The following is a 105397-nucleotide window of genomic DNA, read 5'->3' as shown; positions in this document are numbered from 1 at the left end:
CAGGGACTGGGAAACTGGTCAGAATTGAAGGAATTGTGGATGGCGCTAAATACAGGGAAATTCTTGAGGGATTCCAGAGAATTTAAGACTGGGACGGAGGTTCACCTTCCACCAGGACAATGACCCTAAGCATACTGCTAAAGCAACACTTGAGTGGTTTAAGGGGAAACATTTAAATGTCTTGGAATGGCCTAGTCAAAGCCTAGACCTCAATCCAATTGAGAATCTGTTGTATGACTTAAATATTGCTGTACACCAGTGGAACCCATCCAACTTGAAGGAGGTGGAGCAGTTTTGCTTTGAAGAATGGGCAAAAATCCCAGTGACTAGATGTGCCAAGCTTATAGAGACATACCCCAAGAGACTTGCAGCTGTAATTGCTGCATAAGGTGGCTCTACAAAGTATTGACTTTGGGGGGGTGAATAGTTATGCACGCTGAAGTTCAGTTTTTTTGTCTTATTTCTTGTTTGTTTCACCCCAAAAAATATTTTGCATCTTCAAAGTGGTAGGCATGTTGTGTAAATCAAATGATACCAACCCCAAAGAAATCCATTTTAATTCCAGTTTGTAAGGCAACAAAATAGGAAAAATGCCAAGGGTGGGTGAATACATTCGCAAGCCACTGTAACCTTGTATAAAATACATTATGAAATAAATGGTGTAATGTACACGAAAAAGTGGAGCCTTTTATTAAATGCATTATAAAGACAATTGTAATGTAGGCTTGAAATATGAAATGCGTTATGAAAAAAATTGTGTACTTTTGCCTACACAAGTGCAGCAGTATCCCAAAGTATTAAGTGAAACAAGCATATAAAACAGTATTGGCATAAATAAACATTAGGTTACTATTATATTCTAATTATTATTATAATTATTTCGGTGACAACCTGATTGATTAACAATGTTGGGTTATTAACACGTTTGTTTTTTATATAAATAAATGTGGGAAACAAAAAAAAGGCAGTGTAGAACAGCATTGCCCATCATGCATTGCTCCAATTACTTTCAAAAGATTGTTCCAAAATTTGCCCCAAAAAAAGTTACGTCGCACAAAAATGTGTCTTTTCACACTAATTAAGACACACAAAAACGCACAAAATCTGCTGCAATACTTTTTGTACATATTTGCATGATTTACGTGTGAAATTGATTTGCAGCAAATATTTTTAAGAGAAATGCCATGGTGGCCGCGGTGCAGTTTAGAAGTAGCCCAAAAACCCGCCACCAATACATTTTCACCCCGGACATCGTTTTCAAAGTAGCCCAATTTCAGGAAAACCACAAACATGTCAACCCCACTCTACAATTCATTGAATGGCAAGGCACTCTGGGAAATATGCAAATAAGGCTTGACACTAAGCAGTGTGTTAATGTAACACTGAAAAGTGTGGACCCGTGTAGGCACTGGAACAGTGTTACATTTAGTACTCTCAGTGTTGATTTAACACTGGAGCATTTGCTGTGTAGCCATTTGCATACTGTATGATCTGTTTATCGGATCCTGCCACGTCCACTGTTTCCAGATGTATGTTCTTCACCTTTGTCTTCTTTTAAGGCTGTTATTTTACATCATTATCATACATATTGTTATTAAAGGCCTAAAGGGAAAATGTCACAACTCTTTCAACTTCATAGTCCTCATCTTCAGCACTACCCCAACATCAACATATGTGAAAATGGCACGTTTTCTATGTTTTGTGGGAAAAAAAGATGGAGGGAGATAAGAGGGCGATAAGTGTTTCCAATGACATCATCGGTGTGCATCATGTGATTTTAACCAATTATGAGTAGGCGTTGACTACTAATTGTCTACTAATTGGTTGATGATGTCATTGGAAACACTTATTTTCCTCAATCTTTTTTTTACTACAAAACAGAAACGCAACATTTTCACACATGTTGATGTTGCAGTGGTGCTGGACATGATGAATATAAAGTTGATTTTTTTTTTTTTCCCCCTTTAAATTAGAATGATGATACATTTGTGATCCAATGATCAGTCTAAGACAGATACAGTGTGTAGTCAGCTATTTGCTCTCAATAAATACGGTTAGTTTGTTTATTTGTTTGGTCTCAAACTAATTTGACAAACTAATCATCATCTTCGCATTAATCCAACGACTATTTCAAAAAGGAATCCAGCCCTTTAAGGACTTGCTCCTCTTTTGGGTTGCAGACAAAAGGTAGCTGAAATTACACCCTTTGCAAGAAAAGCTCTGGCCCTTTGGGTATCGTACATAAACTCTATACTCACAACGACACATCATATTGTGACTGTAGTCTCTCAATTGCTACAATTACAGTTCTGCTCGCCAACATGAGCAGAGAGCAGGCCAATTGGGCCTTTAACAAAAGACTCCGGACCATTTTTGTTGTTGGTCAACTACTTTCCCTTCTACTCTTCAGGACCTATTCTGTGACAGCAGTAGGTAAGGAATTCAGACAATTCTGTGGATGTGTATTCAGGCTACAATTGAGGCTAGACTAATATTGTATGAGTGATCACAGTGACTAATAACAGTTGTAAACATACAAAAAACAGCCATTAGTTGCCATTAATACATTTATGATAACATTACCTAACTATGCATGACAGACCACTGTTAAGTATTTCAAAATTGGATTCGCACTGGTTTGCAATGTCATTGAGCTGTGGATAATGCCGTTCTACCAGTCCTTTCATAAGAGCAAATCGTTGTTGTTTTTAAGAGAGTGTGTTGTACTGGACATATACAGTGGGGGAAAAAAGTATTTAGTCAGCCACCAATTGTGCAAGTTCTCCCACTTAAAAAGATGAGAGAGGCCTGTAATTTTCATCATAGGTACACGTCAACTATGACAGACAAAATGAGAAAAAAAAAGCCTGAAAATCACATTGTAGGATTTTTTATGAATTTATTTGCAAATTATAGCTGGGCAACACGGACTTTCAACTCCCTCCAAAGATTTTCTATGGGGTTGAGATCTGGAGACTGGCTAGGCTACTCCAGGACCTTGAAATGGTTCTTACGAAGCCACTCCTTCGTTGCCCGGGCGGTGTGTTTGGGATCATTGTCATGCTGAAAGACCCAGCCACGTTTCATCTTCAATGCCCTTGCTGATGGAAGGAGGTTTTCACTCAAAATCTCACGATACATGGCCGCATTCATTCTTTCCTTTACACGGATCAGTCGTCCTGGTCCCTTTGCAGAAAAACAGCCCCAAAGCATGATGTTTCCACCCCCATGCTTCACAGTAGGTATGGTGTTCTTTGGATGCAACTCAGCATTCTTTGTCCTCCAAACACGACGAGTTGAGTTTTTACCAAAAAGTTCTATTTTGGTTTCATCTGACCATATGACATTCTCTCAATCCTCTTCTGGATCATCCAAATGCCCTCTAGCAAACTTCAGACGGGCCTGCACATGTACTGGCTTAAGCAGGGGGACACGTCTGGCACTGCAGGATTTGAGTCCCTGGCGGCGTAGTGTGTTACTGATGGTAGGCTTTGTTACTTTGGTCCCAGCTCTCTGCAGGTCATTCACTAGGTCCCCCCATGTGGTTCTGGGATTTTTGCTCACCATTCTTGTCATCATTTTGACCCCACGGGGTGAGATCTTGCGTGGAGCCCCAGATCGAGAGAGATTATCAGTGGTCTTGTATGTCTTCAATTTCCTAATAATTGCTCCCACAGTTGATTTCTTCAAACCAAGCTGCTTACCTATTGCAGATTCAGTCTTCCCAGCCTGGTGCAGGTCTACAATTTTGTTTCTGGTGTCCTTTGACAGCTCTTTGGTCTTGGCCATAGTGGAGTTTGGAGTGTGACTGTTTGAGGTTGTGGACAGGTGTCTTTTATACTGATAACAAGTTCAAACAGGTTCCATTAATACAGGTAACGAGTGGAGGACAGAGGAGCCTCTTAAAGAAGAAGTTACAGGTCTGTGAGAGCCAGAAATCTTGCTTGTTTGTAGGTGACCAAATACTTATTTTCCACCATAATTTGCAAATAAATTCATTACAAATCCTACAATGTGATTTTCTGGATTTTTTTTTCTCAATTTGTCTGTCATAGTTGACGTGTACCTATGATGAAAATTACAGGCCTCTCTCATCTTTTTAAGTGGGAGAACTTGCACAATTGGTGGCTGACTAAATACTTTTTTTCCCCACTGTAGCTTATACAGTATAATGATGATTTGATAAGATTTGGTATAGAACAAATTAACTTCTCCATCTCAGAAACCTCTAAAGTTCATCCATCTCTGAACAAAGGATCAACATTACCGGTCATAATACTTTCTTTTCAGGCAATATTCATAAAAGAAAAGAACATGAATAGCCACCATCTCAATGTCACATTGAACAATGGCAACAGGGTAAGAGACATTGTCTGCATTAGAAATTAAATCTGGTCAAACTACTCCAAACAAATGTTCCAGATACTACTGATAGACCTGCTAGCTCACAGGACTGGCCTGGGGGAAGGAGCACACTCGGAGGGTCAACTGAGGGACAAAAACTCACACTGGAACGATCAATGTCAACAGGTTACCATGTCACCCCCTCACTGGGACAGATTTACTTAGTATTTACTCTAAGTGCGCTTGTTATTTGTCAGAGGAAGTGAATCATGAAATGTAAAACAAAAGCTCAAATGAAGAGGTAAAATATGACAGATCGTTTCACGTTTGTTTTTTTGTGTTTTATTCTTTTTGCAAACTCCCTGGTAATTAGTATAGTTTCTGGCAACAATGCAACCATATAAAGATATTTTGACTGGAAATCTGAAACTGATATACACCCTTTTGATATCCCACAGGCTTGCCTACAGAATGGACAACTGAAGAGAGATATGTCGCACATGAGGGAAACAACTCTGTCTCTACACCTTCTGAAGTTTCTGTCTTCCCAAACCTAGACACTGGTCCACGAACTAACTTTGCCAATCAAAAGGATCCAGGGTCAAACAGAAAAATCACAGGTAGTGCTAACTTTTCATATCTGCTGTTTACTTTGAATAATGAATGAGTTTGTGACATTAGAGTTTGTGTTATTCTGTCTCCACACTTTGGCAAAAAAAAGCTGAATTCATACTGTGTCCATTTTCTAATACACTTTTGAAATGCATTTTTCCCCCCAGTCCGTTTAGGTGTGCATGTGGCTCTCTTTGGTCCAAGAGAATTCCTTGTCCCTGAGTTACTTCTTGCCCTATACAAAGAGGTCAGTACTGTTTACACAAATGACTAAACTTTATGCGATCATACTGATACTGTAAAGATACAAATTACGTTAATAACAATAATGGTAAATGTAAAAATACCAAAAAACTTCCCAATGATGATAATCTGAATGTCAACAGTATAAATCTCAACCGAAGTTAAACTGCCCCCTGTCAACCATTAATCAGCAAGTCTAAAGTTCAATGACTGAGCAGTTTCTGTTAGCTTTGATCAGTCACTCAGGTTTATCATTCATTTACTGTGAAAGGGTCAGATATTGTTGTGGTGTTTCTATATTGTATGGCTTGGCAATTAAAAGAGCCATATACGCTCTTGTAAAGAAAGCCATATCAAGAAATTACTACACTAATGTTATCAGAGATTGTGGCTAATTAATGGTTTAGGTTTCAGTTAGGGTTCTTCACACTGAAAAGGCACACATTTGATTAAGAAACACAATGTAGCAAGCAAGCAAAAACACTAATACGCGAGTGCAGTAACAACAAAGCAACAGCAGGACACACTATGGATTAACTAGGGATTCATGATACTGTAATAACATAGGCATAGTCAACTGTGTCTGTCTACTCAAGTTATGTTCATAAAGTAACTTCATGATCTCTCTTTTCTTTTTGAGAAGCCCATTCTCTACAGTCTTGGAGAGGAGAAAGGGGTGCTTTCCCTGCGAATAACTGGAATAAGAAAGAGTGACCTCTGACCCCTGAGATTGCATCACATTGGACTCTTCTGAACCTCTCCACCTGAAGATGCAGACCTCCTTCAATTCTTTATTCTCTGTTTTCTTCTTGTTTATTTATATTCTATATCTGTAGTGCTGTCAAGATTACTCTCAAATCGGTTTATTTGCCTGTTGTATCAGATGTATTAAAAATGAACTTCATTATGATGAAAAATCTTACCGTATAAGTGTTGGCTCACAGCACGAGATAGACAACCCTGCCCATAAGACTAGCTAACCAATAGCAATAGGCTTAGAGTCTTTAATCCCACCCTTTCTTCCTGTGCTTCTTTCCTTCAGTGCTTTGGAAGTTTATTATGTACACATTTCATGTGTGTCTGTAAATAGAGCTCTCACGGACGATAGTCCATGTACATAAAACGTATCTTTTGACGTTTTTCTGAACTCTTTGGAGCGTGCCCTGAGCGGTGTGCGCTGTCTTTTAGCTAAATACTAAAGAGCAAAGAGGGCGATTTACTATGGCTTGTCCGATCTATCCAAAGGACACACCGCAGCCACCCGAGGACATCGAATTTCAGCAAGTACTGCGTCAAATTGGAGGTAAAGAGAGTATATACTTGATAAGTGATGCGGTCAAATCGGACGAGGAGGACGAAGACAGTGGGATATTAAAGGAGTTCATTCAGGACATGTTTCATAGCGGGCGCACTGAAAACCTTGGTACGAGCCATGCCAACAACAACACTAATGGTCAGGTTTATTCCTCTCCAAATAGTCAAGGCGATACTACAAAAGAAAATAATGGTACATGCGAAACAGTAATCGACTGCAAGACTTTGCCTCAAGCCCAGGGGAACAAAATACCTCTGTCAACGAGGCCAAAGGATTTAGTATTGAGTGCCAAGTCTGTGGGGGAGGATAAAGGACCACTAAGGCTCAATGGGAACGTTCAAAAGACCAAAACCTTAAGCATGAACAGTTGTAGACGAAAGCGAATAATAGACTATCCTATTATAATATTCATATTCAGACACGAGTTTTTCAGTGGCAGTGCAAACGCAATTTGCCTGAAAGAAATTCTGAAGGACGTTAGGGCACGTACGAAACGTGCCAATGTCCTCCCAGCACTAGTCGGGTTAATACGCTCACTAGGTGAGAGCAAGGAGTCGCGTGAATCTGTGGGAATTCTGGAGGGCCTGCTTCGTTCAGTGTTTCGGAAACATCCCCCAGAAGCCATCTGGGCAGGGCATTTCATTCCCAAAACGGAGGATAGGATGCTCGCCATCAAGAAATATGCCAGCAAAGCCATCTATTCGTCTCAATCGTCAGGTGAAATACACATTTTCAAATGTTTGTGGTTTGTAAACCATGGTCAGTTATAGGCCTTATGAATTGTTTGTACTTTTATCATTTTTATGAATGTATGCACACATGACTGTAAGTCGCTTTGGATAAAAGCGTCTGCTAAATGGCATATTATCATAACTAATGTTTAGCCATAGGCCTATAGCCTATGTAGGTCAGTTCATGACACCCATAAGACTGGGGGGACATTTTTCATGCATTCAATATTCTCACAGGCTAGTGGACTTCAGAACAAAGTAAGCATTCAGTAAGCAAACTGCCCCATAGATTTGCTGCCAAATGTTCATGCTCATTATTGCCTTTGCAGATAATTCTGGGGAAAGAGGGAACATGTTTTTCAGGCCCTTCCAATGTTTGCCTTGGCCTAGAAGAAGACAACGCGGCCAGGCCAACAACACTTCAGCAAACAGGCAAAGAGGTAAATGTTGCCCTCTTCCAATTCCACTCTCCATGTACGTCCTTGACAGTAAATGGGGGTACATAACAGTTCAATGTTGTTGTTTTTCAGGTGACACAGGAAGTGCAGAGGAAGGGATTCCTCTGAAGACTGGTGTTCTGTCCGCTGGACCCCAGGCAGATTCAGACTGTGGTGTAACCAGAAAGGACAGTCACGATGACACTCATGGGTCATGAGATCCCATGTTCAACTGTGGACAATGCTCTCAGTCAATCCCACAAAAAGTTGGTCTCAAGGAACATTGGCGTCTGTACGTTTGCTGTTAAGTCACATGACTGACACATTGGCCTTGCAATGGGTTGATGATCAGTCACAGAATAGTTGATACATTAGCCTGTGATTTAGAACAATTTGAATTTAGAGAGATAACTCAAGTTACGCAACTTAATACATTTAGTGGACATGCGTATCTTGTGAGGTTACTCTGTTACATAGCCATCCATGTATGTTGTCACTTTATATAATTGTAAATGTAATATCTGCTTTTGTTGAGATAACATAGTTACAAAGAGCTCATCTTGAAATGTAAAACAACAATGAAAAAATGTGACCAACAAACACTATGACCATTTACATCATGCTGTTCGGTAAGTATATTGATGTTGTTTTCTTTTGCTTCAGTTTATACTTGACTTCAGTTAACATTAAGCAACTAGTTAGATTGAAAATATTGTTCTTTAACCCATATAGATTTAATAGGCACAATGAAAAAGTGTTAGAAACAATGAGAAACTCAGAAATGTGAAACATTTAGGTGCCTTAGAATTTCAGACTACACTAAATAAAAATGCTTGGTTAAAAACAACCCAGCGCTGGGTAAATAATGGATATGTTTTTGACCTAGCCAGTTGGGACACTTAGTTGGGTTATTGAGCTATGATCCACCGAGTCAGATCAGAAGACTGGTGTGGCTTAGTTGGGGCGTGGCTTTCAGATGGTTCTTTTTGGCCACCTGTGAGAGTAAATGTAATTCCGGTTAATCTGTTCTGTTGTATTGTCAACACATGATAAGGTTGAGTACTGACACTTTTGTAGCTTAATGAGGTTTACACAAGTTGAGTTCCTCAAGTGCCAATGTTGGGATAGTTACCAGTTTGTTATGATATTTAAATAATAATGTTATTAATTGTATATACAAATATGTAATATGCAAAAATATCTAAGGCAAATTTACATTTGCATTGTACAAACATCATGATGAACAGGAATGACGTTTAACGCTCATGGGTGTCCCAAAATACCTATCTGAAAGTCACGCCCCCAATATGCCACGCTTCCCGAAAATAACCTATGGATTACATAAAAAAAGACCCATCTGATAGGTCAACCAAGCATAAAGGTTAATTAAAAACCCAACATATGGTTAAATTAATCGAAAGGCGTGGCCTATTGGAGGCATGGCTTTCGGATAGTTATTTTTGGCCATTTGTGAGAGTAAATGTCATTCATGTTCATCATGTTAAGTTTGTACACTGCAAATTTCAATTTTCCTTAATATTTTTACACATTACATATTTTTATATAAAATGTATAACATTATTATTTAAATAATATAACAAAGTGGTAAATATCCCAACATTGGGATATGCATAGGCACTTAAGGAACTCATACTCTTGGTGTAAGCCATATTAAAGCTACAAAAGTGTCAGTGCTCAACCTTAACATGTGTTGACAATCCAACAGAACAGATTAACCGGAATGACATTTACTCTCACAGGTGACCAAAAATAACTATCTGAAAGCTATGCCTCCAGTCTTCTGATCTGACCCGGTGGATCATAGCTCAATAACCCAGCATCAACAACCCAATTTAAAGAAAACAATGGGTTGTTTTTAACCCATCATTTTTTTAGAGTGTAATGACAATAGCAATTGCACTAATCCAACGGGTTATGGGTTTACTTTAACTTTATGATTTTAAACTAAAAGATTGTATAATTGCACTGTATATAGTTTGTATATGTATTGCTACATTATCTTTCTTGTATGCTTCATTCACTGTTTTCATGCAGTTCATTAATAGTTTTGAAGCCGCTGCTTTGTGATGGAACCAATGGAGTAAAACTACCGTAGTTAATTAATTACAATAAACATTTATCAAATAACACATTTTATTTTCAAAGAGCAACCATGTACTGCATCTTTCTTTAAGTTATGTGGAATGACTGATAAAAAGGGGTTGATATCAAAAAGTTGTATTTTACTTTAGTGTAACAAATGCTTGCTATCTCGACCTACAAGTGATATTTTGCTTTTTTTTCTCGAAAACAAGACCTTATTGCTTCAGGGGCCTTTTATTGCAGGTTCACTAGGGTCATCCACTATAGTAGTTGGCTCCCGACATGTTCCTCTGCCCAGGTGTTGCTGATGCCTACCAGATCTTACAACGCCTCGATAAGTATTTTACATACAGTGCATTCGGGAAAGTATTCAAACCCCTTCCCTTTTTCCACATTTTGTTACGTTGCAGCCTTATTCTAAAATGGATTAAATAATGTAAAGGTAACTCGGGTAACTTGTGTTTCCATTGATCATCCTTGAGATGTTTCTACAACTTGATCGGAGTCCCACCTGTGGTAAATTCAATTGATTGGACATGATTTGGAAAGACACACACCTGTCTATATAAGGTCCCACAGTTGACAGTGCATGTCAGAGCAAAAACCAAGCCATGAGGTCGAAGGAATTGTCCGTAGAGCTCCGAGACAGGATTGTGTCGAGGAACAGATCTAGGGAAGGATACCAAAAAATGTCTGCAGCATTGAAGGTCCCCAAGAACACAGTGGCCTCCATCATTCTTAAATTGAATAAGTTTGGAACCACCAATAATGCAATCATTTTACTAATATTTGCCATATTCTAATAATTATTGTGCCAAGGTCTGTGCAATGTGAAACTTGCACAACTGTAGATCTGAAATAATTGGATGGTGAAACTTGCATCCTGCCAACCAGAAAAGCAAGGCGAAGCAATTCATGCATTCTTGAAAGTCAGGACAATCCTTGTACTGCCAAGTGACATAATTTTTTATTTAAATTTTTAGTCATTTAGCAGACGCTCTTATCCAGAGCGACTTACAGTTAGTGAGTGCATAATTTTTTTTCCATACTGGCCCCCCGTGGGAATCGGACCCACAACCCTGGCGTTGCAAGCGCCATGCTCTACCAACTGAGCTACAGGAGTGAAAAAAGCAGTAGGCATTTAGAATTAAATGTGGAGTGGAGTTTATAGTTACGTGATGATATCACGTCCCCCGAATACCTTCAAAAGTATTCGGCAATCATCATTAATCGTAAAAACACAGTTTCCATCATCATTTGTCGCAATAAAGTTAGACAAAAGAAAAATCCACCCCTCTCGAACTGATAAAAATGTTGTCTCCTATATCTGACTTTTCCATTACCCATGTCGCAAAGATTTTTTTTGCGACATTGATTTTGTCGAAACCTGTCTAACATGAACATCATACTTGAAAACTTTAAAGAGGCTATAAAGAAGGGAGAACTACCTGCAGAAGGGAGAACTACCTGCCTCTCTGAAACAAGGCGTTATTACTCTTATACCTGAACCACAAAAGGATCTCTTAATTATTGATAATTGGCGTCCAATCACACTCCTAAATAACAACGATGCATTTGAAGTTATGGTAATTTTTTTGCTGATGCTGTTAGAACTCTGCATAATGGCAGAAATGTATCAACCTCTGTCATGGAACATCCTCAAGGTTTAACATTTACAAAGGAATACGACAAGGTTGTCCAATCTCACCTTTTTAACATTTTTGTTAGTTTCTCAAACCTTATGCTCATTAGTTTATCAATGTCAATTTGAAGGCATTACATTCCAGGCCAGAGAGATCAAGATATCCCAACTGGCGGACGACACCTCACTTTTTTTTTTTTATAAATGTGTTACAAGCTAGATTAGTATTGGATATTGTGAAGCAGTTCTCCAAAATCTCAGGTATTAAATCTTTCCAAATGTGAGACGTTTGTTCTGAAAGGAGCTGTCAATCCAGCAGATTGTAACATCTCTGAAAAAGATACTGTAACGTACCTCAGTGTAAAGATCACCAAAAATCCTAAGGCTGTGAATGATCTTAATTTGAATCCTGCAACTGAATCTATCAAAAATACATTTTCCTCATGGTTAGGGAGGGATTTAAGTCTTCAAGGGAGGGTGCTTTTATCCAAAGCTGAGGGGCTATCTCGTGCATCCTATCTTTTTTAATCTATTGACATTCCCAAATCCACTTGCTGTACCTTAGATAGGCTATTGTACAACTTCATATGGAAAAACAAGCCACATAAGATAAAAATAGATGTTATCACCAACAGGGTTTGTGATGGCGGTCTAAATGTCTTAGACTTCACTCTCTTTAATCAGATATCAAAAGTCAATTGGGTTAGAAGGTACTTTAAAAATCCTCATAGTTTATGGAATATTATACTTCATTTTGTTTTTCAGAAGCTCGGAGGGCTTGATATTTTACTACAATGTCCCTATATTGTGGGTAAATGTCCTGTGAAATTGGCGGCTTTTCACAAGCAGGCTTTAATGGGCTGGGCTTTGCTGTATAAACACAACTTTTCACTTCATAAATGTTTTATATGGAATAATGGGTCGATATTACAGAGAAACAAGATGTTATTTTACTGTAACTGGTTCTCGAAAAACATTGTCCTTGTCAGCCAATTACAGTGGCTTGCGAAAGTATTCACGCCCCTTGGCATTTTTCCTATTTTGTTGCCTTACAACCTAGAATTAAAATTGATTTTTTGGGGGGGTTTGAACAGTGAGAGACAGAATAACAACAACAAAATCCAGAAAAACGCATGTCAAAAATGTTATAAATAGATTTGCATTTTAATGAGGGAAATAAGTATTTGACCCCTCTGCAAAACATGACTTAGTACTTGGTGGCAAAACCCTTGTTGGCAATCACAGAGGTCAGACGTTTCTTGTAGTTGGCCACCAGGTTTGTACACATCTCAGGAGGGATTTTGTCCCACTCCTCTTTGCAGATCTTCTCCAAGTCATTAAGGTTTCGAGGCTGACGTTTGGCAACTCGAACCTTCAGCTCCCTCCACAGATTTTCTATGGGATTAATGTGCCTCTTCTTGAGCCACACCTTTGTTGCCTTGGCCGTGTGTTTTGGGTCATTGTCATGCTGGAATACCCATCCATGACCCATTTTCAATGCCCTGGCTGAGGGAAGGAGGTTCTCACCCAAGATTTGACGGTACATGGCCCTGTCCATCGTCCCTTTGATGCGGTGAAGTTGTCCTGTCCCCTTAGCAGAAAAACACCCCCAAAGCATAATAATAACCTCCATGTTTGACGGTGGGGATGGTGTTCTTGGGGTCATAGGCAGCATTCCTCCTCCTCCAAACACGGCGAGTTGAGTTGATGCCAAAGAGCTCGATTTTGGTCTCATCTGACCACAACACTTTCACCCAGTTCTCCTCTGAATCATTCAGATGTTCATTGGCAAACTTCAGACGGGCCTGTATATGTGCTTTCTTGAGCAGGGGGACCTTGCGGGCGCTGCAGGATTTCAGTCCTTCACGGCGTAGTGTGTTACCAATTGTTTTCTTGGTGACTATGGTCCCAGCTGCCTTGAGATCATTGACAAGACCCTCCCGTGTAGTTCTGGGCTGATTCCTCACCGTTCTCATGATCATTGCAACTCCACGAGGTGAGATCTTGCATGGAGCCCCAGGCCGAGGGAGATTGACAGTTCTTTTGTGTTTCTTCCATTTGCGAATAATCACACCAACTGTTGTCACCTTCTCACCAAGCTGCTTGGTGATGGTCTTGTAGCCCATTCCAGCCTTGTGTAGGTCTACAATCTTGTCCCTGACATCCTTGGAGAGCTCTTTGGTCTTGGCCATGGTGGAGAGTTTGGAATCTGATTGATTGATTGCTTCTGTGGACAGGTGTCTTTTATACAGGTAACAAACTGAGATTAGGAGCACTCCCTTTAAGAGTGTGCTCCTAATCTCAGCTCGTTACCTGTACAAAAGACACCTGGGAGCCAGAAATCTTTCTGATTGAGAGGGGGTCAAATACTTATTTCCCTCATTAAAATGCAAATCAATTTATAACATTTTTGACATGCGTTTTTCTAGAATTTTTTGTTGTTATTCTGTCTCTCACTGTTCAAATAAACCTACCATTAAAATTATAGACTGATCATGTCTTTGTCAGTGGGCAAACGTACAAAATCAACAGGGGATCAAATACTTTTTCCCTCACTGTAAGACAAAAAAACAGAAAACTTGAGCGTGCATAACTATTCACTTTGTAGAGCCACATCTTGCAGCAATTACAGCTGCAAGTCTCTTGGGGTATGTCTCTATAAACTTGGCACATCTAGCCACTGGAATTATTTCCCCTTAAACCACTCAAGTGTTGCTTTAGCAGTATGCTTAGCAGTATGCATTGTCTTGCTGGAAGGTGAACCTCCGTCCCGGTCTCAAATCTCTGGAAGACTGAAACAGGTTTCCCTCAAGAATTTCCCTGTATTAAGCGCCATCCATCATTCCTTCAATTCTGACCAGTTTCCCAGTCCCTGCCGATGAAAAACATCCTCACAGCATGATGCTGCCACCACCATGCTTCACTGTGGGGATGGTGTTCTCGGGATGATGAAAGGTGTTGGATTTGCGCCAGACATAGCGTTTTCCTTGTTGGCTAAAAAGCTCAATTTTAGTCTAATCTGACCAGAGTACCTTCTTCCATATGTTTGGGGAGTCTCCCACATGCCTTTTGGCGAACACCAAATGTGTTTGCTTATTTTTTTCTTTAAGCAATGGCTTTTTTCTGGCCGCTCTTCCGGAAAGCCCAGCTCTGTGGAGTGTACGGCTTAAAGTGGTCCTATGGACATATACTCTAATCTTTGCAGCTCCTTCAGTGTTATCTTTGGTGTCTTTGTTGCCTCTCTGATTAATGCCCTCCTTGCCTGGTCTGTGAGTTTTGGTGGACGGCCCTCTCTTGGCAGGTTTGTTATGGTGCCATATTCTTTCCATTTTTTAATAATGGATTTAATGGTGCTCTGTGGGATGTTCAAAGTTTCTGATATTTCTTTATAACCCAACCCTGATCTGTACTTCTCTACAACCTTGTCCCTGACCTGTTTGGAGAGCTCCTTGGTCTTCATGGTGCCGCTTGCTTGGTGGTGCCCCTTGCTTAGTGGTGTTGCAGACTCTGGGGCCTTTCAGAACAGATGTATATATATTGAGATCATGTGACAGACACTTAGATTGCACACAGGTGGACTTTATTTAACTAATTATGTGACTTCTGAAGGTAATTGGTTGCACCAGATCTTATTTAGGGGCTTCATAGCAAAGGGGGTGAATACATATGCACGCACCACTTTTCCGTTATTTATTTTTTCGAATTTTTTGAAATAAGTTATCTTTTCATTCCACTTCACCAATTTGGACTATTTTGTGTATGTCCATTACATGAAATCCAAATAAAAATCAATTTAAATTACAGGTTGTAATTGGCAAACTTCAGACGGGCCTGGACATGCGCTGGCTTGAGCAGGGAGACCTTGCGTGCGCTGCAGGATTTTAATCCATTACGGCGTAGTGTGTTACTAATGGTTTTCTTTGAGACTGTGGTCCCAACTCTCTTCAGGTCATTGACCAGGTCCTGCCGTGTAGTTCTGGGCTGATCCCTCACCTTCCTCATGATCATTGATGCCCCACGAGGTGAGATCTTGCATGTGTTATGATTTAACTGGATAAGAACCCAAATGCAGACAAGTACACCAAGCCAGAGAAGTTTTAACAGGTTTATTTACAATGTTCAAAGTCCAGGTTTCCAAATATATGGGAAGAGCAAGTCCAGGTACAGGGAGGGTAACAGATCCAGATCAGGGCAGGTGTGGTACCGTAATGTCCTAGTGTCCGTGGTGAGTCCAAAAGAGAGGTCCGGTAATGGAGAGCAGGATGGTGGTGGCAGGAGGAAGCGGAGGCAGGAGGCAGGTTCCAAATATATGGTCGTCTTGACTATGATCTGACGATGAGTGGTAAGTTTGACCGGGTCTTAAAGGCTGAGGTGATATGGTGAATGAGCTGCAGCTGGAACCCTGACTCCGCACACCAGACTTCACTCCTGCAATCAAGGACAGACAGAGGGGAGGGAGAGAGCAGAGAGAGCTACCTATCAGCAGTAGGCCTAACAGTACCCCCCCCTCTACGGACGCCACCTGGCGGCCGACGGGGTTTATCGGGATGTAACCTATGAAACTCTCGGACCAGATCAGGATCCACAATGAAGCTCCTGGGCACCCAGGAACGTTCCTCGGGACCATAACCCTCCCAATCCACCAGGTACTGGAAACCACGACCTCGGCGGCGAACATCCAGAAGTCGCCGGACAGTGTAGACGGACCCCCACCCACGATCTTGGGTGGAGGAGGGGGACGCAGAGGGCGGGCACAAAGGGCTAACCGACACAGGCTTAATCTGGGAAACATGAAAGGTGGAATGAACCCGTAGGGGAGGCAGGAAGCTGTAGCTTAACCGCGCAGGGGTTAACAATAGACAGTATCTTGAACGGTCCTATAAAACGAGGCGCCATCTTCTTAGACTCCACCTTCAATGGAAGGTCCCGTGACTTCAGCCATACCTCTTGACCAGGAGAGTAACCGGGAGCCTGGGACCGGTGACGGTTGGCTTGCCTCTGCATGTACGCCTGAGCTCGGGACAGAGCTACCCTGGCCTTCCTCCAGACCTTGAAGCAGCGGCGCATGTGGGACTGCACCGAGGGTACCGCGAAGTTCCCTCTCTTGGGAAGGGAACAGGGGAGGTTGATAGCCCAGAGCACACAGAAAAGGAGACAAACCAGAGGAAGCGTTAGTCAAGGTGTTATGAGCATATTCCACCCAGGGGAGCATGGAGCTCCATGACCCAGGGTTAGACCCAGTGACACAGCGAAGTGCGGTCTCCATCTCCTGGTTCGCTCTCTCGGCTTGCCCGTTGGTCTGGGGGGTGATATCCAGAGGACAGGCTGGATGTAATGCCCAAAGCTTTACAGAAAGCTTTCCACACCTGGGAGACAAACTGGGGACCCCTGTCAGAGACAATATCCGTGGGTAGACCATGAGAGCGGAACACATGTTCAACCAAAATATCAGCCGTCTCTCTGGCAGTGGGCAGTTTAGGTAGGGCCAAAAAATGAGCGAACTTAGAAAAACGATCAATCACCGTAAGAATGACAGTCTTACCAGATGAGGGGGAAGTCCAGTGACAAAATCCATAGCGATATGCGACCAGGGCCGGCTGGGTATAGGTAGAGGTCGTAGATGACCAGCGCTGGCCTGGGTGGAGTTTTTACTTCGTGCACATACCGTACAAGCAGCAATGAAGGCTCGAGTGTCCGCCTCCATCGTGGCCCACCAGAACTTCCGTCGCACAAAGTCAAGGGTCCGCGAAACTCCAGGGTGACAGGTAAGGGGAGACGAGTGAGCCCACTGAAGTACCTGGGAGCGAGCAGACTCAGGGACAAACATCCGGTTAGTAGGACCCCTCCCAGGGTCAGCTTGATGATGTTGAGCCTGTCTAACAATCCCTCGATGTCACATGTGATGACTGCAATACTGCAGGTAGGAGGCAAAATGGGTTCAGGGTTACTACCAGTATCAACAGCCGAATGAACACGAGACAGGGCGTCAGGCTTGACGTTGCGTGACCCAGGACGGTAAGACAGAGAAAAATTGAATCTCCCAAAAATAGTGCCCACCTGGCTTGACGGGGGTTGAGCTGCTTCGCTGACTGGAGGTAAGCCAGATTCTTATGATCCGTCCAAACGATGAAGGGTTGTTCCGCCTCCAACCAATGTCGCCACTCCTCGAGAGCCAGCTTAACGGCGAGCAGTTCACGATTTCCAACATCATAATTCCTCTCTGCCTGAGAAAGTTTCCTTGAGAGAAAAGCACAGGGATGCAGTTTGTTATCTTCAGGAGAACGTTGTGACAACACTGCACCTACCCCAGTGTCGGATGCATCCACCTCCCACGACAAACTGGCGGTCGGGGTCCGGCTGCATCAGAATGGGAGCCGAGGCGAAGCGATGTTCCAGTTCTTCGAACGCTGATTCGGCCCCTTCATTCCAAGCGAACGGTCGTGAGATGGAGGTGAGAGCGGTGAGTGGCGCCCGCAATGCGGCTGTAGTCCTTGATGAACCTCCTATAGAAGTTCGCAAACCCCAGGAATCGTTGAAGTAGTTTGCGGGTAGAGGGAGCTGGCCAGTCCGTGACAGCAGAGATCTTAGCTGGGTCCATCCGCAGCTCCCCTGAGCTATGATGTAACCCAAAGAGGTCTCAGACACATGAAATTCACATTTCTCCATCTTCACAAACAGTTTGTTCTCCAACAACCTTTGCAACACCTGGCGCACATGCAGTTCATGTTCCTGGGAGGACTCTGAGAAAATCAAGATATCATCCAGATAGACAAAAACAAACCGATTCAACATGTCCCGAAGGACATCATTGACTAGTGCCTGAAAAACAGCAGGGGCATTAGACAACCCAAAAGGCATAACCCGATACTCAAAATGTCCCAAGGGTGTGTTGAAGGCAGTCTTCCATTCATCACCCTTACGAATGCGCACCAGGTGATACGCATTTCGTAGATCCAGTTTCGTAAAGATGGTAGCACCATGAAGGAGGGGAAAAGCAGAATTAATCAAAGGCAGAGAATACTTGTTCTTAATGGTGATGTTGTTAGAGTCCACGGTAATCAATACAGGGTCTGAGGGTCTTATCCTTCTTAGCAACAAAAAAGAATCCCGCTCCTACAGGTGACGAGAAGGACGCATAATCACCTGCCGCCAAGGAGTCCCGAATGTAGTTCTCCATAGCCTCCGTCTCCGGCCAGGAGAGATTGTACAGGCGACTGCTGGGGAGCGGGGCTCCTGGCTGGAGGTCAATGGCGCAGTCGTAAGGCGGTGAGGAGGAAGAGAAGTAGCTCTGTGTTTGCAGAAAACGGATGCCAGGTCATGATACACGCCAGAACAGCAGAAAGATCCATGGACTCCAGTGGAGGTTGAGGCACAGTACTGGCAGGAGTCTGAGCAGAACACAAACAATTCACATGACAAAATGTGCTCCATGAAACAATGCTACCTGTCACCCAATCAATGTGTGGATTGTGTTTTATGAGCCAGGGGATACCAAGGACCAGGGGAGTCTGTGGGCAGTCGATAATATGGAATTGAATGTTTTCCTGATGATTTCCCGACACTCTAAGACAAACAGGAACAGTCTGATGGGTAATGCGGGTCAACAATTGTCCATTTAGACCCTTAGCCTGCAGCGGACAGTCCATAGGAACAGTCTCCAAATCCATTTGTTGAGCCCACTCTCTATCCAAAAAGCTTTCGTCGGCACCAGAGTCAATCAGCGCACTAACAGAGAATTCTGGGACTGCCACTGGAGGGATGCCTGGAGCAGAATGCGGGGAGAAGAGGAAGAATCCGCTGCTCGGCTCACCAAAACTTCTCCCATTAATGATGAGCCGGCCCTTTTCCCGGACGAACTGGGCAGGAAGGAACGAAATGACCAGCTTCTCCACAATACAGGCAGACCCGAGCCTGAATACGACGTGCACGCTCCTCTGAGGACAACCGTGCACGACCCACCTCCATGGCTTCGGGTTCAGTGCTCCTCGTATCGACTCGGGAAGACACGGCTCTCTCCGTAGGGACGATGCAGGGAGGAGTTTGTTGATGACAGACAGGTTGCTTGGAACTAACACTCCTCTCCGGCGGCGCTCCCGAATCCGATTATCCAACCTGATAGTGAGTGAAATAAGATTATCCAGCGTAGGCGATTCATCATATGACACCAATTCATCTTTTAAGGTCTCAGACAAAGCATTGATGAACACTCCTTGTAATGCCTCGTCATTCCAACCACTCACTGCTGCTAAAGTCCGAAACTCCACTGCCATCTCCGCCACACTACGAGCCCCCTGCCGAAGAGAAAACAGCCGTTTCGCAGCCTCCCTTGCCTCGTACGGGGGTGGTCAAAAACCTTCCTCATCTCCGTGGTGAAGGCAACGTAAGCGTTGCAAATGTCCGACTGACTCTCCCAGACCGCGGATCCCCAGGCACGAGCGGAACCGCTAGTAGAGTTGATAAGGTAGGCAATACGGGCTCTTTCTGAGGCGTAGGTGAGGGCTGTTGTTCAAACACTAACGAGCATTGAGTCAAAAAATCGCCACAGGTTCCCATGTTCCCCGTCATAGCGCTCTGGAGCAGGAACAAAAGGCTCTCTGATCTGGGCTGAAGGGGGTAGTAAGGGCAGATACTTGATTGGAGAGTAATTGAACCTGATTAAGCAGCACCTGACTGTCCTCAGCTATCGTTTTAAACAGGGTATCATGTTGGCCAAGTAAAATGCCCTGATTGGCTATGGCAGTCCAAATTTGAGTGCACTCTGGGGTGGTATCCGAGCTACTGTCTGCTGGGTTCATGTTGGTCAGATCATACTGTTATGATTTAACTGGATAAGAACCCAAATGCAGACAAGTACACCAAGCCAGAGAAGTTTTAACAGGTTTATTTACAATGTTCAAAGTCCAGGTTTCCAAATATATGGGAAGAGCAAGTCCAGGTACAGGGAGGGTAACAGATCCAGATCAGGGCAGGTGTGGTACCGTAATGTCCTAGTGTCCGTGGTGAGTCCAAAAGAGAGGTCCGGTAATGGAGAGCAGGATGGTGGTGGCAGGAGTGAAGCGGAGGCAGGAGTCAGGTTCCAAATATCAGGTCGTCTTGACTATGATCTGACGATGAGTGGTAAGTTTGACCGGTCTTAAAGGCTGAGGTGATATGGTGAATGAGCTGCAGCTGGAACCCTGACTCCCGCACACCAGACTTCACTCCTGCAATCAAGGACAGACAGAGGGGAGGGAGAGAGCAGAGAGAGCTACCTATCAGCAGTAGGCCTAACAGCATGGAGCCCCAGACCGAGGCTGATTGACCGTCATCTTGAACTTCTTCCATTTTCTAATAATTGCGCCAACAGTTGTTGCCTTCTCACCAAGCTGCTTGCCTATTGTCCTGTAGCCCATCCCAGCCTTATGCAGGTGTACAATTTTATCCCTGATGTCCTTACACAGCTCTCTGGTCTTGGCCATTGTGGAGAGGTTGGAGTCTGTTTGATTGAGTGTGTGGACAGGTGTCTTTTATACAGGTAACGAGTTCAAACAGGTGCAGTTAATACAGGTAATGAGTGGAGAACAGGAGGGCTTCTTAAAGAAAAACTAACAGGTCTGTGAGAGCCGGAATTCTTGCTGGTTGGTAGGTGATCAAATACTTATGTCATGTAATAAAATGCAAATTAATTACTTAAAAATCATACAATGTGTTTTTCTGGTTTTTCTGTCGCTGACAGTTGAAGTGTACTGTACCTATGATAAAAATTACAGACCTCTACATGCTTTGTAAGTAGGAAAACCTGCAAAATCGGCTGTGTATCAAATACTTGTTCTCCCCACTGTAAACAGTGAGTAGCAGCAGCATAAAAAGGGGGGGGTCAATGCTAGTCCGGGTTTTCATTTGATTAAATGTTCAGCAGTCTAATGGCTTGGGGGTAGATGTTGTTAAGGAGCCTTTTGGACCTAGACTTGATGTGGTTAGCTGATACTTAAAATACCTAAGTATTAAGAACTCCTTGGCAAAAACGTCAAAGTTAATTACAGATTTCTTGATTATCTTAGACAAAGATTATGGATATACTGACAAGATGTCTCTCCACCCAATGGGAGTCATTGTCCTCAAAGCGTCACAGAGGGCTATCTAGCTCCCGCCTATCCTTTCTTTGGATTGGGGGATACATGTCAGTATTGTAATCCTTTTTTAAATATTCGATTACTGTTGTTGACGTCAACCGCCTGTATTCAATGGAGAGAAATGCTATGCTACTAGCCTCATACCATGAATATGCATAGCCATCTTGAGACAACGGCGATATAAAGTGCTTTTTCTCAAAGTTGCCGGGATGTTACGTCTAAACAACGAAAAAACACCACCTGCTGGAGGGATACAGATTTTCCGCCGAGTTGGGCCTCTCGCTTCCTCTTCCTCTGTTTTACTGCTTCTTCTTCTTCAGTGGATTTTTTTAAATGGCGATTGGCAACCAACTTTAAGATGCATTAACGCCACCAACAGGATTGGAGTGTGGAACAGAGACAGGGAAGGTCTAAATCCTACCCAATATTCTCGTCTCTCTAAGGAAACTAAATACATCATTAAATACTATACATCCCCTGAAGATTTCCCCAGCAGTTCACTTAATCCTGGCTCTTCAACCCCATTGCTCCTCAAATCCAATAACAATCGCTCCCTTTCCCTCCCATATTTTGAGGAAGTATTACTGGCTATGTTGTTGCTCTGGTGGCTCAAGAGGGACAAAACAACAGTAATATTGCCCCTTTTTTCCTCATTCTTCAAGCTAAGGTCTTTAGGGAGTATGCGAGCACAGACAGTCGCGTCGCATAGCCAAGTTCTGCTAGGAGCAAACTGAACCTATGTATGTGGACGCCTTTACTCAATACAATGGAATCTCTTGTGAGAGGTGGGGATAAGAGATATCCAACTATTATCTGATATTTCTTACCACATCCTCCACATTTTTATTCTCATGTTTAACTGCTATATGTTTACCTTGTAATTACTCATGGATCTATAATTAACAACTGATGTGAGTGAATTCACTGTCATTATTTCTGACAGAAATGTTATGTCATTATTTCTGACTATACTTGTATTTTTTCTTTCTTTTTCTCTCTCTTCTTCGGTGGGGTTTATCGGCAGTTGGCTCCCAACGTTATGGTGCATTACTGTCACCTATTGTACTGGAGTGTGGGACAGAGACACAGAGACACAAAATCCCACCTGCCAGCCCCGTTTCTCTTAAAAAAAGATAACAAAATATTTGAGACTGTATCTAATGACGTTCTACTCAATATACTCTTTAAACTAATTTCCTGTATCCCCTTCTCCCTCATACTAGATCTCAGCCTCTCTCTTTCCCTCTCACACTGCCCACACTGTATCAATACATGCTCCACTGTCTCTGTTTCCTGGCAATAATCACACTTTCCTGTTGGATGCTATCCTATCACGTTTAATGTCTTATTCAACCGGCTGTGTCCCACCCTTAATCTTGTAAAAATAGCCTCCTCTCTTCTGTCTCTTCCTGCCGTCCTCCCCTCCCCGACTTTCCTCTGTACTTGAAATAAATGCCTGCCCTTAGTATCTCTATTCCACTGCTCCTGCCATCTCTGCACCATCACTGTCCATATCAGGCTTTTTGCCTCTGCCTTGCTCATTGAAACTACAACATCAACATCCCCACTACTAAGTGCTTGTTTAGCCAGTACATCAACTGCCTTGTTCCCCTACACTCCCACAAGGGCTGGGACCCAAGTAAATCGTATCTGTATACCCATCTGTCTAATCCTGCCATGGATTTGTAGTAAATCATAAATCAGGTCTTGTCTGCCATGTGAACTAAAGGACTGCAGACTCATCAACACTGCACATGAATCAGAGCAAATAACTACTCTGTCTGGCTTTACTTCCTACACCCACTGCAAGGCCAACAGTATGGCCATCAGCTCCGCCGTATATACAGCCAGATAATCTGTAATATGTTTCCTGACTGCCACCTCACATTCCTGCACTACAAATGCTGACCCAGTACATCCTGTCCTTGGATCTTTTGAACCATTTGTGTAAATGGCCATAAAATCCTGATACACAGTATCCAGACGTCTATTAAACAAATCAGATGGATCAACACTCTCCCGATCTTTCTGTAGTCTCTCCAACACTTCTAGATCAACTACTGGAGGTGGGAGTAGCCATGGTGGGTTTACAGGAATAGCTACCGTTGGACTAAACTCCCTTCCAAACAGTCCCATCTCCCTCGCCTGGGTATTACCCAACCACCCAAAGCTTGTGTTCTGTCCCAGCATGCCTGTAAAATCCCTTTCGCAGGATGAGACACCCAATGTTCCAGTAGGTTGACCCAATAATGAATTGCCAGCTGCTGTCTCCTAATCTGCAATGGCATATCCCCCACCTCCACCTGTAGTGCAGGCACTAGAGATTCCTATGTTGTTGATGTGAAGAATATTTGTTGGTCTGTGGTGTGTAATGACGAGCAACCAGACGCTGCACTTGACACAATTATGAAATAGCTTATCCCAGTTACTAATAAGCATGCACCCATTAAGAAAATGACTGCAAAAAGTGTTAAATTATTATTATTATAATTTTTTAATCCCCATGGATTGTTGAGGAATTTAGAAATTATATGGTTGAGAGGCAAAAGAGATGGCTAATAGGTCTGGCTGTACAAACGATTGGCAAACATACTGAAAATTGAGAAATCATGTGACTGAATAAAAAGAAGAAGAAACGACACTATGAAACAAAGATAAATGACATAAAGAATAATAGTAAAAAGCTTTGGAGCACGTTAAATCAATTTTTGGGTAAAAAGGCAAACATTCATTGAATCAGATGGCTCATTCATCACAAAACCCACTGATATTCGCAACTACTTTAATGATTTTTCATTAGCAAATTTAGGCATGACATGCCAGCAACAAACGCTGACACTACACATCCAAGTATATCTGACCAAATTATGAAAGACAAGCATTGTAATTTTGAATTCCGTAAAGTAAGTGTGGAAGAGCTGAAAAAAGTATTATTGTCGATCAACAATGATAAGCCACCGGGGTTATACCACAGTCGACTGCAGTTTCAAAACTACAATATTTTTCTGTAAGTGGCGCTAGGGGGCAGAAGAACAACGTGTGTAGGACAGGTAAAATAACTGATTCATTCGAGACTGGCTGAATAGAAGCCGGTTTGTGGATAAAAATATACCGAAATGATGTTTTAAATGTTCTAGCTAAGAATAAAAATGTACAGCCTTTTACAATGATTTTAGTCATCATTTTTCTTACCCCTGTCCAAGAATCAGGATGGGATGAGCTGTAATTTCATCAGGCACTATCTAGGTATACCTACTATGGGTTTTTGGAAACGGGGCTTTCGTTGTCGAACAAAAATCATTTTCAACAAACAAGTGTCGCACTGTTGTGGACAACGGACAATTTTACTGTCCTTTCAAGGTTTTGATGTTCCATAATTTAATTGTCGCTAACTGAAACGGTAACCTGGGTTCGTGGAGTTGAGAGGGGGATAATAAAGAAAACCATGATAACGTCTGCCGGTAAGCAGTAACGTAGCAAATGTCAGCGTTTTGGAAAACGGGAAAGATGGCTAGCTGGCTAACGGTAGCAAGCTAGCATCCATTGATTTAGCTGAGTCACATAGCTAACTGGCTAGCTAACTAGCTATCTACCCAGTTTACAAACGTTTAGCTAGCTAGATACTGTAAGTTAACTAACGTTAGCTAGTTACCTAACTGGCTAGATAATTTTGTTCCTATCATATTGTTTCATGTCTACAGTCGCCATTAACGTTAGTCGTTGGACAATGACGTTAGTTAGCTAGTTGGTTAGCTAACATAGCTAGGCAGTAAGCTGCAGCACATTTGTGCCCAGGCAAACTAGCTACTTTATAAGGTAATGTAGCTGGATCGAATCCCCGAGCCGACAAGGTAAACATCTGCCCTTGGTCAAACTCGGAAGGGAAAGGGGGATCTATAGTCACCTGTACAACGGAATGCATTCAACTGAAATGTGTTGATTAAGGCAGTCCCCCCCGCACCTCTCTGATTCAGAGGGGTTGGGTTAAATGTGGAAGACACATTTCAGTTGAATGCATTCAGTTGTACAACTGACTAGATATCCCCTTTCGAGTTTGACCTGTTTAGGCTTCACATGAAACTTGGCTGTGACAGTCACAAATGAGAGGGCGAACGTTAACGTTTTCTGTCTAACCTAGCTAGCTACGTTACATACACTGAAGTGCATCAGGGTACACACACGTATCATGTTTTATCCATGATGTTGAAACTGACTACACATTCATTGATTTCAGCTGGAATCATCTCACTGCTGGATGAGGAGGAGCCCCGGCTCAAGGTATCATAAACTTAAGCTTGTTATCCAGTGAGAATACACCAGTGGTCACCAACCCTGGACCTAGAGAAGACGAAAAGCTTTGTACAATAACATTAAAGCCCATAAGTAGCTAGTTAGTGGAAGCAGTTGTGTTAAGTGCTGGACACTGTATCTCCTGGACCAGGTTTGGTGACCACTAACATTCATGTTGACTTGGCAATGATTATCCTCAACTATTGTTTGCGTAAAGTGTGTCTAACATTTTTTTTTTTTTTTTTCTGCTTGTAGGAGTTTGCTCTGCACAAGCTGAACTCCATTGTCAATGACTTCTGGGCTGAGATATCGGGATCTGTTGACAAAATGTACGTTTTAAAATAAGGAAATAAAGCTAAACATATTTGCATGGTCAGTTTAAAGTGGCAATTTTACTTTCTTTTTTTTTACACCAGCTTCAAACAGCTGAAATAACAATATTTTTGTTTATGGAAAATATTTTTCACAGCGTTTTCGGTGGTATGTTGATTCACTACACTATCTTATTTTGCCACATAAACTGAAATTAGGCAAACTAGAGTTTTACCAACCAGGAAATGGCGGAGCGATTTCTGCATAGTGCAACTATAATTAGAATAAAACAATTACTTAAGGGAAAGTTTTGTTAAATGGCTTTATTTATAAACGTTGTTCTCTCCTCACAGTGAGGTCCTGTATGAAGATGAGACATTTCGGAGCAGGGCATTTGCTGCATTGGTGGCTTCCAAAGTGTTTTACCACCTCGGGGCGTTTGATGAGTCGTTGAACTACGCTCTGGGTGCAGGAGACCTTTTCAGTGTCACAGACGACTCTGAATATGTGGAGACCATTATCGGTGAGTGATGTCACAACTGCATGTTTTTGTATCCCCAAGTACACAATCAAATCAAATGTCATTTGTCACATACACATGTTTAGCATATGTTATAGCAGGTGTAGCGAAATGCTTGTGCTTCTAGCTCCGACAGTGCAGTAATATCTAACAAGTAATATCTAACAATTTCACAACATATACCCAATACACACAAAACTAGTAAGGAATGGAATTTAAGAAAATATACATATATGGACAAGCAATGACAGAGTGGCATGGACTAGGATACAGTAGAATATTATAGAATAGAATACAGTACTATATACATATGAGATGAGTAGTGCAAGATATGTAAACATTATTAAAGTGACTAGTGTTCCATTTCTTAAAGTGGCCAGTGATTTCAAAAGGCAGCAGCAGCCTCTAATGTGCTAGTGATGGCTATTTAACAGTCTGATGGCCTTGAGATAGAAGCTGTTTTTCATTCTCTCGGTCCCAGCTTTGATGCACCTGTACTGACCTCGACCTTCTGGATGATAGCGGGGTGAACAGGCAGTGGCTCGGGTGGTTGATGTCCTTAATGATCTTTTTGGCCTTCCTGTGACATCGGGTGCTGTATGTGTCTTGGAGGGCGGGTAGTTTGCCCCCGGTAATGCGTTCGGCAGACCGCACCACCCTCTGTAGAGCCCTGCTGTTGCGGGCGGTGCAGTTGCCGTACCAGGCGGTGATACAGCCCGACAAGATGCTCTCAATTGTGCATATGTAAAAGTTTGTGAGGGTTTTAGGTGCCAAGCCGAATTTCTTCAGCCTCCTGAGGTTGAAGAGGCTCTGTTGTGCCTTCTTCACCACACTGTCTGCGTTGGTGGACCATTTCAGTTTGTCAGTGATGTGTATGCCAAGGAACTTGAAGCTTTCCACCTTCTCCACTGCGGTCCTGTCGATGTGGATAGGGGGGTGCACCCTCTGCTGTCTCCTTTGTTTTGTTGACGTTGAGTGAGAGGTTATTTTCCTGGCACCACACTCCCAGAGCCCTCACCACCTCCTTGTAGGCGGTCTCGTCATTGTTGGTAATCAAGCCTACTATTGTTGTGTCGTCTGGAAACTTGATGATTGAGTTGGAGGCGTGCTTGGCCACGTAGTCATGGGTGAACAGGGAGTACAGGAGGGGGCTGAGCACGCACCCTTGTGGGGCCCCAGTGTTGAGGATCAGCGAAGTGGAGATGTTGCTTCCTACCTTCACCACCTGGGGGCGGCCCGTCAAGAAGTCCAGGACCCAGTTGCACAGGGCGGGGTTCAGACCCAGGGCCTCGAGCTTAATGATGAGCTTGGAGGGTACTATGGTGTTGAATGCTGAGCTATAGTCAATGAACAGCAATCTTACATAGGTATTCCTCTTGTCCAGATGGGATAGGGCAGTGTGCAGTGCAATGGCGATTGCATCATCTGTGGATCTATTGGGGCGGTAAGCAAATTGAAGTGGGTCTAGGGTGACAGGTAAGGTAGAGGTGATATGATCCTTGACTAGCCTCTCAAAGCATTTCATGATGACAGAGGTGAGTGCTACAGGGCAATAGTCATTTAGTTCAGTTACCTTTGCTTTCTTGGGTACAGGAACAATGGTGGCCATCTTGAAGCGTGTGGGAACAGCAGACTGGGAAAGGGAGAGATTGAATATGTCCATAAACACACCAGCCAGCTGGTCTGCGCATTCTCTGAGGACGCGGCTAGGGATGCCATCTGGGGGGGGTTAACATGCTTAAATGTCTTAATCACGTTGGCCATGGAAAAGGAGAGGCCACACTCCTTGGTAGTGGGCCTTGTCAGTGGCACTGTGTGATCCTCAAAGCGGGCAAAGAAGGTGTTTAGCTTGTCTGGAAGCGAGATGTCGGTGTTGGTGACGTGGCTGGTTTTCCTTTTGTAGTCCGTGATTGTCTGTACTCCCTGCCACATACGTCTCGTGTCTGAGCCGTTGAATTGCGACTCCACTTTGTCTATATACTGATGTTTTGCCAGTTTAATTGCCTTGCGGAGTGAGTAGCTACACTCTTTGTATTCTGCCATATCCCCAGTCACCTTGCCATGGTTGAATACGGTGGTTCGCGCTTTTAGATTTGCGCGAATGCTGCCATCTATCCACGGTTTCTGGTTAGGGTAGGTTTTAATAGTCACAGTGGGCCCAACATCACCTATACACGACCTGATAAACTGTCACCGTTTCAGTATATTCGTCTAAATTATTTTCGGAAGCTACCCTTATCATATCCCAGTCCGCGTGATCAAAACAATCTTGAAGCGTGGATTCCGATTGGTCAGACCAGAATCGTAATTATGACCTCAAGGGCTTCTAATGCTGATCCTTAGGCTTCCCTTTTGTTACATTACACATAGTCACCTCAACAATGTTCAATTTATGTATTCCCACTGTTGCTAATTTAGATATCAACACACTGATACCACAAATCATGGCAATTGATTATTCCACAGTGATATACAGTGCCTTTGGAAGTCTTTTTCCACATTTTGTTAAGTTACAGCCTTTTTCTAAAATCGATTTAAATAAATAAAAATCCTCAGCAATCTACACACAATACCCCATAACGACAAAGCGAAAACAGGTTTTTAGAAAATGTTGCACATTTGAGCTCAGGTGCATCCTGTTTCCATTGATCATCCTTGAGATGTTTCTACAATTTGATTGGAGTCCCCCTGTGGTAAGTTCAATTGATTGGACATGATTTGTAAAGGCACACACCTGTCTATATAAGGTCCCACAGTTGACAGTGCATGTCAGAGCAAAAACCAAGCCATGAGGTCGAAGGAGTTGTCCGTAGAGCTCCGAGACAGGATTGTGTCGAGGCACAGATCTGGGGAAGGGTACCAAAACATTTTGGCAGTATTTGAAGGTCCCCAAGAACACAGTGTCCTCCATCATTCTTAAATGGAAGAAGTTTGGAACCACTAAGACTCTTCCTAGAGCTGGCCAAACTGGGGGAGAAGGGCCTTGGTCAGGGAGGTGATCAAGAACCTGATGGTCACTCTGACAGAGCTCCAGAGTTACTCTGTGGAGATGGGGAAACCTTCCAGAAGGACAACCATCTCTGCAGCACTCCACCAATCAGGCCTTTATGGTAGAGTGACCAGACGGAAGCCACTCCTCAGTAAAAAGCACATGACAGCCCGCTTGGAGTATGCCAAAAGGCACCTAAAGCAAAGCTGTCATCAAAGCAAAGGGTGGCTATGTGAAGAATCTCAAATATAAAATATTTTGATTTGTTTAACACTTTTTTTGGTTACTATATGATTCCATATGTGCTATTTCATAGTTTTGATGTCTTCATTATTATTCTACAATGTAGAAAATGCTAAAAATAAAAACCCTTGAATGAGTAGGTGTCCAAACCTTTGATTGGTACTGTATGTAAATGTGATATTTCAGTTGTATATTCTTTATTAATTCGCAAAAAATTCAAAAAATCTGTTTTTGCTTTGTCATTATGGGGTATTGAGTGTAGATTGATGAGGGGGGAAAAAACAATTTAATCAATTTTAGAATAAGGCTGTTACCTAACAACATTTGGAAAAAGTCAAGGGGTCTGAAAACTTTCCGAAGGCACTTTACAGTAGTTCTTTGATGACTTCTGGTCTCTTCCCCCGTAGCCAAATGCATTGACCACTACACCAAGCAGCGGGTGGAGAACGCCGAGCTTCCTGAGGACGAGGAGAAGAAGAGCATCGACCCCCGGCTAGAGGGCATTGTCAACAAGATGTTCCTGCGTTGCCTGGGCGACCACAAGTACAAGCAGGCCATCGGCATCGCCCTGGAGACACGCCGCCTGGACATCTTTGAGAAGACTATCCTTGAATCGGTCAGTGGTTCCCGGGTCGTCTTTTGAACACTTTCTGTTTTGGTTCCACAGATTTTTAAATTTGGCGCCACTTCTACTTAATGTAATACATTTAAAAAATTATTAGCTTAATGAAAATCCAGAGATCCATGACTTTTGGTTTAGTATACATTTTATTGGAATGTTTTTGTTGTGGTTTCAAACGTTTATTTTTTTCAGTAACAACTTACAACATTTCATGTTGAAATCCTAACCCTCTTCTTTCTTCTTGTCTTGTACAGAACGATGTTAGTGGCCTACTGGCCTACAGCCTGAAGGTCTGCATGTCGCTGATGCAGAACAAGAAGTTCCGCAACGAGGTCCTCCGAGTGCTGGTCAAGCTCTACATGAATCTGGAGAAACCTGACTTCATCAACGTTTGCCAGGTAACAGGGAGAAAGGACACTTCAACTTGGGCTCTGATTTAAAAAATATCCATTCAGCTGCCTGCAGTTTGGTGGTGCGTTGGTTCTCTGATTTCACCATCTGAAACAGGACCATCCTGACCCAGCGGAATTACATAGTCATTCAATAGCAAATTACTTTGAAAATAAAATAGTCACGTGCACACATTATTGTTAGGTGGTAGGTGAGAAACTCTGCATGATGAAATGAAAAGACCCACAAAATATTGTTCACCTTAATTGTAACAATGTTTCCGTCTGCGGTGGTAGATGTGCCCAAACCCACACGTGTTGCCAGCAGAGGCAGTCCCTTTGAGGCTGACTAGAGTCTGTTGCTCTTCATTCACCCCCACCTGAATCTCTTTGGTTACTGCAATTCAGCGTTTAGCTGCAAATGTGTACAATATAAAATAAATCCACCTTACTAATACAAGGAAGTAACCATTTGACCAGCATACATCACACTCCAACTTGGTCTCTTTTCCTTCTCTTTGTCCTCCACAGTGCTTGATCTTCCTGGACGACCCACAGGCGGTGAGCGACATCCTGGAGAAGCTGGTGAAGGAAGACAACCTGCTGATGGCCTACCAGATCTGCTTCGACCTGTACGAGAGCGCCAGCCAGCAGTTCCTCTCCTCCGTCATTCAGAACCTGCGCACCGTGGGCACACCCATCCCCGCCGTGCCCGGATCCACCAACACGGGCACCGTGCCCATCCCAGACAAAGACAGGTGGGTGAGGGTGCAGTGACAGGGTGGGAGAGGTAGGTTGAGGAGAGGAAAAAGGGTTGGGGAAAGATATATTAAGGGAAAATGGGAAGGAAATGTAGTAAGATCGCTGTAGGTAGAATATCTTGACACATCACAGGTAATTTATTGTGATACAAAGTTGATTTAGCCAATATGTTTTCTCCTTTGTCTCAGTGATGCTATGGAGACGGACGACAAGGCCGCAGACATTGTGAGTACCTCTACTTGGTGCTTCTCTGTGGCTGTGCAGAGCTGTTGGCAATTTTAAATAGTTGTTCTTGTCACCCAAAATAATGGATCTTCCTTTCCTCTGCTTGCCTAGAAGGACGAGCCTAAGGATCAGAACGCAAAGATGATCAAAATTCTCAGCGGAGAAATGGCCATCGAATTTCATCTGCAGTTCCTCATCCGGAACAACAACACAGACCTAATGATTCTCAAGAACACAAAGGTAAAGGATGCCAGTATGAGTATTAAACAGGCTACATATTGGATGTTAAATAGGCCTGACATGTACTGCAATATAAAAAGGCTTTCACTCAATTTTTTGTTGCTTTGTCTACCAGGATGCGGTCCGAAATTCAGTGTGCCACACAGCCACGGTCATAGCCAACTCCTTCATGCATACGGGGACTACAAGTGACCAGTTCCTCAGGTAGAGCCACTATGCTATACCGTCACCAGCTATAGCATAAACACATTGAGAATATCACCTTCACACTTGATAACATACTCTCCAGGAATTCACATTTTATATAGAAAAAAGTAATGTATCTTTACTTGTGATGGTGGTAATGGGGTACATTCTATTGGTGTGTGGCAGACCTGGCTTCTGAATATTTTTGAAATAACGTGGCCGAAATCAACCACTTCTATTGGAAGTATTTCAAATAACTCCTATAAATAGGATGCTATTTGAAAAATACTTATTTCCAAATGCATTATTTCAAATACTCCTAGGACCTGGGTTCAAATGCATGGGAGTACTTATTTGAATTTGAAAGTACTCTGTATTAAAGGAAAAGTATATTTCCAAATGCATTCCAATATTCAACTACTTGTATTTCCCCCAAAAAAAATATTATTTGAATACTTACTTTGAAATGTTTGTGAAAATAATTGAAATAGTATTTGACCGAAGCCTGGTGTGAGGATATAAAGGGTCAATGCTGTGTTTGGCTGTGTGATGTGATTTTATTCATTATTTCAACAGAGAGAACTTGGAGTGGCTTGCAAGAGCCACCAACTGGGCCAAGTTCACAGCCACAGCCAGTCTTGGCGTCATTCACAAGGTAAACTTTTGCTGAAACAATTAAAAACATAAATGGATATCTGAGACATCTTTTGGTTTTCGGATTTTATATATAAAAATAATAATAATAACAACAACATATTTTCAGGGCCACGAGAAAGAGGCGCTGCAGTTGATGGCCACCTATTTGCCCAAAGACACCTCCCCTGGATCGGCCTACCAAGAGGGAGGCGGCCTGTACGCCCTCGGGCTGATCCACGCCAACCACGGGGGGGACATCATCGACTACCTGCTCAGCCAGCTCAAGAACGCCAGCAACGACGTGAGTGGCAACATGCAGACACGTCACATTTCCCCTTGCTCAATTCCAAATCAACCCATAGCCCCCCTACCCCTTTGGTCACTTTAGATTTGATTGGATGTGTGTGTAAAGGCATCCGCATATTTCCCAGCCGAAGCAATTCGGAAGAGTTTGTGCATATATTATAAAAACTTTGAGGACTCGTTTTCATGCACATTTTTAAATTGAGAAATAATGAATTAAATATATTAATGTATAATTGCGCGACTAAGATCTCTTCGGCAAAAACATCCAAATTAATGACAGGTTTCTTGAATTATCTTAGATTAATTCTGACTATTTTGAGGAAGTGTATACTGGCTACGGCGTCTCAAAATGGACAAACAGCACTATTGCCACTTTTTTCTTGTTTTTCAACTGAAGGTCTGTTAAGGGACTATGGGAACACACTCGTTCAGCGCCAGTCGAACTGAAGCATTAAGCAATACGTAGATAATTCCACGAAGCCCATCAAAGGGACATCATGTCACATTTGAGTTGAATACAAAGTTTTATTCGTGTCTGTGATGGCCATTTTGTTTGGTTTGCTTTGTTTCCTCCCACAGATTGTCCGTCACGGGGGAGGTCTGGGCCTGGGATTGGCTGCCTTGGGTACGGCCAGGCAGGATGTGTACGACCTGCTCAAGTCTAACCTGTACCAGGACGACGCAGTCACAGGTACACGACCTGTTGCAGTTCATATAAGGAAATCAGTAAATTGAAATTAATTAATTCGGCCCTAATCTATGGATTTCACATTATTGGGAATACAGATATGCATCTGTTGGTCACAGATACCTAATTAAAAAATGTAGGGGCGTGGATCAGAAAACCAGTCAGTATCTGGTGTGACCACCATTTGCCTCATGCAGTGCGACATCTCCTTCGCGTAGCGTTGATCATCAGGCTGTTGATTGTGAAATGGTGTCCCACTCAGTTGCTGGATATTGGTGGGAACTGGAACATGCTTTTGTACATGTCGATCCAGAGCATCCCAAACATGCTCAATGGGTGACATCTCTGGTGAGTATGCAGGCCATGGAAGAACTGGGACATTTTCAGCTTCCAGGAATTGTGAACAGATCCTTGTGACATGGGGCTGTGTATTATCATGCTGAAACATGAGGTGATGGGGGCTGATGAATGTGGTCACACGTGGTCTGCAGTTGTGAGGCCAGTTGGATGTACTACCAACTTCTCTAAAACGACGTTGGAGGCGGCTTATGGTAGAGATTTGAGCATTAAGTTATCTGGCAACAGCTCTGATGGACATTCTTGCAGTCAGCATGCCAATTGCGCACTCCCTCAACTTGAGACATTGTGTTGTGTGACACAACTGCACATTTTAGAGTGGCTTTTTATTGTCCCCCAGCACAAGGTGCACCTGTGTAATGATCATGCTGTTTAATCAGCTTCTTGATATGCCACACCTGTCAGGTGGATGGATAATCTTAGCAAAGGATAAATGCTCACTAACAGGGATGTAAACAAATGTGTGAATACAATTTGAGAAAAATAAGCTTTCTTTGCATATGGAACATTTCTGGGATCTTTTATTTCAGCTCTTGAAACATGGGACAAACACTTTACATGTTGCATTAATTTTTTTGTTCAGTATGTCTCTGTAGCCCTTAGAGTGTAACATGGGATGTCAATTCCCCATTGGTAGGGGATTCAGAAAAGCATCTTGAAATATTTACATCTGTTGATATACATTATGCTTACAACAAAAACTGCATTGCATGTGCAATTTATAAGAGATCGGAGATACTAGCAACTTGTTAGAAAATCAACACTGTGCTCCTATTGCCAGTTGTTCAGATTAGAAAGGACTTTTCTTTGGTGCCATCATGCGGCGCTCATGTTTTCCCCTCTGTTCCCAGGCGAGGCGGCGGGGCTGGCCCTGGGGCTGGTCATGCTGGGCTCCAAGTCGGCCCAGGCCATCGAGGACATGGTGGGCTACGCCCAGGAGACGCAGCACGAGAAGATCCTGCGCGGCCTGGCCGTGGGCATCGCCATGGTCATGTACGGACGCATGGAGGAGGCAGACACGCTCATCGAGAGCCTCTGTAGGGACAAGGTAACAGTCAGACTTGGATTCACACGCACAAGGGCTGACCCCATTTAGACTTGGAATGCATTCACGCGCACAAGGGCTGACCCCATTTAGACTTGGAATGCATTCACACGCACAAGGGCTGACCCCATTTAGACTTGGAATGCATTCACACGCACAAGGGCTGACCCCATTTAGACTTGGAATGCATTCACACGCACAAGGGCTGACCCCATTTAGACTTGGAATGCATTCACGCGCACAAGGGCTGACCCCATTTAGACTTGGAATGCATTCACGCGCACAAGGGCTGACCCCATTTTAGACTTGGAATGCATTCACACGCACAAGGGCTGACCCCATTTAGACTTGGAATGCATTCACGCGCACAAGGGCTGACCCCATTTAGTCGATTGTTTGGTTGATAGGCTGTTGGTCGACCGGGATTTCTTTAGTCCAGCAGTCGCAATTATTTGTAGTTTTTTTTTCATGGTGCACAAGACGCCCGTCTGATTCACGCCTGTGTAAGTGGACTAATCCATTGTGGAGGCAGTCATCACTCTAAGACGTGATTCTGAAATTGTATATGGTTATATTATGTAAAAAATAATGGTGCAACACTAATACATCTAATATACTGTATAAGAAATGCTATTTGTCCCGCGTTGAATATGGTCGCTGTCTGTGGTTCTGAAACACAATCTTCAGTGTGCCATAGAATTGGCACCTTTCCCTATGTTGCTATGTGCATATTAGCAAAATTAACCAGCATATTGGGATTGAGAACAATGCCTGAAGCCCTATTCGGACGGGATTAGTTTTACTGGGGGAGGTCAGGTAATGTAATTATGTGTACAAGCACAACACCACATCTGTCATTTTAGTCCCTTCCGAATCTGCCATGTCAGTAATTTCTACATGGCAGGAGAGTAACAATTCCAGCCAGAATAACCTACTGTTTTTTGGCGAACTCCAAGGACCTCTGATAATACTAGTCCCGTTCGAATCAACATCCCTGTGTTTTGAGAGTTTGACAGGTGTTGCTCATGGTTTGAGCAAGAAAACAATAACTGATTGGATAAATTGAAAGAAGTGCTGCCCGTAGCCTATATGTGAAGGGCCTTAATGTATTCACTTTCATATGTTTTGTGTGTATGGATTGAATATTGGCAAATACATCAGTAAAAAATATTGCGCTTAGTTAATGTAACCCTTGCTGTTAATAGATCGCAACGCAGCATACGACTGACCTAAACGTTTGAAAATGATAAGCTCACTTTTGCATCCATAGCCTTAAAACGTATCTCAAGTGCAAGGACGCTGTTTAGCTCACATCTGAAGGCTGGGGGGCATTTAGGATTTCTACGGCGGGTTCGCTTTAATTACATAACCAACGTTCTCTGGTAATACTAGTCCCGTGCGAATGGGTCTCTGCCTAATTGTCTAAGAAAATTGAGGAGAGAGCGAACCCCAACTTTTAATTAGGTCTATAATCAATAGCCTAACTGTTAAATGTACCTGGCTTTATAAACCATCCATAAACTGTATGTCTACAGAAATAAGACAGATCCTGCTTCTGTTGCCTGTTTGAGTGTTTGTTTAATAGCCTACTGATTCCGTGAGCACCAAGCCTCATGCAACGGCGAAATGTCGGATCAAGCAATTTCACAGATATGGCTGTTTTTAATCTTTGCTTTGCTGTAATACAGGCTGGTGTTACTTATACTTTATTTAGTGTTTACACTGTTCCAAACAGGCAGAAAAATATTGTAACCTAGCAGCACCTGTTTGTCACACACACACACAATACTCACGCAAAGCTTGCTCCTATACCCTCCTTTTTCTTGATCTCCAGTAGTTTCCACAACTAAGTCAAATGTCTTCCACAGATCTGACCTCCCCTTTCCCTCCTGAGCAACCAGTAAACATTCGCCCCGTTTTCAAGTTTCTTTTTCACGTCCGTCCCCCCCCGCATCCATTTTGCAGTCGACATTACCGTGTTCGGATTTGTTATAACCAATTTATTGACGTGATTATGATAGGCTATAGGTCAGGCCCTATTGTGTCGCGTGCGATTGCTTGTATGTTTCACGTAAAGAGAGCAAAGGGTTGAGGGAATGTTTTTTCCTAAACAAATTAGGGATTTCGGTAACAACTTTTCAGTCAGAAACAAGAAAACTAAATGGCTGAAAGGTTGTTGCAGCTTCAGCACAATAATCACTTGCTGTGCTGTGGTGCCTTTTGGCTGCAGTAGGGAGGAGAGGGAGACGACGTGCGCCAGCCAGTCACCCAGGCACTCGCTGTCATTTTTATTAACACAGCGTGACGATCGGGCTCTTTCGTGAGTAATTTGTGTGTCTTTTTAATTATTTAATCAAACAGTGTGCTTATGAACACAAGCTCAGTTCATATGTAGTTGGGTTTTATTCAAACACATAGGGTGTGTCTGTCCTATATAATATGGAAAAAATAAGTTTAAACATTTCGACCAATTGATTGGTCGAAAGAACAGGACTACTCTCGGTCGACCAAGATATATTTTTAGTTGGGGACAGCCCTAACACACACTACTTCCACTATGCCTGGCGGTGATGGGTTCCACTATGCCTGGCGGTGATGGGTTCCACTATGCCTGGCGGTGATGGGTTCCACTATGCCTGGCGGTGATGGGTTCCACTATGCCTGGCGGTGATGGGTTCCACTATGCCTGGCGGTGATGGGTTCCACTATGCCTGGCGGTGATGGGTTCCACTATGCCTGGCGGTGATGGGTTCCACTATGCCTGGCGGTGATGGGTTCCACTATGCCTGGCGGTGATGGGTTCCACTATGCCTGATGCGGTGATGGGTTCCACTATGCCTGGCGGTGATGGGTTCCACTATGCCTGATGCGGTGATGGGTTCCACTATGCCTGGCGGTGATGGGTTCCACTATGCCTGGCGGTGATGGGTTCCACTATGCCTGGCGGTGATGGGTTCCACTATGCCTGGCGGTGATGGGTTCCACTATGCCTGGCGGTGATGGGTTCCACTATGCCTGATGCGGTGATGGGTTCCACTATGCCTGGCGGTGATGGGTTCCACTATGCCTGGCGGTGATTGGTTCCACTATGCCTGGCGGTGATGGGTTCCACTATGCCTGGCGGTGATGGGTTCCACTATGCCTGGCGGTGATGGGTTCCACTATGCCTGATGCGGTGATGGGTTCCACTATGCCTGGAAGGGATGGGTTCCACTATGCCTGGAAGGGATGGGTTCCACTATGCCTGGCGGTGATGGGTTCCACTATGCCTGGCGGTGATGGGTTCCACTATGCCTGGCGGTGATGGGTTCCACTATGCCTGGCGGTGATGGGTATATTACTTTTTACCACTTTTCATTGTAGGGCGCGGAAACTCGCCTAATACCGATATATTGACCTTCATTCCTTTTTTCCTTGGCTATGCACCCATGACTGTTAACCTTGTTGCCTATTGTGTGTGATTTTGCTTTTTTCCAGCCTGTAGTCATCTCCGTTTCAATTTTACTGCGACAGTGAACAGTGTCCTGAACAGTAGTATGAATTGTACATGCAGTACCCATACTTAAATGTTCTAGATGTCAAATAAGTGGTATACCTTGTTGACCACACATTGTTGCCATGACTACCTACTGCTGCAGACTCTTGTCTCTTGGCTAAGGCTCTGTGTTCTGTCACTGTGTCTGTTCTAGGACCCCATCCTGCGCCGCTCTGGAATGTACACAGTGGGCATGGCCTACTGCGGCTCCGGGAACAACAAGGCCATCAGACGGCTGTTGCACGTGGCTGTAAGTATTCTCCTTCTCCTTCCTCACGCAAAACACCGACAACCAAGAATCAGAGTAGGGATAGCCAAGGTATTATGTATTGGAATTGCGAGGACGGTTATGACAGACAATAGTATACCTCACAGTAAATTAAAATGTGTTGGTATGTTAATCGCCATAATGAAAGTCTTTGGTTGTACAGGAAGCCATAATATATATATATAATTTTTTTGTGTCATTTAGCAGACACTCTTATCCAGAGCGACTTACAGTTAGTGAGTGCATACATAATTTTTTTATTTTTCATAAAAATTCAAACCAGGATCTCTAGTGGCCTTAGACCACTGCGCCACTCGGGAGAATTCATTAATGTTATTGTTGCTGGGGAAGATGGTTGAGTTGGTATTCCTACAGATGGCATCCTGCACAAGCTAAAGATGCTGTGATATAAGAGCTGTTTATGAACCGAAGTATAGTAGACTCCTGAGTGGCGCAGTGGTCTAAGGCACTGCATCGCAGTGCTAACTGTGCCACTAGAGATCCTGGTTCGAATCCAGGCTCTGTCGCAGCCGGCCGCGACCGTGAGACTCATGGGCGGCGCACAATTGGCCCAGCGTCGTCCAGGGTAGGGGAGGGAATGGCCGGCAGGGATGTAGCTCAGTTGATAGAGCATGGCGTTTGCAACACCAGGGTTGTGGGTTCAATTCCCACGGGGGGCCAGTATAAAAAAATATATGTATTCACTAACTGTAAGTCGCTCTGGATAAGAGTGTCTGCTAAATGACTAAAATGAAAATGTATAGGCTTTCCCCAAATCTTTGATATCTTGGCTGATTGGGAGTTTTGCATTTTGGTGTTTGGGCAGGAAAAGTATTATTATTGGATGTTATCTCCTCACCCTACTATGTTCTTTCTGCTATTAATACATTGTTGTCTACCTGTCAGGTAAGCGACGTGAACGATGATGTCAGAAGGGCAGCGGTAGAGTCCATTGGATTCATCATGTTCAGGTAAGGCCCTATGCTATCCCCTTTCCGGCCAGCAGAGGTCCCCCTACTTTCAGCGTCTTGGTCCACTGCTAGTCTCCTAGCCAAGCTAACTGATCAATCAGCCCCTACATGTATACACAGACGGCATTCCTCTCATAGCCTGGGCATAATTTCCAAATGCGTTTGGAGAATGTCAGTTTATGTAGCCTTATGTAGTTTATTCATCCCGATCGTTAAAACAACTAAAACAAACAGTGAGATAGATTTCTTCCGCCTAGACCTCAGATAAATAGATGTGGCTTTTCCACTCCTGATTGCCACTGTGGCCGTTACCCATCTTTGGCCCTGAGGTTAACCCACGTTTCCACATTCCAAGAATTGGGTTTTCACAAGTCCCACAACATAGCCTGTGGAATTTTCACCCTGCATGGCTAAAGAATCGATGTTGTCTGAACACTGTTTTCGGTTTTAAGTAACCTAGGGCATGCAGTAGGGTTAACTTTTAGCCCAGATAGAGCTCTGGGCTGATCTGCGTTTTCTTATAATAATAATAATAATAATATGCCATTTACGCGGAATTGTTTATGTAAGTGCCAGGTTTGGGCTCAATTCAGAATTGAGTTGAGAATGCCTCATAAATTCAAATTCTTGAATTTGAATTGAAGTGGTAAACAGGATGCAGAATTGCAATTTGAATGAAAGGAAATAGAATAGAATTCAGTGAAATTCAAATTCCTCTTCTATATTAGGTGTAGTCTATACAAATATACATCTTGTTCATAAAACATCATCCATGTCATTATTTATATCTATCATATATGTATGTACAGTACCAGTCAAAAGTTTGTACACAACTACTCATTCAAGGGTTTTTCTTTATTTTTACTATTTTCTACATTGTAGAATAATAGTGAAGACATCAAAACTATGAAATAACACATGGAATCATGTAGTAACCAAAAAACTGTTAAACAAATCAAAATATATTTGAGATTGATGATTGATGATAGCTTTGCACATTCTTGGCATTCTCTCAACCAGCTTCACCTGGAATGCTTTTCCAACAGTCTTGAAGGAGTTCCTACATATGCTCAGCACTTGTTGGCTGCTTTTCCTTCACTCTGCGGTCCGACTCATCCCAAACCATCTCAAATGCGACCCAACCAAATTCACATAGAAATGTGTGTTTTAGATCTGTCATTCTCGCTGAAAGCAAGTCTAAGTAGCTTGTTCTATGTGCACTATTTCTATGCTTCCCGTTCAGTTTCATTTTTTATTTTCAGTTTTGTACACCAGCTTCAAACAGCTGAAAATACATTATTTTGGGTTAGGTATTTCACAGCTGTTTAGATGGTACAATGATTCTCTATATTACACTTTGCTTGTTTTGTCACATAAACTGAAATTAAGCGAACTATTAGAATTTTAGCAACCAGGAAAAGGCGGAGCAATTTCTTCATATTGCACCTTTTTGAGTACCTTACTGTGATTTGTTTTAAATAAAAATGTTCAAAATTAGCTTCTTAGCAAAGAGCAATTTCTCAAGCAAGAATTTTGCTAGGACTGTCTGGGAGTGGTCTGAGTGGGGAGGGGAAAACAGAAAACGATCTGTTATTGGCAGAGCGGTTTGGAACTCTCTTTCTTATTTGTCTATTAACTAATTAACGCCTGGTGATGTCACCAGGCAGGCCAAAACTCCATGGCTCGGTAGTGTGATAGACGTGCTGCTGTGCGTGTGTCTGTGCATTAGCCAGATGGCAGCCACAGATCGAATAGCAGGATTTTTGACACTTCCTCTGTCCTCAGAACGTAGTTACTTTCCACAACGAGGGAATGTTTGGCCTTGAAATTCCAGGCAGTCTTTTCAAACAGCACTTACACTAAAGGGCATATCATCATTTTCACAATTTCAGTGTTATTCCAACCTCCTAGTATGGAAATATATATGAAACACAGGAAAATCTTGTTTTTGAGTGCACTGGGCCTTTTTAAATTCTGTTCAATATAGGGAAGATACGAAATTTCCCAGAATGCATTAGTTTAACCCGCAAGTTGACCCTGAGGCCTTCAAAAAGAAGCCAAACAAATGAAATGGTCTGATAGTGAGAGCAATTGTCCCATAAGTTTTAAATGGGTTGTTAAGGTATGTAAACAGAAATAAAAGGTTTATAATGATGATGATCAGTAGTTCTAAGCTCATCAGGCTACACAGTCTGAGTAGTAATCTCCAAGAATCAATGGGTTTACATTATATCCAAAAAGTACATGTCCACAAAATCTTTGCACCTATATATATATGTATATATAAGGTAGGGTCTTATATAACTGCGTTGTTTGTGAAGAAAATATAATTGGCTATTCTAAGCACTAAGGTTAATATGGAACGTTGTTTCCGCAGAAAAGTGATATTATTTGGTATCTAGAAGTGTGACCTGTCATTCAATGAAACGCATGTTCTATGACTGATTTGAATTAGATTCTACTTCCGGTCACTCAAATTCTACATCCTGTGGGTTGTGGCCAATTCAAATTCCAAGTCATGAGTTGAATGGGATTCAATTCCAAAATCTGAATTGAGCCCAACCCTGTTAAGTGCTGGGTATCTATTGTCATTTGAAAAACCAACACAGTTAAATGTTTTGAAAGTGTGCTTAAGTTTCAGCAATGTGAGAATTTGTTTCATGTCCAAGGTAAATCTATGGGACATGAATAATCTTTGAACCACCCTTGTTTTGGTCTGTGCAATGGTTTTCGGTAGTCTTGTGTAATTAAGTGCAATTCATGATCAAAGATATTACACATTTTGAAGTGATTTTACTCTTCAGAAAGCCTAACCTACATCAAGCAGCTGCAAACTATCCCTCACTTTAATAGTGTTGGCACTCTTAAGTGATCCTGTGATTGGTTTGCGGAATATCAAAATGACATAATGATCAGCGTCTCCTCAAATGGACGACAGAATTTAGATGCACTTTTAGCTGAGAGGATATAATTACTTCTTGGCTCCTTACAGGTAGTTCAGTGTCTTGAGGACGTTGGCTACATGTCGTCCTCCCGAGTCACACATCATTATTTTCGGTCTGTTTACGGAGGCTCATCATTCATTCTCTGACGTGAATTTACCCATCAGGCAACACTGCAGCATTAAACAGCATCAGGCAGCACTGCAGCATTAAACGGCACTGGGCCAAGCGAAGGAATATGGGGGGGACTATTTTAAGCCCAAAAAAGGCTATGCGATATTGCCATGATCAATTGGCTGTTAGATAAACCTTGTGTAAGTCCTTCCTGTGTTTAGAGATCCTCCTGAGCGGCAACAATTCAGCCGAGCCCTCACTCCCCCATCGCTTCCAGGCCCCCTTACAGTCTTGGGAAACCAGGACGTGGTGCTCAGAGCTGCTGTCTCTGAGTGGGTCAAAGGTCAAAGGTCTCTCGCTCCCCAACTGCTCCGAAAGGCCATGGGTATATTCCTCCCCACCGACTTGTCTCATGATGGCAGAAATATGCATTGGAAGTTGTATATGAACCGAACATGGGCTCTTGCAGTACGTTTCTGTCCACATGGTACACCCTGGGGACTTCCTATTATTATAGATTTTATGCTGTGGACTCCCTTTTTAATTTGTTACACTCAACATAGAAATCCCTTTTTGGTGTATTATGTAAATTGTTTTTGAGTTGTAACGTCACTTAATTCACTGGTACGGAGAATGAATCAAAATGCTCTCCTTTTTTATGGCCACTCATAAAGCAATCGTGACCCTACGCACTTACTTTCAGGATTCAGCCTCCGCGTAGTCACTGTTTGTGACTATGAACTGCTAGCGCAGTGGTTTATGGTGTGTTTACTTTGGCTCCCGTGTCCAGTTAGCTTTGCTTCCTTCGTTACCACCCCATCAAGGAGACACTATGTAAACTCTGATGAAAGTGAAACACTAGATCGGTCGTTGCGGCCACAAAACATTTTCAGGGACAAAGACAACGTGTTAAAATAAAGGTGACTTGGTCTGTAGTTACATCTGCATTTCAAGACCTATTAAGAACTGTAAAAAAAAAAAAAAGACCGTTTGGGCTTTTCTTTAAGCCAAGCACAGTTTTGTACATTTATAAACCATCACATATCCATCCGTAGGCTGTACATTTTATAAACCATCACATATCCATCCGTAGCCTGTACATTTATAAACCATCACATATCCATCCGTAGGCTGTACATTTATAAACCATCACATATCCATCCGTAGCCTGTACATTTATAAACCATCACATATCCATCCGTAGGCTGTACATTTATAAACCATCACATATCCATCCGTAGCCTGTACATTTATAAACCATCACATATCCATCCGTAGGCTGTACATTTTGTATTTGACAAGCTTCCCATTTGCAAAGGTTTTGTCTATGTTGCATTTACATATAATAATCCACTTGGATGTTATAACACTTTGGGAAAATAGAATTTGTGACTTTATAACAAATCTGTTCACGGTTATAAAAGCACTTACCAATACATTGCAGTTAAAATGGGTGGCATTTATAAAGTGTATTCTTCAGAACTCTATGTGATGTGGAGGGCTGAACGTGTAGTTTATATGGGAGTGAGTGTTTGTCCTCTCAATAGGTAAGCATGTCATCTCCTCCATGGGAATTGTCCATAGCAGAATACCAAATAGCCCAAGGTGACAGGAGTAGCATGGGAATACACATTGTATCCACTGAGAGAGTTTCCAGACAGTCGTATGTCGTCATTCCTTACATATCTGTCTGGCGGCCTCGTTAAGGACAATCCGACCTGAGCTTTGTCGGGTCTTTTTATTGAGGGTAACTTATCTCGACGCACCTATTTGCTCTCTCATTTTACTCATAATGTTCAGCAATCTCTGTACAGACTCTGATGAGGGCCTCTTCTTTCTGGCCAAAGTGTTTGACAGAGATGGGCATCTCCTTTCGTTTCGCCCTTGTGAGCACACAGTGTCTTCTTTTAATAGCACCGAATCCACAAAAGTGATGCTCATGGGAAGGTGTCTTGTCACCTGAACCCCTGGACAACTCAAGCCTGGTCCGTCTTTTACACATGACTTTCTGGTTCCAATTATTTCCCTTTTTTTGCAGACTTAATTTTTCTGAAAGCACTACACATAACTGACATGCTCTTCGGGTTTGCAATCCTCATTCTCTGTAAGGAGCAGGGTGTCCAGTACAACGCTAGCGGAGGACTGCATGTGTGCTTGCCGTCGCCTCAGCGGGCTCTGATAGCTCACCGTCCCGATGCCGTTCATCCCCCGCTTCATGAACAGCTTAGAGTTCTCCGCCACAGATGAATGGAAGGAGATCCGTGTCAGATTCCTGCAGCCATGCTGTTCCCTAGTTTGCCTGGCTGGCCTGTTAGTAGTGGTGCTGCTGTAGTTGCAGGTGATGTAGCGTGTGAAGGCCTGGCGGAAGGTCTTGTTGAAGAGGGTGTAGACCAGCGGGTTGATACCCGATGACACGTAGCCCACCCACACGAAGATCTCCATCAGACGGCCGATCACGTTGACGTCGCAGCTGGCGCAAAGCACAGAGGTGACGTTGGTGATGAAAAACGGGCACCACATGACCACGAACAGAAGGAAGACGATCCCCAGCACCTTGGAGGCTCGCTGCTCATTGGTCAGGTTCTGCATGGACTTCTTGCCCATGGTGGACATGCGGCGGATGGGGATCTCGTCACCCGTGATGGGGTTGGCGGGAGCAATGGATTTTCCCGGCGGTTTCTCAGTTGTGGGAGAGGCCACGGACTGCTCCCTCTGGAAGACTGAGGAGACGGTTGGGCGAGTGAAGCGTTGGGTCACCTTTGACCTGAGCAGAAAGGCTTTCTTGCGCAGCACCTGGATGGTGAGCAGGTAGATGATCATCATGATAGTTAAAGGGATGAAAAAAGCTGTCATGGAGCCAAACATGATAAATTCTCTGAAGCTGTCTGGTTTCAAGAGGCAGGTGTGGTTGCTGTTAAAGGTGACATTGTTTGGAAGATGGTAGTTTCTCAGCCCCTTGATGGGAATGGGAATTGCGATACCTGTGTGAGAGAGAGAGAGAGGTTTGGTCAGTCAAATCATCAATCCAAACTTGGCTGTCTACAGTGTTAGATGGAAAGACTAATACTTGGTTGTTTTGGGAGTAGATACAGGATCTTCTCACAGCCTAGTTTCCCACAGTGGTCACTTTATGCTGCTTTGTTTTTGCATTTTATTGTTGGACATGAAATCTTCACATCTGCTTTTCCTTTTGATGTTGCCAGAGTATAAAACTGTTTTAAAGCTTCAAGCTTTCACGACTGAGGACAGCGGAGGTAGCGCAAAGGGTAAGGAAGAACAACTTCGTTCTGTGACTTCTGGAAGTTCTCATTCTTTGCTTAAAAATCTAATAAACGAACCATATATTGCCAGCTATAATACAGTGACAGTGAACACTACACCCTGGACGAAGAGACTCTTCTACTGTCGTGGCGTCTAAGTGCTGCTCGCGTAACTCTTAAGCAATCATCTGGTTTTGCTCAGGAAAATAAAGTAAATGTGTAGAACCTAGTCCTGAGTGAAAACTGGGAGCGTCCTGTTGTGGAGGAGTCTGAACGCTCTATGAATACCATTAACCTGCAAGTCTGCATTTCGTTGGACGGTGTATACCATGTGTGTCCTGTATATGCGACTAATAAAGCTTTAAACTTGATTAATACCAGGCTGAACTCTGCCAAGTCCTCACACCAGTCTCCCAAATGCTTCAGCCAGAGGAACAAGTCATGGCTAACGATTGTTAACGAGCATAGGGGTGTTTAATTTCCTTTCATACCGGGAAGCTAATATATAACGGATAACATATCATTAAAAGCAAACCAGTGTGCTTATTTACCAAGGGTTCACTGGCCAGTCATCAACAATACAGACTCGGGCAGTGGACGCTGAAATAATAAGAAGACATTCGATCAGGAAAATAAAACGATGTTTATGTCTCAAACTGTCTTGTTGGACTGTGTCAAATAACCCATTTGGGTATAGGCTTAACATTGGGCCAAATATGGGAAACCGGTTTGAGTCTGACATTCCCTCGTATGAAACATGCTCTGTGTGAAGAGGATTCCAGTGGTTCAGCTGCCCCATCTCCACCTCGTTTATGGTCTAAGATGAGGGCCTTAGCTTATCCCCTGGCCCTCATCCTCTCTTCAGTCTTTATCCCCTGGCCCTCATCCTCTCTTCAGTCTTTATCCCCTGGCCCTCATCCTCTCTTCAGTCTTTATCCCCTGGCCCTCATCCTCTCTTCAGTCTTTATCCCCTGGCCCTCATCCTCTCTTCAGTCTTTATCCCCTGGCCCTCATCCTCTCTTCAGTCTTTATCCCCTGGCCCTCATCCTCTCTTCAGTCTTTATCCCCTGGCCCTCATCCTCTCTTCAGTCTTTATCCCATGGCCCTCATCCTCTCTTCAGTCTTTATCCCCTGGCCCTCATCCTCTCTTCAGTCTTTATCCCCTGGCCCTCATCCTCTCTTCAGTCTTTATCCCCTGGCCCTCATCCTCTCTTCAGTCTTTATCCCCTGGCCCTCATCCTCTCTTCAGTCTTTATCCCATGGCCCTCATCCTCTCTTCAGTCTTTATCCCCTGGCCCTCATCCTCTCTTCAGTCTTTATCCCCTGGCCCTCATCCTCTCTTCAGTCTTTATCCCCTGGCCCTCATCCTCTCTTCAGTCCAAATGTCCTTTTGTCTGGTAGCCTAATTTTAATGAAAATACCAGAGGCTCTTTAGGGTTGCTTTTCTATTCAGTTTTGTAAAATTGCGGATTCCTATCTGTTCTGCAGTGCACATTGATGTTTATTGTTAAGAGTAAAATGGTTACTGGTCCAGGAGTCCTGAAATATGGTTGTAGTTTGAATGCTTGGTTTGTCTTACATTTACATTTTACATTTTAGTCATTTAGCAGACGCTCTTATCCAGAGCGACTTACAGGCACAATTAGGGTTAAGTGCCTTGCTCAAGGGCACATCGACAGATTTTTCACCTAGTCGGCTCGGGGATTAGAACCAGCGACCTTTCGGTTACTGGCACAACGCTCTTAACCACTAAGCTACCTGCCGTCTTGAATGTTATCCATAGTGTTGCAACAACATTTTAAAGCCGCTGCATATTTTGCAATTGTAATCCTTGTGTTGTGTCACTACGCTTTTTACAAGGGCAGTGATGTGAAATAATTACCTTCCTGGGGTCATACTCTCAAAATCATTTAACCTCACTTTTTAATTTTATGCTATTTTTGTGTAAATCTCTCTGGCTCATTAACTGGGTTTTCCCACAGGTCCCCTTGACTGCTACCACTCTGATGCGCTGTTACTCTTTACGAAGTGTTATAGTGGCGGGTATAGTTTTAAGGGAGGTACTGTATGTAAACGTTTTATATAGCTTTTGCTTTTATTGCATCCGGCTTTCTTTTCTGACCATAAACCAGGCACGTCACATCACAGACGCTAAGGAATTGAACTGCAATGACATAGCTTAAAGAAAGTTGTTCAAATGAACACTTTGGAGACATTGCGGAATGCTCCTGATATCAACACAGGACCAAAAACACAGAGCAGCTTACCAATAGATATGAGCCACACCACCGCTATCTTGGCCATGGCTTTGGCCCTGGACTTATACTGGCTGTGCTGAATGGGCTTCTTGATGGCGATGTAGCGGTCCAGTGAGATGGCACACAGGTGCATGATGGACGCTGTGGAGAACAGGACGTCCAGGAAGAGCCAGATTGGGCAGAGAAACTCTGGAAGAGGCCACCCGGAATCTGAGAAACAGACAGACGATGGAAAGCATGGGATTGTTAGCTGCTCTCATAGGCCAATACGGAACCATTTTAAGATTAAAACTATGCCTTTCTAGACAAATTCTCAAACTTGATTACTGTGGTGCTAAATCTTTTTAATGTTTTCACCCTGAGATAAGCCTAATTGAATTTGGATTTCAGTGACTAAGTCATTATAAACAGGATAGTAATAAGTTACTTGAATGGCTATCTACACTGAACAAAAATATAAAAGTGTTGATCCCATGTTTCATAAGATGAAATAAAAGATCCCAGAAATGTTCCATATGCACAAAAATGCTATTTCTCTCAATTTTGTGCACAAATTTGTTTACATCCCTGTTAGTGAGCATTTTCTCCTTTGCCAAGATAATCCATCCACCTGACAGGTTTGGCATATCAAGAAGCTGATTAAACAGCATGATCATTACACAGGTGCACCTTGTGCTGGGGACAATAAAAGGCCACTAAAATGTGCAGTTTTGTCACAACACATTGCCACAGATGTCTCAAGTTTTGAGGGAGCGCGCAATTGGCATGCTGACTGCAAGAATGTCCATCAGAGCTGTTGCCAGAGAATTGAATGTTCATTTCTCTACCATAAGCCGCCTCCAGCGTCGTTTTAGAGAATTTGGCAGTATGTCCAACCGGCCTCACAACCACAGACCACGTGTAACCACGCCAGCCTAGGACCTCCACATCCGGCTTCTTCACCTGCGGGATTGTCTGAGACCAGCCACCTGGGCAACTGATGAAACGGGAGTATTTCTGTCTGTAATAAAGCCCTTTTGTGGGGAAAACTCATTCTGATTGACTGGGCCTGGCTCCCCCAGTGGGTGGGCCTATGCCCTCCCAGGCCCACCCATGGCTGCGCCCCTGCCCAGTCATGTGAAATCCATAGATTAGGGCCTAATTCATTTATTTCAATTGACAGATATTTTCTCATATGAATTGTAACTCAGTAAAATTGTTGAAATTGTTGCATGTTGCGTTTTATAATTTCAAGGACTCTGCGTGGGCTTGTATGTGTAGGAGGCAAATAGAGATTTGTCAAAGATGCCCAAATAAAAGTGGAAATCTGGGAAGTGTGAAGATGTTTGAGTTTGAGTTTGAGTTTATTTTTACAGGGACAGTGCACATTAATCAACGTTTCAGTAAAAGTGCCGGTTTTAGCCAGCCGGCTAATTTTCAACCGCAGTCCCTGGGCAGGTTATTAAAAACAATTACAATATAGACAATAACAACATAGAACAAGACATAGCATACAGACATAGCAACATAGGACAAGCAAGACGTAGCATACAGACCGAGCAACATAGAACAAAAAGCAGCAAGACAAAATTCATAAAAGCAACAAAATGTTTCCACACCTCACAAGTTACAGACAACAGACATGGAAAGCGGCAACACACAGCTAGGGACCATGTTCACAAATCTGATTGACCTTTAGCCATGTCTTCAAGCATTTTGTGAAAGTGTGATATGTGGTGCAGTTGTGTGTGTCTGATGGCAGTGTATTCCAGACATGGGAAGCTCTCACAGAAAAAGCGGATTTACTAAAGGTGCTTTTCCTTAGGGGAACTACAGTCACCTCTCATGGCAGACCTTGTGGATCTGCTGCTATATGTTTGGGTTTTCTGTTTAACAAAAATACTGAGTGGAGGGGGAGCCAAGCCATTTAGGATCTTGAATACAAGACATGCATCGGTGTATTGCACAAGATTTTCCCAACTCAGGAGCTCATGCTTTCTAAGGATGTGACAGTGATGATGGCTATTGGGCTTCCTATCAAGCACTTTGAGAGCCTGTTTGTAGACCGACTGAATAGGTCTTACTGTTGTACAGCAAGCTTGGGCCCAACTAGTCAAGCAGTATGTTAAGTGGGGGAGTATCATAGATTTTAAGTACAGTTTTGCTACCTCTGTAGTCAAACAATTTCGTATAAATCGGAAATTAGCTAGGTTGAATTTGGTTATTTGAATTACCTTTTTCACATGCTTTTTAAAAGAGGTTGGAATCAAGTATGATGCCAAGGTACTTAAAATCAGATACCCCCTGGAGCTTCTCCCCTGACACATAGACTTCTGGCTCAGTAGCATCTGTTGCCCTCTTTGTGAAGAACATGCAAACAGTTTTTTTCACATTGAGATGCAAACACGAGTCACTGAGCCACTTTGTAACCTGGACCATTACAGTAGTGAGTTCTTGTGCAGCTTGTTGTTTGCTCTTTGCATGCACATATATCACTGTATCATCTGCATACATTTGAACTTCAGACCCAGTACAGACAGAAGGCAGATCATTAATGTACAGGCTGAACAGGAGGGGCCCCAGTATTGACCCTTGGGGCACACCCACATCATAGCTAAGAGTGGGCGATAGCTCATTGCTCACTCTGACACACTGAGTTCTGCCTTCAAGGTATGATTTCATCCATCTCAAGGCATCGGGGGAAAAGTTGAACTTGGACAATTTTGTGATGAGAATCTCATGGTTAACAGTATCAAAAGCCTTCCTTAGGTCCAGAAACACAGCCCCAACAACGCCCCCTTTGTCCATCTTGGACTTCACATTTTCCAGAAAAAAGCAGTTGGCCATTTCTGTGGAGTGTTTCGCTCTGAAGCCAAACTTTATGGAATGTAATGTGAAGGGGCTGTTGTTGAGGTGGGCAATCAGTTGTTCTGCTACACACTTTTCAACAACCTTTGACACCACAGGTAGTATACTAATGGGCCTGTAGTTACTCACGTCAGCAGGGTCGCCTGATTTAAAGATGGCCGTTATTATGGCCGACTTCCATACCCTTGGAAACACCCCGAGACCAATAGATGTGTTGGTGACCTTAGAAATGGGGCCAATGAGTGACTCTTTGTAGTTTTTAAGAAACATTCAGTCATGCCAGTTCTCTTACTTTAGTGATGCAGGTGTTTTTATGTTTTTAATTCCTGAGGAGGAAGTAGCCCGTTTTGAAAACGGGACTAATGGGACATTCTATATAGAGCTTGTGTTGTGGATACACCAGTGATGCCACCAGCATTGGGGAGATTCACTTCAATAGCTAATGATTAAAACCAGCTCTGATGTAGGGAATTGGCTATTTTAGTAAATAGTTAATTTACTGCAGAGAAATGCTTCTTAGGACTATGTATGGAGCTGAATGCGCTATGTTCTTGATGTAGATGTGTTCAGACCCCTTCTCACCAGACGTGTTTGTTTATTTTGGGTCCCAGGCGTGAAATTGGCGCATAATTGGGCTGGATTGTGTCCCATTTCACATTAGCATTGTAAAATGTGCTGTTGGAAAGGTTCTTGATTGATTTTCTTGTTAACTTGTTTTGCTGATGGCTTGTATTTCATAATTCAAACATTAGTGGATATGTTTGTTTTTATATACAAGTATTACTTGTAATATAATATAATAAATGGGCTTTTGAGCACATTGTTATCTAAGCACAATATTTTAGTGTTCTCCCTTCTACATGTTTTATTGGGGTCAACTGCGCACCATTTCATGGGCTTTGTTCAGCTCCACGTCTACTGAGCACCATTTTCAGGGGCATTGTTCAGCTTCACGTCTACTGAGCACCATTTTCAGGGACTTTGTTCAGCTCCACGTCTACTGAGCACCATTTTCAGGGGCTTCCTTCAGCTCCACATCTACTGCGCACCATTTCAGGGGCTTTGTTCAGCGCCACGTCTACTGAGCACCATTTCAGGGGCTTTGTTCAGCTCCACGTCTACTGAGCACCATTTTCAGGGGCTTTGTTCAGCGCCACGTCTACTGAGCACCATTTCAGGGGCTTTGTTCAGCGCCACGTCTACTGAGCACCATTTCAGGGGCTTTGTTCAGCACCACGTCTATTGAGCACCATTTCAGGGGCTTTGTTCAGCACCACGTCTACTGAGCACCATTTCAGGGGCTTTGTTCAGCTCCACGTCTACTGAGCACCATTTTCAGGGGCTTTGTTCAGCGCCACGTCTACTGAGCACCATTTCAGGGGCTTTGTTCAGCACCACGTCTACTGAGCACCATTTCAGGGGCTTTGTTCAGCGCCACGTCTACTGAGCACCATTTCAGGGGCTTTGTTCAGCTCCACGCACCACTTGCCCTTTTCTCATTTTTTCATTTTTCGAAATATTTTCTGTGGGATATTTAAATAAACTTTGATAGGTAGGTTACTTCTTAAGAGTATATTTTTGTGGGCCCTTTGTAATTGCTGTCATCTGTCTACTTAACATGGGCAGAGATTTTCTATTTTTTTCCTATGGGAATAAGCTCATACTCAACTAATTCTACATGGGATGATAGTGTGCTTAGACCAGATTTTTTTTAAAAATCTGTCTGCTGGTAACGTTTCTGATGTATAAGTGTTGCCAAGGCTACAGAGGTGTCCATCCAAGGCCACATTTCTAAGACAAACTTGTGAAGTCATTGCAGTGGACCAGCTTTGAGAGTGAGAGAGATGCAGAGAGAGGGAGATGGAGAGAGAGAATTCTTTGAAAACAGAGCTACCAACCTCTAGGGTGAGGTCACCATTCCAAAGTGGGGAAAAAAGGCCAGTTTGGACTCAAATAAAAACAAAGCTGAAAATGCTGTCTTGCTGTGTCTGAGTAGTATTATTGTCATTATGATAATCATTATTGTTGCTTACTTTAGAAAATGTCCCCGTTCCAGCAAATACCGGGGTGTAAACGATTTGACCTGAGCCGTTGACGTCTGTCAAACTCTGATTATACAAGACGAGCACACAGTTCTGAGGGGCCTTCTTACTTTATATGGGAATTATTTTGTTCTTCTCTTTGAGTGCGTCTGTAAACGCATCCTAAATCTGGTCAAAGCTGATCTGGTTATCAAAAATTGTTTTATGATCTTTCTGTATGATATTGATCAAGGGTGTCTCACTCATTATGAAGGTTTTTGGTTTTTCCTTTAAGACCTAGAAAACCAGGCGAGGGGAGTTCCTTACTAATTGGTGACCTTAATTCAACAATTAAGTACAAGGGTGGAGGGGAACCCGCAGACACTCGGCCCTCCGTGGAATGAGTTTGACACGTGAGGGGAAAAAAGTATTTGATCCCCTGCTGATTTTGTACGTGTGCCCACTGACAAAGACATGATCAGTCTATAATTTTTAATGGTAGGTTTATTTAAACAGTGAGAGACAGAATAACAACAACAAAAAATCCAGAAAAACGCATGTCAAAAATGTTATAAATTGATTTTCATTTTAATGAGGGAAATAAGTATATGACCCCCTCTCAATCAGAAAGATTTCTGGCTCCCAGGTGTCTTTTGTACAGGTAACGAGCTGAGATTAGGAGCACACTCTTAAAGGGAGTGCTCCTAATCTCAGTTTGTTACCTGTATAAAAGACACCTGTCCTCAGAAGCAATCAATCAATCAGATTCCAAACTCTCCACCATGGCCAAGACCAAAGAGCTCTCCAAGGATGTCAGGGACAAGATTGTAGACCTACACAAGGCTGGATTGGGCTACAAGACCATCGCCAAGTTGTTGGTGAGAAGGTGACAACAAGTTGGTGCGATTATTCGCAAATAGAAGAAACACAAAAGAACTGTCAATCTCCCTCGGCCTGGGGCTCCATGCAAGATCTCACCTCGTGGAGTTGCAATGATCATGAGAACGGTGAGGAATCAGCCCAGAACTACACGGGAGGATCTTGTCAATGATCTCAAGGCAGCTGGGACCATAGTCACCAAGAAAACAATTGGTAACACACTACGCCGTGAAGGACTGAAATCCTGCAGCGCCCGCAAGGTCCCCCTGCTCAAGAAAGCAGATATACAGGCCCGTCTGAAGTTTGCCAATGAACATCTGAATGATTCAGATGAGAACTGGGTGAAAGTGTTGTGGTCAGATGACACCAAAATCGAACTCTTTGGCATCAACTCAACTCGCCGTGTTTGGAGGAGGAGGAATGCTGCCTATGACCCCAAGAACACCATCCCCACCGTCAAACATGGAGGTGGAAACATTATGCTTTGGGGGTGTTTTTCTGCTAAGGGGACAGGACAACTTCACCGCATCAAATCTTGGGTGAGAACCTCCTTCCCTCAGCCAGGGCATTGAAAATGGGTTGTGGATGGGTATTCCAGCATGACAATGACCCAAAACACACGGCCAAGGCAACAAAGGAGTGGCTCAAGAAGAAGCACATTAAGGTCCTGGAGTGGCCTAGCCAGTCTCCAGACCTTAATCCCATAGAAAATCTGTGGAGGGAGCTGAAGGTTCGAGTTGCCAAACGTCAGGCTCGAAACCTTAATGACTTCTGCAAAGAGGAGTGGGACAAAATCCCTCCTGAGATGTGTGCAAACCTGGTGGCCAACTACAAGAAACGTCTGACCTCTGTGATTGCCAACAAGGGTTTTGCCACCAAGTACTAAGTCATATTTTGCAGAGGGGTCAAATACTTATTTCCCTCATTTAAAATGCAAATCAATTTATACCATTTTTGTCATGCGTTTTTCTGGATTTTTTTGTTGTTATTCTGTCTCTCACTGTTCAAATAAACCTATCATTACAATTATATACTGATCATGTCTTTGTCAGTGGGCAAACGTACAAAATCAGCAAGGGATCAAATACTTAATTCCCTCACTGTGTGTGTTTTTTTTATTTATTTTTTTACACTGTTTGTATTTAGGTGACCCGAAAAAACGCTTAGGCGACCCGCCCAAGGATTACAATGGTAGAAAAATCCCTGCTGTCATTTTTACATTTTAGTCATTTAGCAGACGCTCTTATCCAGAGCGACTTACATACATTTTCATACTGGCCCCCCGTGTGAAACGAACCCACAACCTTGGCATTGCAAGCGCCATGCTCTACCAACTGAGCTACAGGGGACTACGATAGCGTTCCAATAATTAATCAATTATCAGTTCTAAACTTGTATTTTTCTTTATGCTGCAGCATGATCTGTTTTCCTGCGCACGTGACAGTTGGTGGTCGGAGCATGTCTCCGGAGCTGCCAAACTGGAGTAGCGCATATTAATCCTGAGTGGCGCAGTGGTCTAAGGCACTGCATCGCAGTGCTAACTGTGCCACTAGAGATCCTGGTTCGAATCCAGGCTCTGTCGCAGCCGGCCGCGACCGGGAGACTCATGGGCGGCACACAATTGGCCCAGCGTCGTCCAGGGTAGGGGAGGGAATGGCCGGCAGGGATGTAGCTCAGTTGATAGAGCATGGCGTTTGCAACGCCAGGGTTGTGGGTTCGATAATAATATATATATGTATTCACTAACTGTAAGTCGCTCTGGATAAGAGCGTCTGCTAAATGACTAAAATGTAAAATGTAATCCTGCTATTTTCATTGTGGCCAACAGGTCAAACATTCCACAAAAAATGAACAAGTCACTCTGGAAAAAAGTAATTACAACTCTTCGGTCAGTAAAAAGAGTTGTTCAAAAAGAACGAAAACGTTCGAACTGCACATCAGTAGTTTTGAGGCAATAACTACTCCCGGTTAGTCTGAAATGTCTCCCGCAGCCAGGGTTTGGGATGGAGAGGAGAGATTTATCCGGGCAGACGCAGAAGAAAGTGGATAAATGGTAAAAGACGGAATTGCTATTGCTTTCTCTACGTTTATTTTAAGCAAATCTAGTTGTTGTGGTGTATTTGGAATGTAGAGTCTAGGGTTTAATGGCAGTGATGTATTAGCGATGACATGTCGTCGCCGTCCTCTGGGAAATTTCAGGTGGTATTTGGATGTTAGCACTGATCCCCTCTCTCGCGGTTTGCCTGTTCTTAGCGCCGCCGGCCTGGTTGTACACGGGCCGTAACTGGCCCACCCTGGCGAGTGGCTGTAAAGGCTCAACGTGAAGCACTGAACTCTGTTTATGTGTGTTTATGTCCCCCCCCCCGGCTGTGTGCTCAGTCTCCAGCCAGTAGAGAAATGACAGCTGCCCCTGCACAAACGTACCGTGCGTCCATTCACACATTCAGACATGGAGCTCTGTGCGAATGTACATGTGCACACACACACAGCCCCCCTCCCTCTGAACATGGGCTACTGCTCTTCAGAAGCCTCTGGCTGTTATTTATGTGATCACATGGCCTTGACTTTGATGATCCCCTCCTTTCCCTCCGTCTAGGCCCGATGGACATCCATTAAGATTATCCCCTCCTTTCCCTGCCAAGCACAGACGAGGTTGTGTGTGTGTGTGTGTCACAGGACCGTTTACTCCAACAGAGTTAATGAGGAGTAGTGGCTCAGCTAAAAAATTCTGCGTCAGGAAAAAGCAGACTCTGCTAGAGAGGGGTTGTTTAATTCTGCACTTTGAAGCACAGCTGCATTTGTAAAGCTACGCCACTTAGTGGAATCGAATGCAAATGTTTTTCCAGTTCGCTCTTGTATATTTTTTTTATTTTCCCCTCGTGACCTAAGTGAATGAGTGTGCGAGCTGAGGGAGAGATTGGTTTGTGATTGGAAAGTCATGCAGAAATTGGGTCGTCATGATCATTGGTACCTGATGGGGCTGTGCCTCTTCTGTGATTACACAGCCAAAGGGAAGTACCTTGTTTATTGTCCACTCTCTTGTGTTTTTGCCATCTGCTATAAACTGTTTATACTGTAGCTGGCGGAGATTCAGCAGGATCTCTCATGGTGTTTTTTTTTTTTTTTAACTGCTGTTTTTCAATTATTGTCAATATGCATGCTTACGGTTGTTCAGTTAACAAAATAAGGCGGCAATTCTTGTCGTCATCGAATGAGTCTACTAGATCCAATTTAAATGTTTTGGCTACCTACATTTACATTTACGTCATTTAGCAGACGCTGTTATCCAGAGCGACTTACAAATTGGACTACTGTGGTGGATTTCTGCTTTGCAATGCACATTTTGTGAAACAGTGTGCTCAGGTGTTTCTCTGGTCTCAACTGACAGCGGCTTGTTATAATAGCGGGGACTGGGGTGACCAAGTGCGATTTAAACCTGATTGATGGGAGCCAAGCTAAGCACAAGTACGAGGCCAGCCTCTGTGCTTGAATCAGCAATTATGCTGCTGTGTTGGGGCCAAAAATAATCATTCAAATGTATGTTGACGTCGAGGCAATCGACTAAAGATAGTTAAACTTATAGTTATAAGATATTTAGCTGGCAAACATTAGTAGGATCGTCACGAAAGTTTCCATTTGCTCCGTGCATGTGCTCTTTGAGCCAGTCACATGGTATGTTTTATGTTGAATGGCTTCATAATGAAAAAAATAATGCAACAGGCGAAATGAAGAATGCCATCTGCTTTATCTGTTAACCTAGTGCACAAGTTGACTGCAGGTATTTATTTTAAATAAACAAATTGAACATTTTGGTATTGAAAATCATACCGTGGGGATTTCAGAATACCCCAGTGTACGGTATACCACCCAAGCCTCGTATCAGTGGTGTCTTGAGTTACAAGTGGTTGAATGTACCAGGTGAAGGGGTCCTTTCTGATGGCACGGCAAGAGGGCAGCCATGTTGGGGTGACTTACTGTAGAGCACAGTGATGAGGGCGATGGGCATCACCAGGAGTCCCACCAGCAGGTCGGCCACCGCCAGGGACATCAGGAAGTAGTTGGTGGCGTTCTGCAGCTTCCTCTCCAGCGACACGGCCAGGATGACCAGGATGTTGCCCCCGATGGTGGGGATGATGACCAAGATGATGAGCAGGGAGGCCCAGCGTGGCTGAACTCCGGCCACCTCCCCGGACCCCGAGCCGTTGGCCGCCAGCGGGGCCGCCTCTGGCTGGGACATGCTGCTGTGGAGGGGACGGCTGGCCTGGGCGCGGGTCGGGGCTCTGCTCTGGCTGCCTCAGGGGGCTTGGTCAGCATGGTCACAGGGTCCCAGGGGCAGGAGTGGGCAGCTCAGGTCCAGCACACAGGGCAGTGGCTCATCCCCGGGCACAGCGTATAAACCAAAAAAACGGCCACTTCACAATCAAAAAAGCCCAGCTGCTCCAAAACTGAACAGGTCGCCTCGAAAAAATGTGTTGAAAGCAGTAATCCAAGCACAGAATGGACCTCCACTGTAAAGGGGTTGTTCGGTCAAGAGTTGGTTGTCTGAATCATAGTCTGGGCGCCGTTGTCTTCTGGTTTGTGTACATTCTAGAACAGGCCAGTTTCTACTAAAAGTTTTAGAAGGAAACAAAAGTGACTATGTTAAACCCCTTGGACATTAGTTTCAGTTTGAAGACCTAATGATGAGTGACATTTATCATAGCAAATGTCATGGGATTTTCCTCCACAGTCATTAGCATTGTTTCTAGATCATGGCTGAGTAATTAACCAAGGAAACGGCTATCGGCTGTAATCACTGCTTGCTTGCACGCTTAACTCTGGCATGTTTATCTACATGTTTTTTGTGTGTGTTGGTTAAAGAAAAAAAAAGAAGAAAAAAAACCTGCTGTTTGTTCTGGGTCTCTTTTGTGTAGTGGTTTGAAAAGTACATTTTCAAACGAAATGGTTAACCCATAAGGTTGAAAACCATTGCATGTCATTAAAACAACACTTAAGCTATAATTATTTCGAACATACAATTTAATTAAGCTTATAGTTTATTTTCATTTCACTTTTGAAATGCGATTTTTCCAATTGCTTTGTAGTGTATATAGTTAGTTGTATCCTAGTGGCTTAAGTCTTAAGGCACTAGGGTCATTATGAATCCCCCACCTCCATATTTATAGATCAAAGTTATGCAAACACAAGCATATTTGGCCATTATTTAATTGACAATAGTATTACTCTCAATATATTCACGTCCTCTAAATAGCCTATACATGTTATTTCCATGTCATCATCTCAGAAGTAATTGACTCATACATTTCTCTTCCTTTTTAAAGTTAACTGTCTGATGTTAAAACAAGCACAGCTCAGAAGTTCTTAAGACTATTTTACCAAAACGTTAACAATTTCCTGTAGATTTGACTTATTTATTTTAGATGAACAAATAGTTCGGGATTTACTGAGTTTCTCTTTCTTACCTTCACCGAAGGCAACAGCCCTTGTGTTCTCCTTTTAGTTTGTCCGGTTCATTTGTATCGCCATCTGAGCTGCTAGCTATAATCCTCATTTTTCAATCATGCAAAACCTTGCACGTTGGATGAACGGTGCTGTTCATCACCAAACAACTCAATCCTCAGGACTCCTTCAGTGGCTGCTTTTTTTCTTGTCCGCGCTCACGTTTTTATACATAGAACCCCTCCGAAATCTGAAAATGTCACGGGCAGCCATCCCCTTGTGAAAATAATTGCCTAACATTATCTCACTTCGGTGCGTTCCATCCTGCGGAAATTCCTTTGTCCTGCGTGTTGGATGAGCCCCCCGGTTTTGATTCGCATCACCTACCGCGATCACAGGTTGAAAACTTTCAGATGTCCTGTTTCCCCTCTCTCTCACTCCCTGTCTATCCCTCCCTCATGCTGCTTCTCCCTCCCCCTCTCTCCCTCCCTCCTATCTCTCTCTTACCTCCTCACTTACCCATGAGTCAGGCTAGGGAGAAGACAGATGAATGTCTCAGAGCTGGCCAAATGCCAGTGTTTCTGGGAGGCAATTTCCTTCAACACAGCCGACTTACTGTTTATATTTGTCACTTTCTGTTCTCTCCTCCAGTAGGGGTTGGGGGTTGGAGGAGGATGGAGTTGTTAGTGGTGCAGGCTAAATGTTGCTTCACAAAGCTTGTCCTATTGAAACAGCATTTTGACTTCTTGAAAAGAATTTGCATACTCTCCCAAAACATTTTTGCATCTCAAATCTCGCTAAACTTTACAATTGGTGTTAAGGGACTGGCCTAACCACCCCCGGCCAAGTCGGAGCAATTGCCTTTTGATTAGAACAAAGGCCCAAAGTCACCCCCCGCCTGATTCCTATGTGTTGGATGCTCCTGATCATCTGATGTTATATCTTCTAGCTAGACAGGATAACAATGGGAATGTTTTCACTTTGATTTGCTGCCCTGTCAACTCTTGATGAAGTCTGCAGTCATTTCTAATTTGAGTGGGATTGATGGTGCACAATGAGAAAAGCTGCCAAACGTCCTTATGTCTCTGTGTGTTGAAAGCAACACTACACAGGTGCTTTTCCATGACTAATTTGGATCGAATGGAATGACAAAGTGAATCATATCTGCTTTTTTTTGGCATGTATGAACTGCTGCTGGTTTCATTTATCCTTAGTGTTTCCCTGCTTCCTACTTACTAATTTATGTGTGCCACTATGCTGGTCATCTCTGGAGGTTGAGAGGAAGGGACAGGATGGATCGGGCTGGTGCTACCGTGCTTGTTTTTATTTTTTCCTTGTTCGCTCAGCGTCAGACGCCGTCGGGACGTCTGCTGAAGTGAAACATGTTAGGCGCACACACAGAGGCATAGCCTATGCTCAGTTGGTGTTCAGCTAACTCTTGGAGCAATGTTTATGAACTCCAAAATGTCATCAAATCAAAGTTTATTGGTCGTGTACACAGATTTGCAGATATTGCCGGTGCAGTCGAAATGCTTATGTTTCTAGCTCAAACGGTGCAGTAATATCTAGAAATACAATAATTCACACATAATCCAAAAAGTAGCTAGAAACAGGACGACCTTGTCTGTCGGCACCATCTTGTCGATCATTTATATTGCTACGGTAGCAAAGCAAAAGGCACATTCGACCTCAAGCAATTGCGTTGCCAAACAATGGTTGTAAACCTTAAATGTATAAAGCATTGGCTCATTGGAAAGTTCGTATTTACCATACCCTCATTCATATTTTGCCCCCCAAAAAAATTGGATGGATGATATTTGTGGCATTGACACTTTTGCCACTGGCAGAAATGTTTTGCTTAGTCATACAATGGACTATCTAACTGTCGACCCCAACGGCAAAGTCTGTGCTTGGCCACAGGCCCCGCTCTACTCCATAAGTTGTGGATCCAAGAATAGATCGGTGGTTGTTATACATCTGTCACAGTAGCATCTCATATCCTTGTTGGTGAAATTGAAAGGCAATCCAGATCATTTGTGATCAACGGGTTGGCAAGTTGAGATGAGCTGCTAAATCAAATTGTATTTGTCACATGTGCCGAATACAACAGGTGTAGTAGACCTTGATGTGAAATGCTTACTGACGAGCCTTTAAGCCCTTAACCAACAATGCAGAGTTTTTAAAAAGTAAGAAAAAATTGTTACACACTAGCGTAATAACGAGGCTATATTCAAGGGGTACCGGTACCGAGTCAATGTGCAGGTGTACGGGTTAGTCGGGGTAATTGAGGTAATATGTACATGTAGGTAGGGGTAAAGTGACTATGCGTAGATAATAAACAAAGTAGCAGCAGTGAAAAAAAAATATTAAAGCAACCATTTCAACGATTTTACTGAGTTACAGTTCATATAAGGAATTCAGTCAATTGAAATAAATTCATTAGGCCCTAAACTATGGATTTCAGATGACTGGGCAGGGGCACAGCCATGAGTGGGCCTGGGAGGTCATAGGCCCATCCACTTGGGAGCCAGGCCTACCCACTGGGAAAGCCAGGCCCAGCCAATCAGAATAGGTTTTCCCCCACAAAAGGGCTTTATTACAGACAGAAATACTCCTGTTTCATCAGTTGCCCGGGTGGCTGGTCTCAGACGATCCCGCAGGTGAAGAAGCCGGATGTGGAGGTCCTGGGCTGGCGTGGTTACACGTGGTCTGCGGTTGTGAGGCCGGTTGGACGTACTGCCAAATTCTCTAAAACGTTGTTAGAGGCGGCTTATGGTGGGGAAATTAGCATAATATTATCTGGCAACAGCTCTGGTGTACATTCCTGCAGTCAGCATGCCAATTGCACACTCCCTCAACTTGACATCTGCGACATTGTGCTGTGTGACAAAATTGCACATTTTAGTGGCCTTTTATTGTCCCCAGCACAAGGTGCACCTGTGTAATGATCATGCTGTTTAATCAGCTTCTTGATATGCCACACCTGTCAGGTGAATGGATTCTCTTGGCAAAGGAGACACGCTCACTAACAGGGATGTAAAGAAATTTGTGCACAAAATATGAGAGAAATACGCTTTTTGTGCGTATGGAACAGTTCTGTGATCTTTTATTTCAGCTCATGAAACTTGGGACCGACACTTTACATGTTGCATTTTTTTTAGGGGTCAGGTCGAAACACACATGAATTATTCATGGTCATTTAGCTAGCTTGCTGTTGCTAGCTAATTTGTCCTGGGAGATGAACATTGGTTTGTTATTTGACCTAAAATGCATAGGGTCGTTTTTGTTTGTTTTTTTCTTCGTTTTTTTTTTGGCTGGATCTTTGTATAATATTTTGTCATACAGTACCACCACCAACTGGACTGGCGTGTGGACCTCATTCATCTTTCGATCACCCACGTTGGTATATGCTCCTAAAAACCAGTGAGTAGATGGGAGAGGCGGCACTTGCAACACGTCAAGCATATAAAATAAAACCAAGTTGAATTTTAGCGGATGATAATAATAATAATATGCCATTTAGCAGACGCTTTTATCCAAAGCGACTTACACGGATGAAATTATTGAATGACATGTATGTGTACATTTATTTTGCAACGCGGCCAGTTTGGTCAGCATGTAAGGGGCTTAATGTAAGTGTCTGATTACAGCAAGCGATTCTACTCTGATTAAATCTTTTAAAGATGCACAATGCAGAAATCGCTCCGCAATTGCCTGGTTGCATACGTTCGAATAGTTCGCCTAATTTCAGTTTGTAACAAAACAAGCAAGGACAGTGTAGAGAATCATTGTACCGTCTAAACCGCTGTGAAATATATTTTCCATAACCACAAATAGTGTGTATTCTGCTGTTGGATGCTGGTGTATAAAACCAAAAGTGAAAGACGCAAAAACTAAACTTTAAAACGGAATCATAGAAAAGCGCATGTAGAACAGATCTACCGCGTCTTAGACTTCCTTTCAATGAGAATGACAGATCTATAACACATATTTCTGTGTGAATTTTGAAGTTGGTTAGACACTCGTTTTGTTAATTTGTTTTAAAATCAAGACAGCGCAAACTCGCGAACATGAATTTGGTTTCTGACGTATAGGCAAGCTATGCCTGTTTTTTTGTTTTTGGTTTGAAGGTCTATTCCTCTGAGCTTTCTTAAGCCGCTTGATAATTATCACGTCCTCCCGGCCTCTTCACTCCATCAAACCGATTTCTGGGTGAGTTGTGACGACGTTGTGAGTTAGTGGCCGGGGGGTCATGGAGAGGGATTTGCGACGTTGACGATTTATGCTTGTTTTTGGAAAAGGCTGAGGAGTCTGTTTTATAGGGGATTGGTTTTACCGCCTATCGTTTTTCGGGTAAATGACGATTAAAACCTAACTGATAGACTCCCAGTGACCATTACGGAGAACTGAACCTTTCTGGGAAATCTGAAGGCATATGGTAATCTCCTCATCGGTTTCACCGTCCATGCCGAGGCAATATTGGTCTTATCAACCGCCTTTTACAGCATAGCAGGCCGGATAACACGCTCAATATAACGCTGCTGACCTCATCCCGTGGTGGCTGTTTGCCTCTGTCTCTGTCTTGACAGATTCCCTAATTCAAGACATTACCATGGGCTATGCTGTAATACATTTCCAACGCTGGTAATGTAGCACACATTGTAGTGATTTGAGTAAGAAGTGACTTCTGAGGAAATCCCTTTCTCAGGCGGTATTGTTCCATACCAGTTGTAATTGCGTTCCCTTTTTTGTGACCAAATATGTGTAATAAATGTTCCGTTTAGCTGAAGGTTCGCAGCCAGCTCATTTGCATTGCATTTAACAAACATTTTTTTAAATGTATTTTATAATAGTTACAGGGGAGAGGTGGGGGGATGAATGAGCCAATTGGAAGCTGGGGATGATTAGGTGACCATGATGGTACTGTATGAGGGTCAGATTGGGAATTTAGTTTGCGTTTTCAATTTCACTTTCGTTTCCCCTCCTTGTGCTCTGATTTGGTTCAGGTTAAAAGCCATCACCGACAACTTACGAAGAATTGGGAAAGATGGTGACTGCTCGGAAATGATGGTCACTGACCGTTTCTGGCCGATCATCGGCCGTGTGTCCTCCCTTTTAAAGAGCGCACCGATTCCGTGTTGCTCATTAAGAAAAATAAATAAATATTATTATTATTATTATTATTATTAAGAAAAATGAGATTTCAGTCTTGGGGGTTGTGGTTTGATGTGGCAGTTACTGATGTTTGTCCCTCTGAGACACCATAGGAACAAAGCCAGTATCGCTTCCTCAAAATAGTCAGAATGAATCTGAGACCTAAAGAAATCTGTAATTAATTTTGACATTTTTGACGAGGATGTTTTAGTCGCTCAATTTGACGTCTAGCTAAGGCAGCGTTTCCTAAACTAGGGGTCATATGAAAATGGGGTTGCGGGAGAATTTCCAAAATCCTGAAAATAATAGTTTTTTTGTTTTAAAAAATATATATCATCTTTGTATCTTAAAATCATTGTAATGTGGTTAACCTTAAAAATCTAAATGAAAATGATTGAAATCTAAAAGATAAAATTCAACCAGAGTGCCCTTAGATTGTGGGCAAAGGCCACACTTGACTGTTGCACTTGAATTGGAATGGTTAAAGTGCGGCCTTTCGAGCTGTCATGTGACCGAATGCTGCAGACAAAGCATTCACGGGTCGTTACGAAGGAGTTTTGGTTCTTGACTCAAAGGGAATAAATACCCTGCCATCTCCCTCAGAGCATTAAACCTCATGGTACCCTTCGTCAGCTCATATCTGTGTGAAGCTGAATTCAGCAGTGCTCTCGTCTGCATTAAAACCAAATGTCGATCCAGGTGGGATGTGACAGCAGAGATGAGGTGCGCACTGTTGACCACGCCCTAAAACTATGACACGACATGCATCAAGCACACCCATCTCATCAGTGGTGGGTGAGATGAGACATTGTCAGACTAATTTGCAATCGACTGTCAAAGCCCCACATTTACAGTATGAGTTAAGACGATCAGAAATACTGTTAGAATATTTTGTAATTGACTGCCGTCGCCCCAAGTAAAAAAAAGTAAACATTGGCTGTTCATTGCATAATCTGTTTTGCATGGTTGGGGTCGCGAGATTTTTCACAAATCAAAATGGGTTCATGGACGACAAAAGCTTGGGAACCCCTGAGCTAAGGCATTTGGTGCAGTATTTCTCAAGTAAAAAAAAAAAAAGACAGATCCGCTACGCTGCTGGGCAGGTCTGTCTCCCTGTCTGTGTTCTGCGGTAGGATTGGATAGAGCTCAATCACTGCAGCTGTGTATCCTGTGTTAGTGGACAAGTGAACATTGTCAAAATCAAAACCCAACCCTCAAGTCATGACAAACTCACTTACAAAAACTCTTGTTTTGGACGACACTGACTTTTATGACCAAAATTATCCTCTTTACACTTTGTAGTCAATTTCGACAGTAGAATAAATGTTTCCGTTTTTCTATCAGATAAGTTGTTCGTTGCCTTCAGTTGCTCTTTTAAGACCTACCTTTCTTGTCCCAGCAACAGTCAGGTAGCCCAGATTCCAGATCTTTCTCTCCATTCATACTTTGCTCCTCTTAGAGTCGATGGGCTCCCGAGTGGCGCAGCGGTCTAAGACACTGCATCTCAGTGCTTGAGGCGTCACTACAGACCCCCTGGTTCGATTCCAGGCTGTCCCATAGGGCGGCGCACAATTGGCCCAGCGTCGTCCGGGTTTGGCCGGTGTAGGCCGTCATTGTAAATAAGAATTTGTTCTTAACTGACTTGCCCTAGTTAAATAAAGGTTAAATAAAAAATTAATAAAAGAACAGAGCCCATTTTAAATTCACTTCAAATCTCAAGCGCCTAATGGCAAATGGCCCTTACCCTAACGGCACGTTGAGCGTTAAGTAAAGATGAGGTTGGGGTCCAAAATCTACATCCCACCCTGCTCTTACCTCTATTTTCTCAGCCCGTACTCTTGTTAGGGTGCTAGTGGGTGGGGGGTGGTAAAACCATAATTACCTTGTGTAAATTGTTTAAAGAAACCATCTTGACACAGCTGCCTGGACTTGGGAGAGTTTGGAAAGGGTTTTTGACTCTTGGTTCAAAACGAACATGTGAGTAGGCTCCTCATAGTGAGACGGTTGGACCCGTGGAAACCAGGAAAATGTGATGAGGGAAGAAACCCTGGCATTTACATGTAAAGCGCGATGGTCGAAGGTAGTGGATTTGGAAGGGTTAGACTGAATATTCACTTACACTGGCGGTGTTTAGACTTAAGCTAACATTCTGCCAAATGACTCCATAAGTTGCCATGGGGCACAGTTTTCTGCCCACATCCCATCACTTAAATGGTGTTCTTCATCATGTTTTTTTTGTGTTTTTTTTATAAAAAAAGCATTCTTTATTAACAGTGACTGTTGGATGGGCGTTATATTGTTCGAGCATGCCTGTTCTTTTTGTAAGACTAAAAGGGAGTCTCCCCTGCTGTACGTTTTAATTGTCTTGGCTCAGTCTTCACTTCAGTCAGCAAAGAAATAGCCATTTATACTTAGCAGAGATTTTTTTTTAAAACATTTTGCACTAGACCAATGCATTATACTTTCAAGCCAAATATTTCAATCTAGCAAAATGGTTAAGCACAAGGTTTTCTCTTTCCCTATACAGCACCATCAGATAAAATTCATAAAGGCTTGCAGAGGTGTCAGACCTATAATTGCCCCTTTTCACACACCATACACCCCCAACACCGGTTCTGAGTTGCTGCAAACCCTTTGGTGTGCTTTAGCCTGAACAATTCTGTAATGATATTAAAGCCTTGGACCTGGTCCAATTGGATTAATTCCTATGACCCGTAATGTTGATACAACCCCAAGTCTCTTCAAAGATCGTCAAAACCGTTAATAATAATTTTATTATATATGGATTTTTATTTAACCCTGTTTACATTGCATCTGTACAAAACAGGGTTAAATCAAAATCCATAACTAATAAATTCATTATTATTAACTGTTTTGACCATCTTTGAAGAGACTTGGGGTTGTATCAACATTACGGGTCATAGGAATTAATCCAATTGGACCAGGTCCAAGGCTTTAATATCATTACAGAATTGTTCAGGCTAAAGCACACCAAAGGGTTTGCAGCAACTCAGAACCGGTGTTTGGGGGGGGGTATGGTGTGTGAAAAGGGGCAATTATAGGTCTGACATCTCTGCAAGCATTTATGAATTGTATCTGCAGACTATCTCTCTGATGTTTGATGTGAATAACAATGTGTCTCTCTCTCTGTGTGTGTGTGTGTGTGTGTGTGTGTGTGTGTGTGTGTGTGTGTGCAGGACCCCAGAGCAGTGCCCCAGTGTGGTGTCCCTCCTGTCAGAGAGCTACAACCCCCACGTGCGCTACGGTGCCGCCATGGCACTGGGCATCTGCTGTGCCGGGACAGGCAACAAGGTGAGTGCCCCTTCTTCCAACTCATCCACATCCTTACCCGACCCTACCCCGCTTCCATCTTCACCTCTCTGTGAACAAGCTGCCAACTCCATTGTCCAGTCCAAAATAATCCCCTTGGCCTTCCTCTAAACACTTCTTAATGCGGCCTCATGATTCTGAAATAATCAAAAGGGTCTATGCAATATTGGGAAAGCTCCTTCTAGCCAGCTCCTCCCGGCTCCTAGCCTGCCACAGGGCTCCTAGCCTGCCACAGGGCTCCTAGCATTCCACAGGGCTCCTAGCCTGCCACAGGGCTCCAAGCCTGCCACAGGGCTCCTAGCCTGCCACAGGGCTCCTAGCCTGCCACAGGGCTCCTAGCATTCCACAGGGCTCCTAGCCTGCCACAGGGCTCCTAGCATTCCACAGGGCTCCTAGCCTGCCACAGGGCTCCTAGCATTCCACAGGGCTCCTAGCATTCCACAGGGCTCCTAGCCTGCCACAGGGCTCCTAGCATTCCACAGGGCTCCTAGCATTCCACAGGGCTCCTAGCATTCCACAGGGCTCCTAGCCTGCCACAGGGCTCCTAGCATTCCACAGGGCTCCTAGCCTGCCACAGGGCTCCTAGCCTGCCACAGGGCTCCTAGCCTGCCACAGCGCTCCTAGCATTCCACAGGGCCAGGGCTCCTAGCCTGCCACAGGGCTCCTAGCCTGCCACAGGGCTGTGGTGTATCCCTCCCACACACCATGTGTGTAGCAAAACAAACAAACACCACCGGATACCAGTGTATCCTAACTAGGCAGCTGCCCCCCAGGGAATTTTTAGCAGCTGTTGGTGTCTATCAGACTGAATAGAGTGGCAGGACTCTGAGGAAACCGCTCTGCTGGAATAGGGGCCATGATCACGCCTCGCACACAGCGAGAATCACAGCCAGGATAGGACCTAGCATGGCTCCTATGTGGAGACTGGGCTCAGAGGGGCTCCAATCTGAACCAACACTGATGAAGCATTCAACTGTTAAAAATCACGATTTTATTGGTCACATACACATATTTAGCAGATGTTATTACGGGTGTAGCGGAACGCTTGTGCACTAGTGTTTACATGGAGATCCTAGAACCCGCCCGGTTGACCATCTCCTTCTCATAGAGTTGATCGTGGCCTAAGGAATGTTGTCCCACTCCTCTTCAATGTCTGTGCGAAGTTGCTGGATATTTGCGGGAGCTGGAACACGTTGTCGTGCACGTCGATCCAGAGCATCACAAAAAAACGTGTGGTGTAAGTGAATTACAAAGGGAATGCCTGAGGTACATTTGATATGTTGCGCAACTGGGGGGTGAGTTTGGTTTCTGTTTGGTTGGCATATTGCCACTGAGCTGTACCCTGTCGGCCAGACGAGGACATTGTGGTCAGGGATAGACGGGAGGCCGCCGCCAGGCCCAGAACCGCTTAACGATGTGGAGTTGATCACTCTCAGGTGCCGAAGCCCAAGCAGAGTCACAGCCCATTACACTCGGGCCCTGGTGCCCAGAGGGAGAATGTTCTAGGCCCTACACTAGTCTGGGCCAGACCAGGACTCCAGTGTTCACACAGCCGGTCTCCTCCAGTACGTTAGCTCCTTCCTTCGGGGAGTGGAATGGTGTTGTGGCTGGAGAAGTGGGTCACCTAGCTATTACATGGAGCTCATTCCCTCTGCCATCATTTATGCACCTGGGGGTTTGGAGATTTTTTTATTGCCCTGTAATTTCGGTTCTTGCTGCCTGGTGTTGAGTAAAAACATTAAGAGGAAAGCGATTTGGACCCCATTTCATGCTCCCTATACGTCAATACAAAGGTGTGCGTCGTCATGAAAATTCAAGCGACGTGCAGTTTTTGGGTTTCACGAATTGGGTAGAAAATGCACTCTGTGTGAGAAGCCACTTTTTTTTTTTTTTACCAGCCTTGTGTAAACATTCTAATTATTCAAATTCTACTGAGCGACTACGCAGTCCTTTTTAAAGTTTTAACATGAGATATTCTACACATTTCAAATAGGCAAGTAATAGCAGCAGTTATGTTTGACTCAATCAATATATAGAACCCTCTGACCAGTGTAGAACTCTCATCAAGCCCGAAGGAGTGATGTCACCCTACAAGTACTACTGAGGCCCCTGTATGCCATTGGTCTGCATCAGCCAGCTCTGCTGATTGGACCTGACAGTAAATACTCTCAATTAAAACCTACGCCGACTAGGGGTGTAATGGTTCACCAAACCCACGTATCGGTGCGTATTGAGGTTTTTTTGGATCACGGTTCGTTTACAGTACAGTGGGAAAATTTAAATGCCGACCGTTACTGTAGTTCATTTTTCTTTATTTGTTGAAAGACTAAAAAGCACCCTATTTTTGTGGCCCAAGTCCAGCTTCTGTGACAGCATTCACAATGTTGCTGGCATTGTCTGTTGTGACATGAATTGTAATGTTGTGCCTCAAGTGGAGGTCTTCACGGGTCCAAAAAGTTGGACCCATTTCGAAATGGACCTGGTGCTTTCCCACCCGGACCCGATATGCATAAATCATTTTTTAAATATAGAGACCTGTTCCGAACGGACCCGAGAACAACTAGACCAGTTCCGTATAGACCTAGTCAGATCCAGACCCGGTTCCGATCCCAGGTGAGGGAAGCATTAGAAAAGTACATTTGTAAGCTACTTTATTAACCAGAGCTCATGAAGCGCATGGGAGGGTCACTGTGTTTACTGTGAGTGACACGGGGCACAAGAAGGAGGGAGGTAGATTCAGAGAGACGGCAACCAACCATAGCAAGCCGACTCGTGCTAGTAGACTAACTTCTAGCTTGTCATAGCTAGATTATTTATCATCCAATAGGATTCCGTAGTACCCGAGAGAAGCAAGTTAGCTAAGCTAGCTAGCTAGGCTAATTGAGGCTTCATGCGCTTTCTCCCTGTCCTACAGTTACAAATAACACCTCCATCCAGATTATTGTGTAGCAGCCTACCTGTTGGCTCTTGGTCGTTGTAGCCTATCCTTCTCATTAAATGTTTAATTCCATCATTTAAATTCCGTTTTGACATTGATTAGATAATCTCCTAACTTGCTTTGCCACACATGAAGGCCCTATGACTGTAGTACTGCTTTGATGACTTGTGATTGGCCAACAACAACAAGCTATCTACACGTGCCATTCTGCATAGGCTATTCTCGTTGAGCAGTGGCGACATACTGTTAACGTTTTATCCACAACTCTCTGTCCGTCGCCGTTGTAATCTGTGAAGCCAAAAATGTTTGCAAACTGGAGATTTAAATGATGATGGAGGATCCTCCAATTCTGGTTTATCGACCCCCCCCCCCCCCCCACCACCACCACCACTCGCCATCGTACAGAACTAGTTCCCGGCTGCACAAAAGGATAGTTTGAAATGCGCCAGTAAAGATTGGATTACAATGTGTTGCATAGGCACTAGTTGTTTAGCCTGAAATGCCTGAAATGTTTTATCAGCTCAGATTTACAACGCAGCGTAGGCATAGCCTATAGGCCTAGTGTTTAATTGAAGTTTTTTTTATGTATTCATTTGGGTTTATTTTCTCCATCTCGTGTCGTCGATATGTTTTCTCTCGTGGAGAGTGGACTCCGCCCTCTGGGGGGCCGGCAGTGTGGGCTACAGTGGAACAGCTAAGAACAGTGAGGGAGGCCCTCTCCTTGCTCCTCATTGACGTGGCATGATGGGAGGAAGTAGTAGGATTCTGCTGACCTAGGAAGACCACTGCGAAGAAACTAAATCCAAAGAGAACAGATTCTGAGTTGTTCAGTTCTTAAAGCCTTTCTGTTTGTGTAGTTTTCAGGGGATGCTCACCCATCCTTTTATATTGTTTTAATATGCAGATTGTACATTTTAAAAAATCATTTTAAGGACAATAAGGTTTCAATCTATGAATCCGATAGAGATCTGAAGTGATTGTAGACCTCATCTTGGATCCTCACTGCTCAGTGCCAAGGTTTTTCCTAGCAACTTCTGCCAGCGCTAAACTCTTAATACAACAGAAGAGCGCTGGTCCAAACACTGGCGTAGAGGTTCCTGAGCCAGGCTGAGAGAGTTCACCGTTGACCTTCCTGAGCCTCTTGTCCCGTAAGGAGCTGAGGCTTATACTCCGGTAGTACTGCACTCGTACTTGGGGAATTGCACCAAACTTGATGTATCTGTTTACTTAGACTCAGCACGATAACCTCTCATCTTTAGGGTTTGGCCGTTTGCTGGTCAAGTGGTCATCTTAGGTGTTAGTTTAATTAGTGTATTTTATGGTCATTGACAAGTTGTTCTGTTTTTCTTTCTCCCTTCTCAGGAGGCCATCAACCTGCTGGAACCGATGACCAACGACCCAGTGAACTACGTCAGACAGGGTGCTCTCATCTCCTCTGCACTCATCATGATCCAGCAGACCGAGGTCACCTGTCCCAAGGTGGGTGGGTGAGAAACGGGTCATCCCATTCACAGCCCCCCCCCCCCCGTGGAGGCTCTGGGTCCTAACCAAATGGTGTCTGTGTTTCAAGCTTTCAGCTGAGTGATGATGTGCCTAATATGACCACAGCTTATACTGAGTACAATGAGGGAGCGAAAAAAGGAGGCTAGCTAAAAGGAGCTCCTTTTCTTTCTCCGTTTTGCACAACTTCTGTCATAACCGTTTTAAGAAATGCCAGACACATTTTCAAGCTTCCTCTGGTCACGGCCTGTAATGTTACAGCAACAGGCTTGGGGCGTTGTGAGAGATTGTTCAAGAGAGACTGGTTTTAAACTGGAAATATCAGGAGGCACTACACTTGTTCAAGCAAGACTGGTTTGAAGCTGAAATAGTTCCAACTTTTTGGACGACCCGACCAAAATCTCAGAAATGTGAGTTATAGCTCTTATTCTCATGGAAAGCCAGTCTAAGAAGCGGTAGATCTGTTCTATGTGTGCTATTTCTATGCTTCCCGTTAAAGTTTTGTTTTTGCGTCTTTTACTTTCTGTTGTGTACACCAGCTTCAAACAGCTCAAAATACAATATCTATGGTTATGGAAAATATATTTCACAGCGGTTTAGATGGTACAATGATTCTCTACACTATACTTGCTTGTTTTGTCACATAAACTGAAATTAGGGGAACTATTAGGATTTTAGCAAACAGGAAACGGTGGAGAGATTTATGCATAGTTCACCTTTAAACTGGAAAGGGCAGGAGGCACTACACTTGTGACTGTGTTTGCTCTGGGGGCTGGCCTGTTTAACGTCCAGCATCTTTCCAGATTTAGTTTAGTGTGCTCTGTCACTGATGATGATGATGATGGTGGCAGTACGGCGGGCGTGTCTGTGCACCTTGGGCATGCAGATTGTTTATGCACATACTGCCATACAGTTAGGGGACTGCTCGCCTGCTGGCTTGTTTCACAGCGCACATTTACAGTGCATTGGGAAAGTATTCAGACCCCTTGACTTTTCCCACATTTTGTTACGTTACAGCCTTATTCTAAAATTGATTAAATCGTTATTTTCCTCATCAATTTACACACAATACCCCATAATGACAAAGCAAAAACAGGTTTTTAGACAATAAAAAACGGAAATATCACATTGACATAAGTATTCAGACCCTTTACTCAGTACTTTGTTGAAGCACCTTTGGCAGCGATTACAGTTAGTCTTATTGGGTATGACGCTACAAGCTTGGCACACCTGTATTTGTAGCGATTCTCCCATTCTTCTCTGCAGATCCTCTCAAGCTCTCAGGTTGGATGGGGAGCATCACTGCACAGCTATTTTCAGGTCTCTCCATAGATGTTCGAGCGGGTTCAAGTCCGGACTGGGCCACTCAAGGACATTCAGAGACTTGTTCTGAAAGCACTCCTGCGTTGTCTTGGCTGTGTGCTTAGGATCGTTGTCCTGTTGGAAGATGAACCTTCAACCCAGTCTGAGGTCCTGAGTGCTCTGGAGCAGGTTTTCATCAAGGATCTCTCTGTACTTTGCTCAGTTCATCTTTGCCTTGATCCTGACTAGTCTCCCAGTCCCTGCCACTGAAAAACATCCCTACAGCATGATGCTGCCACCACCATGCTTCATCGTAGGGATGGTGCCAGGTTTCCTCCAGATGTGACGCTTGGCATTCAGGCCAAAGAGTTCAATCTTGGTTTCATCAGACCAGAGAATCTTGTTTCTCATGGTCTGAGAGCCCTTTAGGTGTCTTTTGGCAAACTCTAAGCGGGCTGTTGTGTCTTTTACTGAGGAGTGGCTACCGTCTGGCCACTCTAGCATAAAAGCCTGATTGGTGGAGTGCTGCAGAGATGGTTGTCCTTCTGGAAGGTTCTCCCATCGCCACAGAGGAACTCTGGAGCTGAGGGGAAAAAATAATTTAATCAATTTTAGAACAAGGCTGTAACTTAACAAAATGTGGAGAAGGGGTCTGAATACTTTCCGAATGCACTGTATATACTGTGTATTTCGAGCCACACACACCCGGTACATATGTGCCACGAACGTAAACGCACACGCTCAACTCGACTTTTCTCTCATATACACACACACACACACACACACACACACACACACACACCCTCTATGGGTTATTTTGTGAGACCACGCTGTCATTAATTGCAGTCGGCCTGTTTTTAAATGTGAAGTCAAGCTGAGGTTTTCAAGTATTCAATGAAACAGGAAGGATGTTGGGTGCAGTTGTGTTAAATCGTGTTCCCCGAGTCGTGTCTCACGCTCGCAGGTGGATCACTTACTTCACATGTCCATCACTCTTTAATTTCCCTTTTAAATATGTTACATGGAAATATGAACGGTAGTGTTTTAGCCATTTCACCCTTTCTTCTTATAGATTTAATTATGTGCCCCTATCTCCAAATAGTGAAGCTAAAAGATGCCGGTTCCAGCAGTTTTCCATGCTAATTTCTAATGCTAATGATTCAGAGAAACATAAAAGGGTTTCTAGAATAGTCCTTACCTTCCACCAGCAGTGGCTCTCGTCAAAGTGTTTCAACCCGTTTTAATGTTAAGGGGGGAATGGGCGTCTCATGCTTAATGTCAGTCCCAAATGTGGGCCCTGGCATGCACATTGACTTAATCAGAGCCAAAGCAACGTGGCAGACAAAAGGTTTCCCATATGCTGCAAAAAAAAAAAACTGACAACAAAGAACTTCTTAAGTATATTTCCTTTAATAAGAGTGCTATATTGTAATGTGGAGGCCCACCAAAAGAACTGAACAATGGGTTTGAGTCGTAATGTTTTTTGTTGTTTTCCCGACACACAGGTGAACCAGTTCCGGCAGCTCTACTCTAAGGTCATCAACGACAAGCACGATGACGTCATGGCGAAGTTCGGGGCCATCCTGGCCCAGGGCATCCTGGATGCAGGTCAGTGTCTTGTATCCAAGTGTGTGTTGTGACTGACATTTGGAGGCAGGGGTTGGATTTCTTCAGAAGACGCGAGGGTGTATATATCTGTTTCTGTCTGCTGTTAAGGGGAGGTGTGCCTGCGTATGTGTGTGTTGGCAAGGTTTACAGGGGGTCCGGTCCCAGCCGCCCCCCAGGGCTTGCCCCCCTGTCCTGTGATCTTTCCCAACTCCCTTCTTCTTTGGAAGTGATCGTGCTACGATGCATTAGCGCCTGGCGGACCAGCAATGAGAACAGCCACATTACTCTTGTGATTACTGTTAGTCTGACGGCAGTGTGTGTGTGTGTGTGTGTGTGTGCAGAAGCGTACAGTGTGTGTGTGGGGTCCCAGAGAGCTGCACATCATCACATCAAGCGCATACACACACACACACACACACACACACACACACACAGATGTGTATATGCAAACTCCAAACGCAGGCTGGAGCAGTAAAGTATTCTCCAGTGCTAACATTGGGCCTTGTGTATTAGCTTGAGAGAAACCAGCAAGGCCCCTATGTGTTAAACGCTGTCTGAATACACCATCAGGTGTATAAAACAACCAAGCCTTGTTTCATTTATAAGAATACTTAGTCAAATTTGACCCTCGCAACACGAGTACATCTGAATTGTGTGTGTGTGTGTGTGTACTCTTTGTGTGTGTGTGTGTGTACTCTTTGTGTGTGTGTGTGTACTCTTTGTGTGTGTGTGTGTGTACTCGTTGTGTGTGTGTACTCTTTGTGTGTGTGTGTGTACTCTTTGTGTGTGTCGTACTTGCTCTCGTACTGCAGCAGTGTTTATTTTTGTTCCCATAATGCTTTCAGCAGATCCTTGTCACTATAGCAACGGTCGAGACCAAACTGGGAGCCCTCGTTCTCCTGCCAAGATAAAGAACTCCAGAATCCCCCCTGTTTTCCGTCGCGTGAAACCGCCCAGACAAGATCTTAATATGGGGTAATTTGCCAGATAGCACACTGAGGCTCTCTACTCTCCCTCTACTACCCTTAACAACTGTCAGGCCACTGCTCCCTGATACACATCCATGTGTTGAGCCTGGAAGGCTAGGTGTTGAGTGACGTCAGGACGGCAGCTTCCCCCCTAAAGAACCATCACTTCACTTCTAGTGTACCACTTTGATTTCAGATAAGGGGATGTGGAGTATTAGTCTTTAGTTACAAGTGGGGTTGGGGTTTTGGGGGCAGTTGGATAATCGTATGAAATATGACAGGCAGAAGCCATTTGGGTTCCGTTTCATGATCTCTGGTGTTCATTACAGAGGGTTTAGACTTCGGAAGCAGCTCTCGCAAACAACCACACGCCCAACCGTTCCCCCCCTCTCTCTCCAGACGTTCCCCCTCTCTCTCCAGACGTTCCCCCTCTCTCTCCAGACGTTCCCCCTCTCTCTCTCCAGACGTTCCCCCCTCTCTCTCTCCAGACGTTCCCCCTCTCTCTCTCAGACGTTCCCCCTCTCTCTCTCCAGACGTTTCCCCCTCTCTCTCTCCAGACGTTCCCCCTCTCTCTCCAGACGTTCCCCCTCTCTCTCTCCAGACGTTCCCCCTCTCTCTCTCAGACGTTCCCCCTCTCTCTCCAGACGTTCCCCTCTCTCTCTCCAGACGTTCCCCCTCTCTCTCCAGACGTTCCCCCTCTCTCTCCAGACGTTCCCCCTCTCTCTCCAGACGTTCCCCCTCTCTCTCTCCAGACGTTCCCCCTCTCTCTCTCCAGACGTTCCCCCCTCTCGCTCTCCAGACGTTCCCCCCTCTCTCTCTCCAGACGTTCCCCCTCTCTCTCTCCAGACGTTCCCCCTCTCTCTCTCCAGACGTTCCCCCTCTCTCTCCAGACGTTCCCCCTCTCTCTCCAGACGTTCTCTCGCTCGCTCAATTCAATTCAATAGACTTTATTGACATGGCAAGTTAAATTACTTACATTGTCAAAGTATACATATAACAACAGCAATACTAATAGTAGTAGTGGAAATGTGATTACCAATAACAGCAACTACAACAACAATATTAATGACAATAATAATATATTAAAGCAATAGTAGTCGACCAGTCTCAACATGACTGAGAAGACACATGACATGGTATGAAAGCCAAAACAAATAGGAAATATTATTGACATTACATTACACTTTTCACTGGCTGTCCCTCAGGTTGTAGCAGGAGGACACATATTTGGCTGCCAAAATTGCACATTTTGGCTTTTCACCCAATAAATATTTGATTTTTTTCTTCCTCTTTTATAGTTTCAAATTCTAGGTACTGAATGATAATTTTGGCAAAGAAAGATTATCTTAGGTCTGAGTATTTGTCACAGTGTAATAGGAAATGCAGCTCTGTCTCTACCTCTCCATGGGGGCAGAGTGAGTGCAGCCTGTCCTCTCTTTGCAGCCAGGTTTGCCTGTGACGACCGGTCTCTATAGCCAGACTGTGCTGACTTAGTCTGTACCTAGTCATTGTTTTCCTCAGTTTTCTATCAGTCACAGTCGTCAGATAGTCTGCCACCATGTACTGTCTGTTTAGAGCCAAATAGCATTGAAGTTTACTTTGATTTTTTGTGGTGTCTTTCCAATAAGTGATATATTTTTCTTTTTGCTTTGTGATGATTTGGTTGGGCCAGATTTTCTGAGTGCTGTCCTGAGGCTCTATGAGGTTGGTTTTGATTAGTGAACTGAGCCTCAGAACCAGCTGGCTGAGGGGACTCTTCTCTTGTTTCATCTCTTGACATAGTAGAGCTGTGTGATGGAATGTTTTGGGATCACTTGTTTTTAGATGGTTGTAAAATTTGATGGCTCTTTTTTCTATTAGAATAAGGAGGGGGTATTGGCCCAATTCTGCTCTACATGCGTTATTGGAGTTTTTCTTTGCACTTGAAATACAGTCTTGCAAAACTCTGCATGCAGTATTTCGATTGGATGTTTGTCCCATTTGGTAAATTCGGTATTAGAGAGCGGCCCCATACAATTGGTTCTATAACTGATTGGAACATTTTGAGCCAGATTCTAATTGGAATTTCGATTTTAATATTCCTTTTAATGGCGTAGAATGCTCTTGCTTTGTCTCTCAGCTCATTCACAGCCATGTGAAAGCTACATGTGTTGCTGATATTTAGTCCTAGATACGTGTAATTTTTGGTGTGTTCTAATAGAACTGTTTCCAAATAGAATTTATATTTGTCATCCTGATTTCCGGACCTTTTTTGGAATATCATTATATTCCGTATTTTTTTTTGATCTCTCTCTCTCTCTCCAGACGTTCCCTCTCTCTCTCTCCAGACGTTCCCTCCCTCTCTCTCTCTCCAGACGTTCCCTCCCTCTCTCTCTCTCCAGACGTTCCCTCCCTCTCTCTCTCTCCAGACGTTTCCCTCCTCTCTCTCGCTCCAGACGTTTCCCTCCCTCTCTCTCTCTCCAGACGTTTCCCTCCCTCTCTCTCTCTCTCCAGACGTTCCCTCCCTCTCTCTCGCTCCAGACGTTCCCTCCCTCTCTCTCTCTCCAGACGTTCCCTCCCTCTCTCTCTCTCTCTCCAGACGTTTCCCTCCCTCTCTCTCTCTCTCCAGACGTTCCCTCCCTCTCTCTCTCTCCAGACGTTCCCTCCCTCCCTCTCTCTCTCTCCAGACGTTCCCTCCCTCTCTCTCTCTCCAGACGTTCCCTCCCCCTCTCTCTCTCCAGACGTTCCCTCCCCCTCTCTCTCTCCAGACGTTCCCTCCCTCTCTCTCTCTCTCCAGACGTTCCCTCCCTCTCTCTCTCTCCAGACGTTCCCTCCCTCTCTCTCTCTCCAGACGTTCCCTCCCTCTCTCTCTCTCCAGACGTTTCCCTCCCTCTCTCTCTCTCCAGACGTTCCCTCCCTCTCTCTCTCTCCAGACGTTCCCTCCCTCTCTCTCTCTCCAGACGTTCCCCCCCTCTCTCTCTCTCCAGACGTTCCCTCCCTCTCTCTCTCTCCAGACGTTCCCTCCCTCTCTCTCTCTCCAGACGTTCCCTCCCTCTCTCTCTCTCCAGACGTTCCCTCCCTCTCTCTCTCTCCAGACGTTCCCTCCCTCTCTCCCTCTCCAGACGTTCCCTCCCTCTCTCTCTCTCCAGACTTTCCCCCCTCTCTCTCTCTCTCCAGACGTTACCCCCTCTCTCTCTCTCTCTCCAGACGTTACCCCCTCTCTCTCTCTCCAGACGTTCCCCCCTCTCTCTCTCTCTCTCTCTCTCAGACGTTCTCTCTCTCTCTCTCTCTCTCTCCAGACGTTCTCTCTCTCTCTCTCCAGACGTTCTCTCTCTCTCTCCAGACGTTCTCTCTCTCTCTCTCCAGACGTTCCCACTCTCTCTCTCCAGACGTTCCCTCTCTCTCTCTCCAGACGACTCGCTCTCTCTCCAGACATTCTCGCTCTCTCTCCAGACGTTCTCGCTCTCTCTCCAGACGTTCTCGCTCTCTTTCTCTCCAGACGTTCCCCCCCTCTCTCTCCAGACGTTCCCCCCTCTCTCTCTCTCTCGACGTTCCCCCTCTCTCTCTCTCTCTCTCTCTCTCTCTCTCTCTCTCTCTCTCTCTCTCTCTCAGACGTTCCCCCCCTCTCTCTCTCTCTCTCTCCAGAAGTTCCCCCCTCTCTCTCTCTCCAGAAGTTCCCCCCTCTCTCTCTCTCTCTCTCCAGAAGTTCCCCCTCTCTCTCTCTCTCTCTCAGACGTTCTCTCTTTCTCTCTCTCCAGACGTTCTCTCTCTCTCCAGACGTTCCCCCCTCTCTCTCTCTCTCCAGACGTTCCCCCCCTCTCTCCAGACGTTCCCCCCCTCTCTCCAGACGTTTTCTCTCTCTCTCTCTCTCCAGACGTTTTCTCTCTCTCTCTCCAGACGTTTTCTCTCTCTCTCTCCAGACGTTTTCTCTCTCTCTCTCCAGACGTTTTCTCTCTCTCTCTCCAGACGTTTTCTCTCTCTCTCTCCAGACATTTTCTTTCTCTCTCTCCAGACGTTCTCTCTCTCTCCAGACGTTCTCTCTTTCTCTCTCTCCAGACGTTCTCTCTCTCCAGACGTTTTCTCTCTCTCCAGACGTTTTCTCTCTCTCCAGACGTTTTCTCTCTCTCTCAGACGTTTTCTCTCTCTCTCCAGACGTTTTCTCTCTCTCTCCAGAGGTTTTCTCTCTCCAGACGTTCTCTCTCTCTCTCCAGACGTTCTCTCTCTCTCTCCAGACGTTCGCTCTCTCTCCAGACGTTCTCTCTCTCTCTCTCCAGACGTTCTCTCTCTCTCTCTCCAGACGTTCTCTCTCTCTCTCTCTCCAGACGTTCTCTCTCTCTCTCTCCAGACGTTTTCTCTCTCTCTCTCCAGACGTTTTCTCTCTCTCTCCAGACATTTTCTCTCTCTCTCCAGACGTTTTCTCTCTCTCTCTCCAGACGTTTTCTTTCTCTCTCTCCAGACGTTTTCTTTCTCTCTCTCCAGACGTTCTCTCTCTCTCCAGACGTTCGCTCTCTCTCTCCAGACGTTCGCTCTCTCTCCAGACGTTCTCTCTCTCTCCAGACGTTCTCTCTCTCTCCAGACGTTCTCTCGTTCTCTCTCTCTCCAGACGTTCTCTCTCTCTCCAGACGTTCTCTCTCTCTCCAGACGTTTTCTCTCTCTCTCCAGACGTTCTCTCTCTCTCTCTCTCCAGACGTTCTCTCTCTCTCTCTCCAGACGTTTTCTCTCTCTCTCCAGACGTTTTCTCTCTCTCTCCAGACGTTCTCTCTCTCTCTCTCTCCAGACGTTTTCTCTCTCTCTCCAGACGTTTTCTCTCTCTCTCCAGACGTTTTCTCTCTCTCCAGACGTTTTCTCTCTCTCCAGACGTTTTCTCTTTCTCTCCAGACGTTTTCTCTCTCTCTCTCCAGACGTTTTCTCTCTCTCTCTCCAGACGTTTTCTCTCTCTCTCTCTCCAGACGTTTTCTCTCTCTCTCTCTCCAGACGTTTTCTCTCTCTCTCCAGACGTTTTCTCTCTCTCTCTCCAGACGTTCTCTCTTTCTCTCTCTCCAGACGTTCTCTCTTTCTCTCTCTCCAGACGTTCTCTCTTTCTCTCTCTCCAGACGTTCTCTCTTTCTCTCTCTCCAGACGTTCTCTCTTTCTCTCTCTCCAGACGTTCTCTCTTTCTCTCTCTCCAGACGTTCTCTCTTTCTCTCTCTCCAGACGTTCTCTCTTTCTCTCTCTCCAGACGTTCTCTCTTTCTCTCTCTCCAGACGTTCTCTCTCTCTCTCTCCAGACGTTCTCTCTCCAGACGTTCTCTCTCTCTCTCCAGACGTTCTCTCTCTCTCCAGACGTTCTCTCTCCATTTCTCTCTCTCTCCAGACGTTCCCCCCTCTCTCTCCAGACGTTCCCCCTCTCTCTCTCCAGACGTTCCCCCTCTCTCTCTCCAGACGTTCCCCCCTCTCTCTCTCCAGACGTTCCCCCCTCTCTCTCTCCAGACGTTCCCCCTCTCTCTCTCCAGACGTTTCCCCCTCTCTCTCTCAGACGTTTCCCCCTCTCTCTCCAGACGTTCTCTCTCTCCAGACGTTCCCCCCTCTCTCTCCCCCTCTGTCTCCAGACGTTCCCCCCTCTCTCTCCAGACGTTTCCCCCCTCTCTCTCCAGACGTTCCCCCTCTCTCTCCAGACGTTCCCCCCTCTCTCTCTCCAGACGTTTCCCCCTCTCTCTCCAGACGTTCCCCCCTCTCTCTCCAGACGTTCCCCCTCTCTCTCTCCAGACGTTCCCCCCTCTCTCTCCAGACGTTTCCCCCCCTCTCTCTCTCCAGACGTTCCCCCTCTCTCTCTCCAGATGTTCCCCCCTCTCTCTCTCCAGACGTTCCCCCTCTCTCTCTCAGACGTTCCCCCTCTCTCTCCAGACGTTTCCCCTCTCTCTCTCTCAGACGTTCCCCCTCTCTCTCTCCAGACGTTCCCCCTCTCTCTCTCCAGACGTTTCCCCCTCTCTCTCTCCAGACGTTCCCTCTCTCTCTCAGACGTTCCCCCCTCTCTCTCCAGACGTTCCCCCCTCTCTCTCTCCAGACGTTCCCCCTCTCTCTCCAGACGTTCCCCCTCTCTCTCTCCAGACGTTCCCCCTCTCTCTCTCCAGACGTTCCCCCTCTCTCTCTCCAGACGTTCCCCCTCTCTCTCTCCAGACGTTCCCCCTCTCTCTCCAGACGTTCCCCCTCTCTCTCTCCAGACGTTCCCCCCCTCTCTCTCCAGACGTTCCCCCTCTCTCTCTCTCAGACGTTCCCCCTCTCTCTCTCCAGACGTTCCCCCTCTCTCTCTCCAGAGCGTTCCCCCTCTCTCTCTCCAGACGTTCCCCCTCTCTCTCTCAGACGTTCCCCCTCTCTCTCTCCAGACGTTCCCCCTCTCTCTCTCAGACGTTCCCCCTCTCTCTCTCAGACGTTCCCCCTCTCTCTCTCCAGACGTTTCCCCCTCTCTCTCTCCAGACGTTCCCCCTCTCTCTCTCAGACGTTCCCCCTCTCTCTCTCCAGACGTTCCCCCCTCTCTCTCTCCAGACGTTTCCCCCTCTCTCTCTCTCAGACGTTCCCCCTCTCTCTCTCAGACGTTTCCCCCTCTCTCTCTCCAGACGTTCCCCTCTCTCTCTCCAGACGTTCCCCCTCTCTCTCTCCAGACGTTCCCCCTCTCTCTTTCCAGACGTTCCCCCTCTCTCTCTCCAGACGTTCCCCCTCTCTCTCTCCAGACGTTTCCCCCTCTCTCTCTCCAGACGTTCCCCCTCTCTCTCTCCAGACGTTCCCCCCTCTCTCTCTCCAGACGTTCCCCCTCTCTCTCCAGACGTTCTCTCTCTTTCTCGCCAGACGTTCCCTCTCTCTCTCTCGCCAGACGTTCTCTCTCTCTCTCTCTCTCTCTCTCTCTCGCCAGACGTTCCCTCTCTCTTTCTCTCTCCAGACGTTCCCTTTCTCTTTCTCTCTCCAGACGTTCCCTCATTCTTTCATGTCTAGAAACAATACACTTCTTAGTACATGCTCCTAAATGTGAAGCTTTTCAGTGTCTGTCTTTTATACACTGAGTGGACAAAACATTAGGAACACCTTCCTAATACCCTTTGCCCTCAGAACAACCTCAGTTTGTTGGGGCATGGACTCTACTAGGTGTCAAAAGCGTTCCACAGGGATGCTGGCCAATGTTGAATCCAATGCTTCCCACAGTTGTGTCAAGTTGTTTGGATGTCCTTTGGGTGGTGGACCATTCTTGATACACACGGGAAACTGTTGAGCGTGAAAACCCCAGCAGTGTTGCAGTTCTTGACACAAACCGGTGAGCCTGGCACCTACTACTATAGCCCGTTCAAAGTCACTTAAATCTTTTGTCTTGCCCATTCACCCTCTGAATGGCACACATACACAATCCATGTCTCAAGGCTTAAAAATCCTTCTTTAACCGGTCTCCTTCCCTTCATCCACAATGATTTGATGTGGATTTAACAAGTGACATCAATAAAATATCATGGCTTTCACTTGGTCAGTCTGTCACGGAAAGAGCAGCCGGTGTTCCTAATGTTTTGTACACTCAGTGAATGTGTTCAGTTCTCAAGGCCCCTTTTTTATAGCCTTTAAAAAATCTATTTGATTTATCATTTAGTAGACATTCTTATCCAGAGCGACAGAAATCCCTCTGCTCTGTCGTGCCGAAGGATCTTATGCCACCACGGAAAAATGCTAGTTGATCTAGGAATTTCATAACACCTTATGGATTCTGGGAAAGGATGTCCTCTTCCCCAGGAATAAAAATTAAACTGCCATAAAGGAGGCTGACAAAAACCGAGGATACCCCTCCTTCCCCCCTAGTACATTGCACACTGCTGTCAAGCCGCGTCTCAAGTTTTAAGAGAAGTTTGTGCTCTCATTGTGGCGCAGCAACTAGAATCTGTGAGTCACTCTGGCGACCAGTAAATCCATTTGTTCGGGGCATTAGGAGGCCATTTCAGCCGTCAAAATCAAGTAATCAAATGACCCACAAGTCATCACTGTAATTACCTTTAAAAAAAAGTCAACTGTGCTGATGTGCCGAGAAAACAGCCTGTGATTCAACCACCATTTTCTGATCTGATTTCACATTGGAACAATTTCCAGCTGTAATAATGTATTTCTAATCAAAGGGTTCCTCTTTAGTAGCTGTTGTTTTTAAAATATTTGTATGAGGATTGGGGAATGACCTCCCCGTTTCCCGACACTGATTCCGATCCCCCTACTTTTTCCATCCATCGTGTCACTCCTCCGCACCTCTCTTCCTCCCACTCCCTCGCTCCCTTCGTCTTCTCCCAGAGGGCAAAGAAGGTCTATTGTTCTACCTCTGCACCCTAGCCCTTGACCCACTGATTACACACCACGCGCTGCGCTGGAAAAAGGCTTTATTATCTCACACTAGACACGCCAGATCATTGTTTTACTGGCCTTTTGTTCCCTTTTTTAATCTCGTTAAGCTAAAATGTCATAAATGATTAATGGAAATGTTAGTGAGGCCCTTAACCTGGGATTAGGAGTAATCACGCTGATTTAGTGAAATGGGTGGCTTTGTCAGTTTAGTTAGTTAGTTAGTTAGTTAAGAGCACAGTTAGAAAGATATGGCATATAGAAGCATACCAGAGGAAGTTCAGGAGTAAAAACAAACAAAATATAATTATTGACTGTGTCCATAAAATTTATATAGTATGTATAAGCATGAAGTAGAGGCCCAAGCATTGTTGTTCACTAGTTTACTCCAATTAGGGAAGGCATTGTGCGGTTGTAAAGTAATAAAGGGAAATATATATATTTTCAAAGGATGTGTATATATATATATACAGTGAGGGAAAAAAGTATTTGATCCCCTGCTGATTTTGTACGTTTGCCCACTGACAAAGACATGATCAGTCTATAATTTTAATGGTAGGTTTATTTGAACAGTGAGAGACAGAATAACAACAAAAAAATCCAGAAAAACGCATGTCAAAAATGTTATAAATTGATTTGCATTTTAATGAGGGAAATAAGTATTTGACCCCTCTGCAAAACATGACTTAGTACTTGGTGGCAAAACCCTTGTTGGCAATCACAGAGGTCAGACGTTTCTTGTAGTTGGCCACCAAGTTTGCACACATCTCAGGAGGGATTTTGTTCCACTCCTCTTTGCAGATCTTCTATAAGTCATGAAGGTTTCGAGGCTGACGTTTGGCAACTCGAACCTTCAGCTCCCTCCACAGATTTTCTATGGGATTAAGGTCTGGAGACTGGCCAGGCCACTCCAGGACCTTAATGTGCTTCTTCTTGAGCCACTCCTTTGTTACCTTGGCCGTGTGTTTTGGGTCATTGTCATGCTGGAATACCCACCCACGACCCATTTTCAATGCCCTGGCTGAGGGAAGGAGGTTCTCACCCAAGATTTGACGGTACATGGCCCCGTCCATCGTCCCTTTGATGCGGTGAAGTTGTCCTGTCCCCTTAGCAGAAAAACACCCCCAAAGCATAATGTTTCCACCTCCATGTTTGACGGTGGGGATGGTGTTCTTGGGGGTCATAGGCAGCATTCCTCCTCCTCCAAACACGGCGAGTTGAGTTGATGCCAAAGAGCTCAATTTTGGTCTCATCTGACCACAACACTTTCATCCAGTTCTCCTCTGAAGCATTCAGATGTTCATTGGCAAACTTCAGACGGCCCTGTATATGGCCTTTCTTGAGCAGGGGGACCTTGCGGGCGCTGCAGGATTTCAGTCCTTCACGGCGTAGTGTGTTACCAATTGTTGTCTTGGTGACTATGGTCCCAGCTGGCTTGAGATCATTGACAAGATCCTGCCGTGTAGTTCTGGGCTGATTCCTCACCGTTTTCACCGAGCTCTCTGCAGGTCATTCACTAGGTCCCCCCGTGTGGTTCTGGGATTTTTTGCTCACCGTTCTTGTGATCATTTTGACCCCACGGGGTGAGATCTTGCGTGGAGCCCCAGATCGAGGGAGATTATCAGTGGTCTTGTATGTCTTCCATTTCCTAATAATTGCTCCCACAGTTGATTTCTTCAAACCAAGCTGCTTACCTATTGCAGATTCAGTCTTCCCAGTCTTTGACAGCTCTTTGGTCTTGGCCATAGTGAAGTTTGGATTGTGACTGTTTGAGGTTGTGGACACTGTGTGTGTGTGTATGTATGTATATGCGAGAAGAAAAAAAAAAATCATATGGGGGATTGGAAGTGATGCAGACAATTACATTGATGGAAGTTACAATCTATCTGCAATATTAAAGCTGATCTACCCCCTAGAAGAAACACCCTCCTGGTTAACCCCCTCCTAGTTTAACCCCCTCCTAGTTTAACCCCCTCCTAGTTTAACCCCTCCTAGTTTAACCCCTCCTAGTTTAACCCCCTCCTAGTTTAACCCCCCTCCTAGTTTAACCCCCTCCTAGTTTAACCCCCTCCTAGTTTAACCCCCTCCTAGTTTAACCCCCTCCTAGTTTAACCCCTCCTAGTTTAACCCCCTCCTAGTTTAACCCCCTCCTAGTTTAACCCTCCTAGTTTAACCCCCTCCTAGTTTAACCCCCTCCTAGTTTAACCCCCTCCTAGTTTAACCCCCTCCTAGTTTAACCCCCTCCTAGTTTAACCCCCTCCTAGTTTAACCCCCTCCTAGTTTAACCCCCTCCTAGTTTAACCCCTCCTAGTTTAATCCCCTCCTAGTTTAACCCCTCCTAGTTTAATCCCCTCCTAGTTTAACCCCTCCTAGTTTAACCCCCTCCTAGTTTAACCCCTCCTAGTTTAACCCCCTCCTAGTTTAACCCCTCCTAGTTTAACCCCTCCTAGTTTAACCCCCTCCTAGTTTAACCCCCTCCTAGTTTAACCCCCTCCTAGTTTAACCCCCTCCTAGTTTAACCCCCTCCTAGTTTAACCCCCTCCTAGTTTAACCCCCTCCTAGTTTAACCCCCTCCTAGTTTAACCCCCTCCTAGTTTAACCCCCTCCTAGTTTAACCCCCTCCTCACTATTCACTTTTTGTTTGTGGGTGTGTCCCTAATGGCACCCTACTCCCTTTATAGTGTAATATTTTTAGCCAAAGCTCTGGTCAAAAGTAGTACACTATGAAGGGAATGGTGGGCCATTATGGACGCAGCCTTTATCTTTATAAGCATGAGAGTAGAGGGACCGCCAGAGCATCATATAATGCCATAATAGGTACCAAAGTTATAAAAGGAGATTTGAGCGTCATAATGGAAGCAATACATATCAAAGTGAAATGTCAAAACTCTCTACTTCCCTGCTTCCTGTGTGTGCAGGTGGCCGTAACGTCACCATCTCCCTGCAGTCAAGGACGGGCCACACCCACATGCCGTCAGTGGTGGGCCTGCTGGTGTTCACCCAGTTCTGGTTCTGGTTCCCTCTCTCCCACTTCCTCTCCCTGGCCTTCACCCCCACCGCCATCATCGGACTCAACAAGGACCTCAAGGTAAACATCCCACCCCACTGTATCCATGCCATTCCAACACCACTGTATCCATGCCATTCCAGCCCCTCTGTATCCATGCCATTCCCACCCCACTGTATCCATGCCATTCCCACCCCACTGTATCCATGCCATTCCCACCCCACTGTATCCATGCCATTCCCACCCCACTGTATCCATGCCATTCCAACCCCACTGGCTTGCAAAAGTATTCACCCCCCTTTCCATTTTTCCTATTTTGTTGCCTTACAACCTGGAATTAAAATGGATTTTTCGGGGGTTTGTATCATTTGATTTACACAACATGCCTACCACTTTGAAGATGCAAAATATATTTATTTTTTCTGGCCACTCTTCTGTAAAGCCCAGCTCTGTGGGGTGTACGGCTTAAAGTGGTCCTATGGACAAATACTCCAATCTCCGCTGTGGAGCTTTGCGGTTATCTTTGGTGTCTTTGTTGCCTCTCTGATTAATGCCCTCCTTGCCTGGTCCGTGAGTTTTGGTGGGCGGCCCTCTCTTGGCAGGTTTGTTGTGGTGCCATATTCTTTCCATTTTTTAATAATCGATTTAATGGTGGGATGTTAAACGTTTCGGATATTTTTTTATAACCCAACCCTGATCTGTACTTCTCCACAACTTTGTCCCTGACCTGTTTGGAGAGCTCCTTGGTCTTCATGGTGCCGCTTGCTTGGTGGTGCCCCTTGCTTAGTGGTGTTGCAGACTCCGGGGCCTTTCAGAACAGGTGTATATGTACTGAGATCATGTGACACTTAGATTGCACACAGGTGGACTTTATTTAACTAATTATGTGACTTCTGAAGGTAATTGGTTGCACCAGATCTTATTTAGCGGATTCGTAGCACAGGGGGTGAATACATATATACGCACCACTTTTCCGTTATTTATTTTTTTGAATTTTTTGAAATATGTAATTTTTTTCATTTCACTTCACCAATTAGGACTATTTTGTGTATGTCCATTACTTTTGCAAGACACTGTATCCATGCCATTCCAACCCAATGCAGCCTGGCCATTCCCACCCCGAAAATCGGTCTTCTCACAAATGTCTGTAGCGTCCGAACGGTTTGGCCTAGAAACTAATATGACTCTATGGAAAGATGACTCTCACGAACACGATTGTTTTTGCTCTAGGATGCCCACAAGGCTCATCTGAAGATAGTCCGGTGCCAGTTTAAAAAATGAAAGGAAGTATATATGGAAGTAGTTTAATGCCCCAAAGAAAGGGTTACATGTGTCCTGATCTTATATCTCTCAGATATGGGACAGACACTTTAAAACAAACTTCCTTTAGATGTATTTTTGGACTATCTGTTTTTCCATGTATGAGTCTGTTATTCAATGCATTTCTATGTGCTAATAGCAGTAAGGCCAAATTCAATGTTTCATCAAATAATGTTTTTATATATATTTTTGATACCTAAATGGGTCCTAAAATTCCAAATGAAATAGCTAAATTATCCTTGGTATGACAATCTTTAAACAGTTCCGTATGATTAGCTTAGTAGATTTGCATATGAATCCTCCTACTTTGATGGGCTAAGCGGGTAGGCTCTAGAACAGAGTCTAGACGATCCTATCCGCCAATCAGGGCTGTGTATGTAAATATATTAAAATTTGTATCAACACTCCCACACGATCAGACTGAGCATTTCAATGGCAAAAGGAGGCTCAGGGAAATAAATGATAGAAAATATATTTAGAGTTATTTTTGTGAAATAAAGTGATTTTTTTTTATTAAAAAGACTGTTAAATTAAAAAGTGAGTTATGACGCAACATTAAACTAAATGAAAGCGCCTCTGGTCAGTGGTGGGAAATATAACCTCTTAAGGATCTGACCCTTTTTTTTTTCGCCTAAAATGACATACCCAAATCTAACTGCCTGTAGCTCAGGACCTGAAGCAAGGATATGCATATTCTTGATACCATTTGAAAGGAAACACTTTGAAGTTTGTGGAAATGTGAAATGAATGTAGGAGAATGTAACACATTAGATCTGGTAAAAGATAATACAAACAAAACAAAAAAGCGTTTTCTATTATTTTATTTTTTCCATCTTTGAAATGCAAGAGAAAAGCCACAATATAATATTGCAGTTTAGGCGCAATTTAAATGTTGGCCACTAGATGGCAGCAGTGTGTGTGTGCAAAGTTTCAGATTGATCCAGTGAAGCATTACAATACTGGACTATTTTGTATCAAGTCTGCCCAAATGTGCCGAATTGGTCAATTGATACCTTTTCAAGTACATAACTATAGAGAACATACAAAAATGATATGGTAATACAAAATGTAAGTTTACACACTCCCAGGAATGTCATAAATGATGGATCATTAGCTTTTACACTAACTTTCACACATCTAGATGGCCGGGCGGGGTGGGTGTGGAGCCAGAGACAGCAGGGGTTCAAACTGTAGAACCCAGTTCCTACATTTTAATATAAAAATGGATTTTATCATACAAAACTATGCTACGTTTTATCTCTGGGACCCTTAGGATGACAAATCAGAGCAAGATTACTGAATGCAAGTACATTATTTACCTTCATAGGTGAATGTATCAAACCAGTTGCCATGATAAGTTCTGTTGTTGTGCACTCTCCTCAAACAATAGCATGGTATTTTTTCACTGTAATAGCTACTGTAAATTGGACAGTGCAGTTAGATTAACAAGAATTTAAGCTTTCTGCCCATTTAAGACATGTCTATGACCTGGAAAGTTTCCTGTTACTTACAACAGTCATGCTAATCACATTAGCGCACGTTAGCTCAACCGTCCCGTATACGGGACACCGATCCCGTGGAGGATAACACCATTGATTTCCTTAGGGCGTATGAATAAGTTAAACAGAACATCACTTTTCATAGGGTGCTGGGCCCGGACTTTGCTACTGTTGCTTATTATTGATGTTTGACCACCACACTGTTGTCTTTCCCGTCCAGATGCCCAAGGTGCAGTACCGCTCCAACTGCAAGCCCTCCACCTTCGCCTACCCTCCGGCCCTGGAGGTGCCCAAGGAGAAAGAGAAGGAGAAGGTGAGAGTCCCCCAGTAGTGACATGACGTCACCCTGTTTTGATCGACTGAAGTCACATTCGCTGCTACTCACGGTCATCCTGAATGAAGTGACCTCAGCCAAGATCAATTTCTTGGAGGGTTTTGTTATTAAGAGTCCCTTTTTGAACTCTCATCATTTCATTTCCACGTTGTCAGTCTGAGACCATGTTATTTTGGCTACTCAGCCCGAGTCTTGGCTCATTTTAGAACATGGGAACGTTTTAATATTGTAATAAAAAAAACGGGCTATTTTTTGCAGTACTCCCTTCATTTAGTCTCTCTCTCTTCCTCCATTACAGGTGTCTACTGCTGTTCTCTCCATCACAGCCAAAGCTAAGAAGAAGGAGAAGGAGAAGAAAGAGAAAGAGGAAGAAAAGATGGAAGTGGTGAGTGATGTGAACACATCCTTTATTAGAGGTCTGCCAGCCCCATAGAGAACACTTTCAAATGTTTTTTTTTTTTTTTGTGTGTGTTTTTTTTGTTGCTTTCTATGTAGATGTTTTTAACCTTCCTCAAGCAAGAATCTTGTAGCCCCTGTCCCAAACAGAGCTCTGCTCATATTGAAAAGCCTATTGAGGAATGATCCGTGTAATTGGTTGTGAGGTGCTAATGGTTCACAGACCTTAACAACAGTCTCCGATACGTCCCGGCCTCTGCAGTCTGCAGCTTCCGTCACTGATAGTTCTGTCCCTTTAAAGTAGCAGTTCTCAGGAAATGTAAGTGAACTATCCCTTTAAGGAGCAGTTCTCAGGAAATGTGAGTGAACTATCCCTTTAAGGAGCAGTTCTCAGGAAATGTGAGTGAACTATCCCTTTAAGGAGCAGTTCTCAGGAAATGTAAGTGAACTATCCCTTTAAGGAGCAGTTCTCAGGAAATGTAAGTGAACTATCCCTTTAAGGAGCAGTTATCAGGAAATGTAAGTGAACTATCCCTTTAAGGAGCAGTTCTCAGGAAATGTGAGTGAACTATCCCTTTAAGGAGCAGCTATCTGTCAGCCCTGGCAAGGTCCCACAGCCCCTCTCCACTGATGTGACCAAGTTACCCATGAAGCACACAGCTGGAATACACAACATCACCGACAGCCCCTGTCAGCCCAGCGCCAGTATTCCTTTCAGTGGGACGTCGACTGCTGGGCGTTATCGCTATGTTTGATGGTGTCCACCGTGCTAGATTTCACGTCCTCGTTGAGGGATGGCTCTGCGATCTCAGGCGAAGTTGGATCGGCTGAGTTTGATTGATTGGGCTTGGCGTCATCGAGGTTAACGAGAAGGGGGAGTATTTTAGCCCTCGGTTATATCAGTGTGTTAGTTTAACCAAAGGCATTGGACAGTGGAGATTTGTTTCATTCTCTCACACAAACACTGTGTGGGAGTGTGTTTGTTTTAGTGAAAATACACACGTAGACAAACAGGAGTGCTGATACGAGTCATTGCACCGCTATGGTCCAGTTTTCAGCCTAGCGTCAGATGGTACAGGGCATTGTGGTAACAGCCGGTTCCACACATGCATGGTAGAGGCCTGGGCAGGGGACAGATAGGAGGCAGGGAGAGCCTAACACATGCATGGCCACCAAGTGCAAGACAACCGATAAGGAGTGTATCACCCATCTCAAGATAAACACATCTTCCAGAGATTAAGCTTTTGGTTGTGTCAGGAAACGTGTGAAATGAAGGCACACTTTATTCCGGGGGTGACGCTTACTGCCGTCGACCATCTATTTTATCATCCCAATGCATGGTCCTCTGTAGCTCAGCTGGTAGAGCACGGCGCTTGTAACGCCAAGGTAGTGGGTTCGATCCCCGGGACCACCCATACACAAAAAATTTATGCACGCATGACTGTAAGTCGCTTTGGATAAAAGCGTCTGCTAAATGGCTTATTATTATTATTATTATTATTATTACGGACTCACTGAGTCGTGGGTTTTCCTCAGGAAAAGGGGGGTGAAACGCTCAAAATTGTTTGTTGGACTCTCAGGAGGTACAGGAGGCTGAGAAGGAGAAGAAAGATGAGGAGAAGGAGAAAGAGAAAGAGAAGGAGAAGGAGAAGAAGAAGGAGCCTGAGCCCAGCTTCCAGCTGATGGAGAACCCTGCCAGAGTGATGCCCGCCCAGCTCAAAGTGCTCAACATGCCCGAGACGTGCCGCTACCAGCCCTTCAAACCGGTACGTACGGTTGGTGTGTGAGTCTGTGAACGTGTGTGACTTTAAGTGTGTATCTGGTAGGAATGTGACACATTAACGTTTTTTTTTTTTTTTTATGAACTGGGGTTATAAAAATCATTAAATGACGTGAATTCACAATTCAGATATGGTCCTGCATATGACCGCTAGGGGGCAGTGCAGTTCAATCTACCGCATCCTGGCTAGCTACCTTACTGCTGTCCCCCACCTACTCAGCAACGATGGTACTAATGCCGTGTTAGCTTCTCTGTCGTGTTCCTCTCCATGTTCTCGGTTGTCAGTCCCACTGTTCATCAGTGTAATGGCTCGTTGCAATGATGTACGACGGCGTGTTCATAGACGTTCAACAATCTGTTGTTGTTTGAGAGCTCGCGCTTTGTACTTCATTGTACAATTTCTCCATCAGGGCCGTCACTGTTTTTCGACATGTCATCTTTTAGTCTGGTTCTAGATATGCCATCAGGGCCGTGAAGCCGACATCCTCTACCATTTGACAATGGCCGCATATCAACTGCAATCAGCGCTGTGATTTTCTCACTCCGTCCTTTTATCGCACTGCTGCCAGCAACGGGTTGGGTCTCACGGTTCCTCCCTTTAAGCGTTGCACCTGTACTGCCACTGTAGCTCAATTCCACCTCGCAAAGTTTGCATTTCATCACCTTCTGATTTAACTTCTCAAAGTACTGCCAGACAAGACTTCCCTGCCGTCGCTTCCCTGTCTCACTCTCTGCCATTTCCCCAACTGTTAACGATGATGACGTGCAGAGCGCTTTATACAGTGCGTTTGGAAAGTATTCAGACCCCTTGACTGTTTCCACATTTTGTTACATTACAGCCTTATTCTAAAATGGATTAAATGTGTTCTCCCCTTATCAATATATACACAATACCCCATAAGGACAAAGCAAAAACAGGTTTTTAGAAATGTTTGCAAATTTATAAAAAAATATAAAACTAAAATATCACATTTACATAAGTATTAAGACCTTTTACTCAGTACTTTGTTGAAGCACCTTTGCCAGCGATTACAGCCTCGAGTCTTCTTGGGTATGACGCTACAAGCATGGCACACCTGTATTTGGGGAGTTTCTCCCATTCTTCTCTGCAGATCCTCTCAAGCTCTGTCAGGTTGGATGGGGATTGTCCCTGCACAGCTATTTTCAGGTCTCCAGAGATGTTCGATCGGGTTCAAGTCTGGGCTCTGGCTGAGCCACTCAAGGACATTCAGAGACTTGTCCCGAAGCCACTCCTGCGTTGTCTTGGCTGTGTGCTTAAGGTCGTTGTCCTGTTGGAAGGTGAACCTTCGCCCCAGTCTGAGTTCCTGAGCGCTCTGGAGCAGGTTTTCATCAAGGATCTCTTTCCCTCGATCCTGACTAGTCTCACAGTCCTTGCCGCTGAAAAACATCTCCACAGCATGACGCTGCCACCACCATGCTTCCTCATAGGGATGGTGCCAGGTTTCCTCCAGAGTTAACTCTTGGCATTCAGGCCAAAGAGTTCAATCTTGGTTTCATCAGACCAGAGAATCTTGTTTGTCCTTTAGGTACTTTTTGGCAAACTCCAAGTGGGCTGTCATGTGCCCTTTTACTGAGGAGTGGCTTCCGTCTGGCCACTCTACCATAAAGGCCTGATTGGTGGTGTGCTGCAGACATGGTTGTCCTTCTGGAAGGTTCTCCCATATCCACAGAGGAACTCTGGAGCTCTGTCAGAGTGACCATCGGGTTCTTGGTCTCCTCCCTGACCAAGGCCGTTCTCCCCCGATTGCTCAGTTTGTCCGGGCGGCCAGCTCTAGGAAGAGTCTTGGTGGTTCCAAACTGCTTCCATTTTAAGAATGATGGAGGCCACTGTGTTCTTGGGAACCTTCAATGGTGCAGAAATGTTTTGGTACCCTTCCCCAGATCTGTGCCTCTACACAATCCTGTCTCAGAGCTCTACGGACAATTCCTTCGACCTCATGGCTTGATTTTTGCTCTGACATGCACTGTCAACTGTTGGACCTTATATAGACAGGTGTGTGCCTTTCCAAATCATGTCCAATCAATTGAATTTACCACAGGTGGACTGCAATCAAGTTGTAGAAACATCTCAAAGATGATCAATGGAAACAAGATGCACCTGACCTCAATTTTGAGTCTTATAGCAAAGGGTCTGAATACTTATGTAAATAAGATGTTTCTGCTTTGTCATTATGGCGTATCGTGTGTAGATTGATGAGGATTTTTATTTATTTAATCATTTTTAGAATAAGGCTGTAATGTAACAAAATGTGGAAAAAGTCAAGGGGTCTGAATACTTTCGATTGTACTGTATCCTTGGCAAATAAGTTTAAAGATTTTTATCTCGTCCTACTTACAGCATTGTTGTGTTACATATTTGTTTTATTTATTTTTGCCTTTATGATGATGATGATCCGGACCTGTTGGTGGTAGTTTTAGTTTTGTGATAACTGCACTGTGATTTAAATTTGTACAAAAATAAAACATTTCGGTTAGCGTTTTTTTTTTTTTAAGTTAATGATCCCAAATTAGTTTAAATGTCACACCCCTAGTTTCTGTCTCCAGCGATGAAGCCGTCTTTTATCAGCCATCTTTTATGAATCTTTCCAACCAAGGTTATAAGCCCTAGTTGGTTGGTTTTGGCCCAGATATTTTATATCCACACAGCCCCTATCGTCACCCGCTGAGTCTTAAAGTTGCCGGACAATAAACCACTGTACTCTGGTCCTGCGCAAAATGTTGACAGCTTTCCTCAGTAAATAACATGAGATATGTAGTCACCCACACACTTATCCTAATCCCCACTCCTATAAAGAGCAGTATCGTTTGGTTACATGTCAAATCAACACACGTCGAGCTGAGAGCAATGCATCATGGGTCATATCATATGACACTGGAGTCTTTTTGATCTTTGCTGTCTTTTAAATTATTTATTATTATTATTTTATTATTATTATTTGTTAAGGTGGTGTCTTAACATAAAGCGAACCATTGTTGTGGGGCCAGGGTATGCCTCCCACTGACCTTCCCACCAAATTGTGGCGATTCGATTTCAGCCAATCAGAGCACACAGCAACTGTGACAAAGATCTTGTAGTGTGGTCTGTGAGTAGATTAGTGTTACTTAGCTGCGCAGCGTAGATAATGTAGGAGTAAGAATCTAGTCTGGGCAGTGCTCACCATACCTGATGCTTTAGTCTGGACCTAAAACAGACCATATCTGTAACAACCTTATCTATAAAAGGGATGTACAGTGATAACCAAGCTGCTTGATGTACAGTACTGTACAACCACTGCAAGGGCAATGTGATAAGAGTATGAGGCAACCATCCCCTCAAAATCCTCACAAAAACAAATACCTGGGCTTTCTTGCCGTCATGATAAATCTCTTCACTGTGTAATCCCTCACCACGTCTGTGTAGTGTTTTGAAAGTTCCTCTCCGCTTCAGCATGATAAAGACCTGTTGCAGTCCCTCACTTCTCGGCTTCAGCATTATAAAGACCTGTTGCAGTCCCTCACTTCTCGGCTTCAGCATTATAAAGACCTGTTGCAGTCCCTCACTTCTCGGCTTCAGCATTATAAAGACCTGTTGCAGTCCCTCACTTCTCGGCTTCAGCATTATAAAGACCTGTTGCAGTCCCTCACTTCTCGGTTTCAGAGGTTTACATGGACATAAGCCTTCTGTAAAGCCTTGTTAAATGTGTCCAACTGTTGCATAAGCATGCTAGTCAGTGTTGACAGTGGAGAGTAAGTGAGAATTAAACAGCATGGGGTGCAGTGTGTTTTCTGAAGTCGAATTGAGGTTATTGTGGGGCGGGTGATGTTTGATGGGTGGTACCGCTCAGTTGGGGAGGCAGACAAGATAAAAAGAGATTAAAATAAGACACCCATTATTGGTCGAACAGCTTACAGTCGCTCATGTCATTGGTCGAACAGCTTACAGTCGCTCATGTCATTGGTCGAACAGCTTACAGTCGCTCATGTCATTGGTCGAACAGCTTACAGTCGCCTCATGTCATTGGTCGAACAGCTTACAGTCGCTCATGTCATTGGTCGAACAGCTTACAGTCGCCTCATGTCATTGGTCGAACAGCTTACAGTCGCTCATGTCATTGGTCGAACAGCTTACAGTCGCTCATGTCATTGGTCCGTGTCCCCTATCTGTCTCCAGCTCCACACCGGCGGCATTATTATCATGAAGGACACCAGCGAGGAAGAGGAGGAGCTGGTGGAGCCCGTCTCCGCCCATGGCCCCAAGATTGAGGAGGAGGAACAGGAGCCCGAGGCCCCTGAGCCCTTCGAGTACGTCGATGAGTGAACGCCCTCCACGCAAAAGGTATGTGTCCTGCACCAGTGTTTACCAAATGATGGATCTGGATCCATTGATGGTTTGCAGCTAATTTGTAATGGGTTCACTCTGAAAGTGTGAGTTCTATATCGTGGAGCTCCGCCCCATAGGGGAGCTATGCTCCTAGTGGTTTACCCTCTGCCCTAGGGCAGAACAGCCTGAAAACAAATTATGCACACACCTACAGCCAATAGGAGTACAGGTGTCCCTATATAAGGAACCCCGTTCCATCAATCTGTCTCCCATTATCTTCAGCGACTGGACTAGAACTGAAGAAGCCTTACGAAGACTCTGAAAGATTTTCGTCGTTGACTGCCAGCCGTCAACGTCTTTCGCCATGAGCACACCTGGGAATTTCCCACCCCCAAAGGCCCTTTTAAGGGCTCTGTGTCGGTGTTCCACCATGGCTGCTGCGGACCCCCACGACCTCTGTTTCGTGTGTTTGGGACCGCAGCACGCCGAGGATGGTCTCGACAACCCTCCTAATTGCGCCTCCTGCGCCCTCCTTCCCTATTAAGGAGAGGCAGCAGCGTCGGGCGTTCTTTTTGAAGGACGTCCCTCTGGAGGACGTAATGTCCTCACTCCTCTCTGCTTCAGAGGGGTCAGAGGACGATGCGGCGTCGGAGGATGACAGGGAAGGCGCCGAGGCGGATATCCCAGTGGGACAATCCAGACCTCTGGCGCCCACCTTCAAAACCCCCTTTCATTCTGAAAGCGCCAGGGTAGAAGAGTCCCTGTGCGATGACGACATGGGCTCTGCTGCGTCAGAAGCCCTGTCCTTCGCGGTAGCCTCTCTGCGCTCGGACTTTCCCGGGCTCATTGAGAGGGCTGCCACACGACTCGAGGTTGCGCTGCCCCCAGCTCCCCTTCCTATGGAGGTGGACCTGATGGAGGGCGGCCCTTACTCCAAGCCGAGGAGGGCAGCTGAGCCATTGGCTCCAGCCTTGCCCTCCCTCGGCAAGTATGTCGAGGGTTCGTGGGGGGGCACCTCTGGCGGCGCGTTCGCCGGCCAGAGCGTATATCCCCTTCACCAGAGTGAGCGGATATGAGTGGGCAACTAGAGGAATCCCCAGGCTCGAGGGCGCCATGACGGCGTTCCTAGTGCCGGGTCGAGTCCCTGGTCAGCCTCCAAGAAGGCCACTCTGCCAGCACAAAAGGATAGATTTACAGCCCAGTTGGCTGAGAAATCTTTTATGCTGGGAGCCCAGAGCGTAGCAGCGGCGAACAATATCGCCCTCCTCGCGGCCTCTCTGTCCCGTCTCACAACGGGCAGGTCGGAGATGACCAGTGAAGAAGTGGAGGAGGCCTCCAGAATCTCTGGAGCCATTCTGCACCTGACGCAGGCGATTGCCATATGCGCAGGAAGGACCATGGCCACCTCCGTGGTCACAGAACGACACCTGTGGCTTTCCATGACGGCCATGAAGGAGACCGACAAAACGTCTCTACTCAACGCCCCCGTCTCCAGCGAGGGCCTCTTTGGCCTCGCAGTGAAGGACGCGACGGAGAGGATCGCCAGACTGGACGAGGAGAGGAGGCACCTGGCCAAGCATTTGCCACTAGCAATGAGGTCCAGCAGAGCCCCAGCTAAACCGTCCATCTCCAACGCCCCCAGCAGAACTACAGTGAGGCGTCGGGCCAGGCGACAGACGCACACCACAGACAGCAGGAGAGCGAGCTCGGCTCCCCCAGCAGCGACTGTGGTAGCGACAGTCCCGCCAGCTGAAAAAGCTGTCACGAGACCAGCTTGGCAGTACCAGAAGGCCTCCCAGAAGCGCAAGCACATCTGACGAGGCGAGGGGAAGAGGACGGAGAACGGCCCGGCGGGTTTCGCAGGAGGGCCTACTGTTTTTTCCCCCCCCTACTCCACTGTTCAGAGTGTAGAGGGCTGTGTTGTTACATTGTGTGAATAAAGAGATTGTTCTCATTGACATTGTCAAAAGAAGGACAATTATTCCATAAGGTTCGGAACACTCCACGTTCTATGTTTTCTCCCTCACCATCTTGAGCGCAGCCCAACCCACTTAGAGTGTGTAGCTGAGCGTGCTCAGGAGAGGAAAGGGGTAAAGGTAGCAAGGCGCAGCCTTAGCTCACCTAGTGAAGATCTCTTACTACAGACTCCTAGGAGCTCTGTAGTAAAGTCTTCACGTAGTAGGCAGTTGCCTCTGTCCCAATGTGACATGAAGGCGCAGCCGCTAGCCGGGAGTGACGTCTTACTGCAGGCTAATGCCTCAGTCAGTACAGATCAGACCCGTGCAACGTTCACGGAGAGCGGGAATACCAGGGCTACTAAGGTAGCCAAGGTATGGACGCCTCCGGTATATTCTGAACGTATCAATGCCCATGGCTCTGAGCGCAGCTCACCACACATTGAGTGTGTCGTTGAACAGCCGCATAAGACCAGTGAAGAGGCATTGTGGCACCACCGTGTGGTGTCAGCCAGAGATCATACTTTTCAGCTGAGTTCTGTAAAGGATAAGTCTCATGCCAAGCGGCAGCCTCAGTCAGACAATGACATGATGACGCAATCGCTTCTGGGGAGAGCGCTCTGTCTCAGGCCAGTACCTCAGACAGTGCAGTTCAGACCCGTGCTGCGTTCACGGAGGGCCTGATTACTACGGTTATGGGCATAACCACGTTTCGGCCCCCGTTTCTCGCAGAACGCGCTGATAATAACCACATCGGGGGTGGCGCACTATCATAGACCAAGGTCTCTGTTAGTACGACCCAGACCCATGCTGCGTTCAAGAAGGGCCCGATTACCACGGTCATGAAGGTGCCCAGTGTATCGGCGCCCCCACTTTCTCCTGAACGCGCCCAGGCGCAAAGGATACCTCACATTCAGCAGGCAGCTGTCTCGGTCCCAATGTGACATGAAGACGCAGCCGCTAGCCGGGAATGACGCCTTGCTGCAGGCTAATGCCTCAGTCAGCGCAGTTCAGACCCGTGCGACGTTCACGGAGAGCGGGAATACCAGGGTTACAGGTGTAACCTAGGTACTGACGCCTCCGGCTTATTCTGAATGTATCAATGCCATGGCTCTGAGCGCAGATCACGACACATCGAGTGTGTCGTTGAACAGCCGCTTAGGAACAGTAAAGAGGCATTGTGGAACCACAGTGTGGTACCGGTCAGAGATCACGCCTTTCAGATTCTGTTGAATTCTGTAAAGGATAAGTCTCATGCCAAGCTGCAGTCTCAGTCAGACAATGACATGATGACGCAATCGCTTTCTAAGAAGAGCGCTCTGTCTCAGGCCAGTACCTCAGACAGTGCAGTTCAGACCCGTGCTGCGTTCACGGAGGGCAAGATTACTGCAGTTACGGTCGTAACCATCGTATCAAAGCCCCCGATTCACCCAGAACGAGCTGATGGGTCCTCTCCCTTTTAAAAAAAAAAAAAAAAAAAAAAGGGGGGCCCACCTTGGGCTATTTCACCAACCCAGTGCTGGGGAATAGCGGAGGCGTGGGCCATAGAGGAGGGGTGTACGAGTTCAAGAGGATGCCGTTGGGTACGCCCTGGCACCTCGAACGTTTTCCAAATGTGTGGAGGCGGCATTGGAACCGCTGCGTTGTCAAGGGATAAGGATATTAGCCTACCTAGACGACCTGCGGGTTCTCGCCCGTCAGCAGAGCTGACGTTTACTTACACGACACAGACAGTGATTCATCTCACGCGTCTGGGGTTCGCTGTGAATTGGAAAAGGAGTGCACCCTGGCCCAGTCATCAGATAGTCTACCTGGGACTACAGCTAGACACTGTAATGATGAGGGCGCGAATTTCGGACCCTCGAAGGGCAGCATTGGTACTAGCCCTGAGGGAGTGTAGTCCGAATTTCACAGTAACGGCGCTATCGATCATGTCACTTTTGGGTCTCATGTCGGCAGCCCACCCTGTGGTCAAGTTTCTCCCTGAGACAACAGGACGATCAGCCATTGGGAAGAGACGCATTCGCGCACTGCCCGTGGCCGAAAGTTTATGTCTGATAAGCAGAAATCGCCATCCACCATTCGAGTGTTGCAGTGGCATTTTCAGCTGGTCACGAAGGGTTTAACGTTCAATCACACAGTGGTGAAACGTTTTTATTGGGAATGCAACGGCTTAGGCTAATGCCTAGAGCTACGCTGCCCTGATGGGTTTTGGCCTTAGTTCTCGAAGCGCTATGTAAGTCGCCGTTCGAGCCATTGAATCAAATACCCCTCAAAATGCTGTCTATCAAGACGGCGCTGTTGCTCGCCTTGACTACCGTTGTGCTCAGTAAGCGCTTTGGCGTGTTACATTGAGTGCACAGTAGCGATTAGGTCATCGCCTCAGCTGTTTGTGTGTCATGGTGCGGCTGCATTGGGTAGACCACTTTCAAAACAGCGATTGCCTCATTGGCCTTGTGAAGGCATTGAGCCGGCGTACGAGGCGGCGGGGCAACAATCGCCTCAGGGTGTTAAAGCGCACTCCACTCGTGGAGTAGCAGCTTCTACTGCCCTCTTCAGAGGTTCAGAGGTAATGGATATTTGTAGAGCGGCGTCTTGGGTGACACAGTCTCCTTTTATTCGTTTCTATTTGTTGGATATGTCTTCTAACTCTTTGGCTCGATCTGTACTCAGCGTGGCTGAAGGGAGATCTTGAGAAGGAAACAGAGAAAGAAAGCAGGATTGTGACCATGTTCATAAATCCGCTTCTATTAGAAGAAACATATTATGGCACGTTTTTTCCAACTCTTTGAGCTCGGTCGGCATTCAGCAGAGCTGAAAGGCGATTTCGAGCTAAAGGGAGAGGACAGAGCAGGACCTTGGACAGGTTCCAATCAGGTCCGCCTTGGTTAGGAAAACGTGTTATGTCAGGCCAATGACTAGGGCTACGCTGCCCCGATGGGATTTGGCTTTGGTTCTCGAAGCGCTATGTAAGGCGCCGTTCGAGCCATTGAATCAAATACCCTTCAAAATGCTGTCTATCAAGACGGCGCTGTTGCTCGCCTTGACTACTGCTAAGCGGGTCAGTGATTTGAGTGCACTGTCGACGAGACCCGACTGCCTTGCCATTAATGGCGTTTTCAGCAGAGCGGTGTTACGTCCCAACCCGGCATTTGTGCTGAAGGTTATTAACAGTGCATATAGATCACAGACCGTGGAATTGTGGGCTTTTTATCCCCCTCCCCAAGGGGAGAGGAGTGAGAAAAAGATTCATTGTTTGTGCCCAGTACGCGCTTTGGCGTGTTACGTTGAGAGCACAGCAGCGATTAGGTCATCGCCTCAGCTGTTTGTGTGTCACGGTGCGGCTGCATTGGGTAGACCACTTTCAAAACAGCGATTGTCTCATTGGCTTTGTGAAGGCATTGAGACGGCGTACGAGGCGGCGGGGCAACAACCGCCTCAGGGTGTTAAAGCGCACTCCACTCGTGGAGTAGCAGCTTCTACTGCCCTCTTCAGAGGTACAGAGGTAGTGGATATTGGTAGAGCGGCGTCTTGGGTGACACCGTCTCCTTTTATTCGTTTCTATCTGTTGGATATGTCTTCTAACTCTTTGGCTCGATCTGTACTCAGCGTAGCTGAAGGGAGATCTTGAGAAGGAAACAGAGAAAGAAAGCAGGATTGTGACCAGGGTCATAAATCCGCTTTTATTAGAAGAGACATATTATAGCACGTTTTCCAACTCTTTGAGCTCGGTCGGCATTCAGCAGAGCTGAAAGGCGATTTTGAGCTAAGAGGAGAGAATAGAGCAGGACCTTGGACAGGTTCCAATCAGGTCCGCCCTGGTTAGGAAAATGTGTTATGTCAAGAATAGGCTTTTTTACCTTTCGAGCTCGATTGCACTCAGTATAGCTGAAAGAGAATCTTTCAGCTTAGAAACAGGTTTTGTTGAGCAAATGGTGTAGATGGGTCATAGTGGTAAAAAAAATAAAAAATTAAACCACAACCCCGTTGTATCCCCAGCCAGTGACCATTCCGAGAACTCAAAACTTTTCAAAATCAAACTGCCTGAATATTCAGCGTCACCTTGTAATTATACAGGCAACAGCCTCAGAGTAGCTATGCGACATTGATGGTTCAGAGAGAGAGGTGACGGTACAGTGCAGGTCTTCGGGAGTCCTGTTCCCATGCCTAACCTGGTTCATGTCCATCAGTGCCTTGGGAATGTAAACAATGCTGCCATCGCCAAACCCTCCATCTGTACAGCGTAGAGAGCCCAGCTAGATTGCTTTGTCGTTTTCGGCCGTTGTGTTGTTCCTCATTTCCTCCCATGAAGGGTTGTACATACATGATGTATGTTAAACAAGATACCATTAGATAGTGTCATGCCCTTTTGGATTAGAAATGCTCTGCGAATAAGATGATTTCAAAAAACACACCAGTGTGGTCAATATAAAAATACATCTCTTAAAGTAACTGTCCAATGTTTCCAGAGTTCTAGGTGAAATAGTTTTCCTACCAAAAAATTGTAATTGAGTATGTTAAAAAGCAGCTTTTCTGTGTTGAATGGTGTGGGCGTACCCAAACAACAGAATGGCGTGGGCGTACCCAAACAACAGAATGGTGTGGGCGTACCCAAACAACAGAATGGTGTGGGCGTATACCTGCAATTAAAAATATTCATGTCAGTAAACTGCTGATTGGCCGGCTCATCCTCCTCAGGAGGAGGACATCATACTCTATGAGGAAATGGCAAGCATTTTTTAAACGATCTGATATACAAGTTTGAGGTGGGTTTTTTAAAGTGTTTATTTTTTATGCAATTTATGCTTTGGTCAACAACATTATTTGGGTACGAGTTAACAGAATATGACTTTTAAAAGTAAGATTTTTACTGGACAGTTACTTTAATGACAGTCTTTAAGTTATAAAAATTAAAAGTTAATTTGAATATAGATATGCCAAATTAAAAAAACTTTATTGTAAAAAGAAGCAATGAATTAGGGGTGTTTTGTGATCAAACACAGAGCCTGGTCAGGTGGTATCCTAACCGCTCTGTCCTTTTTGTTCCACAGGTGGCGTTACCAGGCTTCTACAGGAAGAAACTTCACATCCCAGAATGCACCTCTGTCTCCCCTCCTCCCTACTTATTTTACACGTTCCTTCCCAGTCCCGGCCCCCTTTTACATTCTCTTGTTAAATGCTATCATTTTCTGTCAGTACAATAAATAAAAAAAAGTGGAGCATGTGTGCTTATTTTTGTTCCTGTGTGTATATAGCGTAATCCCCCTAATCCTACACATTTAAGATGGTTTATATTCTCTCAGCCTGCAATTATTCTGCCCAGTCTATCTTACACAAAACACAGTGAACAGTCTCCCTATCACACTGTGTCCTTACCATACCCATGGCTTGAACACACACTCACATTGAATGCACAAGGACATACTGACCCACGCTTAGACGTACATGTCAGATTTGAAGGAGCGTAAACGCAGACAGAGGTTTTAGTCTTTGGCTGCAAAGTGCGAACCGTTAACACTTGTTGACGGGAAGACCGACGTCGAACTAGATGAGGCTGTTTCAAATTGAGTTTAAGTGGCACATGGTGTTTGTTTCCCCAGTTGGTTTTGGATGTTTATGAAAGCCTGTGGAATGCCAGTTGGGGGTATGGAGGCAACGTTTGATATTTAACATTAGAAGCAACTGTTCTTAATACTTTAAGGTCGTTAGTGTTTATTGAGTGGCTGCTGTTAAAATGTGCCCTCTTTATTCCACTGCCATCTGGGGAAAAGATGAGAGTTCACATGA

The 105397-nt window shown here is 44.7% G+C and overlaps 3 protein-coding genes across 3 annotated transcripts; 2 read left to right on the top strand and 1 right to left on the bottom strand.

Moving 5' to 3' along the window:
- Nucleotides 1-6212: 6212 nt before the first annotated feature.
- On the top strand, nucleotides 6213-8376 carry LOC121576515. The gene is made up of 3 exons (XM_041889715.2): nucleotides 6213-7231; nucleotides 7575-7685; nucleotides 7776-8376. The coding sequence occupies exons 1-3, from the start codon at nucleotides 6421-6423 to the stop codon at nucleotides 7898-7900; spliced, it is 1047 nt and encodes a 348-aa protein (XP_041745649.1). The 5' UTR covers nucleotides 6213-6420; the 3' UTR covers nucleotides 7901-8376.
- A 16446-nt stretch (nucleotides 8377-24822) lies between these two features.
- On the top strand, nucleotides 24823-104829 carry LOC121576513 (26S proteasome non-ATPase regulatory subunit 1). The gene is made up of 25 exons (XM_041889712.2): nucleotides 24823-25000; nucleotides 25774-25817; nucleotides 26085-26158; nucleotides 26495-26664; nucleotides 30301-30509; nucleotides 30770-30913; nucleotides 31436-31662; nucleotides 31855-31891; nucleotides 32003-32131; nucleotides 32247-32335; nucleotides 32894-32972; nucleotides 33081-33254; nucleotides 33839-33950; nucleotides 35156-35352; nucleotides 39039-39134; nucleotides 40059-40123; nucleotides 68235-68349; nucleotides 72668-72784; nucleotides 75613-75715; nucleotides 87917-88086; nucleotides 91045-91137; nucleotides 91457-91543; nucleotides 93135-93320; nucleotides 97506-97670; nucleotides 104662-104829. Exons 1-24 carry the CDS (start codon nucleotides 24985-24987, stop codon nucleotides 97650-97652), a joined length of 2880 nt encoding a protein of 959 aa, XP_041745646.1. The 5' UTR covers nucleotides 24823-24984; the 3' UTR covers nucleotides 97653-97670; nucleotides 104662-104829.
- On the bottom strand, nucleotides 44232-60343 carry LOC121576514 (5-hydroxytryptamine receptor 2B). Its single transcript, XM_041889714.2, has 4 exons — nucleotides 59907-60343; nucleotides 58420-59051; nucleotides 48707-48907; nucleotides 44232-46160 (listed from the first exon to the last, which is right to left on the bottom strand). Exons 2-4 carry the CDS (start codon nucleotides 58679-58681, stop codon nucleotides 45238-45240), a joined length of 1386 nt encoding a protein of 461 aa, XP_041745648.1. The 5' UTR covers nucleotides 58682-59051; nucleotides 59907-60343; the 3' UTR covers nucleotides 44232-45237.
- Nucleotides 104830-105397: the final 568 nt, after the last annotated feature.

This window comes from Coregonus clupeaformis, chromosome 11, assembly GCF_020615455.1.
Source record: "Coregonus clupeaformis isolate EN_2021a chromosome 11, ASM2061545v1, whole genome shotgun sequence".
Classification (NCBI taxonomy): Eukaryota; Metazoa; Chordata; class Actinopteri; order Salmoniformes; family Salmonidae; genus Coregonus; species Coregonus clupeaformis.
This window is presented reverse-complemented; position numbering and strand designations above follow the sequence as displayed.

What these genes read in the sequence shown, in the direction of transcription:
- LOC121576514 (XM_041889714.2), bottom strand. Translation starts at nt 58,681, where the DNA reads ATGTCCCAGCCAGAGGCGGCCCCGCTGGCGGCCAACGGCTCGGGGTCC. An exon ending in CCTCATCACTGTGCTCTACA is followed by an intron (nt 48,908 to 58,419) that starts GTAAGTCACCCC and finishes TCTGTTTCTCAG; the next exon opens with ATTCCGGGTGGCCTCTTCCA. An exon ending in GGTGTGGCTCATATCTATTG is followed by an intron (nt 46,161 to 48,706) that starts GTAAGCTGCTCT and finishes TCTCTCACACAG; the next exon opens with GTATCGCAATTCCCATTCCC.
- LOC121576513 (XM_041889712.2), top strand. An exon ending in CCCATCCCAGACAAAGACAG is followed by an intron (nt 31,663 to 31,854) that starts GTGGGTGAGGGT and finishes CCTTTGTCTCAG; the next exon opens with TGATGCTATGGAGACGGACG. An exon ending in ACGACAAGGCCGCAGACATT is followed by an intron (nt 31,892 to 32,002) that starts GTGAGTACCTCT and finishes CTGCTTGCCTAG; the next exon opens with AAGGACGAGCCTAAGGATCA.
- LOC121576515 (XM_041889715.2), top strand. Translation starts at nt 6,421, where the DNA reads ATGGCTTGTCCGATCTATCCAAAGGACACACCGCAGCCACCCGAGGAC. An exon ending in CTATTCGTCTCAATCGTCAG is followed by an intron (nt 7,232 to 7,574) that starts GTGAAATACACA and finishes TTGCCTTTGCAG; the next exon opens with ATAATTCTGGGGAAAGAGGG. An exon ending in TTCAGCAAACAGGCAAAGAG is followed by an intron (nt 7,686 to 7,775) that starts GTAAATGTTGCC and finishes GTTGTTTTTCAG; the next exon opens with GTGACACAGGAAGTGCAGAG.